The sequence below is a fragment of the Ischnura elegans genome, chromosome 2, assembly GCF_921293095.1.
Source record: "Ischnura elegans chromosome 2, ioIscEleg1.1, whole genome shotgun sequence".
NCBI classification, from domain to species: domain Eukaryota; kingdom Metazoa; phylum Arthropoda; class Insecta; order Odonata; family Coenagrionidae; genus Ischnura; species Ischnura elegans.
In genome coordinates, this window is record NC_060247.1 from 25146668 (window position 1) to 25290846 (window position 144179).

Consider the following 144179-nt stretch of genomic DNA (forward strand, 5'->3'; position numbering starts at 1 on the left):
CTATTATCATGATAGACATTTTTGAAATTTTCGAAATTTTTGTAATAATGGTTGGGGCTGTTATGTACGTTAGATTTCTTTGCGCATTAATACAAAGCAGGCCTCAGTTAAAACTGCCGATACGTTATTCAGTTATCATGAAATATCGATCAGCAACTTAAGATTCTCATTGCTCATACCTCGGGAGCGCAGTGGATTAGAGAATACAGCACTGGGCGAATGGAGGGTATCAGATTCGGATCGCAAGGGCAACCTTCGAGCTCCTCGTAATTCGAGGTGAACCAGGGAATGGAACTTGTCCCTCTTCATTTAATATGTGAATTTACACTCCCTTGGGTGTGTTTGAAATTCGGAAGTTTGTCCTGAATTTCTGCAAAATACATACCGTGGCTAATGATTCTAATTAACAGCAAGGGTATGAGGCATGTGCCAAATGCTAAATCGCATAAATGTCTGAGCACGAATTCGTCCAAAGTACTGCAGAAACCTCACGGGTCATCAAAGATGAGCCTTAGACCGCAAATCACGAATTCCCTCCGGCTCGAAGAGGAATTGCGCAGCCTCCACCAAAAGGTCACTTTCAATTTAGTGCCGTCCTCGTCACAAAAAAAAGAAATTATCCGAGAACACCTGAGCTATCACACCTCGCCGACGACGTTCTCGGGAAAGGAACATTAGTATTTCGACACAAAAGAAGATTTCCCCATCCTCAGCGATTTCGAGGACGGTGCATCAAAAAAGCATCGGAATAAAAAAAAGAGATAGAATGGGTGAAAGGTAGTTAGCGGCGCTGCGGGGACGGAAAAGTCGGCGCGGGTCGGAAACATAAGAGAGGGACAGAGAATGGGACCAAACTGGTGGAGACATCCGCGGGAGGAGAGGTAAAAGACGGAGGGGAAACTTCAAAGAAATGATCGTTAAATAAAAAGACGAATCTTTCATCGTCACACGGCGACTCGACATGAATCGTCACCAAAAGTTAATAAAAAAATCAAAGGAGAGGAGCCCACATGTGAACGGACACACCTATCAACAATCCCTCTCTTTCCACACATACTGTCCCCCAAAAGTTTCCTTCAAACGGACTAGCGCGCAGAAAGGAAAAGGGGTTAAGACCACAATGGACTACGCGCGACTGTTTGCATGTTATCTCTTTTTTTCGGCGTGATGTATGGGTCGCCCGGTATCTGTTTATCGTTAGCGTGAATTCGAGAATTGGCCCCGGTGGGAAATACTCACAAGGGCGGCGGGAAAAGGTAGGCGAGCTGGGCCGCGCTGAAGAGGAGAACACCACTGACTCCACACATCATGAGACTACCCTCCCCCTCCCTCAACTCTTCTCCGAGGGTGAAAATTGATACAAGAAACATGGCGGCGAAATAATATAAAGCCTTTATTTTCCCTTCTGGACAGTTTGTTTTGTGGGTTAATGTTTAGATAATGTACCGTAAACGCGCCAAAGGGAGGATGACCGCCCACCGGTGACGGCTTTTCTCTCCTTGATGGAATTAGCACGTGGAATAGGAATGGGAGGAGTGAGAGCGATGATGCGAGAGGCAACCTGCGGAATGAGGGGGCGGTGGCGGGGGTTTCCGCGAATGATAGTCCGCGCTGGAGTGGCGTGGTGATGAAATAAGTGCAGAGATGATTTTTAATTCGCAAGCCACTTCATATTGTTAGAATTGCAACAGCGATGGCAAATCCATTCTCTTTTGATACTCTTCGTCAACGAGGCTTATGAACCGCGAAGAAATTTCGAGTGGGTATTGTTCATATATTTATTTTATTAATTTAATAATTTTTGCTCGCTCGCCTTATAAAATATAATCATCAAATATATTTCGTAAAAATCACTGAAGCACCGCTTGTAGCAAGCATTTTCCAAAACGTATAGATATAGAAATAGTTAAGGTTACTATGAGCCCTTCGTATTTAATCCAGCTATGCATAGCCAATAATGACTTTGCTGTAAATCAACCCGGTAATAGGAACGTTAAAAAGCGGATCAAGTTCCCTCGTTGGTGTCTGGGATATATCCTGATAATTATTCTTCTAAACTAATGGCCATCCCGGAAAATAACTACACTTGGAAAATCGCGGTCTTTTAAGGGTTTTTAAATAACTCGAATCAAGAGAAATTTATTTAGTATAGGGAACATTAGTAGGTACAGGGATTATGGTAAGCTCTCAAAGTAATAACAAGCAAGTTAGATCATAAAGTAATGCTTGCATCCTCAAGAAAATTTTTATCTGGTACTTATGGGATAGAATTATAAAACAATTGTCCCTAAGCTCCTCTCACAAAACCTCCACACACTTTCTTAGAACGCAGCGCCTAAATCTTCCAACAAACCCTCTGACCTTTTACTCTCGCCCGTTGAAAGCTGTTTCTCGCGAAATACTCCTTACAGACAGCGGGATGATAAAATTTAATTATGGGCGCCAAATTAGCGCCGCATTAAGCAGCTAGGTGTTCAACATTCCCCACCCAGTCTCCCTAGTGATAAGGTTAAGTCCATACTCAGGAGACCGAGTTCTAACCCAATCCCACTTCATCTTCTGCCCGGGGGGATTGGCGCCCTCGCCGACGCTTAGAACATGCCATCTCACTTAAAGACAGAGGGCGGGGGAGGAAGGGGGCTCAAGTAGCTCTCGTCGGACGATAAAGGGAAGAAGGTAGCGTTGGAGACTGTGGGTGGGCGGGCGGGCTGTGTATTTGCTCATATTACATTCGCCCGAGATTCCGCGCTTACGTCAAGGGCGGGGGAAAACAACCGAGAATCGTAAATCCTGTCGGCCACGGGGCGAGAGATTCCTTGCTGGATGAATTATAAAAAAGGAGAATATGGAAAGAAAGAAAGTTAATGACGGTTTGTGGAAGGGAGGTGCGGAAGAATGGAAGGACGGGGAGAATAGGAGAGCCAGGATGCACGGAGACGGAGGGAATGTTCCCCAAGTACGCTGCCGCCACACGCCACAGACAAGTGCTCTTACACCAGGGTGGCCATTCAGCAACGCAATTACAATTTCCAAGTTGTTACCGTTTTTTCCGAATACATTCTCTTATATCCCCATATAATTCGGAGTGAGTTATTTTTTAGTTTTAAACGCTCAACTGGAATTCAGAACTACTGTGAAATACTGACTTCTAGTTTTTGACTTCTTAATTAATATATCATTCCGGCAAGCAAGAATTTCTTTAATTAATGAAGTCATTATTCGTGGCCAACGTTTCGGACTAAAATAATTTCCATCCTCAAGGCTAAGAAAAACTAAAAGGGTGTGCATTAGTTCCATGTTGGAAACTATGCTGTAAATAATATTAAGGTATGTAAATGACATTTTTTTTAAACAACGTTTTGTTAAAAGTAAGAAAATAACTGCCTACGACCCCTTAAATTATTGAAAATATCAAATGTGATTGATGAGAAAGCAAAATAAGTTTTAGACAAACATTTCAGATATCAACAACGGAAAACGTGGTGCGCATGTAAGATTATAAAATTAATGATTGCCTGTCAAATGCATATCAGATTTGTCTCCGAACGAAAGCGAATCGTGCGCACCATGTTTCTCGTTTTTGATATCTAAAATGCACTTCTAAAAACTTAGTTTACTTTTTCATCAACCACATTTGAAATTTTCAATAATTTTAGGTTATTTTTTTTATTAGTTATTTTCTTACTCTTAACGGAACGTGGTTTTAACAAAAATGTTATTTTTATTCTTTAATATTATTTTAGACTTTTTAGTTTTGTTAGAGGGGTATTTTGCAATAGATTTAAATTTTAAGTAAAACCATCAAGTGGTTGTGTCAATTATTGTCTTCTATACCCGACAGGGCTAACGATTACTATTATTTCAAGCAGCAAGAGAAGTTTCCTAATCTATTTAAAACAAAATGCCAGAGCCTACTTAGTTGGCAAAAAGTATGATCTATTAATGATACAAGCACATTAAATCAAGTAGTATAGGTAATTATTACCGTCATAATTGTTCTGTTGACTTCCGTTCACTTCATTTTTTGAAACATGTAAAAGAACATTTGTTTCCATTTACCTTAAAAATGGATATATTACTATTCACTTTCACTAATCATTATTCTGACTTTAAAAGTGGAAGTATTTTTTATATTTCCTATTATTTTAAATAGACAAGAGAAATAAAGAGCTAATGCTACAGTTTCATCAAGAACTATCAAGAGTTTCGTAATGGATATTCCATAAAAAAATATCATGCGCTGCATTTATGTTAAAATTAATTAAAACAGATTGGCCTGAGGGCGCTAATCTGATAAAAATATTCTAATAAAACCGTTCATCTAGCCAACCTGCTTTGTACTGATGTCCTGAAATTGATGTCTTAGCGTACTTTATTATTATGCTGTTCCTCACTTTCTTTTTACTTTCTTTCACGTCACTATATTTTTTGCACATCAACTACGAGTTTTACCTATTTATTTCTGGACTCATTCAATTATTTGAAATCGAGTGGAAATCTCAAGAGCTAATACAAAAGTTTCATCAAGAGCCATCAAGAGTTTCGTAATGGATTCTTATTAAAATATTTATCTTGCCAACCTACCTTGTCTAATGTCTTGACATCGATGTCTTAAGACACTGTATTATTATGCATTTTCTCTTCTTTTTAAAATTTTTCATTTCTAAATTCAATTTGCTAACTTTTTCCTTCGATTTGAAATAGTTTTGTAGCAAACGTTTGTTTATTCAATTGTCGATTGTAATGTAGAGACGGCAGAAGTTACGTGCGAAGTCAAAAATCCCACGCAGCTATGTACAATTTTCAGAGCAAGTCACAAAAGGAATGGTTAATCGCAAGCTTCTATTGAAGATAAACTACCGATAAATAGACATGTACTTTACACTTTACAAACAGATTTACAAACAGATACTTTATTTCACGTACTGTTATTGCAGCCCCTGCATTGCATTTTTTCGAACTTCATATTGAATTATCATTTCTGAATATTAATCGAGGTACTCTTCCAATTTTTACTCTTTTTTACTTTTTTTACTCTTCCAATCGTGGTAAAAGTGCAAGCACATTGCTTTGACATCCAATTTGGAGCCACCCTGGAAATATCAGCGCTCTAGTTAATCAGGAAGTGGTGGAAACAACAGTTGCACGATTTTGCCAGGAAGGACAAACAAGAAAGCGAGTGTAATAAAACGTGGTGAAATAATTCTTTTAAAAGTGAAACCCATTAAAATCTTTGAAATGCATGTCGTCTTCAAGGCTGAGTAAAATAGACTTCTTAGAAAATCTTCCGTAAATTCTTAGCCCAGAGGGTGGGACTTATTTCAGCTCGAAACGTTGGCTGAGAATGGTAACTTCATTATAGGGCCAATAATCGCTAACTGGAGTAATAGATTGTGGAATCCAAAAAAATATGTGAATTAGATATTTATTTCAGCTAAGCTGACAAAATATTGGAATGGATACATTAAATGTGGACGTAATAGAAGAGCTGTTGGTTTATAACAAAGATGTTAATGGGCAGCATTATTTGCGGCAGTTAAATGAGCAGTCCAATAATGTATATATTGCAGACAGTCTTATTATTTCTGGGTAAGCACTCGTGTGTGTTGAATATAGCAAACATGTAGAGAGTTCAACGTTTAATGAGATCGCAGCGTAATGCCCGGGCGATTAAAATGTCCGCAGCCATCAAAATTTCCGGTCAATAAACTTAAATAGGTTTTGATGAATCACGAAACGTGTCGCAATAATGTTTCTAAATAAATGATGTGTTCCCTTTCGTTTATTCATGATAACCACACACACCATCTCTACTTGGGCTCAGGACGTAAAACAGCAATTTGATATGGTAATCAATTTTTTCTAGATTTCTCGTGGTGAGTTCTCAATTTCAAGATTTTTTGCGTTTTTCTCGGATGTCACGAGCGGGTGGCTACCCTGTCTTTAATGAAATGCCCTGAGAAGGGTGGTGGGAGGAAAGGGTGACTGCTAGGTGCTCGAGGCGTTGTTGGGGGAAGAATGTTTGTCGGGCGCATGCAGGGACGTCTTGGAGGGCACAAACCACGGCCGCAAACTTTTTCACGGCCATAAATCCATACCGAGATAAAGTGATAGCGAGAGGGGGAGGGAAAGTTGGACGGGGAGGGGGGTTTGAGGGGGTGGGAATGTGGGGTGGGGAGGAGGAAATGACGGAATAAGGTGTGCACATACATCGCCACCATCTCTCCCTCCCACTCATCATGCAGCTCTCCTCCGAGGCGACCTCAAGGAAATGCAATGGCGAGCTTAAGTGATCTCTAAGGACACCCACGACGTTTTTTTTAAGCACCACCGCCCAAAAGTAGGGCTTATTGGCCTTAAAATTGACGAATTAACGTCTAACGATATCCATTCCATTAGATCAGAAATGAAGAGATTACAAGGAGAAAGTCATCCAAGAAAATGAATTCAATGCTCACAGGATATATAAAAGCGATCCTTAAATTTCTGACGCACAAGCATAGGCATAACGAAACTCACAATAATACACCGAAATTTTTCGGTACACCATTTTTCACAATTACTGACATTTAAAAATCAATTGCTATCAATCGCCATTAATGCGAAGATTGGTTTCTCGCAGCTCTCAACTCATCTCTCATATCAGCTGATCTTTCAACTCTTCCATATATCTGCATAATTTAAGATCCCCAAACCCTGACAATATAAGAATATCAAATACACAATCTGGAAATAAAATAATCTACAATTCTATAATACGTATAACAACCATGCCTTTCAGATTAATTTCCTAGCTTTTTTAATTATGGGGCATATTATGCTTAAAAAATAATAAAAAGAAAAATAATTGTCAGACTCGAAATCGGCAAGGCTCATCAATCAAGGAATCGCTCTTTGGAGTTTTTCCAAGCCCCATTCTTACATTGTGGCAATGATTTTATGTAAAACCCTGGCGGTTTTAGTCAATGATACACCGAATGTCTATTGGTAGGCTGATCTTTGGTATTTGCATTATGATGCCCAGAAAGTGAGACAGAATAGGTTTATTACTTTGAAAAGAAAGCCTCGTTCTCCATTACCATATATCCAACATTAGATACACAGTATCATGTCGATGCATCATTATGTGTTTCTTGGTGACGAGAGAGCACCATGACATTTTAAAATTTAATATCAGGAATTTAAATTTAAACCCCGTAAGCAATCCTATGATATGAATAAGGGGCATAATGGAAAGTGAATATGCATTCACTGGGAAGGAAAGCTACAATAAACACCGAATGAATCTAGATGTCGATTGCTTATATTATATAAGTTTATTTCAAACTCAAAGAGACTGATCGATGCTTTGGCTTCACTAACGCCATGAAATAAACTGAAATTTTATTTGTTTAATATTCTATAACCAAAACAGGTTTTGAATTATTATTATTATTATCATTTTCATAGATCATTCTGTTTGTTAATTAGATAAGTCTCCACTCTTGAACTCATAACTGGTGAGGAAATTGAACTGCAGATAATAATGAGGCATTCCAATATGGTGGATATTCCTCAAAAACCCCACAGCTAAAATAGCATATAAGTCAAATAAAATGATGGGATAATGTAACAGTATATGATTAAAAAAATGCCTCCTAATAACATGATAATCTTTTCAGAGAATTGAATGGCCATCTTACGCTGCTCATAAGCAATTAATTTTCGATACAATACACCTTATCAACATTAAATTTGGCATAGGATGAGTGCATAGAGAAACTTCTATCCACCGATGGAACAAAATGTAAATTAAGATAAACAGGTACTGCAACCTTGTATGTAAATACTCTACCATTAAAAATATCATACAGATTTTTTTCGAGAATGTGTAAAAATTGAATTAACAATATCTACGCGAAGAAAATCAAAACTAGCATGGAATGGATAAAGAATGTCGGTTTACTATTATTCTTCTGCACTTATGTTATAAAATTCTAATACGACCAGAATAACTTTCAAAGAACTCCTTAGGCATTATGATTCACCTCCATGGTACTGAAGATAACTTTCTTGAAAACACATCCTCCATCCGAGTCATCGCCAACTCATCATAACACCAACTCCTCTCCATGCTGAGATCCTTTTCTTTCCATCCACAATAAAAACCAGTCAGATATAATCACGGCCAGGAAAAAATACCATTGTGTGCATACCGAAGAACTCCTTCCTACTCCCGTCCTATCTACAAGAATCTGACTTTGCCAAAGAATACCTTAGGTGGTGCTCTCAGGTACCTACGCAACGGTACAGTAGCTCACCCAGGAAGTATCATGGGAATGATCAAGAAGTAATTTAACCTCACACGCACTTCATCACAATGCCACAACGATCTTACAGACATCCTATCCTATCTTGCACTACCTAGTTCATACCTGGGAAAATAATATCAAGAGTGTCGTGAAGATATGAGACACATCAACAAACCAATGAAGTGGAAGTTGACGTGATTCGAGTGAACAGCCAGGAAATAGACTCTAACTGGAAATTCAAACAAAAATATCGAAACAAACAAATCTTACGTCTATCACACAATAAATCTAAATAATAATGAAACATGTTTTTATTTGGTTATTCATGTAGGAAAATGGCTCCAATTCAACTAAAATAGCTATCAAATCACTTGTGATATGAATTTGCAACTATAATTGCAATCACTTGGCATTCAAAAGAACAGCAAGTGAAATCTCCTCCCTTCCGTAATTCCCAATAGTGAATATATTCAGTACATATTCTATTCAGCATTTAATATATGCTGCTAATCGCTATTAGGGACCTGAATAGCCTTCAATCCTCCTATCTTCCGCTCACTAAGTTTTTTGGCTCTCTACTTACTTCTCGTCCACAATTGGAAATAACAATCTGCAAAGAAAATAAATTTGGCGTTCGCTGGGTTGAATAATGAGAGACGTGAAATTAAATATTTCTGGCGATATTTTTACTTCAGAAATTTCGACCCGAAGGTAGATTGCGATAAGTAAGGGACGGAAAAGGTCATTGGAGTATGATCTTCACACACTCTAGGGAGGAGGGGACATTTTCCTTCCATGGACCACCTTACAGTTTACTTTCAGAGAGTTAGAAGGCTTCACTGTGGATTTGATTTAAACCCGGGACAATGCGGTCAGCAGCCAAGCATTCCATCCACTACCCTACCACGAACCCTTCAGAAGTATATATGGTGATTTTTTCAACGGATAAAGGTGCCAGTAATAAAAATAAATTTTTCTATGACAAATTTTAGTACTAGGTACTGCAGTTATCATCAAGGTGCAAATCCCAGCCTAGCATGAATGTGCGAGATGAACGAGAAGAAGGGTAAGTAGAAAGACAAAATTCATGAAGATTAAAAGCATGATTTAGCCGAAACCATATTGTAGCTGATCGCAAGAGCAAATAAAATTATTTTATCAGGTTTTAATAAGCTACCAACATGTTCAAAAATCCTTGAATTATTATTTTTTAAAGCTATAAATAGGTCAACATGAGAACGTACTATAGTCGCACCAGGGGATTAGATCGTCTGGCCGTTAAAAAGTCAGCCCACGGTGAAGAATTTAGATAGATAGAGTGAGGTAAGGTACCGATGGGATCCCTACCATAAACCAAATGTGGCGGATTTTTTTACATTAGCTGATTAGCTCGAAATCAATAATTTTTCAGAGATTTATCGAGAATGCGATAAGATTTCGTCAGTAGTTTGTTAGTAAATGCTTTAAATTACAGAGAAAATCAACCTGCATACTTCTGCTACCTTTCCTTGACTGCTTTTACATTCCGATTAACACATACTGCAGATACCGGTCTATGAAATGAATATTTTAAAATATATTAAGATGAAATAGCGTAGTTTGTTCGTTTTATCTACGGTGGTTGCTGTTTTACCAAAATTCATACACATAAGTTTAGCGAAATTATTCCTAGCATGCAGTTTTCATTTCTTTGCATTCTTGCAAGAATTAGTGCACTCACTCTCGATAGAATGGATATTATCATAAGAACTCTCACGCGTTAATATAACATCTCCAATTGTTTTTGTCACCATCGTAAAAATTGGAATTAACCAAACCCATACTTTTGTACCTACTTGGTGTCATTTTGCACCCATTTCATCAAAACACACTAAATGTATTCGAAGAAAGCGGAAAAAAGATTTACGTTGACGTAAAACATGAGATACATAGATATTGGATCCATCATTGTCTAGAAAATTTCAGTTAATTCGTAATTCTAAGTAAATTTTATTTTAAAGAGGATGAGTAACAATAATATCTACGGAAAGTAACTACTCGCCAGAATCCATAAGTTTCGACTGCAAGCCTCAGATGATAGACATTATTTGGCAATGGCAAAGACAATTTGAGACAATGACTGCGTACTTCCCGTCCAAAAATAATGCATTTCACGATGCTACAATATGCAGTATTTATTGTGTTATTGTACTTAAGTGTTCAGTGATATTTAGTCCCTTAACAACATCAGGGCTGGATGATGATGGGCACAGACCTTGGGCTTCTATTGACGACTAATCGATATTATCATAAATTAAGCAATATTGTAATTTAAATTATTAAATAAAGAACGAAAAGTGATTAATATCGAGAAAGTTATTCATAAAACCTTAACAACGATGTCAGAGAAGAATTTCACCTTTCCAATACGCATGACTATGATTAGAAAGAACGATAATACCTGGTGGTAGATGAATTTGAATAATACTTCGTGAGATGCGTACTATTTCAGAGAGAATATAATTTTAGCGAACAATTCAGAAATGCTAAAACATAAAAATTTCCATCGCATTATTTACTTCCGGCTGATCGTCAACATTCCAATTGAATCCAGGAATTCTTCACGGGCTCTATACCATGTTAACCCTTTCTAACACAGAGCTGATTCTGGGAGAAATTCCAACATTTCTCATTTAATTATGTGAACATTTTCTACTAAGTCATAATTATTGTGGCATCTACATGTTTCGCCATTAAACTTTACAGCACAAAAGAACACGTAGTTTAAATACTACCTGAATAGAGCTGGAAATGATTACATTTTTTTGCTACTTTGAAGCAAAATTGGGATGTGATGGATACAGTGGTATTGGCCGACGTTTCGGAAAACGACTTGTCTTCCATTCTCAAGGTGTGTTACTATCTGAATGTCTGAGTGGGAATTTGGATCGTCGTCCAATACGACTGTAATCTGGTGTAGAGCCCGAGAGGAATTCCTGAATATTATTCATCAGGAAAAATTAGAAATTATAATTCCAATTGAACTTCATCCATAATCGCATATCGTGAGCTAATTGTTTTCAATACGATGCAGAAACGGAGGTATTTTTAGTTACACAGCGTAACTTAAAAATATCCGTACGTTTTATTGTTTTAAATTAATTTATAGACAGTTTATTTAATGAAAAAATCGATTATCTAGGAAGTGAAATTTCTTCGGAGTCGCCCATCCTACTCTGTTTCAACGGAAGGGGCTCATGAACCAACGCTTCCCATTGTTCGAAGGTCAAATGCCCAGATTATGTGATTCACAAGGCAGAGTAGACGGTCCTACACAGAAGTACTGTCTGTGTAGCTGGATACTCGGGATTTACTCGAAAATGCCATTTTTCAATACTATTTTCTGTCATTCATCACGCAAGTGGAGTACACGTTCAGCAGAGGCTGTCACGCAAGCGGATGGTGATATACTGAGTGGAGAGGGCGCAGAGCCGAAAAAAGGTTACTGAGTGGGAAAAGGAAGGATGGAGCTAATAAATTTTCCCAAAATTAATCCTATGGTCAGCTTCAAACGCACGGCCAACTCTCCCTTTTCCTGCAACGGCTGGTGATGGCGAGGGATGAAGCAGGCCCGGATGGGCTTAAAATGGACGACGCTTCGATCTTCTCTTCGCGAAGGCATGCCAGGATTTTGAAAAAATTCCGTGATTTTGCCGCTGTACTCAGTCCATAAAATATTAGTGACAACACATAGGGTATTCAATTTTAGTTAATATATTTCACCAAAGATGTCTAAAGCAAAAATAACTATTTTCTAATTATCAAATCGAACACCATCTCACATGAAAAAACATGATTAATTACTATTGTTTGAGATGGATTTTAATGTTGAAAATTAAAGGATTAAATTGCTGTCGGTAATTCATGGCAGCAACTAAATATATTTACTCGTCTCATATTGAATATATATTTCCTGCAGGGAAAGACTTAAATGTAATATCTGCTGGAAATGTAACGGACAAAATTTTCCTGTATTATATGCTGGGTACTTGAAAGGCTTAAATAGGTATAGAATATCCCAATTCTATTCCCGATATTTCTCCTAAGATCTATTTAAGCAGTGTTATTAGAAAAAGGTGAGTCTAACAATACTTTTTCAAGAAATTTATTTAAAGAAATTACTGAAGTGTAAACACGAACATCATACACTTTAGAAAATGAAGATACTGCTGAGAAATAGTGTAGGGCTCCTCGATTTTAGTGAATTAACGCTATCCTACTATCCCTTGCAGTTTTTTAATTTGGTGGCAATTTCAAATAACGCCACAAATATTAAAAATCTAGTAAAAATGGAACAAATAAAGACCTACAAGCATTTGTAATCGCTAAAATCAAAGAGCTCTTCGCATTAAACAGTGTGAGATAGGAAGTGACAATGGTGTCGTGAATAGTCCAGGGTTAGCTCAACCCTCACCTATTCAAACCCACATTCGGGGTGAATCACTGAGATTATTGAATGACACCGAAATATATCTGAGGAAAAGCTATACTAAAAATAAAAACCAACTCTAAAATCTACTCCTAAACATTATTAGGTTCTTGATTTATAACCGCATTTGAGAAACGTCGGCATGTTTCATGTCCATCGTGGGGTCCTTGTCCATATTCCACAGAGCTATTGACGGTAATTTTTTTTCTATCGTAGATCATTTTCTTTCACAACGCCTAGTTGCTCTCTTCCTCCGTTAGACCTAAGATCAATCCGCGATTGCTGTGTATTGAATATAAATATCTAACCAAAAAGAATCATATGGTCTCCTGAAGTCTCCAGAAATAGCAACCTAATTTTTCCCTCCTTATCAGAGTTTACTCGGGAGAACTTTAGACAACGGAAACAGCAAATCACCTATATTCCACCGAGTGAAACATCCCCACATTCAAACAATGTCTGTGGGCAAACAAAACAGTTCCGCCAGGCTGCCGTCATTTCTCCCGCGAACACGCCACTGCGCACTTATGCCCGCACTGTAGCTACCTTATTTATTGAGCCCCAAGCCCTCATTATCATCATCGCCGCTCGAGAGAAAAAATAACGCAAGGATTCCGATAGTGGGAGCTGAAATGGCCCCTTTAGCAAGTGAGCTTAATGGGTGCCCTTAATTTATACCTGCCCACTTGTGGACCCACCTACCTCATCCCGCCCGAAGCACCTTAGAGCTACACTCACTCCAAACCACGAGCACGTGTGTTAGTCCATGTGATTTTCCGTGTCGGTGTGCGTGAGCTGAGAGATATGCTTCCATAGTAAGCGTTCCTTGGCTCGCCCTCTACCTAATGTCATGTATGTGGACAGTTATGCTGCGATATGGAACTCTTACACGCACTCAAAGAGATGTTGCCAGTGAAACTGTTAAATTATCTGCTAGTGAACGAATCATAAAGACGAAATTTCCTTTGAAATTGTCTAGTTACATATATTGCCTTTATGCATCTCAAGCCAACATTGGAATCATGATGATAGGAGGTCACGCAAAAATTCTGTAATTTTCCACATTTCGTTAAATCTTACACCGACCTTCGTTTCGACAGGTACCTATGATTCTTTTTGAGAGTCCTAGTGGCCTTGAGAATGATGGTTACCCGTTGAAATATTTATCGATGTATCTTCGAATTTAGTATGAAAAATTACAAAATTTGGCGAGTAAATTCATCACCATGGTTGAAAACTCCGCCAATAAAAAAATATTGAAAAAAACGGTATATTGTTTTTTTTTTAACATTCGCATATGAATATATGGAGAAAGCTACAAATATCATTCTAAGATTGGTAGTGTGAATGGCATTGAGGCCATGGAATTTATCTACAACCTTTCCTACACACATGCATGCACTTTTTTATACTGAAGGGCGTAGTTTTTCCTATCTAGTACCCTACTCCAAGGGATGCTGCACCCAGAATGAAATAAATTCCTCTTCTCTTCTATTCTACCGACCGCCTCTCCCCCATGCTGCCCCGGCTGCTAAATGCGTTTTCTTGCGCGAGGAACATTTTCGGGGGTGGGGGACAGCGAAGAGCGGTGGAAGGAGGTGGGGAAGAACGTACAAGCCACCATTTAAAGGGACATAAGTATCGCCCTCTTTCTTGACTACCGGAACGCCTGAATGGAAGTAATGGCCGAGGGGGAGGGGTGGGCGTCAGGCGAGGGGAGGGGGACCTATAAAAATTGGCGGAGGTGCGAAGGGGCGCGAAAGTGTATGGGTTGAGAAGAGAGGGACAAGATGGCGTAGCGCGCAGTAACTTAAGTCGGAAGCACTAACAGCGGATGCCGCGACGGAAGGGTTATGGTAAGGGATGGCCCAGACAAGAGTGTCGGAAGGTGTGGGAAAGAAGGTGGAGGAGATAAGCGGTGGGTCAAGAAGGGGAATGGCAGCACATTATTTTTGACGAGCGGCTGGATAATTCGACAAGAAAGACTAGACCGTTAGGCCCTATTACCCAGCAAGGTTTCTGATTCTATACGGGCATTTTCACTTTTCCACGTTAAACCTGATTAAAATGAAATTGAGTGCATGGCAATCCTGAATTAGTTTCCTAGAGCTGGAATAATACACAGGTGATTAAAAGGTCATGATGGAAAGTTTCATTCCAAGATTTTTATGAATAAACTAGATGACGCGGTGAACTTCGTATCACTTTCGTATTTACTATCTATCCATGTTTACATAAATCAGTTGCACTTAGTTCTTCTCGCTAAAACTCGAAAGCGGCTGAACCGTTTTGGCTAATTTGGGTTATTAAATATCTGTGGAAGTCCAAACATTTGATGCTCGTCCCATCTATCAACCACTTTTATCTAATCATTGCGTTACAGACAATTATGTCAACAAATAAGTACCTACCCACAGTTGTCTTCGGTCGGTACCTACCGTTTGTGGCCAATCACATATAAATGATGTTATTAAATAAAAATTCTTAAAAATCGAATGAATATAATATCTTCATTTACGCTAAATACAACACAGTTACAATACAGCTGATCAATTTAATGCTTTCTGATTAACTACTTTTTTCATTTTTTCGGTGTTTAAATATGCAAAGATGACGGAGTCATTTTAAAACAATTGTTATATTTTTTGGTTAGTGGTAGTTTTCTGGGGCCAAAAAATACAAATGATTTTCATTTCCCCAACTGCTACCGATTTATCGGCACAATAATCTACAGCCCGATTGTAGTTGAATTTTACACGTTGCAGGATAACAGGAGCACTGCCTCTTATTCGATTAATTCATTGTGTCGTGCTCGCTGTTGCTTTGTTTGATGTTCACGAACTCATTGCATTCGAAGCCCATCCGCTTCATTTTCAGTCACTCTAGGACGCAATTCTGCCATATCAATACGACTATTTTCATAATTATCTATCTCTCGCTGGTCACCAGTACGGTCACGTAAGGTAGCTCGTCGCACATTTGATTGAATGCCACGACTTAAATTAGGCCATCTTCTCCTTAGAATAATAAAGGAAATTGCAAATCATCAAGGAAAAGTAATTTCTCGCGCAAGTACTATATCAACCTACGTAAATAAATGACTGCATTGAATAGTTTTAACGAAATTAGCCTAAAGTAAGTGAAAAAAAAATCGAGCACTAAATTTGAGAATAAATAATGACTTATGAATTTTTTAACAATAAAACCAAAGGTTTTATTTTGTGAACAAACTTAGACAGAGATTTAAAACTACATTAGCAATACTGACGGTCGTCAATGGGACAGCAAGCCGAAAACGCTAAAATTTTAGCGTTTTTATGAATTATTTTTCAATATTCACCGTAAATCACGCGGAAAACGAAAATCAATTGCAAAAATAATGATGTTCATTTTTTTTCCAATGGTGTATGCTCCAACTATGTGACCATTAAGACTAATTTAAATGTGTAAAAGAAAAAAAGGTTGCTGGCATTAAAAACTAACATTACATGTATTCATTATGTAAATCTGTCAGGGCCCATTTCAGGGCCTCATAGGTCCTGCGTCATAATATTTTCGCCGTTTAAACCTTCTCTGAACTTTCAAGAACATTTTAAAACCAAAATTAGCAAAATCGGTTGAGCCGTTCTTGAGTTTTAGCGAAACTAGTGCAGAGCAATTGATTTTTATTATATAGATTGAGGTAGATTACAAAAAAGAATAAAAATATAGTCACAAATATATTCTTCAAATAGAAGGCCACGTCTTGGTTTGAGGAAAAAGTTCCATAAACATAAAAAATTAAGAGGTGAAAGAGTAAGAAATATTTCCCGAGAATATCGGTCGTTAGCAATAAAATACGGAGATGGCAATAGCAATAAATGATACAGGCACTGTATTCTCTTAACAATTAGCATATGATTTTTCGCCAAATCAATTCGTATGTAAAACAATGATTGCAAGAATACAGTTTTAAAAATGTTCATGTTCATTCCCAAAAGTTACATGCAAAGATTTTCATTAATAAATTCTAGTCGATGATGAAGAGAACAACAGAATTTCTCCTTAACATAGAAAGTCATCTAAGGCTTAAAGGCAAAAACTCAATTATTGGTGAATGATTTTATCTAATATACTCAATAAAAATGTCAAAAAGAAAATTATGGAAAAAAACGAAATAGCTTCCTTAACAAAATTGCCTTAAAGGAAGTGATTTAAATTAATGACACCATAAAGGAAGTGACTTAGATGAGTGGTACGAAGAGCAATGAAGAGTTAAATGCATGATATCTAAGTGCAATGACATAAGGGTATTAGTAATCAATGTCGGATAAAAAGTAAACGTACCACAATAAATTATTCCGAATCTTCTTGCTAAATCAATTTCTGATGAAGATAAAACTCAAATGATCTCATTCAATGGGCAACTTGAATAAAACTGCCATTTATAGAATATATATTTTCAATTTGGCCGCGAACACGTTTGCCATATATTCTCCGATTCCTGGCAACCTGTTCATATTCTCATTGTAACAGAAAAGAGTGCCACCTATCTTCTGGGTACAGTGGCTGCAACTCCTACTCACTCGGGCCCCATCCCATGTAATAAAGATGAAGCATAGTTAGACATGACTCATCCACAAGACCTCGAGCTCGGTAAATGGGAGAAGGAGAGAGAGAGAGAGGAAGAGAGGGAGGAAGTTGGACGAAGCACAGTAAATGCATGTGCCCTTACGAAAGCGAACGTCAGGTCGAGCGAAAATCACATCAACTAGAGGTACTTCAAAAAAAATGTAAGGCAGTGAGTAGAGAGAGTACAATAAAAATCCCATTTTGTGAAGAGGAAACAAATAATGAAAGGTGTTCAAACGAGAAATCCCGTTGCGATACAGAAACAATGGCACGAGAATGAAATGATGCGCTCACGCATATGAATGAGCATTTTGGTGGAATTTATGGAGGATTTTAAAAAGGTGCAGATGGGCGTGAACAAGTGAAGGGAGTTTGAATGCATGGGCACTCACAAACGCACACGGCTCCTACCCTTCCAATAAAAGGCGCAGGAAAACAAGAGAAGAAGCGGCTGCAAATGCGCGCTTTTCAAATTTGCAGGATGGGTGGTGAAGTTGACTCTTAAGTGACGTGGGCAGTGGACGATAGAGGTGCACCGGTGCGATCGGGAATGCTTCGGAAATAGTGACGAGAAGCATGCAAAGAGTCGCGAAAGAACGTTAAAGAAGCAAGTTCAAAATGCACACACTTACTTCCGTAAATTAAGCATTGATAGAAATGTAAGGCCATTCACTAAGGAATTATTTAAATAGGCATAAGAAGGAATGTAGCATAAGTACATGCCATTGCTGCTAACGTTGAGAGGGCAAATATGCCGAGGTTTTATAATGAAATTAATAACATGTCACAACATTAATCTCTCCAGAATAAAAAATGCAGCGTGAATTCCAAATGCCTCAGTACACCTCAGCATTATATATTAATAGGATTAACTTAAATATTATCCCTCGATGATTTCCTTCCAACAGCTATCGACTAAAACACGTAATTCCTTCCACATTTCGTTCATACATAACTATAGTCACAGAGTAATACTCTGTGGTGTAATAAACATCAGTAAAAGACTGTAAAATATTTCTCAAAAATGAATTTATATTGTCCTGTAATCATTCATATCACTTTCACAATCTTATTATTAATCAAAGAGATAACAATGATCCAAGAGATGACAAATTGCAATGACAATATGTATTTTTTTCTCCAAAAATTAACTAGGTATTCCTTTACTTTCATGCCTATTATTAAATTATTTTGACTGACATATTGTGTGGAAATATTATGATGGTTAACAGTAAAAATGTAGAAATATTATTAGCACAGACGAAGAAATCTATTTCACATTACTCGTGACCAAAAATAAATTTCTCTGAAGATTGAAAATCAGCCTGCAAAGAAACTCTAAGCGTTAATTTGCGCAGGAAAAAATCCATTTACATTAAATACGCACTGAATTTAAATTTCATTTTTATTTGTATCATTAAATTTATTTATATCATTAAAATTATTTTTATCATTAAATTTATTTTTATTATTAAATTTATTTTTTTCATTGCATTAATTTTATCAATGAGGGGGTGTAAGTTCCGTAACAAAACTGTTGCTTTCGCATCTGCTCTCCACTAAATAGGACACTACCCAGATACGTGCTCCAGTGAAAGAAAATATAGGTACCTTTTCTTCGGACGAGAGCGCTGATTTCCATGGGCAGCATGTACATACATACCACTACCCCCAAAAGATATTTAGACGAAAAAAATCCTTTCACAAAAATCTACTGGGAAAGTGGTCGCCAACACCAATACAATTGGCAAGGGACCACCTAGAAGATGGCAACAATGGTTACCAGCGCTCTCCTAATCCTCAAATGAAGTGGGTAGTCTTCTAGGCCACCAAAACAGGAAAAAAGAGTGAAACCCAAATCTTGAACTAGGTCTCGTAACCCTGCGTCTCATTCCCCCTGACCGCCACCTTCCGCGTCTCCCACGCCTCCTCTCAAGTAAGCACGAGGCTCGAAGCTTTGACGTGGGGTGGGAAAGGAGAAGAAGAGGGCATTAATAGCCCTTCGAAAGCCAAGATGTTTTTTAGGCAGCTGTTACTCTCGCCATTGCAACCACAAATGCACAATCCCAACCTCGTGTTTTACGACCTCTAGGAAGTATAGAGGGTACATCTGGCGACACCGGGATGAGGAAAGGTGGCAATGTCAATGGAACTTGATGGGTGGGCAGGAGGGATGAAACTCACATTGTCACAAGGAAGAAAAAAATCCCATTCTGCGGGTTATTTGCGCCTGTTTTGACAGGTGTGGACAGAACATGCATTACTTTGAAGAATGGTCTCCATTTCCGCTCCACTTACGCCATTTACTTATGTATGTTAAAGCATTGGGAATGTTTGCAGAAAATTATTCTAGGGAGGCAATCAAAGAGGAAAATATCTTTAAGATTTCAATTCGAGTTGGACGATAGTAAAAAAAGGAAAGTTCATTAGCCTACTGATACATTTATTCAACCTTATAACAAATTAGTCGTTGCTAGAAGATTCCTGGCGAATAATAGTACCACGTTAAATAATTAATAGCTTCAGTGGAATTTTTGCTGGTTTATTCGTTAGTTTAAAATCAAATGGTGATTATCAACACAAATAAATTCAAGAATTAGAAAATTTGAGCCGTATCTTTGTATGATAATAACTGAATATGCCTAGCTACTAACGACACAAATTCTCCAACATTAGGTATCTATCACGACGAGTCGAGATTAAACACAGCAATAATATGTTTTAAATTTTCTAAATACATCATTGCATATAAATACTATAGAATAGTCAATTAAAGACTATTATTAAAAGAAAATTATAGAAATAACTTGTTAAAATTATTTTATGGCATTTTAAGAAACACCTATATAGATGTTAAATCTGAGCCATAATGTTTGTTTTCACATATTTTTTCACAAAAAAGTTTCACCCATATTCATAAAGGAGACATAAAAAATGATGTTTTTTTTTGGAATTGTTCCACTTTTTGACAAAGTAGTAATATTTTGTTAAACCTTATAATTTTTTTTAGGAATTGAGGCTCACAACAACTTCTTTTAAAATAAAGGACTATTAAGGCAGCATCATTTAGTCGGGAAGAAATTAAGGAATATTAACGCAAAACAACGTTCTCTCTCACAGCCTGTGTCCTACTTGACACTTTTGAACAGCGACAGTTATCACCCAACTCTATGTGGCAATGAACTGAAATGCATGTGCATAATATCGGCCCAAGCCTTATCTTCCCTCCACCTCCAAGCCCACGTCATCCCATCCGGAACAAAATACGCAATGACAACCGCAGCGCCAATGGTCACGAAGACACGTTTTCCTGGACTCTGTGACTAATGCATTCTTCGGACATGATTGCAGCAGGCAAGTGTGCATGTTAAAACTGAGGAGGAGGTGAAGAAGAAGACAACGCCCGAGTGCCCTTAATCCAACATTGAAAAGCCTTCCCTGAATGGAGACTGCTATTCTATAGCCGCTTCTGTGCCGTATTTGCTGTATCCACAGTTGAGCCGCAGAATCCGCTAACTCTCGTGCTAGCATATTCCTCTCTCTTTCTTTTTCTTGAAAAACATGAACCAAGATTTCCCACGCAGATAAAAGTTCGACTAGGAGGTGCCTTCATCTTCAAGAGCTTTCCTTGTGCCCAGGCCATCCCCCAAGAGAGTAATCGTCCGTACATGTAAACGCGTGCATGAGGGTCTTTCTGTCCTTGGATTCACCCCACCTTCCACTTTTGTGCATAATTTCACCGTTAATCCCTTAGTATATATTTATGAAGATAAAAAGTAAATATGGATTATCGTTAATGAAAGCTTACATTCGATAACTACTTTTTTTAACAGTTATTTCTACCACAATGATCAAATATATCCATGAAATTCTTCAAAAAAATGAACGGAAGCGGAATATTGATGGCTGTATTTTAATTATTACTATTATATTTTGACCCTGGATACGTTTGAAACTTCGTATATAAAATTGAATCAAAACCTAAGCTGGTAAAATGTAATTCTGTCACGATAAATTAGATATATAAGAGGTACGTACAAAAGTACAACCCGTATACAGCAAAATAAAATTTTCTCGCCTCTGAAATGAGCGTGTGATAAAATCATGTTCAAATATAAAAATGAATTTTTAAAATTATTGAGTAATTTACTAATCAAATATATTTCATTAAGATGCACATTCATTACTGCAACAGGTAAGATCAAGATTCCACTTTTAAAATTGATGAATAAATTGGTCTGATTTACCAATAGAAATCCATGGAAATAAATTAAGAATAAATGTGCTAAATCTGATGAGATATTAAGAATTACATACATGTTTAAAAACGTGATAAAACATTGAAATTTAGGGGAAAAGTACGAATTCGTTGTTCATACAAATTTACAATATTAACAATTGCTTTAATCAAGAAATAATATCAAGTAACCTCAAGAACATAACATAATATTAGGGATGCAAACATTTTTCACACATGAATATATACGAAGACGTAGATTCAAAGGAGAATTTCATAGCATTGAAAGGCACCAGGATACTGTATTTACAGGCACTGATTGGGATGCACAGAGCAAAAGGTATTTGTTCCTCTCCATGATGTGATGAGAGGGGTATGATGGAATACCAACGGATGGTTAAAGGGAGGCTATTTAAAGGAAGAAGACAGGGAAGACTCAGATGAGCAGATGGATGGACCAAGAACAGTGTGACCTGGGCAAGATGGGAGTGAGAGATTGGCAGAAGAAAACTGCCAATAGGACTGAATGGGGAGCAGTAGTGCAGCAGGCGAAGGCCCACACTGGGCTATAGTGCCACGAAGACGGAAGAAGGTAGGATGGAATACCAACGCAATTCACAATTTCTAGATGTAATTCAAAGCTGGAGATAAGCCTTAGAGAAACAGAAAGAATAATAACTTAACTGCATAGTGAGGAAATTGTTGTAGACAAAGCGATAGCAATAATAAACAATAATTTAATTGACAGAAATGAATGGCATCAGTTTTAATAAAATATTTCAACGGTAAGTGGGTGGAAATGTTATTAATGAATGATAGAGAGTTATTGAAGTGAAGGTATTTGCATAATATAAGCAAGACGTGAGATGTGTATAAATAAAGTAGTAGAACTATCCGAAAGTTCGACAGTTAAAATTGGAGATCGAAAAACCAGGGTAATTTCAGAATTCTTGATGAGAAGTGAAAGTTACAACAAGACAAAAAGCCAACGAAAACTTCCATTAATAGAGTCAGACATAAGAGGATAAACCCACGAATGAGTAGCGTTATGAAATAAAGGTCATTTGATAAAATTATATCAAGCCCAAAAGTCGAAAATATCACTCACTAATTCAACTTTCCTCCTCTCACCAATGCGTGAAAAAATAGCTAATGTACATTCAAAAGAATAAGAAATTATAAATAAAGGAAATAATTTTCCATCGCACCTCCATGCTAAAGAGCTTTTACATTCGGAAAAGAGGAAATGAACTCTTATCATCAGATTGCAGTAAACTCCGATAGAAATCACACGTTTCCCTCTATCAAACATCCTTAAAAACCTATCAACAGGATTCACATTTCGATAAACGCCTCAACCCCAAGATCGTCGGCCGATTGAAAAATATCGGCAAAAACTTAGCTGAGAGTGCAACGGATAGCGCCGCAAAAACTGATTGCCCGCTCGCTTCCTCTTAGTCCGCCGACAATCTCTAACGAAGCATGCGAACCATTGACTGGATCGGCGTTTAGAGGAACGCGGTTCGGTGCCGTACTCAACGCGGATGACAGGTTGAAGGAGAGAGCGAGGAGAGAGAGAGAGAGAAAGGGAGAGAGGAACGAAGAGAGGAGGGGCGCACTTGCGGTTCACTCAAGCAGCTCGAACAGGAAATGACCGAGAATGGCCACGCGGCGTGAAGATTTGTTCGCCATCAATCTTGCGGGCGATGCCTCCTCATTCTCTGAGGCAGCCCCGAGGCGGCCCACGGCGAATGTTGGGGGGAAGGGAGGGCACGGCCAAGAAGGTAATGGCAAGCTCCTCTCGCATGCACACCCACGCCTCGCCGAAAAGATTTAAGCACTGCCGTCGATTCAAGTGCCGGTGGTGAGGATGAAACGGTGACACACGCGACCTATTGGTAACCCATACGCGGACGGAAGGCGATTCATTTCTGCAGATATTGAACGCAGATTAGGACGTGTCAACATTTGCTTCTGAACATCAACGTACTACTCCACCAAATGGCATGAGGATCGTGTTCGTGTGATGGCTAAAGCGTTGGCTTCCCACCCCTTGGACTCGGGTTCAAATCCCTCTGTAGGCAGAGAATTTTCAGGAACAGTGTAGAAGACATTGTAAGCGCAACACAACTACCGTCGGATGGAGCGTTAAGCCTTGGTCCCCATGGCGCCTTTCGTTAAGAGCAGGTTAATACCGACGCCGGGTTTCTCTCCATCCTTCCTTACCTACCATTCCCTCCTGGCGCCAATGATCTCAGCTGTCGATCGCCTCCCCCAAATACCATACCATACGGCATTGATTAGATAAACGATGATCAAAAACTCGTGGTTTTAACTTGTAGGAGATACAGCGTTCTTACTATTCGTAAATTACTGCTGCCTCAATCATTAGGTACCTATGCAACGGTTCAAATTCCATGTGACATACCTAAACCTGCCTTGGGCATGAAACTGGACTCCCTACCCTAAATGATTGGTATTGCATGCCTGAGATTGAATCTTGAGTGACCTATATCCTCATCAATACGAAACAACCTTAGGGTTGTATCATAGAGTGAGGGACCCGAATATACAAATAACTCCTCACCATTAGCTACCATTTGTCCAACGTTAATGTTTGGTAAAACGGTTAAATAATAACCTCATTTGAAAACGTGCGGCATTTTTGCTGTTAATTCCCTAAAAGAAGACTACAATGCCGACGAAAATGTTTCTTTGCTTGAATTCGAAAGCTACGGGATACTTAAATGATTGAACAATCTTGAGAAAAATTTTGGAATTTCGAGAACAGTGTTTAAATTTGAAAGTGACGCCCATTTGCACGGGAGGAGAATTTGAAAATATAATCCACGCAATCAATGTGTCCAAAGTGTGAAAAAAATTCCATGTCCTTGAGCTGAACGATGGAAAAGTCAACTCTGACCCGCTTCGATTTCTGAGAAGAAACCATTCCAGGCGCTCAACATGCACGCATCGACTCAATCAACACTCAGTGGTAAAACATTTTTTGTATACTTTCACTTTCCAGAATGCGTGCGGACGGGATTATTTTTTATGCATATTTCCTTAGCACCAAGGCCTTTAATACCATATTTGGACTACTAATGTCCCACTCCTTCAACCAACTTTCTACCGAGAATTTTCAGTATCCCCTCCTCTCGCCTTGCACTTCTTCCTTCCATGAAAAAATTGAAATTAACTTAAAAATAAGAATATGCTATTTTCAAACTACTTTACTTTCGTTTTAAAATATTTTAAAGTAGCAATGAAAGCCAATTTTAAAAAATAATGGAAATTTGAGCAAAAAATCAATGTGATCACAGTTTTGGCTTAAACATAGATTATACGAGAGTAAAATAAAAATAAGATATTGAAACGATACTAAAATATATATAATAATAACATCTTTGGACTATGAACGTTTCACTCCCTCCACCAGACCCTCTCCCAAGGATTTCCTTCTCTTCTCTTGTCCCTCACGTGCCTAAGAGAATAAATAATATGGTGAAGCATACGCCCTTCTTCCAATGCTGTTCCTATGTGTTGTAGTTCGTTAGCTGCAAACCCTAAAAAGCCCATAGAGACTTAACAACTTCGACCAAAATCCCTCCCTTCCCTTTTTCTTCTAAAACTGGAGTAAAATTGGAGACTATACCTACAGGTATTCACTTAATTATATAGATTCTCCCCTAGAACTTGAAGCAATGCTCCCACGCCGTTTCCTATGACCATTCGGAGTCATCATTCCGTGACCTCAGGAAGTCCCTCAGGTGTTCTGTGCATCGTGTCAGACACCAATGGTAGCCAGGACAGCAACGCCTTCAATTTAGAGTTATCAGAGATCAAAGATTATCAGTCTGTCTCCGGTGTATAATAGCGGGCGTTAAGACTAGAGTAAATGATTTAAAGGCGTGAAATACTATAACATCTGAATTAAAGTCCTAATGTCCTTAAAAAAATCCTAATTTAAAGATATGAATATGCTACTTTCAACCTACTTCCCTTCGCTGTAAAAACATTTCAAAGTAGCGATGAGATTTATTTACTGTATGATTCCATAAAATTCATCTCATTTGAATAATTCAGAGCGATCACAGATAACGGTTAATCATAGGATATCCTGCAGTAAAATAAAAATAATATATTGCCACGATACTACAATAGAATGGCGTCTTGTTTTGACAACTTGGATATAAATCAAGCGCAGTTGAATGATAGGTATCCATATCACAGGGTTAATGATAAATATTTTTCGCTTTAAGAAAGACCTCGCGCCACGTGTTTTCATTCGAGCAGGACACTGATGAATCGTTTTATAAGATTGAGACACTTCTAACTCGGGTAGCCGGTCGACTTATCGAGTCAGCCTGAGACTCTAATTAACATGCAACCCGTTTCATTAGCGTGCGGCACTCGTGCTAAAAGCCACGAGTTAAAAGACTCCCTCCGCTCCTCGACTTCATTCGGAAGCCGAGATATAGAGCTCGCTTTCGCTCATGGCGCGAACAGACCGACTCTTAATTCCCTCCCACTTCCGAACCCTTCCTCGCCCGACATCACCCCGACCTCATCTACCCGATCGCATCTTCCCCTCATTATTCCAGACATCCACCCCCTAGTCCTTCCTCTACTCCCACTCCTCTTCTAAGTATTACCCTATCTTCCTCCTCCATCTACCCGACCTTCCCTTCCCCATCCTAAATATCCCCTCCCTTCCCCCACCCGCCGCGTCAAACGTCACTTTTTCCAAGACCTGCTCACTGTAGACATGAGAGAAGAAAAAAGTGACGCTGCTGACTCCTTACTGGCCGCACCAGGGGTTCGTCTTTCGTCCGCTACACTCCCGACCGACTTCATTCCCAAGTGGCGCGGATGAGGCGTGTTTTAACACACACAGACAAACACTGACGAGGGCGCGGATAGTGGAGCATATACATCTGTTCGCGGACGCAACAGATCAACAAACACGAGTGGTTGGTGTCTGAAGTGGAGAGTGGGCGCATTCTTGATGGTGGACGGATGGCTCTAGATGGAGACGGTTGCGCGTGATGAATGCTAGCAGTCTGGTGGATTGGTTTTGTGGGCGTCAAATTATAAAAAAAACTAAATGCAGGAAGGCATTTAAGGTACAACAAAATCAGAAAGTACGCTTCATCGAACATTTTTGTCTTCGAGACTTTCAAGGATTAAATGAATATACGACGAACGCAAGGAAAAGATCCATCAAAACAAATACGGGTTTATTTGAAAGTGGAAGCCACACTACACTAGTTTGTTAATTGATTCGTAATTAATACTCGTACCACCAACCTGATATACCTTCATGCTTCCCAAGCGTTGAAATTTCCATAGAATCACGTTAGCAAAACATATTGATGAAATTAGATATTGAATAGATATAAATATTAAAAGCTTAAAAGAGATACGGTTACACATATTACATAACTATGCAGTGGCGTAGCTAGAAATATGCTTGGGGGGGATGAGTTGGCCTGGGGGGGATGAGATGGCCTAGGGCGGGAAAACTTTTGAAAAATGACATGCCTGAATACAAATTTTACGTCATTTTGGCACTAAAAATTTACATTTAAGCAGATGCAGTTCTTATATTTCAAAACTAGGCAATGTTTTAAAATAACATTTTTATTTCTCTGATGCTTTGGGGGGGGATATATCCCCTCATCCCTCCAATAGTTACGCCACTGTAACTATCAATAAAAAAACCGCTAACATATTAGTTATTTGAAGTTACATCGGTATAATACACGATTCTCTAAGAGTGCTAAACAATACGCCAATTTATATTAAGCCTTTTGTCGTTTATAAACCTTCCAAGCAATTGTATTTCATTTTAGAGGTTTCAAATGACTGACCCACCCCATTTCAAGAGAGAATAAATAACATTCCCGCAGATTAATTACCTCAGCAAAGGAGGAAGAGTCCTGGAGGTCAACATATTCGCATAGCGAGGCTTTTCCACCCCTGGTACGCATCTCTTGATTCCCTAACCCCCTGGCGGCGGCGACCATTCTGTGCCGTAGCATCTTCTCAGCAGTTGAACGCTAACAGAGATCTCCACTCTCATGAGCGTGGTGGGATTCCTCCTCCACAATGCCATCCTCCACCTCCTTTCCGCTGGCACGAGATGTCCGACACAGCGGCCGCAACAAATAAATCGCGACAACAACTCAAGATAACCCCCCTCCTCCGCTCGCGTACCACCCCCGCATGCATCGCCGAGGGGCCCGTTTACTTTGGGAGACCTCCGGTGGCCTGCGCGCCGCAAGAAGATCTCCGAGCAGCTCGACTCTGGTGCATGAGCGTTCATGTCCGCAGGGCATTCGAAGCACGGATCGTTTCTCCCGAGATAGGGGTTGGAGGCCAAGGGTTAAAGGGGCATTAGTTCTAAGCCTCGCGAAATAAAGAACCTGAGCGGTGTCTACAATGAGGCTGCTTGCCATGAGACCTGTCTCCACGACGTCTCACTCACTTATCTCAGCAGGAAGTAAGTTTGGTCACGGCAATTTAAGGATTAAACGGCTTTTAATTTAAAACCATGAGTAAATCACATCACCATCATTTCTACAGAATTCTTTGCCACAGTACACTAACATTGGGATTATCGAGTCATACCTACATTCAATCGCTCTTAGGAGAAGTAGGCATAAAAGTAATAAATTTTCACATAATTAGGTGATGCGAAAAATAGCTTCCTCCTTTGCTCATGCTCGAGTAAGAATTTATTTCCGATAAAATACATAATTTATTTTGTATCATCATCATCACTGGTCAACAATCCTAGGATTGGTTTGACGCAGCTCTCCACTCAGTTCTCCTATCAGCTAATCTTTTCACTCCTACGTATTTCTTCTCTTTCACATCTCTCTTTACTTGTTCCATATATTTTGTTCGAGGTCTTCCTTTTCCATTCTTGCCTTCCACCTGTCCTTCGACGGTTGTCTTCATCAGGCCATCATGTCTCAAGATGTGGCCTATAAGGTTGTTCCGTCTTCTTATTAAGGTTTTCATGAGGCTTCTCTTCTCTCATACCCTTCTTAGGACTTCCTCGTTACTAACTCGGTCTATCCATTTGATTTTCATCATTCTTCTGTAGCACCACATTTCAAAGGCCTCTATCCTTGCTTTCTCCGCTGCGGTCATTGTCCATGCCTCACTTCCGTATAGGAGCATACTCCAGATGTAGGTTCTTATAAATTGTTTCTTTACATCCATATTTAAGTTTCCCGCTGTAAGCAGGTCTCTCTTTTGGTGGAATGCTCTCTTCGCCTGGGCTATTCTGCTGATAATTTCTTTCTTGCTTCTCCCGTCACTAGTTATCTTGCTTCCCAAATAACAGAATTCATCCACTTCTATCAGTTTTTGCCTCCCTATATTAATGTTAGTCTTGACTTCTTCTCTTCTGCTGCATACTAAGATCTTGGTTTTCTTCGTGCTTATTTTCAGTTGATATCTACTCATTACCCTACCCATATTAACCAGAGTATTTTTCAAATCCTTCTCTGTTTCTGCTATAACGGCTATGTCATCGGCAAATCTTAGCATGCTTATTTTTTCTCCATGGATATTCACTCCCAATGCCTTTTCTTTGATTTCCTTAATGGCTTTTTCAATGTAAACGTTGAAAATTACGGGTGACAATGTACAGCCTTGTCGCACTCCTTTCTTAATTCTTGCTTCTTCACAGCTGGGCCCTGATTTTATCACCGCTACTTCGTTTTTGCATAAAATGTGGATGATTCTTCTGTCATTATAAATAACCCCAATTTCCTTTAGGATTCCAAGCATTGTGCTCCAATCCACGTTATCAAATGCTTTCTCTAAGTCCACAAACGCAATGAATGTTGGCTTGTTCTTTTCCATTCTCTTTTCTATGAGCAGTCTTAGGGCCAACATTGCTTCCCTTGTGCCTTTGTTTTTCCTGAATCCAAATTGGTCCTCATCCAAGTACTCTTCTGCTTTTCGTTCTATTCTTCTATGGTTGATCCTTGTCAGTATCTTTGATGCATGTGTAGTAAGGCTTATGGTCCTAAAATCTTCGCACTTCTCCGCTCGTTTCTTCTTAGGAATAGGGATTATAATGTTCCTCTCGAAATCCTTTGGTATCTCACCTGTCGTATACATTTCACTAATGATTTTGTATAGCTGGCTCAACGTCTTCTCTCCTGAATTTTTGATTAGTTCTGCAGTAATTGAAGTATTTTGTATATTTAAAGGTATCTGTCATTTCAAAAGGTAAGTTGGAAACGAATTTCTACCACTAGCCTTCACCACCTGCGGTTATAAATAAATAAACGTCTTCTTTTAAAGCAAAGATAAAGTTATTCTTTGATAGACAAGTCGAAAAACAACATTCTAGTATTACCTTAAATGAGCTTCAACGGAGGTAATGTAATAACTTCATGAAGTAATACATAAAATGCAGTGACCACTAAAGCATGACTTAAGCGACAACTCTTCATCAAACTTCAAATATGCTGAAGGTACTGAATGCATTATTTTGGGTGCAATAGGGAAGTGCACTAATTTTTTTTTATTGTTGAATTTGAAAGTTTAGCCTAAAAAAGAAACATTAGTATAGTCACTTTTATTTCCCGCATCTTGGGTATGCACTTTAAAACGTTTTGAAAGTCGGAAAATTTCATGTTGCGCTGAAACACAGTGCCTCCATCTTGATTGAGATGTGACGTCACAAGGCAGTAGTCACCAGTGGAGTATCGCTGTATTCCGTCGCCTTCTTTAGCGCGGCGAGAGTTTCCGGGAATCGGTGGAGTTTGCTTCCTAAAAATGTCGTCTAGTACCGAAAACATGAATTCAAAATAGAATTATAAATGATTTTTTGTTCCAAATTTCATCTCGACGTCGAAACAAAAGCCTGGAGAAGATATTCATTCCCGTTCCTTAAGCACAAGCTATACGGAATAAATGGTTCAAGGCTGCTCCTGACTCTTACCTATCAATGATATTCTGTTTTGAAGATCATTTGAAGGTATTGCAAGATCAAATTGATATTTATATTATAATAATTTACTTAATAGGTACCTCAGTCACATCAGAAAGTGTGTTGTGTCAAAATATAGCATCTTCCGCGTAGACCTAAGTAATTTATAAACTGAAAGTAGTTTGGTTAAAGAATTATGGCGCGACTGTTTTTTTACACGACCGGGCAAAATGCGTACTTTGCCCATGATATGTGCATATATGATAACAAACGATTTTTGTTAAAGTTAATCTTTATTTGTTGAAATTAGTACATGTATAGGTGATACAGATATAAAGGTACACGGCAGCTCGCGCGGCGTAATTTGTACTCCACTGGTGACGGGTTCATCTTGCTGATCTAAAAAATTAGCTACAATACCTCGAACTTTGAAAAATCGCAATATAGGCAGTCAAAGTACATTGTAAGAATACACAAGACCGTAGTAGCCCAGAATGTACGTACAATGTCGAAATCCTTGGTTTTCAAAGATTGACGTATTTTATACGCCAGCGCGCCCGGTCCAGGGTTATCAACTTTTATTTCATCCTATTTGTTAGTTGAAATTATATTTCAGAATGGTTCTTTTAGCACTGCTACTGAGGTAAACTGGTAGGTACTGAGTACAAGGTACTGAGGTATGTACTGAGTAAGTAAACTCCCTTTGGAGTAATGTGAATTACAAGTGTTCGAGATATATGGCATTTTATATTCGCTTTGTGTTCTTATTAATTATGCCTGTACGCATATTGTTGCTTGCCGCGAGCCTTCAATGGTATGTGCTCTTGCAAGAGTGGTTTTCATTTTTAATGTGAAAGTTGGTCGGTACAAGCAAAGAAAAAATTAACATTTTAGCGCACACCAACCCTTGTAGTCATCGTATCTCTGCGTTTGTAATGACACTGGTAAAATACCTAAACGCCATAATGATGATAAAAAATTGTCTCATGTCAATGATTGCTGCAATTATAATTAATGATAAACTTGATGCCGTATGATCACAATGAAGACAGCTAAAAATAACGCCATGACGTAGACTTGAACCGCGGCCCTTCAGGTAAGATCTTTGGATCGTGCACGCTACCACTACCCCAACCAATCCATTAGGAAAGAGTGAATATTTTGAATTTATATATATAACTTGTAAAAAGTAACGCATGAAAATTAATTAATTACAGCCTAACTAACGCCCTAATTGAAAAAGATGCAGCAAGGTACGCGGTCTCCCCTTGTTAGCCTTAACGTCTCGCATTTCTATGGAGCGTTGAACCTGTCCTCCTTATTCAGTAACCATAAATACATCAAAGTTTGGTATACCATTTATAAATCGTTGGAATTTTCCTTCTCCCAACCAAGATTATCTTTTCCTGAACCCATCCTGGACAGCGAACCATTGCAACAACCAGCCAGCTCGGAAATAAGGCTAACATCCCATGATTCTAGTTGCGAAGGGCGAACGTTCCGGCCGGCGTGAATACATACGCAACTGTAGCGGAGCGCTGTCCGCTACTCAGGACATGGACTCTTGGGGAAAACCCAGGAGGTGGGGGCGTGAAGCCCTCGACGGGAGAAGGGCTTTTGGGGCCCGTTGTAAAAGAGAGAGAATAAAGGAGTTGTGGTTTGAACCTCGAAGTGAGCGAACGTTATTTTGAATATCCTTCTCCAGCGAACCGGCGCTACATTGGCGCAGTCGGTAGGATTGTGTTCTCGTTCCTGAGATTTTGCGTGCGGTTCGGCGGCGGCAGCCATGGCGGGTATGGTGATGCCGGAGAAGTTTAGTGGTGCGGAGGAGTGGGAAGACTGGGTCTTCCAATTTGAGACAGTGGCGGAAATAAATAAATGGCCTGAGGAGCAGAAGACGCTCTACCTGAGACTCTGCCTCACAGGAAACGCTCTCTCGGCGTTTCGTGATCTGCCGGAGGAAAACAGAGGGAGCTATGAAAAGGCGCGGGAGGCGTTGGGGCGGCGCTTCAACCCAAGGGAAGCGAGCGAGAAGGAGAAGGCGCGATTCGTCCAAAGGGCGCGCAACCCCGGAGAAGACATCGCCGCCTTTGCCACGGACCTCGGGCGCCTTGCTCGGCGCGCATACCCTTCCTGGCCCGAGGATGCGAGAAAGGCCGTAGTGCGCGACCGCTTCCTCGATGGGCTCGACGGGAACATTCGGGTGTGGGTGAAGCAGGCGAGACCTGCTAGCCTCGAGGAAGCAATCGGCGTTGCAATCGAGATGGAGGCAATCCATTTCGCCGAGTCATCCACCAGGGGAGTGAATGCGTTGGCGCCGGCGACGCTCGTCAGGTCACAGGATATCGGTGTGGGGAGTCGAGGGTGTGGTCGCGAGGACAGAGTGGAGGCCGCGTTGACTCAGAACTCAGAGACAATGAGAGAAGTGTTGCAATTTCTACGAGGGATGGTTATGTCGAGTGGTGAGGACCACGACCCCGCTCCCGCTCCGGAGAGGCGGCGCCCTAATTCCAGTGTGAGGCGCAGAGATCGGCCGCGCTGTTGGATGTGCGGCGAGGAGGGCCATCTGAGGGCCGAATGCCCACGGCTTTCCTTCTCGGGAAACGATGGGAGGCCGAGGAGACGGTAACCTTCTCGGCCGCAGACGGAAAAGGAAACCGAGACACTACTTCACCGCTCGAGGGCGTCGGAGGACGCGGAGTAAAGGAAATTTGGACAATTTTGTCCGAGTCAGTGCCCCTGGTGCGCGGATCCGTTTCGGGGATCCCCGTCGAGATACTAATAGACACGGGAGCGGCAGTGTCACTGATATCGGAAGAAATATGGAGCCGCACCGAAAATTCGGGGAAAATCATAACAGACAATGTGACACTAATAACGGCGAATGGGGAGCCATTACGGGTGCTTGGGAAGGGTGAAGTGATACTTCAGATCGGAGGGGAAGAGTTCTCTCATGATGTGCTCATCGCCCCGCGCCTATCGAAGGGATGCCTCCTGGGTGCCGATTTTCTGCGAGCACATCAGTGTGACGTGGCTTTTTCCCGGAATTGCATTCTTCTCCGCGGAAAAGCGGTGCCTTTTCTCTCAAGTGAGGGAAAGTGCGAGTGGGGCTGCGCAGTGACGTTGAAGGAGAACGTTGTTCTTCCTCCTCACCACGAAGTGGTAGTGGAGTGTTTGGTGAGCTCGGACCCGGGGTTCAAAGAAAAAGTGGGGATAATCGAGCCAAACCCAAAACTTTTAGAGCGTTATGGCGTTTTCGGTGCGCGGATTTTGCATAACGTGAAGAATACGGTGAATATGCTTTTCCTGAATCCCTTGGGAGAGACAGTGACTCTATACAAAGACACGAAAGTAGGCGTATTGCACGAGTGTTGTGGAGAACAAGTGGAAACATGTCAAAAGCCCGTTTTTAGTCTGGAGAACGCGCATCTCCCCCCAGCATCTTCCCTCTTTGACTTAAACTGTGCCGATATTAGTGAAGCGGAAATAGAGGAACTCAAAACAGTGTTGAATGAGTTTTCAGATGTGTGCTCTCGAGGACCCTACGACTTAGGGCGTACAAACATTCTTAAGCACACAATAGAGACTAGGGATGTGTCCCCGATTCGGCAACCTCCCAGGAGATTGCCAATCCACAGACGCGGAGAAGTGCGACGAATCGTAGAGGAAATGATGAGGGACGATATAATCGAAGAATCATCATCTCCTTGGAGTTCACCGATCGTTCTTGTGACAAAGAAAGACGGATCGACGCGATTTTGTGTTGATTATAGGCGTCTGAATTCCGTGACTCACAAAGATGCTTATCCCCTCCCCCGCATGGACGACATTCTCGATTCGCTCGCCGGCGCAACAGCTTTCTCCACAATAGATATGGCGTCAGGATACTGGCAGTGCGAGGTCGCGGAAGCTGATCGAGAAAAGACAGCCTTTACCACTGGTGACGGTCTATATCAGTTTAAAGTGCTGCCTTTCGGATTGTGCAACGGACCCAGTACATTCCAAAGACTAATGGACCTAGTGCTCGCGGGTGCACAGTGGAGGTCTTGTTTGGTGTACTTGGATGACGTCATAATTTTTGGAAGGGATTTTAGGGAGCACGTAGAAAGGCTAACAGATGTGTTGATACGCCTAAGGAAGGCGGGACTGAAAATTAAGCCTGAGAAGTGCCAAATCATGAAACCATCTGTGAAATTTTTAGGCCATATAGTCTCCAAAAATGGTGTCGCGACGGATCCTAATAAAATTGCCGCGATCACACAATGGCGATCTCCAGCATCCCTTGAGGAGCTTAGGGCGTTCCTAGGAACTGTGTCTTACTACAGGCGGTTTATTAGAGACTTTTCACAGATAGCCTGCCCCCTTCACAGGTTGACCGAAAAGCATGCCTTATTTAAATGGAGTGCAGAATGTGAAGACGCCTTTCAGACTCTTAAGCGAAAGCTAACGTGTTCACCGATTTTGGCCTTCCCGCGGATGGACTGCGAATTTACGCTCGACTGTGACGCTAGCGGGATGGGTATCGGGGCCGTACTCAGCCAGAGACAGGAAGGCGAGGAAAGGGTTGTGGCCTATTATAGTCGGACGCTCTCACGTGCCGAAAAACAATATTGTGTGACGAGGCGTGAACTTTTGGCGGTAGTAAATTCTACCCGCCATTTTCGCCAATATTTATTAGGCAAACGGTTTGTGGTGCGCACCGATCATAATTCCCTACAGTGGTTGAGATCGTTTCGAGAACCGGAAGGACAAGTTGCTCGCTGGCTTGAGCAATTGTCGGAGTATGACTTTTTAGTGGTGCATCGGCCGGGAAACAAACATGGAAATGCCGACGGTTTATCCCGGTCTGTTTGTAAACAGTGCGCTCGGGGAGAGGGGGAGCTGATTTCAGCGGAAATCGATGCCGTCTTAGAGGCCCCCAGTGAAAGCGTGAGAGACAGACAAAGCAAAGACCCCGTGCTGAGAAGGGTAATGGAAGCACTCGAAGCAGGAATTCGGCCGTCCGAGGGAGAGAGGAGGGGTGACTGCCCGAGGGCGAAGGCTTTGTGGACACAATGGGATAGACTAGTGTTTAAGGATGGGGCTCTCTTTCGAAGGTGGGAAGAAGAAGGAAGGGACGCCTTCCGTCTCCAGATAATTGTGCCTGCTGAGGCTAGGGACGAAATTCTTCGGGCTTTGCACGATTCGCCCGTCGGAGGCCATTTAGGGTATGAGAAAACTCTAGGTAAAGTGAGAGAGCGCTACTATTGGCCCGGATACACAAAAGACGTGGAAATTTGGTGCCGCACGTGTGAAGATTGTTCGCGTCGGAAATCCCCGCCTCACCAGCAACGAGCACCACTGGGTCATTGCCCGACGGGAGGACCGATGGAAAGGATTTCCATGGACATTTTAGGACCACTTCCTCAAACAAAGTTGGGAAATAAATATATATTGGTGGTCGCTGATGAGTTCACCAAGTGGACCGAAGCGTATGCCATGCATAACCAAGAGGCGGAAACAGTGGCGCATCATGTTAAGGGCTTCGTGTGCAGGTGGGGAGTGCCACGGGAAATCCATACTGATCAAGGACGCCAATTCGAATCCCGCCTCTTCCAAGAGATGTGTAAAGTGATTGGGGCGGTAAAAACAAGAACATCACCCTACCACCCACAGTCGGACGGCCAAGTCGAGCGGTTCAATAGAACATTATTAGCTATGTTGAGCCAGTGGACGGATATGGAATCCGAATGGGATGAGCATTTGGATTCCGTCATGCTAGCCTATCGGTCGGCCAAACACAGCAGCACAGGATTTACACCTTATTTTCTTATGTTTGGCAGAGAAGTGCGCCTTCCCATTGAGTTAGAGTGGGGGATCCCTGACGTGCAGAGGGGGGTGGCGAAAGAAGGCGACTTTGTGAGACGCTTGCGAGAGAGCCTCGAGAAAGCCCATGATCTCGCACGGCAGAGGCTTGGGTCGGCCCACCTCCGGCAAAAAGAACAATACGACCGCCGTTGTCACGGTGCACCCTTTGAGGAAGGGGAAAGGGTATGGCTCCACGATCCCGCTACGGCAAGAGGGAAGTGTCGCAAATTCCATCGCCCCTGGACGGGTCCTTTCCAAATCATACGGAAATTGTCCGAGGTCACGTACCGAGTGAAGAAGGTGGATAATCCTCGCCGCCGCCTAGTGGTACACTTCAACCGACTCAAAAGGTGGGAGGAAAGACCGGGAGGAGACACGGAAAAGGAATGTCAGAATACGGACGGAGTTGAAGAGACAAAAGATGGGCCAAGAGAGGCCGAGACAGCGAGGGAAAAACCGGTCGTCCGCGGAGGGGGTGGATGGAAGTTTTTCTCCATTCCACCAACACAGGAGGGCCAAGCGACTCCGGCAGCGAGAGAGGAGCCACCAGCTGAAGCGGTTATTGAGCCGACCATGCGATATCCCAGACGGGTGACAAGGGAGCCAGAAAGGTTTCAAGCCGGGCTCTGAGGAAGGAGTAATTCCGGGGGGGTGGTCTCTTTTCTTTTCGTTTCAGAGGTAAGGAGATAAAGGCGCCAACTTTCCGAGATCCGAGGACAGCGAAGGTTCCAGCTATGCTGACCGTCGCGAGGGCGCGACGCCTTTGAAAGGAGGGGGCAGTGTAGCGGAGCGCTGTCCGCTACTCAGGACATGGACTCTTGGGGAAAACCCAGGAGGTGGGGGCGTGAAGCCCTCGACGGGAGAAGGGCTTTTGGGGCCCGTTGTAAAAGAGAGAGAATAAAGGAGTTGTGGTTTGAACCTCGAAGTGAGCGAACGTTATTTTGAATATCCTTCTCCAGCGAACCGGCGCTACAGCAACGAATAAGTCTTGCAGCAAACGTCTGAAATAGGTTTATTAGTTTGACTCGGTTCTTACAAAAAAATTTTTGGCATGATAAACGGCATTGTGCCAAAATATAACCAGCGAAAAATAAATGCCATCATGCATTTATTAAAGATTCAATGTGCTATTCGTACTACTCTTTCCAAACTTGAAGTTGACACGTAAATGAATATTAATATATTACGCAATGATGAAGTCGTTTACTCAAAAGAGAAGCAGCCACATATATATTCTGAAGATATTTTATGACAGCAAAAAACGGATACCCTCAAATTCTGTAATTTTTCTATGCAATAATAGTGGCAGAACTAAACGACGTAGGAGCTGCCTTCTGCTACTGCCTTGTGACGTCACGGCCAATATTCAACATGGACACCCGTTTTAGCGGCCTTTGAATTTTTCCATATTTCAGACGGTCATCTCGAATCAAGCATTCACTATTATGATTTAAACTGTGGTTTTACGACATTAAGTTATTCTGAACTCTAATTTAAAAAATGTGTTTGGTGCATTTGAAACACTTGTGCACTTCCCTATAGGACGAAGAATTGAAGTCGTTTGTACAGAGCGCACGTAAGTTGGCGCACGAAACAAAATTATGGCTGAGAGGCACATATTCGTGATCCAGACCTTGATTGACTCCTGAAATTCGAGACAATTATTAATGGTGGGAATTTGGTGAAAAAAAAGATTTTGAGTATTAGTATACTTATTCTTCAGTGTATAAATTCAGATAATCATAATGAATGTAATAGGATCATGTTTTTATGAAGGCCAACTAATCGTTAGTTCTTAGGGTACACTATTAATTAGTAGGTATCTATCAAAGGAATAGTTAAAATAGAGGTAACCAGTCAATAATTTCGTTTAAATTTTTGTAAAATAATTCTTTAGTCAGTGTTTGCGCACATTTATATACCTCTGATCCCAATAGACCAAGAAATTAAATGGAAGTATTCTTCCCAAAGCTAAGCGTGAAAATTGTTGGGGCACATGATTCTCCATCAAAAAACTGTTAGTTTTTGGAACATTTCCTATTAAAAGAAGTTGAGATGAATTTTTTTTAAACCCCAAGTAGTTTTAACAATCAAAGGTATTCTTTTCTGTATGTTTAAAGCAGAAAATGGGGTCAAAAAGTATCAGTGTCTCACGTGCCAATTATGACCGGATAAACACCGAAACGGAGAATTTAATTGTGAAAGAAATCGAAGTACCTCCACGCATTTCATGCGATATACCACAAACCGAGGAGGAAAAGGTCGCAGGAGAAGAAAAACAATATGACCGTGCAGAATTTCGAACGCAACGTCCTTCACCATAGGGCAACGGAGGTCACCAAACCTTGCCCCTAGCGCGAGGAAAAAAGGCCAGTGGGAAATAAATGGTAATGTGGGGAGGCCGTGTTTATTCTGTCCCTTGACCGTTTTTAGTGACCACGCGCAAAAATCCCAAAACCCTGACGAAATAGTGGTCGGCTACGCCCCGAGTTCTTTTTCGGACAAGGGTTCTATGACGCGGTGTGAAATGGGACGTAGGGGAGAGAGGGTGTTGCTGCGAGGGACACACTGAAGTGAGGCAGCGAGAGAAAAGAGTCGAATTATGCGCGCGAGAGTGAGTCAGAGGGGAAGAGTATTTGGCGGAGGAGCAGGGAAGAGAAGCAAGGAAAAAGAATTGGTTCGAGGGGTCGTGGGAGAGGGACAGGAGGGGGGGGGGGGAAAGGGACAGTGGGGCGACGGAAAAAAGAGGAAGGCATGGCAGGGCTAAAGACTCGGGCAACAATGACCTCTTGCTCGTCCATCGGAAATAGGCGTCGGCGGGGCGCAAGATTATTGTGGATGGGGGAGTGCTTAGGAGAATGAGGACACCCGCCGAGGGATAGGGATGCGTCGGCTCAGGACGCTCGCTACAAGGTAAGATGGGAAAGGGGATCAAGATCCGGACTGGGCCGAAGACAAAGTATTATCCAATAACAGGGTGGGCACCAAGTCGCGAGACAAAATTACGAGTGAAGGAGTAATGCTGCCATTGGTACCCCATACATACCTCAATCAGCAACATTGGTAAAAATCAATTTATAAATTATATTTGATCAAGTACAAAATCTGGGGAAGACAAGAAAAATAAAATGTATTCAAATATTGAAGGAATTCACAAAACTTTGGTAACAGCTCATGTACCTTTCATTCTGTTATGAACTTTCACCAGATACAGTTAATATTAATCATGCATCACATGGTGTGACATGAAGGTGGGATCACATTTAACCAATTTGTATCCATGACTTCGAACCTTTAAATAAGTTCAGAAAAAACAGTAGATCGTTTAAACTTTCGTAAAATCCCTCTCTCTCGTGAGAATTCCAACATACCAATTTCGTTATTATGTTCTTTACGGCAGACGCCGAAATTTTCTTATGCCAGTCATTTCAAAAATATCTCAACATGTCCCAAAACGAAAAATATATAAATCGAGATTTATCCTATGAAAATCTCAACCGAGTACCGATATTAATGTTTAGTGAAAACTTTAAATTTCCAGAACAACAGAATACTCCTGAGGACATCATCGTAGTTTAATCATAATTATCGCCTTATCGTAAGACTATGGTGGCCAGTGGATTACCATCAGAAGGCTAGCATTTTTTTATTGAAAATACATCAAAGATTAATGGGTCACAATGGAAAATATTTCATAATAGCTTATTTATCAAGCATATGCAAAAAAATACTTTCCAATATTTCCCAACATCAAAGAGTATAAGTATATATGTTATAATTATCGTATATCTTATCATAATAATAATGATTACGTAAGTAAATATATAATAAGTTACGTGTTGATTTCTCACTGTCTGTAAGATTTCTGAGCAGTTGGTGTTCTATAATTCAAGTTTAAATTGCATGTTATGCCTAAAGAAAAATAAACCAGAATCGCTAAGTTACCAATTGATTTAATCAATTTTAAAAATCCAAAGTGGGTAGAAAAATGTATAAATCCATTCAATAGATGTTACGCTCAAACTAAAGAGGTAGAATGTCAGTTATTCATAGCTCATGCAGAAGTCTTTCACTGGATTTCGCACACGATTAAGAATGGTAAATGGAAATAAAGTGAATAAAAGTAATTCTTATACCAAGATAAGGAAATAATTCAATGATTAAGAGCCACAAAAGAGGTAATGAAGTACGGATAAAAACAAATCGAGAAGAGGAAGAGCTAAAAGATGAGAAAGTTTGCCGACTTGTCCGATTTTATGCGTCGTCACCGTTCGTAAAGGGAATGGCCGTTTTACAGAGGTGAGTTTTGAAAGTTGCGTTTTTCTCCGAATGGACCTGACCTCTTTTATACGTTTTGTCCTCTCAAAAACTCCGGGCCCATTTGCGTTGCGCGGGCAATTGAAGTCAACGGGAGACCAGCCGTTTTCGGAGATTGAGCCTTCCGTCGGCTGCGAGATGAAGAGGATGTGAGGCCGAGAAAAACACGTGAAAGGAGGAGAGAGATAAATTGGACGAAGGGATGAGTCCAAAAGAAGTAAGGAGGGAGAAAAGAAGAGATATCGAAGTGGAATGAAGTGGGTGGAATGAGCCCAGGGAGCCAATGGGAGGAAGAGGGCGTAAAATGAGAATAACCTGTCTTCGAAAAAAAAATGCACAGGTAATAGGAAGTGAAGATTGAAGCTTTAAATTCAATGGAAAGATAATGAATACAGGAATACCGACTAGCCGTTAATTCTCATGGGGGTTAAAAGGTAGAAAATATTTGTAAGCTTAATTTGCAATGCTAATTTATTTTAAACTTAGAAGAAGCAATTAAAGAGGTTACAAAAATGATTTCATTTTTTTTACCATCAAACCATCATTTTCATGCTGGAAAATAATATTGAAGCACATTCTGGCGATAGAAGAAAGGCGATCAGAAGGACCAAAAAGGGTTGGACATCAATGCATTGGAAAATGTTAATGTTTCTATGAAATTACTCAATGTAAGTGCTCAAATGAAATGAGAGATAAAATATTTTGAAAAGAAGATAAACAGCATTAGTAAGCCAATTTAAAAAAACTGCCAGAAGGAAGCATCTAAAACTACATCCCTACATAATCACATCAGAGAATGTATATTTTGGGCGTTTATTGAGAATGTTTTTATCTTAAAACCGCGTTTAAAGTTTACGGAGAGGTAAACGATGGCACACTTGTTAGGCAGGAAAGAAACTAAGATAAAATGATGTATAATATCAAAAGGTGATGGCGGAGGTTGTCAGAGACCGCAAGCAGCGGAGAATGGAAATAATCGATGAACACTTAAGAGACGCAGGAGAAATTGCGATGAAGTCGGGAAGAGAGGGATTTGGTCCCTTGGTGTGAAGGAGGCGATCCTTTTCTGCCGTCCCTGTGAATCAGGCGGAGGACGACAGTGTGCCGGACGTGAAGTGGGCAGCACTGAGTTAGGGCTCGTGAAAGGATGCTGGCCCGGACGATGCGGCTGCGAGAAGCAAGGAAGAGGAGCATTAAAACTGCAGAGGGAGAAAAGGGGATGGATGGAAAGGCGATGGGGAGAATGCGAGGAGCATAAGAGATGCGGTAGAAGGACTTTTGCGGTGGCTTTTCAGGAGGCGAAGAATGGCCCTCCCTCTTTCACGACTGTCCGCGGCATTCATAATTCCTCTGGACGAAGAACGTTAAAGGGAAGGCGGCGGGGCAGAGAGAATAGCTTTTAGTCCCGACCTCTAAGGCGTAAGAGTCCGACTTCGATGACCGTGCAAAGAAAGCAAGAAGTCTTTAGCTGGTGTACGATTGTAAGGTGAGAAATGGACATGAGGTGAAATTCAAAAGCTTTAACATCGTGAAAAGGTGAATGCTGCAGGACAAATAATGAAGAGAAGTCGATATGTCGGCAATGGTTCGAAAGAAAGGGGAAATAATTCCCCAAGCTAATGACAAGGTTAATTGAGCTACGAAAATAACTTTTAGAATATTTTTAAATAATTCTATTCGAGGCTTTATTCACGTCAACATGCGCTTTCATTGTCTACTATCGGATGATTACTACCGAAATAGTTTAAACACAGTAGTAAAGGAATGAAGAATACGCATGAATGAGTTAAAAAATCTCAGGAGCCAAAAAATTTATTCTGATAGGATTTGATATTTATCTGGTAAAAACAACGGCAAAAATATGTATTTATATGATACAACTTGTAACCTTACAAGAAAACATAGGCAGAATGAGAATCGGACTGCATAGCCGGCAGGTTTGAAAGGAAACGTTATAGCCATGAGAGGAGAGAGAATAGTAAATTTCTGACGATTTTTGTAATGATGCCCATAAATTTACAAGCATCTAAAGTTATTCACTTTTGGTTAATAGGAAAAATGAAATTCAAAATCTCGGTGACCTACTCAACTTAGGAAGGAATAAATCTGCCCTCAAATAAGAAAAAAAATGATTCTAAAGAAGTGCATTAGAACCAACAATAAGCAATAAGTTGACTATTCTCTGCAGGTGACAACAAAATATTAACTCTCCAGAAACTCTTCGATAGTATGCAACAACATTAGGAAGAAAATATTATATGATTAAAGAAACCGAAATATAATATATTATGAGATTTAGACATGGTTTTGACTAGGTTAATCTAAAAAAAAGGCGTTAAGCCATTTACCAAAATGTATAAAAGCAATACTTCAAGAAATCTATTTTTAAGGAATGTAAGAAAAATCTCAAGTAAAGCTACTGGTAATTATGGCAGGCATAACTAGGCCAGGTGATATGGCACCCTATTTCAAAACAGCTCGGCAATACGTCAGAAACCAGGAAATGTCGTCAGAGTGGTCAAAATAAGGCAGTAAATAAATAACTATATCCACTTTAATATTTCAGTGTCAAGGAGTGAAAAAAAATTATTACTAGTCCTTCACGCAGCTTAAAAATTATATCCCGTTGAAAACAAAACGAGGAGATCAGTACCGTAGTCATTGTCCATTCACGATCACATGAAATTGGTAATAATAACTCATTTTGTGCATTAGCATTCTAATCCTTCGGCTATTTCAATATTTCGGACCAAGTTTTCTACAGCTGATCTACTGTAAAAGGTAATAACGCGTATGAAATGTTCAGCAGGTGATATTTATGGTATCCATTTCTCAACCTTCTTCGGCCTGGTGGTCATCCTTTAATCCCGATTCCGGTCAGAGTAGACCACATTTCTCCCCATCACTGGACCGTTTGGTTCCGTGAAAATATCCCTCTCACCATATTTTTTTCGCCATAGTTATTCAAAGCCTAAAGTGAGCCCCTGTGCTGTGGACAGTGACCACTCAGGCAGCCACCAGTGAAAGGGCCCCCCCTGGGAATAATCTTTTTCCGCTCATTTTAACCATTTTAGTCCCCCATTTACTGGACCTCCTGTGTGCGCGAAGACACCTATTTTGCCCCTTAAATCAACATCTTTTTACCTTTGGTGAGAAGAAAAAATAACTGGGGAGTAGGGTTTGTGCCAGAATGACCTCTCGTTCATCTCTTTGACTTAATAGAACCTTGCATCACATTCGGACCCAACGCTTCCGTTTCCTTACTCTACGTCTCTTTCCCCAACACAAAGCCTAAAAGCGATTCAAATAAAGCTATTTTACAAAAGACGGACCACAGTATTCTCTTCGTCTCTTCACCCATCGTTTAAACCAGAAAAACCGCGGGCAATTCATCTGCGCTAATTCAGTCGCAATGAGGTTAAAATAAGTCTAAATTATACTGAATGCGAGATTCCTCTAAGGTTATTTAAATATCACTAAATAAGTATGCATGACAACGGTATGATAATACGCATTCTTCTATGCAAAGGGTATAAAAAGGACATGCATCTGGGCAACAATTATGCTATGAGCAAGAAGATACTAGGCAACGAAGAGTGAGATACATTTTACTAGAAAAATGACTTAAGGTATGATTTTCTTGAAAGTATAATTTATTTTTTGTATAGGAATAGCCATATTCTTAATACATAACTCACAATTTAGGAAGAGGATTCACCAATTTAATATGATGAATTTTATTGCCACATCAAAAGTTAAATTCTAAAAGCGGGGATCGTGTGCACCCAGAAACTAGAGCATTTGTCTACCCATCGAAGGGTCGTGAGAGCATATTTGGAAATGACTTTTAGGCACCCAATATATAAGTCCCTAAGGTGAAAAGTTAACAAGGGAAATGATCAGGCCCTCTTGCCTTGTAAGTGCAATAGTCACACGCATATGGCATAGGCTGGATTCTAACTCCCCCTCACTCTTTTAAACCAACCTTCAGGTCAAAGGACTGAGTAAAAGATTATTAAAATGCAACAAAATTAAATATAATTATTTAATGATTATGATTTCTAACTTTCTCTCACACACCCTGTAAATAGCAATTTTCATTTTCATGAGTAGAATCTTTCATTGAATGCCAATCCCTTCTGTGATTTCTCCTTTCCCTGTAATTTTTACAGCTTGGCTTTTGAAATGTGGTGCTAAAGAAGAATGATGAAAATCAAATGGATCGACCGAGTTAGTAACGAGCAAGTCCTAAGAAGGGTAGGAGAGAAGAGAAGCCTCATGAAAACCTTAATAAGAAGACGGAACAACCTTATAGGCCACATCTTGAGACATGATGGCCTGATGAAGACAATCGTCGAAGGGCAAGTGGAAGGCAAGAATGGAAAAGAAAGACCTCGAACAAAATATATGGAACAAGTAAAGAGAGATGTGAAAGAGAAGAAATACGTAGGAGTGAAAAGATTGGCTGATAGGAGAACTGAGTGGAGAGCTGCGTCAAACCAATCCTAGGATTGTTGACCAGTGATGATGATGATATTTCTGTGAGGAGTAGAATTTTTATTTCTGCCTTTGTTTCTATTTCTCAATGAATATTTATAGCTTATCATTAATCCTTAAAAAAAAACCGGAGAGAATGCAGCAATAAAAACGGAAAAAATGAACGACTTAGCGCTCACATGAAAAAAAATATTTCAGTCTTTCCAATATTTTCTACGCATTTAAAACTTACATGCAAAAAGTAGATGAAAATTCTAGAGATTAGGCTTGGTGATTGGCGAAGTGATGGGATGCGAAGATATTTTTCGGTTACGTCCGTTTCGTGAGAACGGGGGCGAGCGAGCGAGGTGACCGGGATTCAATTCAAACATATTTCTATTTCGTGGGAGCGAATGACTTCCTTTTCCGTGCCGTGGCCTATGAACAAAAGCCAAAAACCCTGGACCAACGATTATTTCGCTTGAAAAGAATTCTGGTAACAAGTGCGCATAAAAAATATTACAACTGCCAAAGCACAGCAAGAGACTGGCACAATTCCCGTTCGCTAATGGACGGTTAAAGCGAGAAATGAGAGCCACTTAAAGAAATTTTCTCCCAGTAAACACTATGACAAACATGGAAGGCAAGAGAAAAAGAAACATCATGCTTTGCCCACGGATGAACCGCAAAAAAAGTCTATGAGTCGCTGAAAACAGCAGGAGATCTACAATCCTGTTCCAAAGCAATAAACCAAGCATACTTCTAACATATCAGCTCCCTTCCGGATACCTACAAAAAATGATCGCGACGGGAACATGTAAATGCCGGCAGGAACAATCAAACAGCAAGTGAAGACGCAACATTACGAGCACGACATGAATAGATTTTGTGAAGGGATTCGTTTGAAAGGCATAAGTCAAACTCGAGGTGATCATAGAGGGGCCCTCGGAGAGTCCACCCGTCTCTATTCAAGCTGCGCCGGAAGGTGTCGGAGTGCAGCGATCTGTTTGGGAAATAAGTGCCAGTTATCCCCGCTGCGCTGCGCTGCCTTACGGACCGAAGCAAAAAACGCTTTTGCGGTCGAGTTGGAGAGAGCGTTGGCAAGGGGAAGGAAACTCTATGAGCAAGTCACAATCCTCAGCTTCCAACCTGTGGTATACAAAAGGGACTTCGGACGATAGAGTGGACATTTTCTCACGTAATTTGATCGTTTCATCAGTTAAACCACTCAGCAATACGGGAGTACGGTGATTGGAAAGAAATTAATCTGAGTTAGAATCAATAAACTCCACTCAACAACGATGAAAAGTATCATAGGAAAAATATGCCTATATCAAATATATAATGCATCAATTAAAGCACTAACCACTCCATTTAAAAATATATCGTATCAACTAGGAATACATCCAATAAACACTTCAGATGAATTACTGAAAATTGCAGTCGTTGAGTCGAATTATAAGTCAAATGTTTTAATATTTCTACATCGTAAATGCTGTTACCGCTGGCGAGCTCAATAAAATTTAGCTCTTATTAATCGCGCTGACATTGTAACAACGCATACGCCCTGGGGATATTTTACGATGAGGACTTAATTTAATGACAATATTTAAGCTCAACTTCATGACTCACTCAATTTGAGCTACTGTCTATACATTCACGAAAAATTACACCTGGGATATTGTACCTATCTCATACTTTTAACTCAAAACGAATTTTTGTTTGGTCATTCATTACAAATACCTACTTAATCGCAGATTTAGCAAGTCGTCATTAGAATGACAAGACTAACGCCGCAATTAATTCTTCCAGACACTTAACAACCTTCCTTTGAATGCCATTGTGCTACCATAAATTACACGGAGCAAGATTTATGGCGCTTGAGAATTCCCATTCTTTTGAAATGGAAGCACTCTCAACTTAATCTCGTAAAATACATCAAAATAGCAGTAATCCGTAACTTAAATTAATTTCTCAGCCAGAGAATTAAGCCAATGTGGTATTTAAAATTTATCGCCAATAGATCCTAGGCCTCCTCCGCTGCCCCCTATCTTCACACCCAACCCACTGGCCGCACATTTAGGAAGGCCACCATCTGCTCATAATTTCCGAAGAAATATTACCCGGTGGACATCGTCATCGGCGAGGACGGTTTGTTAGCGAATATTTACTGGTTCACCTTCCCCTTCCCTCAGTCTCTTAACCGCTGTCCTCCCTTGCCAGTCCACTCGGCCTCATCTCTCCACGGGCACACATTACGACCCAATAGAGCTCCAGCAATATCGCTCCCACCCCTGCCCTCCACTCTTTGTAGGTCTTCCTAGACCGGGTGGGTCGCCGTGGAGGTCAGAGGTCTTAGAGCGGCTGTTTCTCTACTGTGGCTGCAAAAGTCTTTCGTTTTCCATGACCGTCGTCCGCATATTTTTCCTAGTTTTACCTCCCTCTGGACTTCAAATGGTTTAGGTTCATATTAGCACAACGGGAGAGCAAGTGATGCTTTCCCAATATCTTCTGAGTGTTTTTTTTAGGATAAAGTAAAATATTTGGAGTACTAATAATACGTTCCAGTTAAGAATAAAGTTATGGAGTAGTCAAGAAATGGCAGCGTATAATGGACAAATCATCTTCATCAACAGTTGTCTACCCTAGGTTTGACGCAGTTCTCCACTCAATTCTCCGATCATTTATTTTTTAACGCCAGCATAATTCTTCTGCTTTGATACTTTATCACCTGCTCTACGTATCTCAGCCGCGGCCTTTGACTATTTCTACCCCTGATTTCCTTCCCCTCTACCTGTCCTTCAACCATAATTTTTATTAGAGCATCGTTTCTCATGATGTGGCCAGTTGTATTGTCCCGTCTTCTACCTAAGTTTTCAAAAGACTTCTCTTCTCACCTACTCTTACTATTTTTACTAATACTACCATAGAGCCATTTTATCTTCGTAGAAAGAGAAAAGCAAATTAAATCATTGTAATTTCAAATCACAATAAGAGAAAGTTTTTAAAATTGTACGAGTTTGATATGGTAATGGGTTTCCAATGATATGGCCGTCTTTAAGACAGCATTCCTCATAAAATTCAGTCACTACCAAGATAAATTAAAACACAATTTACAGAGATGATACAAAACAAAAATAACGGATATGATAAAAGCCGATCCAGCTAACCCCAGTGAGCATCAAATCTACGAGCAGGAGGTGACCGCGCATTCTCCGAGAAAGAAGAATCTCACGCAACATACGGATCCGGCAGATATTGCAAAGCTCAAGGTTGAACAATAAGCTAACGCAAGTCCATATTAGTCAACTCATTACAGTTACATAAGGATTACGGAGAACAAAAGACTGAGTGAGAGCATGTAAAATCATGGCACTGCCCATTGGAGAAGAACCAGTGTATCTTATAAGAGGATTTCACTCGGGCTAAATTTAAATCCTCCTTCAGGACCGCTGAGAGGAAGATCTCGAAAGGTGATACCACTTTTGCCGGGCGTAGCCTTCAAGGGGTCGTAGCAATAGGTAGTCTCACGGGCAGGCGGCTGAGGCGTTGTCCGCGTCACGAATCGGGATAAGTTTCGAGGCTCGTGCGTTATTGAAACTGGAGAAAGTTAGTTCGCTTGGTGGTAGAGAGGTGATGGAGCTTTAAACGATAGTCATTGGGAGGAGACTCGAAGAAGAGTCCTGGGCAAGGTGATGTGAAAACAGCCTTCCAAATCCTGAGCGGAGAGAGAATTCAGACAATGATACATTTCACTCCGAGGGACAAGACGAGAACCATATTTCAACGATTATCTTGTAAAGATCTTAAAAATAAAACAAATATAGGGAGTCTGAGAAAATTAAGAGAAATGAGATAAATCATTTTTAAACGAAACACGTCTTTCACCTCTCAATTGCACCGTACAATGCACCATAAATAATCTGTATATTTGCATAAATCGAAATGACGGAATAAATAAAATTCAAAAGAGTTTTTGTGTAACTGACTATACAAAAGAGCGTAACAAAATCTTCGTAGATTTTAAACCAACAAAAATTTAGGTGAATAAAAAAGTCTGATCGTAGAACGTTTCCAAAATCAAAGTGACTCACTAAACTAAATCGTGAATCTCTTATTGGCAATCGGTCGTACAATTTCTCTTTCTCCACCATGTACGACGGCATTCGAAACCGTATGCGTTGTCTGCACGATTTCCTCTGCTCTCTTTAAGGCTCAAATGAAAAGCAAGTAAGAGTAAACCTCAGGACTGTCAAACCGCGTCAGGCACTAGGAGAATCTGGGAGCCTACCGAGATACCTCTCACAAACGTATCGCACGTTTTCTACTTGGATCTCACCACACGCAAACACTGAGAACCTCATCCCAAGTGAGGCAATAGTCGCTTTCTCTCCCCAACTCCAAATCAAATCAAAGAAAAAACAAAGATAAACTACAAGAGGAATTGCGAAGCAGGACCTCAGGAGGCGGTGGAAAAGAGAAGCTTTCGCAAAACAAAGGAAAAATAACCGCCGGGGATACCCTTTCTCTCATCCCTCCTTCTATCCGCCGAGGGTTGGTTTTTTTCTTATTTTTCGCGACCGAAGAAAACTCGACTCAAGAACTCCAGCGAACGGACGACGTCTCGTCTCATCGCCGGCGTAGGGTACGAAAAAAATGTTCGCGAGTGAAAAAATAGTAACCTGTTGCTCGCCGCACTACCACACATACATGAGTACAACCCTCATCCCCCTTTCTTCTTCCCCTGATTTTTCTCTCACTTTTCCCCAACCACGTCCCTCTGCGTCTCTCCAATTCTCACTAAACTCTTCTCATTCCATCGGCGACGACCTCCTTCGGCCGTCCTGCCAACCCTCCCATTTCTCCTCGCTCAAACGAAGCTAAAAGTTTGGTATCGACTTTTATTCAAATAAAAGGGAGATCGAGGGGGGTTTCGGCTGGCGGAGAGGACGGCGGCAGCGAGGGAGGAGTGAATTACAGTCCTCAAGCATTTCGGCTCCTCGCACGCGGAAAGACATTATGCAAATGTTTCCGACTCCTCCGGGATAAATCCACGAAGAAAACGGTTCCGATCACCATTTTATCCCCTCGTTCTCGAGGGAAAGAAGGATTGTTTGTAAAAAAAAAGTAAGTAAATGCTCGGAGTTCTCCCAGCGGATGTGCATAAATCGGTTAAATGCGGTGGAAAATCATTTCAGCTCAATTAAAAACGGATATATCCATTGCATCACTTATTTGGAACTCAAATATTCGTTCTATACGGCTACTAAGTTATTTTTATTGAATTAACGCAGAATAACTTGGCATAAGACGTATTATAAATGCATGCAGAAAAATAATACGCTTTATTTCCACAATGTCGGACAAAATATTCAGAGATCAAATACTTACCTACTTAATGAAACAATGCTGCGCTCTCTTCCTAACAAGCACCTAAAATAAACACTATGCAGAGAAGTGATCCGTGTCATATGATTCGTTTCGATATGAGTTGCCTTTTAAAAGTGCAACTGGTTCCATACAATAATATTATATTTTTATTTGCATTTTGGGCACTGACCTCGGCTGAACCGAACCCATATGCTCATGCTATTCCCAAGTTAAATTACACAGAAAAACAAGTGGAAACTTGATTAGGAGAGACGGAAGAAAAATATTAGTGTTCTCGATTCTAAAACACTTGGTAAAGTAACGCCTACAGCTCATTAAAATTCATTTGTACCACTGTGTCCGGCTGGAAAACAAGTTTTCATAATAATTTAGCCGGCCGAGATTTGACTTTACGCTCCGAATGAAAATTATTTATATGCTTCTGGACGCTGATGCTCAACATTTGCTCATCCTTAAGAGAGTAAAGACATATTTAAATCCAGCACAGCATTTCAATAGGAGCAATGGCCATAAAACATAAATATTTAAATTAATATATGTACCTCTTTATTTACTTTTGCCGGAAAAATCCTTTTCAACAATTTCCTTAAATGGTAGGATAAACGGCTTGGTTGGGGGAAACTTAAGTCGAGCAAAGCTTCAAGGCACTGTGATAATCCTTCTGAATCATTATACAATCTGATTTCAGTGCATGAGATAATCAAAATTGTACTTCTGTTGAAATTAATACCAGTACATTGTAAGTAAAAACGATGTACCTCCCTGGAAAATGACGTCTTACAAGCGGTAATTTAGCTCACCCAAACACTTATGGGCATCAATCTTCATTCGTGAAATATGACGCGTTACTTAATGATTTGTTGATCAGTCAAATATAGCTGGCCTGACCGTTCAAAACACCCTCACACTGCGTAAATAATGGAAAAGGATCAATTTTGCTCTCCTTATTTGGAAATGAAATTGACTGCCGGAGATCTAAAGAGGCCAAGCGGATGATAAAAAGCGGATAGGGGTATGCCGTATGGCGGCAAAGGGGTAAGATTTCGAATCAAATGGGGTATAAATCAGCGAATGCCCCGAAGGTAGGGTTAAGATCTTTTTAGGTGCCGGGAAAAGATGGATAGGCTCTGGCGCGAGCCCGGCCCGGTGAAAGCGTGCGAGACACGGATATTAAAGGGGTTGTTGAGATAAAGATTCACTCACTTGTTCCCTTCAAGCTCGAAAACGCTTTGGCTTACTTAGTCATCTCACTTCTCATGATATTCGCATCACCATCAGGGCGATTTAATCATGACTCACGCCAATCGAACCTCTTTTGCACAGGGATAATTACGCACAAAAATATAACAGTAGTGAAAATTCGTCACTAGTGATATCATAAATATGTTAAAACAAACTACATATACTCGAAATGAGAAAGAGAGTCTAAAGGAGACCAACGATCATTGACTAACATGATCATTTCCTACCTTTGGTAAAAGATTCGTGGATGAAGGAGGGTAAAACCCTCAAGACTGAAAGGATGAGTATAGACTCTGGGTATATTATTTGCTCGTTCCATCATTATAAATTATAACATACCCTTAATAGTGTTTACTTAGTAAGGAAACCGGAGAAAAGCTTTTTTCATGAGCAAAAAAATCTTTGCCACTCCAGGTTCACTGCAGGAAGTACACCCTTTAACAGAAACGCTGATAGAGCTTTATTTAAAGATTACATAATTTTATATTTTCGAATGTCATGAGAAAAAGTACCGAAAATTTATTAATTTTTTTCCTCAAATTCATTAATTAAATCATGAGATAGGTTTTTTATATACTAACACTAGCCCAACATTGAACCGATTGACATAGCTTCGTACTCCAAACTATCACATCAGTTCTATTATACACAATCTAGTTGAATAGCTGCCAATTAATCTTTATTTCATATTCTTGCAGTGAGTGCTTAGGGATTTTTCGGCGATTATTTACAAGGCTCGTAAATAGTCGCCGAAACGCGGCCAAGGAACACCGGTATGATTCCCATCGATTCTATGATCATGACTAAAATATTATGCGGCATAATACAAACAAGTCATTCCGAGAATATTTTGAGAAGTTTATCCCTTGTGACATGGCGGGTGAAAAAGGACACGACCACTCCAAAGGTTCGCCCTTCCGCTTCTAAAATTACATGAGGAATGTTTTTCCGCCGTCCACATTTATAAGCTGGAGGATGTATAAATCAATCTGAAACCTCTCGAAAATTAAAAACGGCGTGGACTCATGGAAAGCGAGTCCTTGGGAAATTTTCTTTTATTTGAATAAACTAACTCTAAATAAATTAATATTTATCGCGCTGTAACCCTTCATATTTTTTTATTCCCTAGTATTTTCCACCATCTGCGTAACCTAATAATAACAAGAAAGGACGACTTTCGGGCGTCAGATATTAATGTTCACACATAACAGGTGTATACCACTTTAACTTTATACTAATTGAAAAACACACGTAACTAAGCGTATACTGTTGATAACACTAAAAAAACCGCATTGAATATAGGTCAATGCCGCATATAAGCTGACAAAATGTTATACTAAAAGTATTACATAAGACAATGGCATAGTTTAGTCACCTGTATTACAGAAGAAATGTATTAAGGTCAATTAAGAGAACCACAAGCATGTTACGCCATTTTCTAGTCCAACTTTGGGAAACATAAGCAAAATGACCATTGTCGAGAAGAAAATAAAGGAAAGAGAGAAACGAAAGTGCTTTAAAATTCCGCAAGAAGCAAGAATTGAGCCTGTCCTTGAAGATTAATGTTTATTTCAGTAGTTCTCGCTATGTACTTATATGAAAAAACGCTCAGATAATTCTCACATGAATCAATTAAATGATATTAATTATGTACATTACATGATATTCATTCAAGAATTAACGGTTAGTAAAAAGATGACCTGAGGGAGGGAAGCCAATCGGCCAATGAAACAGGTGCTCAGCGAAAGGGTAAGTCACCACGGAGTTTATGCCATTAATTTCTCCGGTGCATTTGTCAAAATGCAATTGGTACGGCTACCCCCATTCTTTTAGGCTATATTATTTATTGAATAAATAACAGGAAAAAAACTTCTGACGCCGGCATTCTTTATCACAGACATCGCCAGCCATGAGAAGAAATCAAGGAGACAGAAAAGTTTTCGGAAAAAATTCGGAGAATTTTTACAAAAAAAATCCAGGAAGTTTCTAATGTCTTCTTCCCCCAAGGCATTAGGCTGACCGGGTGACTATTTTTGTTCCAGACACAGACGGCGACGACCCTTGCAGTGGTTTAATGGAGAGGAAAGACGAAGTATACCCACAGAAAGGAATCGGGATATGTTACGCCAGAAGAGACAAATTACATATACGGGTTCCCGAATTGTTAATCTACTCTTTCCCACTGCATGGTTGGTACTTCATCATCTCCAATAAAAAATAACTTAAGTTGCCCAATAAAATGCCAGGGCTGAGCAGTAATTATAGCTAAAATATTTATATACGCTACCTACCTTTCAATATCATAAACACAAGTAAATTAATTTTAATTTTCACAAAGAAATGAAATGCTGTGAAATCAGTCAATCATATTTTGCACTGTGTTTCTCAACTACGCTGATTCAAGCAAAATTTCCCCTCAAACACCGGTGTATTTAAAATAAAATTATATAAGAGAATTATGGTGCTAAAAATATGAAAAAATTGACAATGAAGGAATACATTTTCCTCTTAGTTCATCAGGCCTAGGGAGTTGAAACAAAGCGCACATTTCATGCCAATGAGGATAAAGGAGCAGTTACATACAATCAGTATCCTTGTCAAGTATCATAAAAATAAATCATAGAAATATGAACAAAATACACATGAGTTGATCCATAGTGAAAAAAGGAGGCATGAGAGTTTCTTTATAAAATATAATCAAAATATAATAAAATCCTTTGAGAGGAGGTCGCCTCTATTCAGGAAATGGGTGTTTATGATTTTTCATTGCTAATTTTTTGATATTCCCCGTAGTAAAAGGCCACATATGCGCTGTTTTCGGGACAAATGGATAATGAAAAAATAAAATAATACAAAACAGGAAAAAATGTCATTATTGATGATAAAAACAATATATTTCCATAGAGAGGGCTCGCCATGAATATTTTCGGGATGTAGATTGAATGGCTTGGGACAGAAAAGGAAAAAGAAGCAAAAGAGGAGGGATTGGCGGATATGAATAGGTAAGCGCGCACAACAGTGACCGGCAGCTGCCCCGAGGCGATTGATCCACCAAACCTCCCACCCCCTCGGTCCCCATTGCGCTAATTTCATCCCCTACCAGTCGGTCCAAGAGAGAAAGTGAGAGAGATAAAAGACGGAGGGGAAATGGGGCGAGGATCCACGCTTGGGGCAACGCGGGGCGGCGTCGGCGGAGCGGGGGCCCCTACATTAGCCGACAACCGCCACCCCTCCCCACCGCTCGCATTTGCCGCTCGCACGCCCGAAAATCCTTTTTTCCAATCCCCCAAAAACCTCCCCAAAAAGGACGCAAGGACACCCTTTTACATACATCACCCCATCCCAGGAGCTCGCATCGCACGCCCTCCTATAGAAGCAGGGGAATCGCCGCCAGCCGCCGCGCCGCCTGCTCGTTTGGAGTGGGAAGGATGGACAATGGCCTCAAGAGGGACAGCACAAAGAGCAGAGGTGTCGAGGAAAGGGATGCGAGGAAAGAGTGGATGAAAGTGGTGTGGGCATAAAAAAGGAAAGGAAGGAGAGTGGTACGATTGGGGGTAAAAGATATTACAATTACCTACGTATTGGAGTATCTACCAGTTTCCGCGAACAGTAGGAATTAGATTTGGAAACTTAAAAATTAATATCAAACTTTCATTATACAATAGTAGTCAGAAATTGAAACCGCCTAAAGTTTCATTGGGTACTTCGAAAACGATAATTCTTGGGTGTGGTTTGAAGGCTGAAAACTTAGTCACTCGACGGACTGCCGTTATTTGAGAAAAAGTGGAATAGCTGCACAGCATTCACGCACTTTCTAAATGGTTCCTATATGAACGAAGATGAAAAAGAACTCAAATAGAAGCCATCCATAAATACGACTAAATAAGGGTTTTAAAAAACAGCTGTGAAGGGTTTAGTAAGAGCTATAAGTGATTACTGAAGGTATTTTACTTATCAACCTCGGTGATCTTTCGTTAATTTTTTTACTTATGGTATCCGCATTGAGCAAACATTGGCAGCAATATTAATTAGTATTTTCAAAATAACTTTGTTATAACCTTAGCTCCTTTAGTAAAATATATTGCTTATAAACAAAAAATAACCTGATTGGTCTTAGCTGATGCTGTCCTGATGGAATTAGGGCGAGGAAACAGACTCCCCCGACACCGCTGCAAGGCGTCATCTGGCAAGGACTCGGAACGATTGCATAATAGGTAAACAGAAATCCTGGAAAAATAGGGGACAGTGAGGGATCCAAGATCTTTTCTTTGCTCATCGAATTAGGCTAACGCATACAGCCTGCCTCAGGCTAAGTCGTTTTTTTTCCATTGATTCATTTGGTATTCCTAAGCCACAACTTCTTAACCACTCGGTAATTTATTTAAGGCAACAATACCGATTGCGAATAACAGGAGACAGTGATGGATATCAAAATTGTTTAAAAAAAGTTTTAGGCTTCTATATACTTCAGATTACTATTTGGAAACAAGTATTTCTAACAAAACAGAAATTTCGTGAATTACCAATTTTTAATGAGAATTACAAATCTGGTCTAAAAAGACTTCTATTAAGGTTGTAGATACTGGCTTGTAATATCAAGTTTGGGCTACGTTAGTACGAAGGATAAAGTAGAAGTATTTCACAAATCACAATATAAATCTTATGCACCACAAATGGGTTGACATATATAATAATTGTAAGTCCTTCCATCGGACGAATTAGCAAAGCAATTCTTGAAGTCATCCAGGAGAAATATATTTCAGTTTTCCCGTGCGGATTCATCAGTTCATGAGTAAATAAGAAGACGATTGAGATAACATGACAAAGACGGAAATGGAAATAATTTATTGGTCTTGGTGAGTGTTCACTGCAGGGTACACCACAGTGTTCACGAAGAAGACAACAATCAATATCGCACATTACAACTAGAGCTCAAAACCGTATATTCTCAAAAATTATAAAAATGAATACATATTTTCCAAGAGAAAATAATAATTAATCCATTAAAAATAAACACTAATTATTTACCCTCCAGAGCTAAGAAGTAACGAAAGTACTTTTGTCTAATATTAATTATGAAGAAGAATCTCTGATTTCACACGAAAACTTTAATTATAACCTTATCCTAGCATCATAAGAGGATTTGTGATGGGTGTGAGTTCTATGTTGCGGAAAAAATAAGATAAACATGACCCATTCCGGTCGTCGAATTGGCTTTTTCACCACCAATAGTGAGCAAAGACATCCTATATGCAGGTGCATGGTTTTTAAAAAGACCATACAGTTACTAACCTAGCAGGAATTTTCTTCCTGATATAACCTTCAGCCATGTAAGCCGAGTTAAGTAAAGGGAAATATTATAATCTTTTATTTAAATCTGAGGATTCATCATTCATCATGAGGAGGAATCATATTTAACGGTCGTTGAAGTTTTGTATTTAGCAGCGACACAGCTGTGATATCCCCGAATCAACATCAGGTACTATTAATGATTCTACCGTAATCGCAAAGACATAGGTACTACTGCTTAGAAGATGTCAAATTGGAGACCTCAGATAAATGCATGCTCATGATAAGATTAAATAAATATGGGCAACAATAAATATTGTTCAATTGATTCAATTTAAATTTAAATAGAAGTTTTATTCACTTCGGAGAAGAGTATACGATTTTACGAATATTAATGTCCCATATTTCAATCTTTTTTATCACGCGCGTAGCAACACAATACCTTTATACAACTAGTCGATCGATTTATCTCAGCATCGCAAGCCTCACCCTGGCTGAGAAAGAAACGATCACCACCAAGACATTCAACTTTTGACCGAAAGTACTTCCTCTCATTCATATTTACGTCACATCATCTGCTTTCTCCGCCAGCCCCAGGTCAAAAAGACACCACGCAAATAGTACACAGGGCACCGTTTCCACTGCCTCGTTCACCCCCGCACACCCTGCAAGGCAATACCAAACAATAAAGCCTCCTGCTTAAAGCACCCTATATATATAAAGAGATGCAATTTAACGTGAGGATTCTGGAAGTCGGAAATTGGATGTTGCGAAAATAGCCATCGGCCAGCCGTCCCCTTTCACTAAAATGCCCAATGGACTTCCACCCCACATCCGACGCATGCAGATTGAATCTGGAGGGGTGGGGGGGAAAGCCTTGCTGCCCATGGTGTCAACTCTCTTACTTTCATCCTTCGTCTCCCATGATGCCTAGCGCGTCCCCTAAGGCCACGCCCCTCCTTCATCCCTTACGTGTAACCGCCGAAGGCAAGCAGGTTTCAAGCCTGCAGATCATATACCAAGAGCATTGAAAGATACGGAAGCCACTTCCACGCAAGTGATATAATGGTCCGCATCCCAAATTTCTGTTGGCCTATCAAATTTCTGGTTTAACAGAGAGAGTGAGGGCGGTATCCCGTATCAAAAAATATATTTAAGTGTCCTTTACCACTGAAATCAAGTGGGTAATCACTCTTCACTAAATTTTCATTTTTAGAAAAAAAACGGCGAGAGAAAAAAAAGGATCCAATTTGAAGAATGTGAAAAAATCATGCCAAGGAGATAATATGGCTATGGAATTGATGTATGATAATGCCTTTCCTTGGTCGTGACCGACTCCTGACGTGTATATCACGCTACGGAAATTACTTAAAGGCTAACATTATTCCGAAGTTATTTTGAAAAAAGAAAGATGAGCCAGCATTTCAGAGTGTCATGTTTAATGATTAATATCCTATTTATTCCCATAGGCCTGACTGATGAAAGAGGCACATGAAAATAAATACTATGCTCGTCAGCATTCATCATTTAAAAAAATAGAATATCGTTATAGTATTCGCTATCTCTAGGTACTATCTAGAGAAATAGTCTCTCCATTGATAGTATTTCTATAAGTCATCTAATTTTTCAAGTAATCTAAGCTTGCAAAAAGGATAATACCTACGCATGAAAATACGTTTGAAAAAATGGAATAGGCAACCACGCAGCAATGAAATCATGATTTATCGTTTATTTGCCACAATCTATTAACTTCAACCCCAAAAATAAAATCCTACAATATAGCTATTATTAGGCAAATACCATAGAAAAATATTTACAAAAAAGGAATTTAGAGTACGAGTTACCTAAGTATTGGTTCGCGACCCGATAGGGATACGATATGCATTACGAAACGCAAGTTAATGGCACCATGCCACTAATTACGTACCACGTCGAAATACATTGAAGATGAATTTCACAGTTAAATTCAATCCATATTGGCACAACAGCATCCCCATTAGTACTTTCTCTACTCTTTTCGAAGTTCGATATTTAACCAGACTAGATATTAAAGCAACGCCTAAAAATAAAATACAGTAGTTATGTTAAAACTATCGCAGCGCATATCGCCACAATGGGTATTGAGATATGAAAGTTCCGACAAATAATAAGTCTATTTCAGCAAACTTTTCGTATATGGTGCCGTGACTTCGAAGTGTATCATTTTTGTAAGTGAGTAAGTAATTTAGAATTTCAAGTACTTCGCAACAATCACGCTCGCCACTCTATAGCATCTGTAGTATCAAATGATGATTCTGAAGTGGAAAGACATTAATTGTTGATATTCATTTTTGTGACCTTAGACTTAAATTTTCTTTACAATTCGTCAATTACAGCCCGATAAGGTATAAAATACTGATCAAGTGAAGCTATTGGTATTTTATAAGTCAATATAACAGATAAATTAATCCTTCAAAAACTTAAAGATGTCTTGAAAATTCAATGAATGAAATACAAAAGCTCTCAAAATGGTGTAAAAAGTGTTCCTGAAAAGGAAATATAAATGCAAATACGCTGGGCAATGATATTTAAATAATGCATTTAACTTTAACCCAAACAGTTTATAGTCATCTAATGCAACAATCTTTTAAAGTTCAGGATAGGAAAAAGCATCTTGCCTGCCCATGGACACCTTACAAGTCTCCATATCCACCTGTGAATGCAATCGACAAATGTCCCTGCTACTCAAAGTCCACCTTAAGACCTCGCGGGTGGGCAGCTAAATGCTAAGACAAGACCCTTATGGATGGTTTGCCCATAGTTATGACCGCGTTTCACAAACACATAGGTCACTATGGTCGGTAAGGTTGCTGCGCATCATGAAAAAAAATAGAACGAAAAGTGGGAATGAGAAGAATTTCAATCGTACAGTTTTAAGAGGAGGAATTAGTAGTTTAAATTAAGGAATTGTAGAGAAAATGAATGGTTCTGAATAGATTAGCAATATTTTTAAAAATCTGATGGAAATATGAGGATGAAAGGCCTATCAATATTCCTCAAATTCAACGATTATAGAAAGTTAGATTTTCGAAGCAACGTATTCAATTAGAACGGGGAATAAATTATCACTGAAAAGTATGTAAAAATTTACGGTTCCCTATACCTTTATGTACAGAAAACAATAATGATGTGATTCTAAAAATGTAAGGAATAGAAGGGGAAATTAAAAAAAAAGAGAAAACAACCTAAAAAGTGTTATTGTCAGACTGTAGGAATAAAATGAAACGGATTTGGTCGTGAGGAATCTGGTCACCAAAATTCTGATGCAGTCGGAAAATAAAGTCTGGACGTACTGAATAGTACTTATTCAAAACTACAATACGGCTAAGAACATTCCAAAATCTTCGCCAAATAAAATTTTGCCTGTTTGCACATACCGCCAAACTTGATTTGTTAACATGACAACTGAAGCGGTAAATGCTGTTAAATTATCGGTGTATGTTACGTTTTCCACCAAATATATATAATAAAATCCAAAATAAAGTCACAGAGGCGGTAAAAATTCATCAATCTAGATATTAGGTGGGGGACCTCAACCCTACTTCAGGTTCAGGGAAGATCACCGGAAACTTAACATCGTCGGGATTAATGAAGGCAACTGCAATATATCAACAGCTTAAGTGAGTATCTTGAAGAGCAGAAAGAAGTGTTTTGCGAGAGGTTTTACGCCCTCGAAAGATATACACCAAAATTTACGCGAGGGGTATAGGCGGCGAGATGGGGAGGAATCCCTCACACCAACAAACTCCTCAGCTCCACTCAGGATCTGAATCACCGACACCGCGTCTCTGCCTCCCCAACCCACCCTCTCAATGTTTTCCCTCCATTCGGACCTACCCTTTCCCTACCGCACCAACTCCTCGAGAGCTACCCTCACGCCCCACCCTTTATCCCCATTCGGCCTCCCGCCTCTCCCTCCGCCAACTCACATTTCCCCAAAAACGGGACAGCCACCTCTTGATTTATCACATCGCTATAAATACGCACTTTTAAGTATAGACTCGAAGGGCTATACGGTTTGTTTATTCCCTTCCCTCTTCCTTTACTTCTTAACCCTCTTCCTCCCCACCCACCCCCTCACATCTTCCTTCATTCTCTCTCTCTCCCCCACTGCCACTCTCCAACACTGCACACACTTCGTTTTTTTCCTCATCTTCTCCTTTTTCTCTCTTAGTGTCGAATGGACGAAGGAGACCCGAGCAAGGTCTGGGACGCGTCTTTTTTCTAAAATTAGTCGTGGGGGACATGAGATGGGGGAAGGGTGTGATGGGAAGTTTTTCTAGAGTGGAGAGGAAAAGAGTGTAGGTAGGTTGGATCGTCGGATATTTAGATGTTCTTAAATGAAGAGAGGAGGTCTGAAAAAAAAAATAAGCGGAGCGAAGCGAGATAATAGATGAGATTTTCTTTTTCGATTAGGTTCAGATATTGAATGATACCACAATCAATTCTACCATTAGACATAAAATACAACATGATTAAATCTACTGGAGAGCACTTAGTACACAATTTAGATCATTTGAGACCAACAACCAAGGTAGAATGGAGGAATATATAACACACTGAGAAATTTATAACACTGTACGCTTTTAAAGCAGGGACACAGAATTACTTTATAATTGGCAATATCTTTTACTAAGCCTAAGAAGTATGAAAATTGTGATGATATCTCAGCTTATAAATATAATAGTATCTCAGCTTCATCAACCTTAATAATACTATTTAGGCTAAATATTGGAAGAATAAGCAAAATTATTATCAAACGTATGGAAGCAATGATAACTCGAGCACTCCGGGAAAACTTTGGAGATAAAAACATAATTAAAAAAATGGAAATCGATTATTTATTGATATTCTGTCGATAACTACTGTGAAAAAAGATTTATCATTAATGCTTACTCAGTAAGGCGTCTGATCCCTCATAATTAATATAAATAATGAGATGTTTATCCGTGTAAAATACCGACAGATACCGTACATCAAATTAAACTAGATATTTCAGCGATATGAAGATACGTTATTAAAAAACTGTTTTCATTCCTCATATTTTACACCCGAATTATTTAAAGAATGGAAGATTATAGGAACGTCAGTAGAAGATACACTACTTAGTAAATGCCTACGGTAAATTTTCGACGAAAGTCAAGTTAAGAAGGATACTAGCGAGCAAAAAGTATAGCCAAGAAATAAAACCTTACAATGATAAATTTCAAGATGGACTTTTATAGCATGGGCTTCATGTCCACATGAAGACTCATCAAAATGAACCATAATTTTAATTGAGAGTGCATGGAATGAGAACATAGTTCTAGAAAATAATATGAAAAAAATATCAATCCAAATACAATAAAAAATATGACGAAAGCCACGAAATAACGTATTTTCAGTATTCCCTCACAGAACCGCAAACACTACGCACTCATTTTCCATGGACGCCTAAATATAATTCATCATACAATTTTAAATATAGCGATTATTGTTACTAGCGAATGTAGCTATTAATTATTAACCCGGTAAAAATTGATGCGCAATAGATATCTCATTAATTAATTGACGTAGCTGAGGGAGCAATTTTTGTTAGCAAATGATTGAAAAATGTTAAAAATTGCGTGATGATGAGATTGGTCGGAAGCAGCTGGTCGGAAGACTTATATAACATGGAAAACCTGAACGAAAAATTAAATAGTCATAAATAAGTAACAAAAAAATAGCGTGAAGAAATTGGTGAAGACTTTTCAGCGGGAACATTCCAGGTTGGAAAAAGGAAAAAAGTTGACATTACGCGACATATTTATTGGAGTTTACGATCGAATTGGTGAGAAATGTGTGGGCACGAAATGGAGTGACATTAACTTGCCGAAAAAGGGAAGAAATCATAACATGGGCGGAGAAAAGGGATGACATGGAGCACAAGTCATAAGTAGGTATGGAAGGTAGAGGAGTGGGTGGGGGAGCATTTTGTTGAGGAATGCGACGGCGGAAAGGGAGGGAGGGACTGTGGAGGAATGGAAGAGATCCGAAGGAGGTGCGGGGAGGTCATATGGAGACAGGAAGTGGGGGTCGAAGAGGAGAAAAAATACGACTTGAACTTTTCGACCCGCCCCCACTCCCGGCCCATTCCCCCCGCGAAGATTCCCCCTCTCCCCCCCCCTCCCAACCCACTCCTACAACGAAATCCGCCCTACGGACTCGCCCCGACAAATCCACCCTCACTAGGCAGAGGGAGGGAATGTTCTGCTTCCCGTCTTCACTATTTCCTTCATATCTCCTTCCACAACTCAACCCCTGTGGCCGAGGCTGACTTATGGGGAGACGCGGCGCCAGCTTTCCCCACGACGCCCTCTGCACTCCCCGCGTATGCTCTCTCGCCTTATCCCCTCTCCACGACAAACACCGAATCTGCCGTGTCGTCCGGGACCTCCCCCAAAGGAGCACGTCTATTCACCACCATCCCCTGATTCACTACATCCCCGACTTCGGCAGGTTCCTCTCCTTTCATCCACTTCATTTTGTTATACCCGATATTTCTTACACTTCAATTCGTTACACACGAACGATAACTCTTTTAGATTAACAATGGATCCCATGTTTGCAATCCAATCTTTCTTTGAAAATATCCCACGCGTAATATTATAATATATCATCAAAATATCGTCACGCAAGCAGTGAATTTTTGTGCAATATACACTCCGGAATCACTTCGTCTAATGAAAAGATTATGATTGGATTTGAAGTAACTTTCGCACAGTTTATGTAGCAATAAGCTGTCTCAGTACAAGTAACCAGCCCACAATGCTGAAAGTCTTGCCATTTTTTCAAACTATTACATAATCATAATGTAGAAAAAAGCAAACTCATAGGAAATAAATTCAGATGACTACATACTGTCTGTACCTATAAACATTTTTAGGAGGCTATTACGCTCATTTAATAAGTAAATTAAAAATGAATTGCTAGCGGAGGAAAACAGTACCAAATTTTAGCCAACTGCTATCGAAGCAACCAAAGATTTATGCTGAATAATTTTGTTGGCGATTTCTTAAATATGCAAGACAACACTTCGTCTGAAATTGGAAATTTTTCACAAGTTCTCAACAACACTGATATATTTACCGACTACAATAAATGGAACGATGACTGAATTACAGAAATAATATGCTAATGAAATATGCATATAAGTTTCAATGGCTACATTGAATTCCACTGATTGCTTAATTTAAAAAGCAAACAGTACAATAAAAAGATGCGTCAAAGCAAATTATAGACAATTGTCGCCAATTGACAAACTGTCATGACCTACGTTATGCTCGATGTTTTCCAATGATTGTATACAAAAAGCCATATTCTACAAAAAAATACAGTAATGAATTTGGCAGAGCTGACAAAACTTCGGAATGCAGAATAAAATTTGCTAACTAATAAGATGTACTGTACAAAGAATAAGGCCATAGTTTACGATCACCTCTCAGTTTTATTGTCCCATTTAAGGGCATTGTATCGCTTGATATGACTACCAATAAATATTTTTCCTAAAGATTTCTCTGCCTCACATTCAGCAGATTTTCCCACAAAAATTTATGGGGGCATGTTGAATGGTCACAGGAGGACATGGAGGAAAATGTGGCGTCATTAATCCAATTGAGTGTGGGATAAGATGGTAGTTTCTGAGAAAACCAATCAAGCTCCTGAAATATTGGGGACAGCATAGAAAAACTGGGGGCCAGCCATCGTTCCTTTTCACGCCAAGTGATTCTTATGGCCGGGGGTAGCTTGGCAAATAGAGGGAGCACAAGAACCTGAAGTTTTATCTTCAATTACATTTAGCACGTGCACCCCTCTCTCAAGCATATTGTTTTGAATTACAACCATAATCACCATAAAGCTTGATCATAAATAAAACTTTCTAATTAATTGCACAGGTACTCCAGGTCATCTGTGCATACGCTGCTCTTCGTCATCACATACTGTACCCGACCGTTTTCCCGGATCGTTTTTTCCGACGACCTTTTTCCCGAAAGAATTTTTTCCCGATTCGTAACGCGTCCTCTTTCCCGAAAGCTTTTTTCCCCAAACCCTTTTCTCCGAAACATTTTTTACGGAACACCTTATTTCCCGATTGTATAAAAATGAGTTCATATTTTTCATAACCAAATATATTCATACACAAGATACATCATTTTTTTAGAAAATTATATCGTGCGCGATAGCTCTAAGAAATTCAAGAAAATTCCTATCGTTCTTGTAATCTTCATATTCTTATACTAGGAGGATATCGAGGAGGAACAGCGCGTCGTCTGCCAACAGCTTTTACACCAATAACGTATGTTTCTTGAAAATATTTCATAATTGGCTCAAGTCTGGGAATATTTTTATCCGCGTACTTTCTTAGAAGCTCGAAAGTTGTTTCAACGTCTTCAACTGGAACAAACGCTGAATCTACCATCATATGAACTGTCGTTTTGAGGGTTCTATCTGTTGGGTCATTGTAAGGGACTTGGAGTCCCACTTATTGAATTTTACAATAAATAGCTTGTTTTTTATACAATCGGGAAATAAGGTGTTCGGTAAAAAATGTTTCGGAGAAAGGGGTTTCGGGAAAAAAGCTTTCGCGAAAAAGGTTATTCGGGAAAAATGGATTCGGAAAAAAAATTCGGGAAAAAGGTCGTCGGAAAAAACGATTCGGGAAAAAGGTAGGGAATCGTATGAAGGATTGAACCTTGAAAATTGAAATATTTCCTTTACTATCTACCTAAATGGTGTTCCCCAGTATAGCACAATTAGGAATCACCCTATGCATATGCCACTGTGTATTGGTAAGAAGGAAATGAAAGGGAAAAGGAAATTAGTTGGTTTCAAAAATCTAAAATATCACGTAAATATAACCGACAATAACTCTCTCTTTGCCCTACGAATTCCATTGTCTTTAATCCTGGCGGGGTGAATTGAATATTTACTCTATCTGATCGTCATAAAAAATAGATTTATATCCCCCAAAAGGCTCGTAACAACGATATATGTATTGATTTTTTCGCGTAATTTTCGCAATCCCAAAAGAAGGGATTCTTCACAAGAAATTTAAATTCACATTCCTGTTATTTCTGCAAATAACGCTAAAACATCATGCGTTTCATCAAATTGTTTCTATCAGGGATAACTTGTCATCCAGGTTTTCCATGAATTCACCGATGCGAAGCAAAAACCTTTCTATTCCTCGCTATTGGCGGCCTAGGCTTGCGTAGCTTAGAGTTAGTTTCCCATGAGCAGGATCACAGAGTATTGTCTTACTCTATGGAAGTATGTCGCATAAAATGGCTCATCAAACAGATGAAGACCTCCAAGCATTCATCATTAGCCCTGTGCAGCAACATAATTTAATGGATAGTGCATTGTATTGGGCCAAGGAGGTATTTCAGCGACATGCCATTAGTGGATAAGTCTCAGGCTAATCAGGATCAAGGTAGAGATTCGGGACACTAATGGCATTAGGACTCTTGTTTCAGTTTTTAACAGCAAGATCGATCAAAAGCTCAAATCAATAGATAAATGAGCGAGATGGGAAGTTAATGCATGCAATCATCGAAGGTAGTTTTTATGCTCCGGATTGACATAAGTCAAATAGCTGCTTCCGCATATATGTTATTATAAACACATCTTTCAGAAGGGATTTACACACATTGAAGCACTTAATATACATTCTTAAATATAAATTAATCTACCTCAGTTATGATCCTTCCATTTTTCATTCGAGAGCAAGATAAAGATAAATGATAACTACGATATTTACATACATCGGAAAGATAGTTAACTAAATGGGAACCACAAGTGAAAATTGTAGAAAAAATATGAATTAAGTAGACTTAATTTTAATTTAATATTTTGGACCTAATTCAGGCATGAGATATTATATAAATACATCATGTATTACATCAATGGATAAAATCTGAAAAAGAAGCGGCATTAAGGTCATCTGCAAAAAACAACATCTAAGTAAATCCAATGAAAATTCGAAATTATTACAGAAGATTTTTTTATAGATTACAAAATATACATAGTCCGAAAATTCATTCACCTTAATTTTTAAACACGCTACTCGGAGTACTAAATTTAAGTAAATGTTATTTCATTAAAATTATTTTCAATTGAAGCTATGCAGACTGATAAGAAAGGTTCACAGTGGAATTTTTTGACCGTATGAAGATCAATTTAAGTGAAAACGTAGGTATTACTTTAAAAAAAATATGAATACTAAGCAAGATACATTATGTATTTAAAATAAGATAGATAAGTGTATACCATATATAACATGTCTCTAAAGCAAGCATAACAGCCGCTCTCTCTGCGATGGAAAAAAAACTGGGAGGGAAAAGTTCACAAAAAGTTGTAAAGACAAGTTAGCCCCTTCAATCGGAGCCAACTGTTACCCTGGTGAGCATCAATCGTCCTCACTTGTTTGTGTACGTTTTCGAGCCGGACATAAGACAGTGGCTGGTTTTACGATGCGCCGTAAGGGGTTGGGAGGACAAGAGGGTTAATGGACAAGGGGGTGCGAGAAGACCTCGCGGGGGTGGGGATGGAGGAATCCCTTGGAAAGACAGAACAGGGACGTTCGGGAAGAAAGAGGGGGTCAGATAATGGAAACTCGGAGAGAGAGAGAGAGAGAGAGAGAGAGAGAGAGAGATGTTGCGCATGGGGGACGACTAGCATTTCACGAAGGATTGAGAGACTTTGCTCGGACGGGACGTCAAAACAGAGAAGGAGTCCGTCTCCTCAGGAGAGTTGACTGCATTATTCCCGGACGCAGCAAGTGCCTTACTTGGAGTTTTCGGACATGACACGAGGGTGGACAGGCTATATATGGCCGGAGGATGATGCAGATAAATGTAAATTATGATTTGAACAAGTATCTTCTGACGGAGCTAGGTTCCGAAACTCTAGACCAGGGTATCAGTTCTCATCTTAATGTGCCAACGGTTATACGTCCTCAGCTTTTATTCTATGGGCATAGTCTGCGAATCTGGCGAGAAAAGCGTAGTTGAAATAGTTGGGCACGAAACGTCACGCATGTAGTCGGTGTTGATGGAGAATTAGCAGTACCATTTAAAAAAACTTTTGAGCGCGGTCAGCGTCAAAATATTACTGGAAAGGATAAAAGCCGATTTAAATATTCATTCACTGATGCCCAGATTAAAATGAAACGTTTCGACGCAGGATTTTTATAAATGAAAATTATTTCAAAAGTGAAGCCATTTCTGAAATATATTTTCATCGCCGGTTGTACATGCAATGTGATCAACTGCAATAGTATCAACTTCGGTTGTCAGAAGGAATACATAATTTCATCAAGCTGATGTTCATATGATGACCATGTAAGTAGCATATGTTTGCATTTGACCCTTGCCGGAGATTTAGGAAATGAGATGGTCATATTAAAATATAAGCTCAATTTTGAGCATGCAGCGCAAAGTACCTAGACACAATGCCATGAAGCTGATCACATGGGGTAACATTAACTTTTAATTGTGTCGCGAAGAATTCAACCATCACTGAACTTAATAGGGAAATGAATTTGCTAATATTCTAAACTACACGCGGTACTCATAGCCTTGAATAGTAATGAACATGATTAGCATAAACAACTTTCAAAATACACAGATATAGCTGTTCGTTCACCAAGTGACTTTTTACCCGTATTTTCTAGCCTACTTCTCCATTCCGATGCCTTATTCCTAATTTAAAAAAGGAATAAAAATGTACGGGTCTCAGGGGCTATTTTATGATTTTCAAAAAAAAACATTAAAGAATATTTGCATTTCGATTAGGTAATATTTGAAACAAAATGGTAGCCCTTAAAGTAGAAGCCTTTAGTGTCATCGATAACTGGGACAGTTCTGCGGTATTAGCTTCAAGAGGTCGTAGCAACATTTGGAAGCAACAGGTCCGGATATTATTGTTTACAATAATGATGCGAGGATTCTAGATTATTTAGATGAAAAAACTAATATCTTCTCATGCTGATAAAAGGTAAAATATTATTGAGCACTGTCTCACTTTCAAGGATTTGGTGTTTTAAAGTCACATTTTGATATGTACTCCACTTTAAAGTTAGTGATTTGAGGTAGACCCAAAAAGACCGCTCATAGATAAAATTTCCAATTTATACATGTCCGATAAACTGGAAATGAAGAGTAAAGAAAGTTCGTTAAAATAAAGCGAGTAAAAGGATAAAATCGCTTTCAAAAATTTTGTTATAATCATTGATAAATGAATGATTGCATTTTACAAGTAACAGTATCATTGCAAAAACTCTATTCAAAATGTAAATAAAGGCTTTGGACATTGTAATAATTTATGGATAATGCAATTTTAATTAGTTAATTTAATAGTTTTATCTCTTCAATATTTTAGTACATAATCGGCTCTACGTGACGTGGCGTGTGTATATATGCAGTTCTCATTTCGGCCATTTCATCCCAACATTGCCTCAAATAGGTTCTAAGGAAAACATCGTTAGTTTCTCGGTAGAGGATAGCAACGAACGCGTAAAGTGAGACAAGGAATGTGTTGGACGAGTAGAGGAAGGGGGCAGTAAAGAAGGACGGCTGGACAAGCGGATATATCTGCAGTCAGCGAAAAGTGGCTAGGAAAGAAATGTTCCTCGAAGAAGGGCGTGGGGATGACAGTCCGCTACCCTCTGTCTCAAGAATGACCCGAAGTAGTAGGCAGGAGGAATACATTTTTCCAGCCCACAAAGCAATTCGTTGATTACGGAGGGAATGCTGCGGATAGCATACCTGCCACCCATCTTATCTTTTCCGTTACCCTCAGAGTTGTTTATCCCTATTTCTATCTTTAAGGAATTGTGCTATTAATACTTATGGGTGAGACCGTTAAGAGCAAAGACGAGGAAGGAAAATAATACTAATAATACGTCTTTATTGGGCAAGATTGGGACCAGAAAGTTCCATCTTCCATCTAGCCCCTGGAAACGTCTTAAAGAAAATAGCACAAAGGTAGTAGCATAAAAATGAAAATAACTTTCTATCTCGTGAAAAAACTACCTTTTAAACCAATTTCTTTGTAATTTAAATAATAACATAAGTATATATAATCAAAAAGAAAAACAAAATCTATCTTCCAGCATGATGGATACGTAATACCACTAGGCTACAGATAAAGAGGACATATGGCTAAATGGTTTTCGAAAAAGGTATAGCTATGAACAAAGAAATAAATTAATGTAACAACATAAATTCTAATCATAAGTTCAGTGCTTGCTCCTAAAAATTATCGAATTATGCATTTCAATTGGTGAGGGTACTGTAGAGCTTAACTTAATTAATCTGTATTAACGCAAAGAGTGAAACTTAAGGTCCGTGGTAACGCAGAAAAAAAAACATAGTGAACCCTTTATATCACAGCGACGTAGGCAAACATAACCCCATTAGCACTCGGTTTATGTTCGAAATTCACATCACTTACCCCTTAAATTTTCCTTACGAGAGTATAATGTGTGAATGACCCAGAATGGCCCATGAATGCCCAGATGGACGTCGTTGTGTGCACTGCTGACATTTTCTACCTTGCACCATATATTTTACTGCCACCACGGAGAACTTCTTTAAGGCCACTTCAATTCAAAAGAACACTCACAGCCTTAAGCCATTACTTAGCCAGGATTTGCTTTCATAGAAAAATTATAAGTATCGTAGGAAGCGACAAGTGCGCCACACCTGCGTGAATTGTTGAAAACGGCTACCTCCCACGAATAAGAGTCTGAGGGCGTCCGCAAAGCCATCATCCCCGCTCCCAAGCAAAATCTCCAACATTTTCTCGCTGGCTTTTTTTTAAACACGACCGTTTGTTTTACTACACATTCGTCTCAATAAGACCCACCCACCGGCGCAAAACACGCCCAAGCATCACTTTCCGTTATTCTCGAATATAAAATTGCAACAAGGCTATCCTTTCTCGCTGGTTTCGGCCTCTTTTCACTATGCCTCTGTTACCGTGCTTTTTCCAGCTTTTGTTTCAGAAAACAGCCATTTTGATATTAACGCGTCCCGGGATGAGTTTACCCGGCTCGTAGCAGTCGTAGGAAGGGCGCGGCGCGATTTTTCACGAATGAATAGAGGGTAGAGAAAAGAGTTGATGGCTGGCTTCTGGGAGACAGGTTACCAGAATACGAGGGCGTACCGAAGATGCTGAGTGAGCCCACGCTATACCTGAGGGAGGGAACAATATGGAGATTAACTAGCCCTCTCTCAAATAGTGACTGCGCACTGTCTTGAAACAACATTGATCAATTCTACTCGCCATCACCCCCACTCTTTTATAACTAAATACATGTCACTTTGATTTAACTAACAGAGGAAGAAGGCAGAGCGTATATGCAATTTTCTCGTTTAGTTTGGGTCAGAGGACAGCAGACTATTAATAAGAAATTGCCAAGAAATATGTGGAGAAAATCTTAGTACAGTTCAAACTGGCTCGGAGAAAAAATCAAATGAGAAAATGACGAAAATAGAAATAAATTCCATGTTATAGAGAAACATTCACTCATTTTCTCCTTTGACGGCTGATTGCAATGTACTTGATGTACGAATTTACGTATTTAGTATCCCTTTTTGGCAAAATTAGCCCAATTGTATAGGCTAAAGCCTTAAAGTCCTTATTTAAATTTCTAATGCCTTATGTTGGTTCTCATGGTGGAAATAAGTTTTATACTAACCTGTCAGAAAGCCTGAAAGATAATATTGGGCCCATATCCATGACCTATTACAACAATTATATCACATGAACCTCAAAGACAGTAGTCTGGGGATAATTCCATCACATAATAAAATAAAACGCAATAAAAGATCAAAGGACAACTGCATAAACGTCCCACGAGTATGATAAAGACAGACTGAGATTTTACTGGGGCTTTTAAGTGTTTGCGGGCCTTCGGTAGAGAATGAAGCCTAACTTATCCCCACGCCTCTTGCACTGCCAACCCAGAGAAAAGGGGTGGCACCCTGTCAGCCGCTAATTCCGTGCACATGTTTTAGTCCTCCATTTTGTCGCCCACTACCCAGTACATTTCCCACTCACCGATTCCTGAATTGTTCCCCTTTTTATTTTTTTCATTTCGTAAGAGTCGAAAGCACAAAGGGCAAAGAGTGGGGGAACCACCATTCCGACACTCCCACTCTTTCCTGGTTTACGGGCTCCAGGGGAACACGTCCCTCCGTCTATCACGGACTCATCTTCTTTAGCACCACCACGGAGGAAATAGGCTTTAAAAACACGCCCTTCTTGCCATTACCTTCCTCCTCTTCACACTTGCAAAAAAAACAGTATCTCACGCCTATTGCACTTTGCCTTGCTCACCCTCTCCGAGCTCACGGTGAAAAATTTACCTCTCCGGAAAGTCTTAATAAAGACAGCGGATGTTTTAAAGCCCTGCTATGACAGTATAGCAGATTACGCCTTCTTCAACTTCCATTGTAGAAGTCCTCTCTCTTTGTTGCCTTGGTCATGACTGATTATCATTGTGTGTGTGACGTCTCATCCGCCGCCTATGCACGAATATTAATAGCATTCAACTGTTTATATCAATCTTATCATTAAGACATCCACCTCATTAATTTACACGACAATGCACGGGCTGAATTTGGTACGGAAACCATATTTTAAGTTACCCCCCGAACTTAAAGCAAACAGCAAGGAAGCAGGAGAAACATCTCTCAGAGTAATTGTTTTTTATTCGACCTATTTTCTCACGATGATTCTAACTTTTAATTTCATTGCTCAATTCAAAAGGATCTAAAATGCTAAAAGCTAATGAACTACAAGCTCTTCAGCTACTATAGGACCTATCGGAACTGAAACTCTCCTGATATTATTTGATGTTCCCACTTACTCAACTAATACGTTACACTACGGATAATCACTATGTATTGTTAGTCGCTAATGCTTAGTGTTCTAACACTTAATTAAAAAAGTGTAGGACAAGGAATAATCTATCATGACCTTTTTATTACCAGTAAATTTTATTAAAAAATGACAAAATGTCAACGGAGGTACTTTCGTAAGGTAAAGTTTGCAACCCCGCAATTAGTTGATGAAATCCGCAAACCAAGCACTTAAATCAGAATGAACTCATTGTTAATCTCTCAGTAAGTCCTTCGATGAATCATTGAAATTCTTTAGCGTAGGATTTCTGAAACTGGGATGTGGATGCAGGGCTAATCGAAATTTTCAAACATTCTGACCAAAATGTATATGAAAGCCAAGATTCGTTATGTAATGATGAATGATCCCTTAATAAACGAGATAATGGTGTCCAAAGATAAAATGGGTAAGGATTAAATACATAAATTGGTATTTTAAAAATTACTACAGCAGGAATACATTTCAGTTGTTTACCCACGAAAAAGATTTCGATGTTACTCCCATGTATGTAGAAAAGAGAAAAAATCTACCACTTGGAACAAAAAGGGCTATCGAATTGAAAAACTTTTGCAGATCTGCTCACTCCATAGCCCTTCTATTTCCAGCAAGGGTTTTAAATTCCTCGGTATTTCTTCAGAAAGAGGGAAAAAAGCTATAGGTTTTTTTTTCAATGACTTCACCTTATCTTTTGAGATCCGTGAAAGTCTCCTCTCAGAACAGTAGTCGTCTGGTGGAGAGGAAGGGGAAATGGTCTGTTAGAGGGCGAGAGACAGAGAAAAGAAGAGGCGTCGAAAACGCAAAAAGAGAGAAACAAAACTACGAAAGCCCAGGTTCTTGGTGTGGGAAGGACAGATACAGGAGGTTTTAGTGGATGAGGTAAAGGAAGGGGTTTAACAAAGGGTGAGGGACCAAGAAAGGCACAGGAAAAGACAAAGGGCTAGGACGAACGGTGGCGGAGGAATCACGATGAAACGAAGGGAGAAAGATTGAGAGGAAAAGGGATAGAGAATACCTATAGGAACGAGTGGGAAGGACCAAAAAGGAAACAAATGACCCATCCCCCCCAAATAGTCCCTTGTCCTCATCATTCCTTTGTCTCGTCTACCTCCCGAGCACTCTGTCAACCCCATGAGCCTTACTCCTTCTTATATCCCTCCCTCAAACATTTCCAGAAAAAGGTAACTATCCATCTTGCCCATTATCACCCTCCAACCAAAACTTCGAAGCGCTGTCCTATTGTCTCGCTGACACCGCTTGCATCATTTTGCTCACGTCCAACTCACGCCTGTTGAGGCCGCTTGACATGCATGCAGATAAAATCTCCACTGAATATCTAATTTTAATTATTAATTGAGACAGGTGAGAGTAACAATTAAATATTATTACTCTCGCCCGTTAATTATTATTCTCACCCGTGCGACGCCAATACGGTATTTGAAAGTCAAGGACAGGTTATAAAGGGTGTAAAAGGGATGAAATTCGTTAATTTGAAAAGGCGATAGGAAAGAGGAATGGAGAGCTACGTCAAATCAATCTTCATCTACATCTACATCTACATAATACCCCGCAAGCCGCCTAAAAGGCGTGTGGCAGGGGGTGTTAGGATACCAGCCGTTTACAGCTATTAAAAAAAAAAGAAGTGCTCTAACGAGGTTGGGACAAGCGTTTATTAAAGTCCTTTATTGTTCGGGGGAAAAACGAATTCCCATATCTATCCGTTCGGCAAAAAATCTCCCTTAATTTATCGCTTCTGTCGGACCTGGAAATATAGTGTGGCTCTAAGATTATGTTCTCTGTGTCGCTCTTAAAGATACCCATTCTTAATTGTTCAAGCAATCTAAGCCTAGCGCGCAGCCTCCGAGTCTCCAACGGCTCCCAGCCTAATTCGCTTAACATCTGGGTAACACTGTCTGTACGCCCGTAGTGGTTTTTGACGAAACGCGCAGCCTTCCTTTGCATCTTATTCAGTTCGCGGATTAAGTCTTTCTGCACTGGATCCCATACGCTCGCTGCATATTCAAGGTGCGTGCGATCTTAGGATTGTTGACTAATGATGATGATGATGATGATGAGAAACCCAAGATAATGAGAAATGTCTGACTTCAGGAAAAATAGTGAAAAACACTTATTCAGTTAAAAATAATAAGATATTAAAATTGACTAGCATATAACCTAAGAGGCCCGGTATCAGTCCGTCGTTCAGAAGCTAACCATTTCAGGAGTTAATGAGAGGAGCTGGAATCTTAACAGTAAGTAACAGCTGTAATCTTGTCAACAACCGTCAGTCTTCTCGGCTTGAATTTCCAGGTGTGCAGAAAGAGAAAGTAAATAGATTTTGTGCGCGGGCACGTGTTTTGGTTGCATAAGAGAGTGCAAAAATGCTGAAAATGTCTTCATCATGTAGATGAACTCATGCATCATTCTGTATTGGAAATAATTTCCTTCAAAATAATTTGGGTACAACATTTTGCGGTGAAACATAATATTGTGCATTTCTCAACTGGAAATAGAAATTTTATAAAGTCTGGTTGTATGGAGAAACCATCATAAATCACACCAAAGAAACAAATTCAAAAATGCCACGTGAATATTGATCGTAAAACAGCATTGTCAACACTAAAAATTAACTATTTTCCGCAATTTCATATGAAAACAAGTTTTCACAGTTTTTCAATACAGCTCAAGACGATTAAAGGGATAAAGTGAAACGGAGAGGGGGGAAAAACTTCACATTATTAAAAAAACAGCGCACTGAAGATATATCGCTCTTTCGATCTCCCATTAGCGGTCGTATTTTGCCAATTTCCGTAGAATATAAATTCATTAAAAGTAAGCTTTCATCTTTAAATTTAATAGAAATATGTGAATTTTGTTAACCTACGCCTCAAAAATAAAAATTGGATATCAAAGAAATTGCCGGACTTAATTTTCTAATTGGAGGCAGCGCAGGTTGTTGATTAGTGTCTCAAGCGTCTTCCATGAATATTTCAAAGCAGAAAAGTAACAGAAAATTATATTTATGGCAAAGTTTCAAACAAACTATACGTCACGAACATAGACCGATCGAGCGGTATTAATGCACCATCTTAAATATCGTTAAGTAGGTGGTCAGAGGGTGTATATATACAGATAGCTGAGGTTATGATTTGATGAGGAATCAAAAACTTTTTGCGAAAGAACTCTACACTATCAAGCGCGTAAAAAAAACCATTAGTAAGACAGCACATGGTTCTGCATATCATTGAGGATTATGAGCCATGCCTAGACACACGTGATGAGTGAGATATAATGATTAATCTGTCAGAAGAGATCACTTCCATGGGTTTAGAAGTGAAAGGAAAAGCAATTCTCACGCAGTGAATCATTTTCAAACACTCATTCCATCACGGTACCGTGAGCACGCTGGGCAGAACGATATGGAAGCGATGATTAGTGGGTGGATGTGATTGGAGCTGTAGGCGGCAGTTCGTCTCCTAAACAAAGATGTGAACGGTTTCAGGGTGGATCCCAACACTAGGGAAACCTCTGTCTGCCCACACTACCGGTGTTTCTTCTCGATTCAATAGTGGCGACTGAAGATTGACTGCCTGGCGCTTGGAGGATCGGTGAAAAAAACAATTGTACATCGGACACCTTCCGTTACAGCCGTCCATATCGATCTCATGGCGCAACACCCGCAAATAGAAGGCTAACACCTTGAAAGGGGGAATAGAGACCTGAAAGGCAGATGTAATTTTAAAATTGACGTCAAAATGAATATAATCCGGCCAATATGCCTAGATTTAGCATCAGTTGTGATCAACTTTGACATTATCTTAATTTTTTCTCTGTTATTCTTGTACTTATAAAGTCAATAGCTGCTTAAAATGTACACCCAACCTTCAAAATTTAGACTTATTTCAAAATTAAGACAAATTTGGGAACTATAATTATTTATTTTATTTACGTAAAGACTTTAACACCACTGAAATAGAATTTTCAAGAAAATACACGAGGCATTTGTTTCACACCAACATTATTGCTATTCATCGATGTAGCCAAGATTTTTCCCTGGAAAAAAGCTAAATTCCCTCAAGGTAATAGAGATGATTCAAATCGTAACTATTGGCCATTAATCGGTTGACACATATTAGTATAACAGACCATGTACCTACTAAATATTGAGTACAGGCAGTGGGTTTACGAAATCAGTTGTAAGGCTTTAAGAGAGGGGCAAGAAACCTAGTAGAATAGATTTATTTTTTTGACATGTTCCTCAGAATAAGGTGCTAAAATTTGGTGTGCTAGAAATTTCCTAAATTCAAGGCCAGATATATTTGTGAAGAGCTCGAAGAATATTTTTGCGAGGGAGGTTTTTTTATCAATCTTCGATAGCCCAGGAAAACAACATACAAGCGACAGGCGGGTATTGCGCAGGTAGAGCAATTGCGCGTCGTCCGCACCTCACGCTCAAGTCATTTTTGACCGTATGTCGTTAGTTAAAGGTTAGTAGCAATCACATTAACTACACTACCTCAATTGATTCTCCCGCCAAGTGTGCACTGCGGACCGACAGCCAGAAAACTCGCCGGATGGCTTTAGCATCGACATGTCTTGACCTTTATGCCGATAAAAGAGAATTTTTCTTAAATGCAATGTGGCTAGAGTGTGGAGCAGTGTGAAACATCACGTCCATTCCCATTGAAAACAAAAGGAGAGACCTGCTGACTTCCGCAAATGTTCTGATCCATGACAACGCTCGTCATCTCAGCGCTGATGCAGCCCAACTGCTCCTTTAGCAATTTCAATGGGAAATTTTCGATCTCCCGCCATGCAATGGGGGCGTAGTGCCGGGGAACTTCCATCTTTACGCTGAAATGAAGATGTTTCCAGATGGCAAGCGTTTTCAAACGGGCGATGATCTTCAGGACAAAGTCACAATTCACTGAAAGTTATTGGCGGCAACATTCGATGAAGAAGGTAGGTATAGTAAAGCTTGTCCACAGGCTCGACCAATTTCTCAATGGCCGAGGAGATTATGTCGAAGGACACCACAAGTGTGCTCAACATTTAGCAATGAAATAATTTTTAATCGATCACTTCGTCTTCTAATCATGACCCATCGGAGGTTGAACAAAAAACGGCCCTCGCAATAAGCACTAAATCATCCTTCGTGAATAGATCCAGCGAAATACCCGTCAATGAGTCCCGAACACTTATTCTAATACTTGCTCGGAAGAGAACCCTTGACATGGATGCGGAGAAAGGAGAATGATTCAAAGATCCTTGAAATTCTACATCGATTGTTGTATGAAATAACAGAGGAGTAATGATGATGCAATGCAGTGGCTTTGAGATTAAAAGAAAATAAGAGAGGATATGCATTGTTAGAGATGAAAACCTCTTCGCCAACGCGCGACGAAAGCATCGCCAATATGAGCTATGGCATTTTTATTTTTTAGATGCACCTACTGATATTATATGCTACTACAGGAGCATTGACACTCGTTTTCTGTTTGAATGAAGATTTTTAATGCTATCTACTCATAAAAGTATCCTCATTCAAAAAATAATACCAAAAGAAACTTCAATATAAACTCAGCATAGAAAAAAACATTAAAATTATTATGTTACAGTATCAGATATAACTTGGTGAGATTTTGTTAAATCCGCATAAATCTCCTTGATTACTTCAATGGATTCTTAATCCCTAGTTGGTTAAGTGATCAAAATTGAGAGGAAAGTTACAATAGGTTTTTCATTTTGACACTTGAATTTTCCAGACATTCCAGACACAGAAAGGTCACTCGATTAATAGGCACTGAAATATAGCAACCGCATTAGAGCAGAAGATTTGATTTAAAAAATAAAACTCTGTGTCTTCTACGAGTCCAATGACCGAAAGGACAAGCGTATCATACGCATAGGAAAGTCATTAATTTCCTCATATTTCCTCCTGTGCGCACACGCTCAGAATTGACCGCAATTTCTCACAGCGGAAGATGCTGCATGCAACACTCCACGAGGAGACGGCATCAACGGACGAATGAATAAGTCTCTCCGGAGGAATCCACTCAATTAAACTCTTCAAGGCGCCACCTATCTGCGGAATCCACATGCGCTCGTGCCAAGAACGTCCAATCTCATACTCTTCAGTCGCTAACAACGGCGATGGAATACGAACGAATGGGATGCAAAGCTGTCTTGCGGATAAAGCGACGGGCAGCCTTTAATAATTTCTTGTTTGGAGGCAAGCTTGAGAGAAGGACATGGGAAAGACGACGACGAGAGATGAATGAGAGAAAGTTATTAAACGTCTCAATCTTCAAAGTTGGAAATTGAAAAACGGCATTACTGGAGATATTGTGTCTCCTTCGCGTGGAAGATTAACAGAAACCAACGTCTATAAACACTCGAGCGCGGAATCTAAAAATCTTTTAGCGCCGCGGCAAGACGAGTGATTCAGGAGAGCGGAATGGTGGGCAAAGGGCAAAGCTAGAAGTCACCGGACGATGGATTAATGGGATGACCAATTCTATGATGGAAAATTTATTCCTTCACTCCCATCTACGGACATCATACGTGATTAAAAGGCCCTAAAGCCATTCAAAGGCTATGCTATGCTTCAAGCCGCCGCAGAGCGTGAAAATATTTATTTTCTTTGCCTATGAAAAGTAAAAATAATTAAAAAATAAAATTCAGCCTTTATATTTTCGTTTGATTGATCATGTATGAAAAATGAAAATTTAAAATATGTCTATAAAAGCCTGAAAAGAAATATCGCCCACGTTTAAATTCCTGTAGGTTGTGGCGGGAGCCGGGAGCTTGACGGCCTTTCAGATGGAGCTTTGCTGTTGACTGAAGGCCGGTGCAATTTCCGGGTGAAGCTTTCAGGTACTCCCAAACAAAAACCCTCGCGAATTCCTAAAGAAAGACACTGATTATGTTAAATTCATACGCCTGGTAAGCTCGCAAAGCAAACTGCGATTTTAAACACCAAACCTTTAATGCAGAAAACCTTTTTGAATAATTGCCATGAGATGCAGCAAAATAATGTAATAATGGCAATATGATAGAAGTTCTCTTCACATATAATTTTATTCGTACTGAAAACGGAATTCAAAGGAATTCAAAATAGTATAATTCATTTATAAATAAAATCATAGAAGCCATATTAATTCGGCATACCACATACTTATTGAAAAATAATATCCCGCGCAATAATAAGTTCTATGCTAGAGAATTAAAACATACTAAATAATACCTACTGCAAGAACGCATATACCTATACAAATTTAGGTCAGAGAAATCGAATATTGCTCCTTAACTCGACCTACGAAGGTACCTTTAAATATTTGGGTGGAGAATAAATAGAAGGTGGTAGTAGGGTGAATTATTATTCAATCTGTATTATGACACGATGAGTAAGGTGCAATCGAGGGAAGTCCTGGATAGTGATGCGCTTTAAAGGTGCAGAGAAAGACCTATGAAGTAGGTAGGTCCATAAGTAGGAGGGGCGAGAGTCAACCCCCCTTCATCTTGTAAGCATTGTCCCTCCCTTGCGTCCGTTTTCAGTGGACAGCTGACAGCGATCTGACAGCAGAATGACAGCGGCACGGGAGAAACGATAGCAGGGAGTCCGTTTGAGAGGGCATAGCTAGGCGACGGGGCGATGAGTAAGACGATGTAAAGGGATGTTCTTTGCGAACGTTTCGCATGGTTCTGCTGATAAAAGAATTGAGCTTAAGGGACATTGAGAGAGTTCCTATTAAACTTTTGAATGGAATAAATGAAAAAGAGGGAATTTTCCAGTATCTAATACTTAAGTGCAAATTAATAGAAAATTCTCGAATCTAACGCAACAGCTCATGAAAATAGTTGCACATACAAGACTTTCTTAAAGCTTTCCTAAAATTACTGACTTGAGTGGCTTAAGTATTTATGAACGATGAATCTATATTACTCACATGATTCGTCTAAGTATTTACGAATTAAAAATCTAACTCTTAAAAGTATCTATTTTTTTAATATTCCTTATCATTAAAAATCCACATGCGTTAATAATTGATATTCTCTAATTGAGTAATAAAGGAATAAAAAACTAATTAAATCATGGAGTAAATCACGGCAGGCAGGGGAATTACGAGCCCTTCAAAGGATATTGGCTGTGCCGGCAATGTCGTCACGCTCACTCGAATGATGCAGAATGCAACTAAATGTCGGATTAAATTATTTCTATCACAAGCCTGCGACATTTCTATGTATTTTCTCAGGAGTATCCAGATACCCTGATTTGACTTAGCTAGTGAGGCAAATGATTTTTCTCTCTGACAGACTAAAAATATTACAACATCATGTTCCTCTTGTCCTTTCCACCATCACTAAGGCATGATTTCTATCAAACAACTTTAATAATAATGCAAACATTTCTAACTTCCTTAGATCCTAAGGCGTAATGAAATAATTTATTTTTACAGATGGACGGTAGAAATGAATACTTACACATTTTAAAAAAATTGCAAAATTACCGTGAAATAAAGATGATCCCTATTTAACGAACTTTGATGACTAATATTTTTATTTTATTTTATTGCTAATATAATATAATTTTATTAAATTATTGTCTTTTACCCTAAGTCCAGGTAAAATGTAAATTTTATATTTTTATTACAACTACAGTATTTTATATTGGTTTATCTAGGTTGTGGATGTACTTTTACTCAAAATAGTGGTCACTTCGATGAATTAAAACGAACTGTTTTTGTTTTAGTCAGATGTGAAACGTAGCTACTACGGAGAAATGCTATATTTAATTGTAGCCCTTACATTCCCTAATACCTTCCAGGTGCCCAACTTAAGGTGATTCCGTACGCAATTTTGAGTACATTTGTTAGAATGAAATAAATATCATTATTATTTGCTGACGAAAAGATCAGTATTGTTGCTGCACAGGTGAAACAAAAAATAACGGAATTTTTATACTATAATAGTTTGTGTTAGATATAATCCCCAAAGTCTGCAGATAATGGTCAAAAATAGGGTAGGATATGGTGTGCACTGGCCAGGGTAGGCTTGACAATCGTAGTCTCTTCATCTCGGTCAGCGAGCAGCCCCGTCTCAACCTGCCCTTCATTCCCTCCTTTATCTCCGCTCGCGTTTCCTCCGCCCTTTCTTTTTTTTTGTTTCTCTCGGCCGCGCCGGCACATGGAGTGGACAGGACGCCCTGATATCATCCACTCGGCCTCACCCGTCTTACCCTTATTCCATCCACCCCATTCTTTTCGCAAACTCAACCATTCACTTCTCCCCCTATTCATTGCTCAAAAAATGAAGTTCTCCCCCACCTCACCAAACTGTACAGGCCGCAATCTCACCATGACTAAACGTCCAAGCCACCGCACGAGCCACGTGGCAACTCGTATCCCCTCGCAATCCTGTCGGTGAAAACTATGCCCGGAGTAGATACAGCTTCTTCAAAGGCTATTCTGAATACATAACAATGCTGCAGAGCCCTCAAAGATCCATGTGCATTTAAATCACAAAAAAGAATTCCCGGGAGGTCATAGTAAAAACTAAAATCTAATCACAGCAAAAAAATAGAGCATGAATTATACAAAGGTGTATCGTTACTTTTTTCCCTCCAATGGAATAAAAAAACGAAGTTATAATATGAGATTTTGAAGACCGATAGCTAATCAACTATTTCTCAAGAATTAAAAAGTCACATTTGTAAAATATTTCGGTTATTTAATACCATCCACTATATAAATAAGTTGGCCCTGTAGTTCGTCCAAGCATCCTCTAACCCCTTATCTACTCGGGCACTATTATCCCCCTATCATCTCATTCTTCTTAAGCCTGTCCTGGACAGTGTGAGATAAGATAATGGTTTCAGAAAGGAGAGAGTTACGTGTCCGGGGGAAGGGGAAAGACGTAGAACAATGGAAAAACGTATTTGTACTGAAAGGAATACTCAGTTCTGCTTTTCCAAAATAAGTTGGTGCTTTCGCCACAAAAAAATTAGTAAATACATTTTTTTATGATTTCTGCTCAAATAGTAGAGGGAACCAAGAACAAACTAGCATTAAAGTTTATTACTATTGTCAGTCCAATTCTAATCAGCGCTAAATAAGAGATACTTATGCTACAGCTTGGAATATAAATAATCTGTAGCTGCAATTTCATGTTCAACAACCTGCCATTGCCTCCAAAAAAAAAAAGAGTCATCTCGTTTTAGCCACAGGTCCAGTTTTTCGCGATATAATTTCACTTCGAATTCACTCAAATTCGAGCTGAACCAGAAAGGTATTGCGTTAAGAGATGTACCCGTGAAAGGGCAATCAAGGAGGAGCAATACTGCCCATTCGTGAAAATACAAACATGGAGCAAACCGATCCTCCTCCCCATCCCTCAAAGTCCTGCGAGGGATACGTCTTTCCGTTACCCCATGCCCACTTGTGGATGGATGAAAGGAGCCGGGATACTATCTCCTTGACAACGGGAGTTGAAGTCGGGCATCGAATAAAGGGGGTGGGTGAATAAAATGGGAATTCAGATGAGGGAGAGAGGGGGAAGGTTTGGCTTTGGGACCCATATAGTGGACAAGGGTACAGGAAACAGGGGCAGGCGATGCGGGACGCACGGAAAGGGTGGGATGGGTGAAAGAGTTTGCGCTTAGGGAAGGGGTTACACCAGAATGGTGCAAACTGGGACCAAGACCGTGTTCTCGTCCCGTCAGAGGCACCCGAAAGAGGTGAGGGAAATGAGAGCATTAGTTTTAGCTCATAGAAAGAGATTGTGCGAAATGGATTTAAATAGAGTTTCATGGAAAGATTTTTCGCATGATTTTTTAATTGCGATTAACTCCGTAAAGTTATCACCGTGGCTAGTCCCGGTGTACTTAAATTGGTCGTAGAAAGTTATTAGGGAGTAGAAATGGTGCGAGCTGGCGAGTCCCGTGAATTTTATTTGTACTTATGACAGCTGGATGTACTAGAGGAAACTGTGTCATAATATTGCTGAGAAATCTCAACAGTGCCCAATCAGTAATTTTTTCTTCATGAAATAAATCAACTATATTTTTAAAAAATAACAAAAGAGGAAATTCTAATTAGTAGGAAAAACTGAATTTTATGGTCTACATTTAGATTAGATAGTGTTTATTACAATGATACCTAAGTATGGGTATTTCCAAAATGCCTCAATTTTTAGAATGAAGATTCTAAAAGATTAGTTTTTTTTACTAAAATTAACGCTTTCAAAAAAATTCATTCATCAGACATCGCCAATTTTAATGACTTCACAATTGAATAGTGGCCAAATTTTTTCCAGTACAAGAATAAAAATTACTCAGAAAATGTTGAAATCCACATTTTCCTCCGAAAATGGTGGTCGGTGAATTATATAGTATACTACAATTCGGTCTTTGAGCCTTCGAAATATTGAAATCGGATTATTTGGGTTTGGGAAATGCATTAGGGTGAGAATTCAATCCATCATATGGGAGCTGTATTTATTTCCAAAACTTGGTTAAAAATTTTCAGGCTAATCAAACAGCTGAGTTAATTCCATCGGCATTTAAGTTTGCTATACATTTTCCATAAATAATTAATCGCTATAGAAAAATGCATCATAGTTATCAAAAGTCACCCGCAAGGTTCGTAGCCATTACTATCCTTCCATCATAAACGATCTTAAGTTATAATTCCAAGTCGTTCCTAAATTTTCCTACAATTTTTCTGCAAAAAGACAAAGAAAAAGTCATTTAAGGAAATATTTATGTTTTTCTCTCATTATTACCATTTCCTAAGCTATTTGATGTAATCTACAATTGGTTTCAAATTTGTGGCCGGTAATAATTACATTATATAAAATTGCTATCGTGATTATGTTAATGAGACATGGCGCTCAGTAGCTATGACCCCTCCGAAAATAAAACAGTGAAATATTATTTTTCTTATAGCTTTGCCAATGCAAAAGTTGCTCAGCTTTATTGAGATCCGTTTCCCTTCCTGGAAATCGACGAACTGTAACGCCTATCCCCACTTGACTCTTTGTTTCTCTTACCCGACCATTCTTCTCACATACGACTCGCACCCTCTAAAATTCCACCGTCCACAACCCTCGATGGAGTCTAAACTCAGTTACTTATCTCTCTAACCTCCAAATCCACAACGCCTTTGGTCTCCATCACTCAGCCTTTGAAGAAGTAGAAAGTGAGAGCCCGATTACTCGCAGAAAGGGAATGGAAGGGAACAGGCACTTAGGCGAAACCTTGGGCCTTACTCAGGAGCCACGACATATCCAGACTGCTAAAAAAATCTCTCCCCACTTTCAAAGTTTTTCTCGTCTCCTTTGACCACATTCCTTCCATTTCGTCCCATTTATTTTATGTCACGACACTATTTCTTACTTTATCCCTTCTTTTCCTCCACATTCCGCTTTTCAGTTTTTTTAAATTCTCTTCTGAATCATCCACCTACGTCCCCTCCACGTATGAGTACACTTCTACTTCGTAAGTTGAGAATTGATCAAACTCTGAGGGCATTGACCAACACTCCACTCATACATCTCGGGAAGTTTTTCCCTTCCAGTAATCATTCACGGCCCTTCTCATCACCAGAGGTGATACCTCGCCTGAACTCCGCAATAAGCTACCGTCAATCATGGCAAGTAATACTGATGGCGCTGAGAAAAGGAGGAAGAAAGTAGTTTTTTTAACAAAACATTACAGATAAAAAGCACCTGCATTTTTCTCTTGTGATAGCCAATGTGCCTAAGCCATTTCATTACATCCCTCATTTGATCAAAGCCAACCTCAAGAGGAAATATCATTTGCATTTACCATTCATGCGCAAAGTGGTTAAAAGAAAAGCTATAAGGTATCAATCGGCTCCGAAATGCTATCCACGTCTCACCCTCCATAAACCTAAAAAATAATTAAATGAGCCAACGTAGTCATGTGACCAATGATATTGAGAATTGATTATGATGGAGAAGAAAATGCCTATGTATTTTTCACAACATTTATGCCCGCCCCGATTTTGAATTTCTGAAATAAGAGGCTATACATAGAAAGAGATTTTCAACATGTACAAATTGCTAAACCCTGACAATGTTTCACACTGTGGCACTCCCTAAGAAGGGATTGAAAGGATCTGAGGATGAATTAATTGTGTTTTCATTCAGCTTTCGTTTCTTCTCCTATCCGCGTTGTTTCTAGCTGGACGAGGCGCTGCTGCCTCCGAGTCGCACCTCTTCGGCGCAGTTTGCGTAATGTTTGAGCGTCATAAAAGCTGGCAGCACACATGTCAGGGATTAATGGGTAGCCGCCAGGGTACGTGGGGGGAGGGGAGCTGTGAGACGGAGAGGAAGAGAATAGAACGGATAGATGGATGCCAGTGTGTGTGCTAGCAGGATGCAGTGATGGACAGGCACGGGGGATGGACGCTGGGAATCGGCGTCAAGCAAGGGACACGGTGGGGAGGGGACGATTTGACGATGAAAAGATGAAAGGTCCAGGGGGTTTGCTGCTCGGAGATATTCCAGAGGACGTTGATAAGGAAGAAGAGTCGAGCCAACGGGAAGCGCTCTTGTGATTAATAGAGGAGAAGGATGGGCTGCACTGCAGTAACTTCGAGATTCAATTGAAAGATCGATGTTGGTAACCTCTCAAGCTGCAACACAGCTAATCCATGGGTGAGGTGCAAATTTTTTACGGAATGGTACAAATTGTTTTTATGCCAAAGGTATAAGAAAGCTAAGGATTACCGCACGACAGAATTTCAAAAGTAAATAAAAAATAACTAAAGTTGATTTTTCAACCAGTTGGTACTCTTAATAAGGTTTTTACGATTGGCTGTTCTAATTATAAGACCAGAAAAGGCACGTAGCCAGCAATATTATGTCTTATGCTCTAAATCATGGGTGCTTATAACTTTTCATTTGACACACAATGAAATTATTTTATACGTGATACTCGAGGATGAATGACTTTAAAAAAGGGTAGCGGAAATATATATATATTTAAGCACTACTCAAGAACCAATATACCCATTTTGAACTAATTTTCATATTAATAATAGTTGATTTGATCTTTAACGACAGGGACAGTGACAACTAAATGACAGCTTCGTTTTGACCCAATACATTGCGTCAGTGAAAGTATTGCATTTACCACATAAAATAGCAAACAATTACACCATTTGAAACACCTGCTCCATCTAGACTCAAAATCATCAAACGTTAAACTAAGACCTCAAAAGGTGACTACGAGTGGTTTAATACAATTAATACCAGGAACCTATACATATACCAGGAACCTATACATTTTTCAAAATTTTCTTCGCAATCAATCATTTGTATCTCGAATACCTTATGAACGGGCTATAACGGAAGAATCATCATATGATTTTACGGATCTAAAACCAAATCCTGCTGCAACTCATAACCATTTTTATCAATTTAGGATATGCTGAACAGAAGGACAAATAAGAGATTCGCATTAAGATATTGCAGAGACCGATTAAAAATAAAGAAAAGTCAATAGAATCTTAAAAACATCGTGCTCGAGGATATTCACCATTTATTAATAATTATTTTATACATAAGTAAAGCATTGATGTTAAATTTAACCCACAGTTATAGCAGTAGAAAAATCATAAGCCATCGGCAATATGCTACAACATGCCTACTCAAGACAGGTATTTTTAATAGTGCCGTCAGATGAAACCATTTCGTATTGTTTCCTGCGGTATAATTAATTCGAAACTCTAAGAAAGGTGATCTCTGTGACAATGAAGTCTTTTTTCCACTGAGAGCTTGGAAAGATAAATTACCTAATTGCTCTCATGTAAGCTAATTTATACACTAAGAAAAAAATCCTAATCCTGAAAATATCTCCTCAGTTTGAAGAAAAATTTTTCTCCCAGTTTTAAAGCCAAAACAATCGTGAGAATTTACGCAAAAAAAGAGTTGCAAAGATGACTAAATCAAAATTACTGCAGATGAGGACATTAGGAACCAAACTCGGACAGAGCATTCGTTTTTATTTCAAGCACTACACCGAGAACTCCCTGCCCACGTGAGCTCGGCGGACAGCACTTGTCCGCCCACTTCCTAAAACTCAATAAGTCTTCTTCTTCTTCTTCTTCCTCCTCCCCCGTTTCAACCAGCTCCCTCTCACCCCCCCCCCTTACCTTCTCGTTCTCTCTCTCTCTCTCAATCGTGTCCACGTCCCATCATTGTCCATCGTGCAGTCCGCCCACATCGAAGCAACCAAGCGTGGCCGGGACTCCTTCCCCTCTTTCCCGGTCGCACTTTCGCTCATCAGTACCCTGCTCCCTCCCCTCTCCCGTCAACAAAACTCCTCCTTCAACAGGCGGCTTTGTAGCCTAGCAACCCTCAATTCTCAATCCACCCCCAACCCTACGCTTTAAAAAAAATCCATACTCCGAAAAGTAAAATCAAGCGAGGACGAAGCGGATGGATGGTGAGGGAAAGAGGACGAGATGGAAGGGCATGGGAGTTTACCGGTGAGAAAATTAGAGCACAACCCCACTATGTTTATGCGTGGACGGTAGTAAATATCCCATTGGGTAATCCACTCAAAAAAAATCCCTTTTCAAATACCCAGTCCGTCTTATTCCTCGTTCTGGTTATGTAGTTGACGAAACATCAGAGTTCAGGTGGGAATTTCAGTATTTCAAAGGTAAGCGAAATTTTTTATCGGAATATTCGCAAAAAAAACCAAAAATATCAGGTGATTGGCAAGTGGAAGCTTTCTTTTACCGAAATGATAAGCTGGAGAGGATGGATAAATATGATCATAAATACTTAGGAATTCTCGGAAAACCTTTGAAGCTATTAAAGTGTAGCAATGAAACATTAGTTAAAGAGAAAATACATTATACGTACTCAAGGGAAAAAATCCCGATTAGACAACACATTCATTACTCAGAATAAAAAAGATACGGAAAAATAATATTTTACAGCAAATTATATTCCGAGAAAAACAAGCGCAATAAATGAAGGCGCAACAATCATTCCCACCTCTTGGTGACTACAGAAACCGGTGTCCCAACTTAAAATAATGACTGTTCACCGAAGGTTAAGCAACTTTAAACGTTACAGAGGTAACAATTACCCTCTAATTTGCCCAACTACAGGCAAGGTTACAATGATGAATAAAAACGCAGCACATCCGCATTACTTTGATCAAGATCCAAATGAATGACGGGGAATGTATCATCTAAGGCATTAACCAGATTATTAAACTTCATTTTCTCATAAACTAATTCATTTACATTTTTATAATCAAAATGACGACCCTTATTACCGTTTATTAAAAAATTACGATTTGAAAACAATCAGTAATTTTGTAAATGACACCGCCACTGAGTCAAAAATTAAAAAGCCTCGAAGAATAAATCCACGTGTCCCAGCAAAACACATATGAAGCTTTTGCTGCGCATCGCCTCCGTTATTTGAAAATAAATCAGATACATAATCTCGATGTAGGTGGGCTTCATTTTTTTTTCAAAAAGTCCTCCAAAGCTTTGACACATATTCAATTATCAATCTTCGCCCTCCCTCAGAACATTCCCCAAAACATCAATCCCCAACTCTCAGGGATCAGAGCGCACGATGGGCACATGGAGAAGAGATTTAAAACGTTAATGTTTTTTTATTAATGAATACAGCGCAACGACCTCATGCCCCGAGGATAGTGGTCCTCAGAATGATTGTGAATCCGGGCATCAACGTGATGCCAACCAGCTAACTCCCATCGCGTGCCTGAACCCCGGAGGAACGATTTCTACCGTTTTTTGTCGCCACAAGCGGCGTGTGCCCTCGACACGGGTCAACCCCGTCTCCGGCGACGGCGCGTGACCGCCTCCTCACTCTGAACCGATCCCTGACCAGTGGACGTCCAACCCTTCCCCTCCGAGCAGCGACCCTTGTCCGAGTCTCCCAGCGTCATTTGCCTGTGGGGTGCAGCAAGGCCATCTAATCATCCGCCAAGCTCTCCTAGCCCTTCTCACCCCCTTGCCTCCCCTGTCAGTCGTTCACCTACGCATGCTCACCCTTTCTGTCCCCGTATCCCTTTCGCGGACCCGGTTCCTGCCCCCCGTCCGTCACCCGAACGACCTTTGTTCGCTTTGTCCTTTTTTGTATGCATCCAGCACAGCGAAACCCCCCTTCTAAACAGGACCATGTCCAGTGCCTCACATCTTTTATTATCCGAGTAAAGAGCACGAGCCACGACACAGACCGATCAGCCACTTCCTCACTTCATCAAACGGCTTGCATCTTATTTGGTAACATCGGTTTCGTTGAGGGATGGATTTCTTTGCTGCTACCAAGGACCCCTTGGCACGCCTTAATATTCACTTGAAAAGAAAAACCTCCCTTGTATGCACCTTTTTCTCTAACAAACATTTAGAAATAAAGAAAATAAGTATTTGATTCTAATTTGACTATTGAAGTTACAACAAAGAGATGACTTTCAAATTTAAACAACACGTTGAATTGATTATTTCAACAGGAAGCTCTAGAAATGCTCAATCGTATGTTTTCTAATTTACTGGAGTTATTATAATTATTACGCAGAAACCGTGACCATTTGAATGAATCTTGGGTTTCGCGGTGCCTTTTACGACATCCGTGACTATTTGAAAGTAAGTTATTTTGCAATAATAATAATAACACAAATAGTGATCGATATTTATAGGAGATTCAATGACTCTCTGTAGAATAAATCTAGCATAGTTAAATGATAAATGACACAAATATATCACCGTGAAGACACTAATAGCTCAACAAATATAGCGCTCATTAGCGCTCTGATTCACAGAAGTGTCGACTAGAGGACGAGTTTCTTTTACACTGCCGTATTCCATCCTCATATCCGCGGCACATAATCACGTAGTTCTCGAGGCGTGATGCGTATACCACGCGTGCACTTTTCAATTCCACCATCCCGCCTCCGCTAAAAGGAAACCAGCATTAAACAACAGCCGTTAAAATGTCCGCGAACATCCGTTTACAACGGTTAACGAGCATGTCGAAGCATTGAAAACGGGGGAGAGGGAATGGGAGGAGGCAAAACACTCTCCCTTTCTTTCATTCCCTCGCGGAGCCGAAAAAATAATAACGATCGATCGGCCATATATCAAACGCACACCCTTCCTTCTTTCCCACAATTTTATTTCCGCCGTTCCTCTCTCGTTAAAAGGCCTTGCTGCATGTTCCCACCCTCTGCCAACTCGTGACAACCTCTCCCATCCAACCCCCACCCCACACAGCAATCAGTCCGCCCCCATAGAAACGACCAGGCAGTGAGCCACACACCGCGCCAAGTGCCCTCCTTCAGACTGAATCACGGCTACACCACCACAAACGCACGCTATCACTTCAATACACACACACACGGTCTAAAATGCATGCCTACAACAAATAAAAACCTACTGGAACACTGCACTGGGGAGAAAAAATGTCTCCTGCGCTCCCCGCTTAACCTCTATACCGGACTACCCTAATCTCCTGTCCGACGACCTCCGTAACATCATCCTCCTTTTATCAGCCTCCCCACCCCATAAACCGCGTCAGCTGCCCAGTGGCTATTTGATCGTCCCTTCCCTCCCTAGGTCCTCTGTCGCCCGCCTTTGACAGTCCCTCCCGCGCCGGCAGTGCCCTTGAATCGCACGGCCTCTTGCGGCACACCTTTCCCCCACCCACCAGGAGAATCGCATAGAATCATGACGAATCCATTTGCATGAGTCACCAATTAGTCCAGCCAGCTCCATGGAGGAGGGAACACAATAAGGGAAGGGGTGAGAGTCGTGAAGGAGAGGCGCTTAGGGTTGGAAAAGGGTTCCGAAAGGGTGGGACCCTAGGGTGGAGGGACATTGTCCACCCCTTGTAATGGAGTTTTGGGCATGCAAAGAGGGTCAGTGAAGCTAGAGTGAGTAGGGTGAAATAAGTCCCCTTCAACCTTCACTTGCCACTTGCACTGCCCCTCGTACTCAGCATACAAGAGTAATAACTGCAGTGCCCGTGATAACTTCTTTCCATAGCATTCAATTATCAATGAAATGCTCAACAGGTTTTTGAGGCATCCCAATAAAAATACCCTTCTTTGGTACGTTTATAGCGCTCTTTGTAGCCCTACTCTATTTAAAACTTATGGAAATCTTTAAATTTTATCACTCCATAGAAATATACTTCCGAATTCAAAGATTATTCGAATTATAAATGTAAATTGATTCGACAAGCATAATTTTTTATTATCTCTCTTGAATGCTATGTAACAATTAAGATTGATTTACTCTTGGCGTTCAATAATAAAGTTTCACATACATTAATTTCCTTGCGTTAGTTGTAGCATACCATAATTACACACTTGGGAATACGGCAAGTCAATGCCAACAGATGTATTTTTATTCTCTTAATAAACTTTTAAGGTTGTCTGTCAAATACTCTGAATAAACCGACTACCACAACTTTGATGCTTGTCGATATATATTCACACGTCTTATAAATAAATAATACATAAATTAATACAACGGTTTTAAGTAAAATTAAACCTTTAAGAAGTCTCACGGCAGATATTACTGTTTGCACTTTAAACGGGCAATAATAGCTCAACTTGGGCTACCGTAGTATACTACTTCATATGCCTACCTACCTACGGATAATTTCTTCGGAAATGAATGATACGGTTTGAAAATCTGCCAAAACTAACAATAAATTGATAATTCATAAGCCAGAGAAAATAAAATCATTTGCAGCTTCCTATCCAACATCGTATAGCTAAAGGAAAATAGAGCGGTTAAAGTTTTCAAGTGTGGGAAGAGAGACTAGGGAAAATTTACGATAGATACTGCAAGGAAACCAAGTGCTTTGTCTCCGCTGAGAATGAAAAAATCATCACCTCGTCACCACTCTTCAAAACGCGCATCACAAATGGAAGGCATACACGCACTCGTGATTAAATCTTCGCTTCTCCTCGCCTTCGGTTCTTAAAAAGGGAATCGCATGATGAAGACGTTTGTTCTCTGTTCTTACGAGTTCACACCCTTCTTCCCCAGCACAACGACCAAGTTTTCCACCGGCATCTTCTTGTGCCTGTTACCAAAGCTCATTGTTGTCACCACCAGGGTACGAATCCGTCCCTCTGATAACAGTCTTATTTTAGCTCTAGGATTACACGTCACCCATTTAAGGTTAAACGCTTGCCACGCATCAACCTGCCGCTTTTTGTCTCCTACGCTGTAAATAGTCTACTCTGATGGAGTGATCATTTCACACGGCAGTACTCTTCCAAACAAACCAATGCTTATCATTTTTTCCTATTTCAAATGTTGATCAAGAAGTACAACCGCTAGTCGCAAGGTATTGGCAGTTCATTGCGGCTGCTATACTATAAAGCCCACTTCCGATCACTCACTCATACAAATGTTTGGGGTGAACGAGACGAGATACGATTAAAAAAAACTTATGACGACCCCCTCTAAAATTGTCTGAAACCGCAGGAAAATTTGTGAAAACACTAAGTCTCCAAATTTAACTAAATAAAATATGGTAGTACAGAGTCTTCTGGTCTTGTACCAGATGATGGCTCTGTGTGCCGAAACGCGTTGCACGCAGTAAAAAAATTGTGGTAAAGTGCTACAATATTTTATTTATTTAAATATGTCTAACTTCCACCAATTGAAGCCTGAATCTGTTGACCTAAATCTCCCAATATTTATTTGTCAATTCATTTAAAATTGAGAATTGGGATTAGTTCAAAAAATGGCTATCAAAATCTAATGGCGGTGCGGCTATCGCGGGAAGAAAGATACAAACAAACAATCATAGCAACATATTGTTTAATGCAAACAAAAGGAGAAAAATTGGAAAAGTAATACAGGCATTAAAACAAAAAAATTATAAAGATAAAGTAGGACATTTCCTATGTAGCCTTTGAAAAGTCAATTTCTTAGTGGCTTTTTTCCATATGAACAAAAATATGTTTAAAGCAAAGCGTATTCAAACGAAAAGAGGAGTAAGATAAGGTAGGAAAATACTTATTATTTTTGATAAATTACATTCTGCGAGGGTCGTTCAATAAGTCTTTAGAAAAAGTTATAAAAGCAAATTATATTTGGTTAGTTGTTTTATATTTTTTATTTTAGCCTTCTTTTAGCCATATACAATTTTTTAAGCATTTTTCCAAGCATTTTAAGCCGTCCAAAAAGTAGAATTTCGGGATCACCTCAAAAAAAGGCATTGGTTCGGACGATGAATTCCACCTTAGACGCAAACCTTTGTCTGCAGAGCCATTTCTTCAAGTTTTCAAATTTTAAAAAGTCGCCGGAGGCCAAATCTTGTGAATGCGGTGAGTTTTATAATTATTGAAACTTTAAATCTGTTATTTTGGCAATTGACTCCGAACAGCTGTGCAGCCGTGCATTGTCTTGTTGCAGGAAAAAAATTTTTTCCTTCAAATGAGGGTACTTTTCTTAACTTCTAATATCAACCGGTTCAATTGCGATGCCTAATACTCTCCTGTTATCGTTTTTCCCTTTTCCCACAAATGGATGTTGATGATTCCGCATAAATTCCAAAATATCGTAGCCATGACTTGACCGGCCCATTTCAACATCTCCGCCTGCTTGAGAGTCCGTTCATCCTCAAAATTCCACTGCTTACCTGTTATTTTGTCTCTGTAGTGTAGTGATGAATCCACATTTCATCAAAATTTATAAATTGATGCGACAAATCCCCAGTATTGCGAAGGAAAAGCGCCAAAACAGCCTTTGAGTTGACCACACGATTACGTTTATTCTCCAATGTCAGAAAACCCGGCACTAATCTTGCCTATATTTTTTTCACACCCAAATTTTCGCGCAAAATCAAAGTCATTGTGCATTTTGATACGCTTGTGGCCTTACCTATAACGCGCACTTTGATTCGTCTAGCATTTAAAACCAGGTCTTGAATTTTGTCAATCATTTTAGGGGTACACTTCCACAGAGCGTCCGGAAAAATGTTCAATTTTGGATGTACGGCCACGTTTTCACTCATTTACTCATTTTTAAATGCTTTAAAAAACAAGAGCAGATCTTCCATAAGCTTCATTCAAGTAAGCTTTGATATCATTCGGCGCCAACTGTTTCAAAATCTAAAGCGTTTGATCACCGCACGAAACTCAATTCTATCCATTTTAAAAAACAAATGAGAGTTGTTCACTACAATCGGCAACAACAATGAAATTATGGAATGGATACAGCAGAAACTTTAACAGCTGACTAGTCACGAGTGCTACGTTCTAGTGAATATTAATTTTTTATACTAGGGGAGTCATTTTCTGGAGATTCTAATGACTTATTGAACAACCCTCGTATATACAAAATTTCGGTGTTATCGAAATCGAAAGTGTGGTTGTTATTAATCCAACAGTGCACATGATGCCATTTTTAAAAGATGGTTCGTGCGGTTTACTGTAGTTCCTGTCTTGTTGCCGATACCCGATTGATTTGATTTCTTGATTTTGATTCTATTTATTTCTTTTACCTGGCCCAGATGTGGCCACAATCCGGCCCCCTCTTCCTCTGGACCAGGGCTCTCTTTACTAGGTTATAGATACGGAAATGAAGGAATACAGACAGTTGCAGAGGAAAGATTTCTAAACAAACCTTCCTTAAAAGATAGTTAGCTAACAATTATTTATTTTTCATTGTTTGTGATGGCGATAACGTTTTATTTTTGCTTACGTTCTTTTTCCTGCTAATATCTTTTATAACGTGCAATGTTATCCGTGAGCTGGTGTATCAAAGGCAGTGAATAATAGAATATGGAAGATAAGTGCAATTATAGGTATTTCTTATCATTCAATTACTTGTCTTACGAAAATCACGTTTCACTGAGTGACTAAGTTATTTAGCCGTAAAAACTGATGGGTGCCATGTTGATAGAATACATTTTGCAGTGTTTACTCACTTTATGTAATGCTTTATCAATTAAAATGTAGTTAACTGCAGTTCATCGTATTTTGTAAATTCGTTATGTTATGATAATAAGTATAAAAGTAGTGTTATAGTGGAGCATGCTCTCTACTTTTTTCTGTGGAATTTTTTAAAAATATTTTTATAGTCCCTCAGAAAACATTGCTCATCTATAAAAAATTATTTTCACATTGAAACCCACGTACCATGCGTTTGTTTTACTTGAAAGTGGAAATATTTCTTATATCTAATCCAGCCAATTGAAAAGTAAACGCTCCTTAAGTAACAAAGGCAGAAAAAAATGTAAGACCTTCCATAGTGACGATAACATGTCGCCGGCCTGTTGCGGGAGGTCTGGGGGGGGGGGGGAGCAGAGCCCCCCTACAAGTTTTAACATAAGATCACATGGACTACTCGAGAGACAGCTCACAAAGAGGAAAAGGGCATTTTTTTATTATTGTGCAATGGCCGTCTTAGTGATTAACCTGAAGGTTGGTTTTGACATGTAAGGCTACAGCTAGCCTCGATAAGAAAGTGTAACACGCAGTGGGTATGTGTCCAATTCCTCTCCTTTGGCAAACCCACAGCTGGAGAATTTTGTGTGGACGGATATCCGAATGTTTAGTTCAAAAACCCGCGAATCCTTACCACTAAAAACTCAATACTCTACCCGCTTGAACATCACGTGTGCTTTTTAATTATGTTCGTTGTTAAAAACTCAAATGTGTACTATAGCACTTTAACTTAGCTTTTTTCGAGGATCAAGGAGTTATTCACTAAAGGAAAATTAGCTAATATACATCAACATCCAAATTCTCCGACCCTTACCAAATTCATAGCCATAAAATTCTTTTAAGGCAGAAAAATACTAATAAGGTAATAAGGGCTACTTTTATTACCTTTTAAGACAAAGTTTATAAAAGTATCGCTGATAGGCGAATTGAGTGGAGAGCTGCATCAAACCAAACTTGGTTTCAATCGATTATTGATCACTGATGATGATGAAGAATAAAAGTGGCGAATCTAGATAAAAAGCCATTGAAAAGGTAATGTTCATACCTGGGAAGAAGAAATCAATGTCAAAATGAAAATGAATGGTTAATCATAACAAAAAATACTACAGAAATCAAAAAAAAGCAGACAATATGAAGTCCGAGAAGGAATATCTACTATAAATAAACGTATTTCCAGGACAAGTTATCGGCATTTATTAGGTCGCAGAACAAATATAAACCAGCTGTATGGAAAATCATATGACTGATTGTTTGAAAGACTGTACAAAATAATTTTGAAGTCAATTGAAACTAATTTTTTATGTAAAACTTAGATTTAGCAAATAAATCAGTAAAATTTGAGACACGTCTTGATATTCCAACGACTTGTAGATTAGTTTAGCTTTTCTTCGCCAAACGGATTCAAGTAGTAAAACGGATTCAAGTAGTAGATTCAAACGGAGTAAAATTTGAGAAACGTCTTGATATTCCAACGACTTGTAGATTAGTTTAGCTTTTCTTCGCCAAACGGATTCGAATGACTGAGAATGAAGATTTCAAGAGAAACCGGAAATCTGCCAGAGCAAGTCCAAGCATGGGTGAAAGGTGATCGGTTGACGAGAGAGGTTATGGCAAAGAAGTTGAAAGAGCCGATGCGCGATTGAATAGACGCCCACAGAGGGCTCGGACGAAGACTGGAAAGAAGAATTGGACAAACCTGTTCGGCCTCGTGCCGTATGATACTGTATGTTCAACGCGCGTCCTCTCTACCACACACATCTCAAGCTGTACTTGCTCAATCTCCAACGACCACTTCCTTCGTTGTATGACCTTCCGTTCCAAGTAGGTAACCTGCAGGCAAAACACAGCTCACCATACTTGGCAATTCATTCTTTAAAAAGTCCGACCATCTGACGGTAGAATACAATGCTTCCAGCCTCTCCTCACTCCAACATATAGTCTTGGATTGCTTCGATCACCCTTGCTTCGCATAAAGGCGTTACTCATGATTCAAAGACATTTTGCCATTTGCGCCAAACGGTTGGACCATTGGAAAGTCGTGCGAATGGCTGACATGCAATAGCGAAAAACGTGTCCTTTTCTAGAAGTAAGACAACGTCACTTGTGCCGCTTGGAATCTCGGAAGTATCTCAAGATGTTTTTCAACGTAGTTTATTCACTCGTACGCCTAAAGTGACATCCCACAATTTTTAACTCCTTCCACCAACAAAGAGTGAAAGTGGAGTTTGAAAAGTTGCAGTAATTTATTGATTGCTTTGAAATAAAATAATCGCCTTTTATTAGTAAATATTAAACTCTTTTGTCAACAAAATAATACACATTTCTTCGCGTGAATTGACGATGTCTAAAGTGTAGCGGGAAAAAGGCACTACCGCCCTTAAAATGAGTAGGTATCAAAAGTAATGTAAAAAGGCAAGGCAATTATACTTCCTGCAAAGCAATTCTTGTGCACACCTTTCTCCATTGCTTAATCATATGGTTTAAAGAACCGAATTATGACAGCATAATTTCTTTCACATTAGTGTACCTACGATCTCACGTAACAGAGCCAAATAAATAACTACATTCGTACACGATGTTCACATTACCATAAGATTGATAGCCCCTCAACATGGTAGCTTTAAAAAGTTAAATAAGAATACTTCTCTTACTTTCTTAGCTACAATAAAAATTCTTTTCGGGAAATATAATTTTCTTTATGTCCCTGAGCCTGGAGCCCATTGATTTCATGGATTCAATATTCAATATCAGACCTAAACCTCTGGCTATAAGATTGAGTTTCGCCTGTGTTAAGTTTTTGCAACATCATATATATGTTAAGGCAACAAAATCCAGAGCAACATTCCCACATACATAATGAGATAATAGTTTCGGGAGTGAGGATTGAGATGAAATGGTTTAGGATAACAGAGCGAATTGATTTTCTCAAATTTGAATTAGAAAGTCCTAAAGTGACAATGAAAACAAAAAACAAAATCTTTAAATACCCTTTAATTTAAGTTACCAGATGACAATGCACTTAGGTCTCTAAAAGGCATTGATAACCGAGCACGGAATGTTTCTGCAATTGAACGAAATAGCATTTCATTGACAGATTAAAAAAAAACACTTTTTTAAGTACTCAATAATCTCTACCGCCAATTACCACTCGAAAATATACATAATGCAATTTCTTCTGGAAGTAATTCATACTTTCCTTTTACTTTTCCTTGACACAAGTGACAATAACAGAAGTTCGATAGACATTGAATAACCGTAAGAAAAAATCCCAATCCATAACCCATCTAAAAATATTTTCTCCTGAATTATTGAAAGAAGGGTATGTAATCGCTATTGTGATAAAATTACGAGGTTTCGAATCAATAACAAACTTGTTACCCCTTACGTGCGAAGAAGAACGGTAATAATCAAAAGCGAAACATAAAAACACTTAAAATTATAGCTATACATGATTTTTATTTAAGTTTTCATAAGTCATTTCAAGTTTTCATACTCTTTACCAGAAAAAAAACATAAAAAGATGGAATGAGAGAGGGAGAAAGATGAAATAAATTCAGCATTTTAAGAACGCTGAATATGAGCAGGACGTATATGTGTGTTTCGTGGATTTTGAAAAAGCGTTTGATAGGATGAACTGGGTAATGTTAATGGATATTCTCAAGAGAATAGGTGTAGATTGGAGGGATAGACGACTGATTCGTAATCTGTATATGGCCCAGACTGCACAAGTGAGGATAGCGGACGGAGAATCTGGGTGGGCAAACATTGGCCGAGGTGTGAGGCAAGGCTGTCCTCTATCGCCGCTGCTCTTTAACGTGTATGCTGGAGAGATGGTAAGGGAAGCGTGGGATGAGTTAGAAGCTGGGATAAAAGTGGGAGGAATGATGTTCAAATCAGTGAGATTCGCGGATGACCAGGCGTTGATCAGTCAGTCAGCAAGGGGGCTTCAGGCCCTAGTGGATACGTTATACGAACGTTGCGAGGAGTATGGGATGAGGATTAATTACAAGAAAACTAAGGTAATGCGGTTTTGTAAAGCATCACGAGCGAGGAATGTGAGACTCAAGATAAAGGTGGGTGGTGAAAAACTTGAGCAGGTTGAGCAGTTCAACTATTTAGGCAGTACGTTAGAGGAAAACGGATGCAGTAGTAAGGACATCAGGAAGAGAATAGCATTAGCGAAGGAGGCGTTCATGAACAGGAAGGAGCCTCTGAGAGGATCGTTGTGTAAGAGTTTAAAGAAAAGGTTAGTGAAGAGTTTGAATTGGAGTGTAGCTCTCTACGGTGCGGAAACGTGGACACTGAGGAAAGAAGACGAGAGAAGACTGGAGGCATTCGAGATGTAGGTATGGAGAAGAATGGAGAGGGTGAAATGGACGGAGAGGAAAAGGAACGACGAAGTGCTGGATATGGTTGGCGAGGAGAGGCAGCTTTTAGATGAGATACGCAGGAGACAGAAGGTTTGGATGGAGTTAGTGCTTAGCGGTGAGGGGATGTTGAAAATGGTGTTGGAGGGTAGAATGTTGGGGAAACGAGGGAGAGGAAGGAAAAGAATAGGATTTTTAGATAGATTGAAAGAGAGTAGGCCTTACAGTGAATTAAAGAAGGCAGTGCTGGAAGGAAAGGGAGGCTCCTAGATCACCTCTTTAGTACTCCATGGAAACCTACCTTAATCGGTAGAATACAATAATAATAAAAGGCATTAAAATAGAGACATTTTAGTCACTACCAAATTTTTCGTGCTATTTAATGGACCAAACGAAACTCGGATAATCATATGCATATTCCCTTACCTAGGTTACCTTATCATTCGAGAGTTTCTAAAAGAAAATTCATGGGTTTTATAATCATTCGGATATTTGTAAACATATCTCATTGTGAACATACAAAAAAACTTCAAATGGTAGTTTATACTGCTCAATTGCTTCGTTACCAATAGTTTCTTGGGAAGTACATTAGGGGGGATCGGAAAAATGGATTTCTTTTCAAATCCATTTTGGTTTTTAGCATGGCAGGATCATTTAATGCAAGATGGTGCTGCGGGTTTGTGGAGGCTAATCAAATGGCTGAGAGCATTGCCGGAAGAGCTGAAAGCAGTCATATATCCGGTTATTCAAAGGGCCGGATTTTTCGGTCACCATGGCAATGTACTGCTTGCTATATAATTGCTGATGAGCGCGAGGAAGTGAGACAGGATGGGAGGAAAAATTATTAGAGCAACGCAAAAACATGCGTTTGGCTACCAACCCGAGATTTATTTTTAAATTGCTAGATTTTAATTTCGACGGACTACTCGCTGATGATAAATTGGGGAGAGACCACGGAAACTCCAGTTATATCTGACCTTACCTACCGTTGTGGAAATTCAAAATTCGTTTGAGCAACGTTCAACTTCGAAGCTAAATATTCCTTGTATTACTGATGCGGTCAAAAGTAAAAGAGATCCCCCAAACATTATTGACAGCAGGGAAAGACGAGAAAATTCACTTACATATGAAATACAGAAAACACTGGAAAGCAGATAATTGAGTAAACTTTCGTGATAGGTTCTCCACGGACGATGCTGAAACATCAAATATTAGCTAGACTAGTGACAAAAGACGCACTCGGTGTGAGTTTTAGTGCATTTAGGGCATGGGACGGGGTAGGGGTGAGCGGGGAGGGGATACGAGCGGCCTCCATCCAAATTCCATTTAGTCACAGCTCTCGGACATTACCGGAATAGAAGCGCATCTCCTTAGTTCGCATACCTTTCTAGCCCCTCAAAAGGCCTCTTCATAGACCGTAGACTCCTTGCCTGTATTCTCGGATCTAAAAATACGGCGAACATTACAAGAATATTTCATCACTTCTCTAAAAGTTGGAAACATCAATTTGTTTAACGTCGACGAGGCGCCAAAAAGGGACAAGTCGTCTCAATACACAATCTTTTTTACCTTCTACCGTCAGCCGATTTATAATATCAAGGATGAGCGCCCTCCTAGCAGCACACGCGGGATGAATTTTTCTGCATTCGAGGCGAGGGAGGCGGAGAAGCGAGGTGGGAGGGGACGGGAGCGGCCTGCCCCTCTTATATCCGCGACGCTGCGTGGGCATTGTAATATTTACTTCGCGGACGCGCACTCAAATTTGGAATTTTGTGGCTTAACGGTGGCAGATATGTCAAAATGCACGAAAGTTTTGCCCTAAATATCAGCAACTCGGCCAAAATCTAAAGGCCATATAATATTAAAAGCATCGATTTTTGGCGCTCCCCCTCTAAATGGCATTTGAGCGAGGGTCAGGGGTTCACCTACAGGGCTCAAATTTTTCAGGCCTCATATTTGATCAGTCCTAAACCTTTTTTTCATTGGGCCAAATGGATTTGAAAAAAATCGATTTTTTCGATCCGCCCTAATGTTTGTACAGTCAATTAGATCTGTTTAGCTAAGTGTAACCGAGGATACTTTTACCATTTTGACTTCTCGCTAAGATGTTCTACATCTCTACTACAAAATCCATTATTTATATATTTTATTATCGGCTCTTGCTACTAGTAATTATGGTATATAACTATCCTATGGTTATACTAGGATACAATGTGGCACTCAATGCGCAACAGCTTACAAATAATATTTTTTAAGCCATTGAATTATTTAACGTTTACATTTCCAATGATATTCATTTAACCAAAATTATTGGGTCGTCAGAATTTTAAGCGTTTTCCGGGATATCATTTATTGGAATGATTTTTTATCACCGTCCTCCTCTCATTGAATGCGACCGTCTATTGATCCCACAGTATTTTCGCTAGAGTAGGAGTGTGTCAAATGAAATTTAGAACAGTAATTTGAGTTGGAAGATGGTATATGAGTACCAAAATAGGTACACCAATACTGAGATGGGTACTCGGGTTTCCATGCATTTTTTAAGCTACCTACTGAAATTCCAAGTTGGATATGCGAGTGTCCAAACGAGTAGGCAAATACCTCCTGACCTGAGGTGGATACTTGAATACATTCGTGAGGACAATCACCTCGACGAATACAACACAATTGTCTGGGTAAATTAGACTTGTACGCATTTTGATATTGGGTTTCCAATACGAACTCATAGGTACTCGAGCGGGATGTAATGTCTGGTTTTTTTCCCGGCGAACGATAGCAAGGAATATTTTTCGGGTCTCACACCGGGTTAGGCCCTCCATATCTCCTTCCGACGTTTCGATGTGCAACTCGCCTATCGTCCTCAGGCCAACCTTCCACTTCCACTCCCAGAAACCCACTTCCAGAATAATTCCTATAAAATGGATGAAGTATATTCCTGAATCCGAGAGGACGATGGGCGAGTTGCACATCGAGGCGTCAAAAGTAGATATACCCGGTGTAAGACCCGAAAAATCTTTACTGCCATCAGCGTGGGAATAAGAGTATCTATGTGGGTACTCGAGTACATACTCAAGTTCAAGTATGCCTATCCCAATGCCAGTATATCATCTAACACAAGTACTCATAAACCTATGCTCGAGTACACTTGGATCGTCCTACGCCATAGTACCCACGGATTTCGCCGAAATGGGAACAGCGCCATATCGCGAGTGAGCTAGTAAAGGGGCGTATGCCAGACACGAGCTCACCCTCCCCTCCCCTCTCCTCTCCCTCCCCACCTACCCCAACAAACGGAACACATTTCGCCTCGCATCTCCAAGAATGAAAAAAATATAACAACATGCCTCCCCGAAACTTTTTCTTCGTCCTCGTCCCCCTCCTTCCCTATTCTTCGGCCACGCTCTCGCCCAGGAGGCGAAGGAAGAGAGAATAAAATAAAAAATAGAGAGAAGTCCCACGCGCTCCACGTGAACCTCCATCCACCTCCTCCACCCATCAGAATTATCCCCCTGCCCATCCCTTTCGGGATCCGAAGAGAGCAACCTCCACCACCTCACCTTTGACCCCGGTGTAGGAAGGGGGAGAGCCATCCACCCACCTAAACAGTCCGGCCCGCTCTTCCATTCACCATCACCGAAAATCTTCCAGACACCGCTCCCAAAGGCGACGAGCACCCCACCTCGCACGCAGCGAGTACATTTGCTCCTCCCGCCCGGAGCGTCCTGCCACGAGCCAAACGAAGGTCTCCCCACCGGAAAAGCGATTCGCACATCCTTCCACTTTTTTTAACTTTCGTTATCACTCCTCCGACTCCATACACATATCTTCGCCATTACTTTTTCCTTCGAGCCATTCTCAATCTGTCCCGTGAATGCCCACCATAGCTTCACCCCAGGGAGTCCGAGCTCTCTCAACACATACTTATATCCATTATTTCATCTCTTCCACCCAGTTCGCGCGTCATCAGCCACTCTCCTGGTGAATTTTTCACCTGACTGTTTACATGGATACTAGGTCGAATACGTTCCCCTACAAATCGAGTGGCAGTACTTGTGCTCTTAGAGTTAGACTTTCTCTATTGCTGTATTTTATTTAACACCATACGCTTAAAAATCGATATAATTTACTGTGTATTTCTTCCAGGGTATTTTCTCGCCTTTACAGAAGTTATTTTCTCTATAATTTTATAAAAAATGGAGTAATTTCTTTTCTACACGGTTACCAAGCACGCTAATTGAGAAGACGTCTTCTACTTAATTCTAATATGACCTTGGAAGTTAAACAAATCCATTAGTTAATATGTTGGTCAGCTTGATGTGCGTGCCATTAGAATAACATACTACTATAGAAAAATCAAATTTCACCTAAGAGCATAGGCGGTACCACTCCATTTGTGAGGAAATGTTTTTGAGTCATAGTAACTTGCTCCACCTCTTGTGCTAGTTAACCCAGTGACCTTCCAGAAGTCTTAATGTAGCGCCAGATATCTTTTCATCCTCATGAAATTTTTCAGTGTCTACAAACTGATTATAACTTCAAAACCATCTCAAGCTTTGTAGAGCCCGCCACCCTCTTCCATCCTCTCAAATAAAAGCACCCAACAATTAACCTTCACCTCATCCGCAACCTACTTACAACAAAAAATAATCTATACCAAATTTAAAACATTAAAACATCGAAATTTTAAACAAAACCACAACACGAACATATTAAAAATAGACAGATTTTTACCCCAACTGTCCCTTCTACCCACCCTACACCCTACTCTACATATTTAATCGAGTTAACAACCGGGAAATTTTAAGATTTAAACTCAAAGTAGCATAAGAACAGTGATAGAGTCATCTTAAAATGTCATACACAATATTTCTCTTAGCGGTCAAAAGGTACCATGAGAGGAAAAATGTAACATATATGTTGGGTGGTTATAAATTTCAACTCCCATGAGAACAATAAAATATTTATAATCTAATTAAACCTTTGTTGGAGGGTAAAACTCATCACCAAAGAATCGGGAAAAGGGTATGATTATCGCTGAATGAAAAAAGTATCCTTGAGGTGTAAGGAATTTCCAACAAAATTATTCTAAAACAGTACATTATACATCATTTCCTTGGAAAATGAATGATTCGCAGCTTTTATTTGGCAATAATAAGCGAATAATTGCTCCCATTTGGAACGAAATTGAAAATTTCTTCCAATTTAACGGAAATCGATCATGGATTTTATTGGTTTGTAAAATTAAATGAAGGGAAAATGATAAAATGGCACGAAATGACTCTTCATGATATCGATATACTCACTATCATGAATCATTCCACCTCAGTTGATCAAACGCTACTTGCATAAGTAAATCACCCAAGTGTTTTTGTGTCAATATTTAGAGTAAGTTAGGTTTGCCCTAATCAATATTATGATTTACCAGAAGAAATCACGGCTGAATGAGGTTCGTTCCCTAAAAGGGTTCAACAGTGCACTTTAAAATTAATGAATTATACAATGAGCTCTTTGGATTGTAATTTTTGGTCTTTCAACATATAATTAATGATATAGTTGTCCTAATTAATCATTTATTAAAACTCAGCATCCTAGCCAAATATTTTGACAGCACCTGTAAAATTGCTTCTACAAAATAGGTTTAAGACAATTTTTCTGGTTCTTATACTCATTTTATTATATCTTTCATTGCATAAAACTTAGGACGATAGCGAGGACGATATAGGACTCCAGACTTCCTTTCAGAATTCATTTTTATTGGAGGCATTGGCGGAAATACAGCTATCGCCTCCATTCTTCTAATCGAATTAAAACATGGTGTTAAACACTACCATAAAGTATTGGAAGACGATGGGCGCTAAACAAAACCGTGGACCGGAACGACGCTAGCACCACCGTGCCATAAATCAACTCAACCCACCTTCCTCAGCAATATTCTTTCCACCCATTCCCTCGAGCAACTCCTCAAGACTTTCTACCTAAACATTTTTACACCCTGGTATGCTGCACAAGGATTAGGTGACAAGGCAACATTTTTTTTTCCAATTCCCAGTCGTTTAGATTACATTTACCGTATCATCGTTACTGGATATTAATACAGTGAAACCTCTCTTTAGCGGAATCTCTCGGGGCCATCATTTTTTCCGGATAAGACAGTATTCCGCTTAACTCAAGGTCTCGCAACTGAAAAAAGACCGCGAAAGTCAAATAACGTCTATAATATGCGTCGCCGGAAAGGTTGGTTTGACTCAAATTCTACATGTAGACGAAATTGTTATACAATAATAAAAGACCAGCATCGCATTGAGGTTAAACTTGTTTATTTGTAGAAATAAAAATAAAAAGTGATCCATACAATAATGGTATAATCCATCATTTTTGTCTGTTTTACCTTTTTCCTGTATAACACAACTCTCTACGTTGCCAATAGCCCCATGTTATATATTAAATAAATCAATGTTACCTTTGTTGGAATATATTCTGCTAGTTCTTTTAATGAAACCAAAATTTCTCTGTAGATTTTTTTATTTTACATATTACGGTTATATGTAATATCTATGAAGTATGAAAGACAAGGAGTTGAACGAGAGAACGAGGAATTGGACAGGTTCCGGGGTTCTAGAGGAGAAAAGAAGACCGCCACCTGCATTAGCCAACTACGACAGGAAGACATTGTGGACTTACTGTTACTTGCGACTACAGGTCTTTATTTCTCTCTGTGGAGCTCAGAAGGTGAGGAATAATCCACACGGCAAAAATTTCCTCAAAATCATTTCTTAGGCCCACTAATGTGCTGGCTAATATTCTTACCAGCGCGCGAATGCACTCACGACCTTTTCGTATCAGGGCCTAAATTATCAGAGACATCAAGTATTTAAGATTTATCAGAACAAGCAGTCTCTTCCCCACTTTCTTCTCTTTTTTATTTGCTTTGAATTGTCTATTCCAAGTTAATAATGCTTTTACGGGAAGCTTAGAATATTCACTTGTTCAACACCATTTTCTCCACAATCAGAAGTTCCACATCCCAGTAAATTTATGAGGAAGAGTCCGTCATTAAAAATAAGATTCCATGTAAAAGAAGATATTTGTTGAAAAATAGCTCTTATTCCTGCTAAGATTTCAAAAACATTTAGATATTCGTGAGTTGATTATCAGTGGCTTGTAAGAATCAAATATCAAATGGAATCGTAAAATTGTGCTTGAAGAGTTCATAAAATGTAAAACGAGTAATTGACGGCAAGGCGGTAAATCAATGATGTGATAATATTGAAATAAATATAAGTACACTGTAGCAATATATAGTCATCAAATTCATCTGCATTCAAAAAAACAAGTATAAAAATTATACTGGAAATTATGAGGAGGCTTATGATTGAAACTAGTTTATGTGTCACATTTTTCTTTGGCAAGCGGAATGACGGTGGTGATTGTAAAAAAGGACTAATATTGAAATATTTCAATGAAAGGATCATTCTGAAGATTTAGTAAAGATAAAAACTTTAAAAATTGCTGTGATGAATCTCGATAAGTACTTTCAAGATAAGGAATACGGTGTGATAATCTAAATGTGTGGAGTTTCACCCCGGCGAGTAACTTTGTTGAAATAGGTGAAAATTCTAATAAATTAGAGACCCTTAATAAAGCCATGGACACATAAGCGTGAACATGATTGAAAAGGCCCGTGGATACAGGTGATTGCTCTAAATTCAGGGCATTAAAAGTAAAATTACTCGAGGGGTCTTCTGGAACAGCCCCAAAGAAATTCTTGGACGACGACGGCTGAGGAACTGAAATGGGAATGAACTCAGCAAGCATGACAATTTCTCCGATTCATACGTCGGCTAAAACGAAAATTATTGTTTGTTGTCATTTTCATATTGCCGGTAATATACATTACAGTATATAGTATTAAGAATAAATAGTAATTAATTTTACGAATATTTTAGGCATGAAATCTGTTCCTCCAAACTCGAGTCTATTTCGATTATTTAAAATAATTAAACTCGTGTCTAATACCTGAACTCAGGTAGAATGTGAATAACAATAAGATATTAAGTAGACGCCAGGCAACCCCGGAAACATTGCTGGCTTGAATAACTGCTGAAAATGCCCTATGACTCATTGAATTCTAACCTGTTCCGTAGCGATGCCATCTCATTCTATAGACTGTAACTAAATGATAACCAACTGATACCGTTGCACACTACAGACTTGCCCGAGGGTGGGAGCTATATTTTCACTGAGCGTCCGGTCATGGTCAGGTGTTCAACCCCACCCAGACCTCCGTAAGGGTAGTATCGGTCGCTTGCCCCCTTAACTCATTGCCCTTCTGCCCTCACCGGGCGTCACTCACGCCTCATCCCACCTTGAACGCCCCCGCCTTAATTAAGCCGTAATGGGATGGTCCATCAAGGAGCTGTCCATCTGCGCGACGGTGGACAAGCTATCCATGAGAGGAAGTGAGGAAATTTTGGGGAGGGCTTTTTTGGGTGGATATACGTGGGTAGCCTCCTTTGGAAGATGGCGAGTCATTGTTATTCGTTGATACTGAGGGAGTTAATTCGGCCACTTTCGAGCATAATTGATTCCCGCATCTCCGTCTTAATCGTTTCGTAATTGTTTCTGTGCTAAACACGGCCCAAATGGGTGGTCAGCCACGAAAGAACAATAGCCGACGGGTTATAAATGGCGTTGGGCGGGTGGGTGATGAATATGGTATAATTACTCAAAGAAGAATCTCAGGAAATGAGTGCCAGACAGACTAAATAGACTTGCCAAAGGTAAGGTTCATATTAAGGAGGGATGCACAAGAATATTAATAATAACCCTGACTGTCATATGAAAATTATAACCAGAAATTTAAATAGTATTTATGTGCAAATTATGACATTATAGAACCATGGTAACGGCCACGGAGGAGTCATCAAGCAGGACCAGAGAGCAGAGATAACGAATACGGCTGGGTTAGAGAAGACCGAATGCTGGAGATACAGCGGGAAAGTTATTAACTAACCCAAATAGCTATATTATTGGGAGAATATATATTTTTAGTCGAATCCGGTAAATCTAAGGGGAACGAATGACACTAGTGATAGTTTAGTATGACTCATTGCAAGGTAAGCGCGAATCTACGCATAGTTCTCTGGCTCAATCACCATTATCACATCACGTTTATTTTTAGATTTTTAGAATCATTTTAATATCGACATATCCTTGGAATTAATAATTCAGAACGGAGATGAGTACTATAGTCTAAATCTCATTAGCATTCCAAATGCTGTTGATCGTATTAACTTACATAAGCAGACATAAAAAATACGTGAGCAAATAGAAGGTAAATTTAAATTCAAATAAGGGATTTTCTTAAAGGAAAATGCCAAAAAGAATTGAATTTAAATCTAATCGGTCTTTTGGATCTTATCTGGCTATAGAATATTTCAAGTTATGGCTGGATAAGAATGATAGATAAGCCCCTTCTAACAGGGACGGCAATTGAAACAATACGAAAATGTTTCGCTTCCTCCCGGAGGGAATCGAAAATACGAGGTCTAGGTTTAGTTTAGTTCTTGCACGAAATTAAAATCACCAAGGAGTTTAGTTTCGGCCAGGTACGAAACTTTACTCCCGGAAACGAAACTAAATTAATCGAAACACCCCTGCTCATAGTTAAGTTTCGATCCCAGAATTTGAGTGGAAGATGGTTAGAGGGAAGAGTTTCGACCCATTACGTGCAACATACGTGTAGAGAGGTTAAAACGTTGAGCTTAAAAATCGACTGCCCAGTTTGCGTTCACCGTTCTCCTTTTTGTGCTCAACATATGAGCGCCCCACGCATCTAATGGCGGTAGGCCGAACCTCTACTTCGTTCAATCACACTTCCTACTTGGAGTGTGGGTCGAAACTAAACAGTTTGCAGGTGAAGTACGTGGTCCTTCGGTGTGAAGCATAATCCGTGTTTCGTTTCCTCCTAGAGGTTTAGTTTAGTTTCGACACGAACAAGTTTTGACTTCGATTTCGTTTCGACCCTGAGTTTAGCTTCCTGGTTTTAAACCATTTCGTTTCGTTTCTATATTTCGCTCCCGGGAACGAAACTATTGAAATTTAACTGGTTTTGACTTTCGTTTAGTTTCGATTGCCATCCCAGCCTTTTTAATGTAATGGGAGAACTTTCAAATTTCGAACGAGAAACAATAGCAGCAGCACGAGCCGATAAAAGGTCACATTTCAGTATTTTGATTTTCCATGATTTGAAAATTTAGACATCAATACAGTGGCAAAGGAACGTTGAAATGATGCCAGAAAATTGCTTTCTCCGAAAGCCATTCTTTCTCCATTTCGAAAATGTATTTAATAATTCCATCAATGAGTTAAAAATTGAAAAGTAATCCGATTTCTTTATATCACGGATATCCTAACTCGTCCTTTTAATAATATTTAGTGATTTTCCGGGTATTCCTCCGCGTTTATCCATTATGTAGGACAATATTTCGCCAACGCGGAGGAATACCCGGAAAAATCGCTAAATATCATCATAATCTCCGCGGAAGCCTACTTGGAAACTCGTCCTTTTAATCCTCAGTGAGTTGAGCATCCCAACCGAAAAAAAATCAATTCACCAGTAGGTAAAATCCCACACATTTCTTAATTCCTTGAGGTTTGCAATCGGCCAAATTCGTGAGCTTTGATAGAGTTCAACAGAGAGAGAGAGGAAAGGGCATTGTGACAGAGGGGTGGAGTGAAAGCGGGTCAAAGGTAGGGCGGTGGTCATAAGTCACATTAGAGCACGGTGAAGACATTGGAAGGGATAGGGGGAGGGTGAGGGATATGTAGGAGAGACAGGGGTGAGTATGATGTGGGAGAGGAGTGGGAATGCAACGTCTCCAGTGAATAAGAGGAGGGTTCTTCAAAGATAGGGGATAGGGAGAAAACACGAGATGGGAGAGGGTTTGGGAGAGGAAAAGAGAGTGATGAACAATGGACGAGCGTGGGCCGCAAGAAGCGAAATGGGGTGGGGGACGATGACTTACGTGACGCAGAAGAAATTAGAGAAAATTGGGCGTGGGAAAAATGGTGGAAAAGTCGGAAACGATTGTTTGAAAAGAGATAAAGATTTGAGGATATGCAAGATGGACGGAGAAACTGAGAGTGATAAGGCACTGTAAAATATGTCAGCAAGAACAGAAAACGGAGATATTAGCATTAAATTAATGCAGCTTTCATTCTATTATGGCATCCATTTATAAAAACACATTCTTAAAGAAAAAGATTTAAAGTACCTTCTTATCTATTCGAGTAAAAACTCAGGTTCATGACAACAGATCTGTCAAGACGGACTTCGCCACTCACAATGTTTAACTAAAATATATTTAAAGAATCTGAGTATCATACAATGAAGTGAGCATGTAAATCCATTTATTACGGGAAACATCCCGCCACGGGAATCGCATTCACAACCTAGAATACGATAACATATGATCACCAACTTTTTATGACAACAAATCTCCTAATTTTGATACCCTGGGGTATTTTATTTTACTTAGGAAAAAATAAATTCTAGCTAAACTGAAACAAATTAGTCAAAAAAATGAAACTCGTGGATTATTTCAGTACCACGGAGAGGCTGAAATTTTTAAGAAGAATTGCATCCCGTTTATGCAGTATTTCATTTATCTTCAAAGTTCATAATATTATTTACTATCATTCAGCAGTATACGAATAAAGTATGTAACTAGCTAATTGGATAATAATAAATAGAAAGGAGCGAAAAGTGAAAACTTTATAATTTTTTTTAAATACAAAGGCTCAGTAAACATTGGATTGGGAAGCCTTTGAAAGATACATGGCCATTTCCATCCATTCCAAAGCCAAAATCAGCCACTTCGGGTGACTCATTGGCATAAGAAGGAATGTGAGTTGAAAGCACAGAGGATGGACCCGAATTTTTTAAGGAAAACGGAAAAAAGGGGAAAATCGAGAATTTCGATAATACCTTAAGATACACCTCTCTCGCTCTAATACGAACCACTGAAAATATTTGAAAAAGCGGAGAAGCAAAGGAGGAGTAAAGGAAGGGAAGTCCATTAAGATGATGAACCCTTAAAAGAGATCCAAAGAGTTGCGACGAAATTCCTCATTCCGTCGCATTTTTCTCCCCCATTCTCACCAAGCCCGTCATTTAAAGATTCGAGAGGTGGTAGGCTAAAGCCGGAAGGGGCAAACGCTGGCAAATTAAAGAGGGAAAGCAGGGCGTCTACGGTGAGTGGAACGAAAGATGCCACGAGGGACAATCCACCGCCAAACAGAAAATATAACGAATTAAAATTTTATCTATCCTAAAATGTCCGAGACTTACAACGAGAAACTTACACAAAAAAGAAATGAACGCATTTTAACCTTATTACCTTCATCCAAGGGTAAAAATGATATTGCCAATTTTACAACTATGAATATAAATATTTCTCTATTTCTTGTTAAAATTTTATCATTCCCAGAAAGGGAATAAATTTTTTTCCTGTGCGCTCACCTTCGTAATCGTTTACCTCAACTTCAACTAATAATAATTAAATTACAAATAAGAATCTAAAAACTTCAAATAATTTCATAGCCATGTATCTAATACCAAATCAAAGCTGATGAGATGACAGCCATGTCACTTCTTTGATTGGGCCTCCTTGTTAAGAAGAAATTATTTCTTAATGGATTTAGTACGTAAAGACGCTTTAAAATAGAAAATATTAGGGAAAAACACTTTAGTTTTTTAAACTAGAAGAGGTACATGCACAAAATAAATAAAAACTATTACATCGATAACGGGTAAAACATTTGCTGGCGACACTCACATTTATAAGGCGGAAGATAATCAAACGCTCTTAACCAAAGTTAATGCATATAAACAAAAAAATCGTTTAAGCTTTTTCTAAAATAGGGGATTAGATTGAATTGATATCAGTTACAACCATGAGAAACAAGGAAACATTAAACATTAGTTGTAGGAGTAGCATAACGGCAGACAAATGAAATTTTTTTTTTACCAATTTCTTTTTATTTCCGAGTACGTTTGTTTTTTTCGGTCGAATTTGAAAAATAAAGGGACCAGTATTTTCTTTCTATCATTCAATAAGTCGCCAACTTATCGGAAAATAGGGGATTATATTGAATTGATATCAGTTACAACCATGAGAAACAAGGAAACATTAAACATCAGTTGTAGGAGTAGCATAACGGCAGACAAATGAAAACAATTTTTACCAATTTCTTCTTATTTCCGAGTACGTTTGTTTTTTTCGGGTCGAATTAGAAAAATAAAGAGAGCAATATTTTCTTTATATTATTCAATAAGTCGCCAAAAATCTACGGTCTTAACCTTTTCGCAGATATGTTGATGACGTCAAGAACTCATGTCTAAAGAGTCACGCCTTCTCCACTGCTCGGTCTCGCGCATCGACCTCGCGTGACTCGTTGCTGTTAGCACAAAAGTGTGCCATTCCTTTCCTCAACTAAAGTTCTCCATGAATGAGCAAATATACCAAAACTTATGGCCACACTTACGGCCACAAATCATGAACAATGGACGGAGACTGTTGCGTTTTATTATTTCATACTAAATAAAGAATTTGAACCCGGGTCTCCTGACTGCCGGTCAGGTGTACCACCATTTACACAACCAAAATATCTTCTTCTGAGGTGAATCTCAGACGGAGTTTAACCGAACAAGGTCCTGACGTCTCAAGTCCGCATTGTGGCCCAGGAGACGGAGGTCGTGCTTACTAAGCCACTTTCGGGGAAATAAACCCCACTTAGTCATTATTCCGCGACGGAAATCTTCCGGACAGCATTTCATGAAATGAGTAACTTTGTGCGTAGCCACGCGTACGGGTGCAAAGTTATGTACACTAAGGATGAAATTCGCCATGAAAAATCATACGCCTCACTGAGATTCAAAACCAGACCTCCCAATTATAAAAAGAACATTTTTAAACAGATTTATTGTGTGAACAGATTTATAAAAAAACTCTCTCGCGAGGAAAGTGTTTGATGAGTCTCATTTTAGTTACCAGAACGGCATACACCTGAGAAGGATCCGGTTGACAGGTCATATTAAAAGGTGCAGTTATTTCGTAAAAATATAATGGAGGGACAAACATAAGGAAAATTCCCCACGAGGAAGATATGTACCTGGGGCAGATAAAGGAGGACACAAGAAACAGGAACATCACGGAACTACCTTTGCGAACGGAGAAATGGACGCTCAATGCCAACGTTAAGCTTGTATGACTATCAAGGAAGGTGAAGAAACTAAAAGCCTTGAGGGTAATTACACGAAGGATAGCAAGGAGAAGGACACAGGAAATAAAGACACAATTCAATTCTAATGAGATACGGATTTTCTATTATAGGACGATATAGGTTTCCATTATAGTATAAGCTTCTATCACAATGCCAGTAATTGAACCCAATCACTTGTTTGCTTTCAGGGTATATCTAATTGAATACTGTAAATTATTTTTATGCACCTAAACGGTCAATCATTTGTATGAATCCGCTTGAAGATGTAGGTATAAAAAATCCAACAGGGAATTTTATTATTTCAAGACAATTTTGTATATCTTCAAAAAATGTAGCATTTTTATAAGCCAAACATTTTTCAGCAATTTTTCATCTAAAAATGCATTAATATCTGTAAATTATTTGATAACAAAAATTTCTTTATATAAAACTTATACATAAATATGAACTGCTGAATATGAAATTTAATACCCTCGACGTTTGGTTTACCGGGAAACACGAAAAAAAACGGCTAAAAACAATATGCCTAATTTCGGGCGATTTATTTGACAGATTTATGAAAATGTTTTCTCGCGTGAGGAAAGTGTTTTATGAGTCCCATTTTAATTAAAAATATGTAATTGAATTATAAATAATTAAGTGAATGGCTCTCTCTCCTAAAAAGAGGAGGGGTTTTCCTCCGGAAGGATTACCCACTTAATTGGAGAACCTTTTAATTTGATTATTTTTTTACGCTCAAGCAATTGTTTAGACTATATGCAATTGAGCTATATGTTCAACATGGATGAAATATAAATAAGTTTATGACAGTTTCACAGAATTGTAGATTGATCGAAGCCAAATTATTAAGTTTCCTGCTTCTTGAAGCTACTGCTGATCAAATAATAACTCGAATTAATAATGAGCAAATATATTCAAAATAACCTTTTTCTTCTATTCAAACAAATATATTTTCCACTTCTTTTGCTCTCATTGTTTTGAAATTATTGACTATCGCGTGTAGAAAATTTGACAGCCTACATCTTAAACTTAAATTTAATATTCGTAATTATTATAAATGTAAAAACAACGTGATCACGCATCGCCTGATTTTAAATAGATATCAATGGCAAGGATGACATGTACGCCGTACATTGTACGGTTAATTGTAATGTTTTTAGGTACGAGGCAACGTTCGCAAATCATGAGGCAAGGCTGGCCTACAGACCGACCCGGGAAATGTCGTTAGCTCTCAATTAAAGACCAATGTTGGGAGAAAAGGAAGGCTGACCAAACTCGTGAGAAACCTAAACTAGTATATAACCCTAGGAAATATTGAAGAGGTCTATCATTTTTGGCTCGTCTCATTTTTGATAGATCAAATAATGGCTGTAAATAAATTTTCCCTTCCTATAGAACTCAAATATCACACTTGTCTTCAAGTTAACGCCTCGTATTCGGTAAAGAGTAGAGACTATGATAGCTAATTTTTAAAACGTTTTCAAATGAAATTTTTTAAATACACAGCGGTATTCAGCAAAAAGTTTCGCCGTTGGATTAGTTTTTTCAATGAAAAAAATTAATAGGCTAGACGGATATAGGTACCCTATTTCCGACAAGCATCCGCGAGAGAAAACTTGGGTGAATATCACATCAAACCTTTAAAAATAGGGCACAGAAAATGGAATTCCATTTTGAAATTAATACATTAAAATAAAATTATCTTGAAATAACAAAATTCCATGTTTGATTTTCAATACCTATGTCTTTAAAATATGTTAAAATACATCAATAATATTATAATATAGTTTGTAAAATATACCTAGTGATCATGGCTAATGCAAAAGGATACGAGTCAGTTAAGCATACGCATATTAGAATCCCCACGAAAATCCCTCAAGTGGAGGCCAGGAGAGGCATTCGCAGACGGTTGATAAAAGCTTAAAATGCATCATATACTTCATTACTGAAAAGAAGAGAGTCGCAAAGCTGCATGATAGGAGGTAACAAGACATGAGGTGAGACGCGGACAAATAATTGGAAGTAGTGCATCGCAGCGAATGGGTGAGATGACCGCGGAGGACAAATGAGCTGTAAGAGACCGTGACTCACAGGAAATAAAATCATTAGACCCGCGAATTCATTGAGAAATGGTCGCGATTAATCATGAATTTTCCATACATATATGTGACGACGCCCTCTGCGCGGCATAATCAAAGCCACAAATAACCACAAGTGAACCACACCAAAGAAGTGAACCACAAATATCACTTAACGACATGCGCAATTTTTTAAATGTAGCTTTCTCTACCTTTCCACTTTAAATAATATGAAAATTAAATCTTTCTAGCTAGCAAAATTCTGCTAAATTCTACACACAAGACTCCATACTAAATATTTCATTTTACATCTATATGCAAGGACTTCTTTGCAACATTAAATCGAGTACATAAACATTATTTAATAGCAGGAATAAACAAAAATCTATAATTCTGTAATAGATAAGCACAAGTAATTTTAATCTCCTACCTATCATTGTCTAGATGACAAAAAAGATTAACAGGCACCGACATCATTTCGTATGAACTCATCTCTTCAAAAAATAAAAATATTGAAAATCATAAGGGTAGGACCTTAAGTACAGCTCCTTATTTCAATACATAATTACATGGTTAGTTAAGACTTGAAAAACGGTATTACTGAAGTCATTTATATCACCACCAATACATCCTTATGCTAGGTCGTAAACTGACTTTTTGATAGTGGCCCTAAATAAACTGGTGAAGATCACTAATAATAATTAGATTGCTCCTCCATCCAACACTTCCCTCTTCCCGTCTCCCATTATTTAGCTCACCAAAATTCCTTGATGGCGCGCCTCCAAGCAGACGATTGGCAAGAGCAGAAGAGAGATGAAGGCAGGGAAATAAAAAAGGAGGTGTGGCTCATCCGTAGCAGAGTGTTGGGGAGAATCAGCACGCTCTTAATGCGGACGCACGTCCGTGTGTCCAATTATGAATGCAACGGTCTCGAGTTGGCGGCCATGGATTGCTGACGATGATAAACAAGTCGGAAAGAGACACGGATTTGTGAGACCCTGAGGACGATAAACCCTAGGAAAGAAGGAATGAGGAGAGAAGTGACACGAAAATCCGGAGCAAGATCCATTAAGTAGTGAATGGGAGGAAAATGGATGAAGAGAGAGCACACGATCCAGCCGAGGAAACGATCAGTCAACAGTACGTAAGGCGCCAATATTCGATTCGAATTAATTAAAGTACTATAGCATACATGTTAACAGTTTGGATTAATCCATGACTCCATCATTAAATTCACTACACGGAGTGTTTGAGATATTTTTATTCATCACTTATATTACAGTTCGCAAGGATTAATTATCACAATTATTAGACATAAGAGAATAAAAGCAAAATCAAGGCAAGAAAATATGATATGGCTCTATTATTTACTACAGTGCATGAAGACTCCTTTGCGTCATTGAAAAAAAAACTAAAAAAGCAGTTTTAGAGAGAATTAAGTGTTGATCACATGTAGGAAAAGAAAATAACTATAATCAAATAATATTGCACCCAAATCAACAGTTACTTTCAAAATTTCGAAGTCGTTCTGATCAATCGCGTGAGTACCCCGATTGTGTACTTTAAAAAGACACTTCATAATTTTTTGCTTTGCTTGAAACATGCATTATTTCCGAAAACTATGTAGCTGAGCACACAAACGACAAATAACATGGGTATCTTGAGGCGATAAAAACAAGTGAATCAATAACTTCTTCCAAAGCCAGCATAATTTCCTCAACATTTAAAGGATATCTAAGTGATCAAACGGATATTCCTTGAATGCTTGATGCATAGCAACCTTTCAGAAGGCATGCATACACCACCTTTATAGAGCACGAAGCAAACATGAACAAGTGTTTCATTTCTGTTATAATTTGAAGCTCACACTCTCACATAAACAAAATACATTTTTGTACCTCATGTTCCACGACAGTAATTGAATTTCTCATATTACATATGTTACTGCGGCTTGTACCAAGATACAAATGCCCCATTGGTATATTAAGAATATTATTGAGATTATTGATAATTTAGACAGGCTAAGAAGATTAAATTTTTCACAATGAAAAATGACATCCAGAAAGAATACCTATATAATGAATAGGACCCATAACCACTTCAAAATGAGTGAAATACGAATACTGACTCGTGAATTTAATACAGCGGGTAAATTCCAAATTTACATCTCCGCAGATCTTATATCTATGCTCACTTGATTTGCTAGGATATATTTTCAAAGGTTTTATGCAAATTACCTTATCCCTCGCTGAAAGGAAAGAGTTACAGATGATAAAGTGCATATGGCATGCCTAGCATGGAGGAATAATCCCTCTAGAGCATCCTAATCTTAAGTCCTCATCAAGCAGGTCTCTTAAATTCCCTATCCTCTCGAATAAATGAGTGTCACCACGCCATTCTCGACCCGTGTCGTCACTTATGACTCCAATCACACCATACGTGTACCTTAAGTATCCACTTGGCCAGCACCAATGGAAGTCATGTTCCGCGCAACAGGGAAGCGAGAGAAGGCCTCCCGGGTTGAGGGAGGTGAATTCAAAAGCCAAGCCGTCGAAAAAAGTCCAAGTCGAGTCTCCAACGTCCGCCAGGCGAGAATATATGCGATCGTATAACATTTACGACGTCGCCCTTACATGGCTTACGAGCGTAAACTTATATCCGGCCTGAGCCCGGCAATGTTTATGGTCGCCGTGGTAAATATATGTCCCAGATATGTTCAGGTACTGAATGAGAAAATTATTTGCTCGGTAATATTCTGGAATGGATTGACTTTCATGAAAATGAAAGCTAATTTTTGTCAACAGGTTCACAAGAGTTTCAATGAAAATCATGACAACATATATTTGAAGGAAATTAATGAGTGAGTAGGACGAAAAAGAGAATGCATTAGACAACGCCATGAAATTATTTCTTCAGAATAAGCTTCCAATTATAATATTTTTTTGGTGAAAATGTGCCTCCAGGCTGTAATAATGTCCTTATTAGCAGAGAAAATCTAACAAACGAGCATAACTATGTTGACGCTTTTTAGTAAGTAATTTAGGTATAAAATGGAGTCACCAAACGGAAATAGATAATTCCTACCAACTTATATGAAAATAACATGATATAGCAAAAACAAAAACAAATTTTATGGAGTCATAAATTAAAAATTAAATATATATGCTTGAAACTGTTACTAAATAATTATTTAACTGGTTAAAATTAATCTTTCCGATCTGAATCACTCATACTGCACTGTCACTCTATTAGTTACTTCAAAGCGCAAAACATATCGCTCCATATGCATTCAAAGAAAATAGGTGTGACGATTTTTTTAAATTTTATCAACGCAATTCCGCGGATCTCCGCCAGCATACACCTGCAAATAAAATGATCATTCAAATCAAAGACATTAATTACAAGGCTGGGTAGACATGCTATAGCATATACGGTTATCAAAGAACTCATGCCACACGTACTAAAATAAAACATTATTCCTTCCTAAGCCTTTCACCACACAGGGCTAAAAATCTTTACTCATAGTTAACGTCAGTACATGAGCAAGGATAAATATCGAAGTAAATATAAAATCCATCCCTGATGTAAGGCAATTCGTTAACATTTTCCACGGCTGAAAACAATTTTCGAAGCAGAAACAACGAATAAAGTTATATTGATAATTGTGTTTACGACGACCAAAAGCGGCTTCTTGAAATACATTTCCAGGAACAAAGGGTTGATTTTAGGAGTTGGGATTCTTTCCACTCTTAGAGCTCAAATCTCCATTTACCAATCCCCTCTCGATGACCTTTCCTCGCAGAGATTACGAAAGCTCCATACCTCTTTCTTTTTTTTCCCCTCCGATCCCGACTCAAAGAAATGAAAAAGCAAACCACCCTTAAACTAGGTGTATGACCGGAGCTCGACCCTCAGGCAGGAACAGATTTTGCCCCCATGACCACGTCATTTTTACCTCCTCTACTCTCTGTGGATCTGTATCCCCAAGAGAATGCAAGACACGCCCGAGTCGGTAAAATCCTCGAGAGCCTCTTAATCGCCCTAATGCCAAAATAACCACATGGGCGCTTTCTTTCATCTCCAAAGCATGAACTTACGCACCCGGCAGAGAACGCTCCACTTTTTTTCACAATGGAAAAATGTCTAACTCCCAGGTCTCACTCACGCTTCTCCTTCGCCTTTAGACACTAGTGGGAGCCTATTCCTCGAATAACCTACGCGTACCTCATTATTTTCCAATAGATGCTCGAACGATCGATAGGCGATTGAGTAGTGAACGTGAAAAAAATAACCCTCGTTTAAGGATTTGGAGTAAAATCTAAGAGAGGGGAAAGCAGTTAACTCCTGCCACCCTTCGTTACCAGCTTAACCCTTTAGTACCGAAAAAAAATCTTTTTATCGGGGAGGACATCCCTCATTCATGGATTCTTCTCCGCCTTTTTGCCGACTCATCATTTCTTAAAAACCTCCGCTTAAAACGACGACCTTTTATATTTTCAGACTTCCCGCTGAGGAACCCGAATTTCCAACGGAATCATTATGGGATAGTTTGTATCGCGATGGAGCTCCTCAGCAGGCGCACACCTATAGATTTCTCAACACTTCCTGCCTGCCAAGACTTTCATTGACGATCCGCCTATACCTATTCACTCCTGCAAGTCCCTGTGCCTAAACCATTCAGCTTTCTCCCTTCCTTCCATCGCCTAAACCGTCCCACACCCTTTCTCGCTCCGATTGAACCAGGCTCAAGCAAATGAAGCGATCCCGGATTCTTCTCGCCCGACCGTTCATCCATGCCTTCTTTAGATCCGATGCTCGGAGCAGTTAAACGGAGGGTGAGACTGAGGAGAAATACACACTCCGGGATACTTGGTCCAACGTCGCATGCACCGTCTGAGCCTTCCTGATACGATGCATGAGGAACTGCTCTAGCTTTAACGCAAATAGCAATCGTGTCTTTGGAATATTTCTAATTACTTTTTCAGCATTTTGTACACGATCGGTACGAGAAGAGGCGATACTTTGATTCTGCGATAACTTGAAAAATTTGGATCAGTAAGGTAAAGATGGAGGAATATGGTCGAGACGCAGGTCAAGGTGAGAGCTGGTGCAGAACACTGAAAAAAGTATCCGTTCATCCGACACTACTTTGAAAGAAATAAAACGCGAAAAACTATACATCCAAGAAAAAATTCTGAGCAAAAACATAGTCGGTGGTAACATCTAAACATTCTATATTTATTTTTTAAAAGTTAAGTGAAAGCAATCATGCAGCTACATTATATTTGAATCATCATTTCCATCATATGCACGGGAATCACATATTCTTATGCATCACGTAAGAATTCAGAAGTAAGCCATCTATTTAATCTCTGATAAAGGTTGGTTTTAGTCAATATTGAATCATAACTCTAGCTACCATGTCTGCAGCTCATCATCACCTGAGTCTACCCATTATTTCCTTCCTCAAGGCACCGAGCGTTTTATTCCTATTTGTCTCATCAATAAAACCATTATCCCCTCACCATTTCTTACTAGCTCACTATTTATCCTTCTAACCCTGGCTTTAGCATTTACTTACTTCATAATACCTTCTAACCACCAATTTAGTTCCTCAATTCCTCATCCAAATGAAACACCCCTCATCATCATTAGTCCTAGGATTGGTTTGACGCAGCTCTCCATTTCTCTCTCCTATCCGCTAACCTTTTCATTGATACATATTTCTTCTCTTTTACATCCTTTGTAACCTGTCCTATGTAACTCATTCGGGGCCGTCCCTTGCCCTTTTTCCCTTCCACTTGTCCTTCAACGGTTGTCTTCATCAGGCCATCGTGCCTCAAAATGTGGCCAACTAAGTTGTCCCGTCCTCTGCAAAAGGTTTTTAGGAGTTTTCTCTTTTCTCCCACTCTTCTTAGCACTTCCTCGTTACTTACACGGTCAATATATTTTATCTTCATCATTCTTCGGTAGCACCAACACCCCTAACTGACGATAAAAATTAGGAAAAAATTAGAAGATGATAATGCAGTTGAAAAAGATCGTATAATTATCTCTACCCTCATTTCCAGTCATAACTCGAGTGAGCATGGAGCCAACTAAATCAGTACACGAAGAAAACTTATCATCGATAAAAAATTGCATTTCGGCAAGGTACCGAGCAAAATTTGAACCTTAATTGGCCGTGGAAAAATAGCATTTTACATGAAAACATCAACTTCGTGGATATCGTATTTACTTTGACGGATACTAATGGGCAAAAGATGTTGATGAAGTTAAAAAGTGTAAAAGATGCACCACTATCTCCTCGATTAAATTAAGAAGAAATGTTCCGAATCGGTGGACTTCGTTGAAAAATATCTAGCTTTTTTGAATGATGAGGATTGTAAGCAACTCATTTCTGATCCATGCCTAAGTAGACACAATAAAACCAACCTTCGATTTGAAGCAGGAAACATGTGATTGGATCCATCATCATTCGAATCCTTTTAATAAAGAAACAGAAGAGTCCTTATAATCCCAACTAAAAAATCCACGGTATTTATTTAAAAAATATTATATCAGCCCATCCAAAGTGTTAGAGTATGCCGTAAAAATTTAAAGTCTCCTTTAGCTGAAATATAAAGATTTCTTTTGGTAAAAATAATTACCCAATTGTTAAATAATACATTAATTTAAAACTGGTGAATATCGAATAAAGGAAAGTGTAATTAACGTTCCCTAGAGAGCAATAAATATGTTTCCATGACAGGCGGGCAGTGAGTATTGTACTGCGAGTATCTATCCCAAAATCACCGTTCGCGAGATATATGAAATTATATCTGAGGCATGGGAGCCAGAAATATCGAGCGGAAGCTACATATTAAAGGTCGATAGTAAATCATAAATTATGGGCTCCGTTTTTACTCCGACTTCAAACTCTTCGAGAGTCGAAATGCAGAAAGGAAAAATGGATGCACTCAGGAAGTGAAAAGTCTAAATAAGGGATTTTAACGGCGGATGTGGTGTCACTATTAAATCTGAATGTAAAGGGAACAAATGGGCGCTGATGAGCACAGCTTCTATGACGGTAATGAATATTCAGAGCGAATTAAATGAATGAAACAGTGCATGACCATGCATTACAGCGGTTTAAAGATATTTTAACTGCAAAATATGAGTTATATCAAGCATTCAAGAACGCGACGTAATTAGAATTGCAGGAATCAGAACGCGACTAAAGTGGAGGATGGTATGAGGCTAATAGATAGCATGAGAAGCGACGGGGGATCATCAGAGGAAAATAAAACCGCGATGGCATGAGAACTTTATGAGCAGATGAACGGTTGCTGAATGGAAACAAATCAAGGGAAGATGAGGACAATCACCCGTAATCTGAGGATATAAAAACAGTCGGGGCGAGGATCCTACTTCCAATTCACCTTTTTTTCATGTGGTTGCGCATATTTTTTGTCCGAACACCGGCACATCCACCAGACTTCACCCTACTTTTTAGATACATGTCTGACGGGCGTGTGAAGCAGTACCGCACAAGCATTTTTTCAGTCATGTACTCGCCTTATGACTTTTTTCACCCATCTATGCTTGTTTTTTGGAACGTCAGTTAACCTGGGTGAACTCAAGGACAGTCTCCCAGTCCCTGCTCATCCTATCCAGTCTGGGTGGTGCCCTGGCGACCCTCGAGGGGTCAGATAGATACCCGCCCTTAGCTATCTACTGACAATGGCTTCGCGGGTTGGGTCACATGACCCACAGAGGAGGAGTAGGGGGTTCAGAGAAGAGCTGGCAACACAATGGGATGAGAAGGGATATGCCCCAGGAATAAAGGCTATGCCTGTGCTCGGATATACCGTCCGAAATGTGGGATGGGAGATTAATAAAAAAAAACTCCATTGGGTTCTTATGAAGAGGGAGGATAAAAAAAAACTGCGGATGAGGACATGGACAACCAAAGCATGAGAAATAATATGGATACAAATATTCGGCTTCAAATGTGAGAGAAAGAGAGAGGAAAAATGATGAATTTTTCGCTAATTAAATTGTTTCCATTAAGTCAATCCCCGATAAGCTCTACCATTAACACCTTTAACACCGGACTCTCAATTAATAATTACACTTTTAGTAACTCAGCCTCATTACATAATATGCGTCGGTTCCAGCTGTGAGGGAGCAGCTAAATAAGATTGAATTGATTGGGCAATGCCGAGATTCGCTACTTTCGGCATGTATATTGAAGTAATTTCGTATTATTGACAGCATTTTGAGGATATGCAATCTAAGAGGGCAAATAATAATAAGATAAGCAATATCAAATGCACTTTATCTATTTTTCCAGTGTTAAAAATAGAGTACAGTTATGTTTCATTGTAATCAAGAACTCCGTTTCAAGAAGTGCGAACAACATTTACTGCTATTTTTATTTTCCATGATAAATCTGGGGATATTGCCGGACAAAGAAACAAAGACGTTCGCCATAGTATCATCATCTTTAAAAAAACTAATCGCATTTTCAAGTTTCATCATATCAGTCACAAAATACCTTAACTATATAAGTTTCTTTTTATAATTTTTCACAAGCAAATGACGAATTTTATCGAGGCTGGCAATTTTTTAAATGCAATTCAGTATTTGCATTCCGTATGCTTTTTTTTCAAATAGTACTTGCTGCGCTGTGGTATTGAAAGCCTAAGCCTCAGCTAACTCAATGGGGTCGGTCAAGTAAGCCTGAATTCATAATTGATTAAAATATTTCGGTGGATTTAAGTGAAGGATAAAAGACAACGAAAAAATTTCCCTCATTAAGTCATTCTTTCATAAGTTTAAAATTACAATAGCGAAATTTGACACCCACTTTTCGTAAGTAAATGACGTCGTCTGATTTCAGGCTCAATTACTCGTTCCGGGAGAACCACTTATTAAGGAAAGGAATCGCTTGGAAGCTTATAAACAGTTAACGCTTGCTAAGGCCAATGCACGAGACAGTAGATGGTTGGGATAAGCGTTGACACGCTAGGAATGAGTTCGTGACGTCATCAACTTACGTGCTACAGGTTTACGGCCGGAATTATTACTGAAATTATTGTTCAATGCAAAAATAATCTACCCGTTTTAACAAATATGATTAATCATTAGTCAAACACTTCAATGTTTTACGTTAGTATTACGTACAATTGCTAATTAAATGATTGATATACAAAACTTATTAGCATGTAATAGCTTGTTAGCATAGAAATACGAACACAAATCAATCATCTATCAAAGAAAATTAGGATCTAGGTATGAAAGACTACTTAGATATATTTTGTAGTGATTCAAAAACCTAGATATACTTCTCACAGGATTTAGAGAGAGCAGCAAAAAAGATGCGAAAAGTTTTCATGCTGCGGTACACCCATGGGTCGCCAAAAAAAACTGGAGCGAGATAGACCTCACCCCACCATTCCCTCTCATTAGGATCTCGTCGTCGAGGGACATGGTGGGCAAAGGAAAGGTAAAGGTTGAACGGACGAAGAATAGACGCTGAAAAAATTTAAATGCGAGAGTACGCGAAGTAAAAAACTTGCACGAGGCCAGAAAAAGATGATAAAAAAATCATTCTGGAGTTGGACACACACAGGAATCACGCAAAAAGCTATAAAAAACGATGAAATTCATGGCAGTGTGGCTGGGTGAGGTTTAAAGTGAAAAAAATTACCGGCCATGAGAACGCGAATCAACGGAAGTAGGGGACGAATACTCAACAACCCTATAGGATGGGTTCAAGGTATAGACAAAGATTCCGTTAACTTATTGAAAAACTCTTGCAGTGTTAGAATAAAAATAAGTTCATCAAAAAAAGGCATAAAAACATTTTCCCGGCTAAAAAACTGAAAGTAGAAAAAATATATACACGTCAGTATACCTTGTTACTAGTGATTATAGAGAGACACACGGGTGTTTGCCGCGTGATGTATCGGAACTGCCCCGGTGTTTCGTGACCAACTGCTTGTGTGGAAGTATTCCCTTGAAGAAGTGACCAGCAGTCGGTCACGAAACGCCGGGGCAATTCTGATACATCATGTTGCATACACCCGTATGTCTCTCTTTAATCACCATGGGCCCGCGAAAGCTTTAATCAAGAAATAATTGTGCATCGCGTTGCAAAATTAAAGCCAGGCTAATTGAAAATTCAAAAAAGAGCGACAGAAACAGATAAACTCAGTACTGCGTTTCTACTACCAATTTCAACTGTACAACCAACGTTTCCACAATTTGCAGCGTACTCAATAATTACCACGGAACGGTGGCTAGTATTTTTTTATACACAGGTTAGGAGGGCAAGAATATGCTTTCGAGATAAAAATCATTGAGCTATTTTTAATCAAAACAAATATCGCAAAAATAAATATTCTTACCAGAATATCAGTATGCTTTCAACGTTTACCGCGTTCAAGTACTCCTATTCGTTTAAAATTTATCCCATTAGCGAGGAAAAAGAAGAAAAAGGGAAGAGATGGAAGGAACACCTGGAAAATTTGTACAAAGAAAGCAGACTAAGAACAAATGCTATCGAAAACGAGAGGGAAGTGGATGCCGATGACATGGGAGCCCTAATTTTAAGATCAGAATTTGATACGGCTGTAAGAGACCTCAGGATAAATAAAGCGTCTGGCATTGATGACAATCCTGCAGAACTAATGAAAAATTCAGGGGAGAAGACGGTGAACCAGCTATACAAAATCATTAGTGAATTGTATTCGTCAGGTACCAAAGTACTTCGAGAGGAACATTATAATCCCTATTCCTAAGAAGAAAAGAGCGGAGAACTGCGAAGATTTTAAGACCATAAGCCTTACTACACATGCGTCGAAGATACTGAGAAGGATCATCTATAGAAGAATAGAACGAAGAGCAGAAGAATACTTGGATTAGGACCAATTTTGATTCAGAAAAAACAAAGCCACAAGGGAAGCAATATTGGCCCTTAGACTGCTCATAGGGAAGAGAATGGAAAAGAACAAGCCAACGTTCGCTGCGTTCGTGGAATTAGATAAAGCATTTGACAACGTGGATTGGAGCACAATACTTGGAATCCTAAAGTAAATTGGGGTTCTTTACAATGGCAGAAGAATCATCCACATTTTATGCAAAAACGAAGTAGCGGTGATAAAATCAGGGCCCAGCTGTGAAGAAGCAAGCATAAGGAAAGGAGTGCGACAAGGCATTGTCACCCCCATAATTTTCAACGTTTACATTGAGAAATCCATTAATGAAATCAAAGTAAAAGGCATTGGGAGTGAATATCCATGGAGAAAAAATTAGCATGCTAAGATTTACCGATGACATAGCTGTTATAGCAGAAACAGATTTGAAAAATATTCTGGTTAATATGGGTAGGGTAATGGGTAAATATCAACTGAAAATAAGCACGAAGAAATCCAAGATCTTAGTATGCAGCAGAAGAGAAGAAGTCAAGACTAACATTAAAATAGGGAAGCAAAAACTGATGGAGGTGGATGAATTCGGTTATTTGGGAAGCAAGGTAACTAGTGACGGCAGAAGTAAGAACGAAATTATCAGCAGAATAGCCCAGGCGAAGAGAGCATTCCACCAAAAGAGAGACCTGCTTACCGCGGGAAACTTGGAATATGGAAGTAAAGAAACAATTTATAAGAACCTACATTGGGAGTATGCTCCTATACGGAAGTGAGGCATGGACAATGACCGCAGCGGAGAAAGCAAGGATAGAGGCCTTCGAAATGTGGTGATGCAGGAGAATGATGAAAACCTAATGGTTCGACCGAGTTAGTGACGAGGAAGTCCTAAGAAGAGTAGGAGAGAAGAGAAGCCTAATGAAAACCTTAACAAGATGACGGAACAACCTTATACTAGGCCACATCTTGAGGCATTATGGCCTGATGAAGACAATCGTCAAGGGACAAGTAGAAGGCAAGAGCGGAAAAGGAAGACCTCGAACAAAATATATGGAACAAGTAAAGAAGGATGTGAAAGAAAAGAAATACGTAGGTGCGAAAAGATTAGCTGATAGGAGAACTGAGTGGAAAGCTGCGTCAAACCAATCCTAGGATTGTTGACCCGTGATGATGATGATAAGAATTTCATGAGAGTAGGTACATACATGTGCCTTTCATGCACATTTCAACTAATGGCTAATTTTGAAATCAAATTATGAACATTCAATAGGAAGGTAAAATATTTGCAACAGTTATAACTAGCCCTCTCAACTTGAAGTGAATGGCTTATTTGAAATTACTATAAATTGAATCATTTAGTAATCAATTAGGCAGTGGCTTCAATTTGGTATTTATTTTCGAAGCATTCCAGACAACGCTTTTGCGAAGTATCCAGGTAAGATATGAAAATGCTACAATAATGGCAACTACATAAATTTTAGGTAACCGATGTCGTAAGATTCTTCACAGAGTTCCAAAGAATACAATTTCATCCGAGGGTATTATGAGCTATTCAACAGGTTATTCGCGTTCCCGCATCACAAAAGATTTCACAAGAAGGGATCTTCATTGATAGCAATTATAGACGGCAGGTCAAAACTTTCTCTCCTCTCCTTTCACAGCTTCTCCGAGCCGTTTCACTTCTTTCATGACCTCACGACTAAGGCGGAGGTCTCGGAAAATAATAAATGTACAAGTAGGCGTTGTCTGTGTTATATGTATGGGAGAGTGCTGAAATTGGAAACGATTTTCGCTTGCCTTCTCTAGTGTGGCGAATAACGTGTAAATTACCACCGAAGACTCAGGTGGAATGATGCGTTCCCTGAAAGATATTTCTATAGAAATTGACACGCTTTCAATTCTCTTTCGACATTCTCCTCAAATCAATGACCATAACTCGTCATTGCTACATAAAATTATCGCAGAAGAACATTACCTTGATTCATTATTTTATAACTTTCCAAATAAAGAAATGGAGAGAATCATCAAATTCATTCGGTTCCAATTCCATGCACTCGGATTGTAGAAACAACCCTCTTTCTTCAAGAATCCGCTTGATCCCAGGCAGGATTTGACTCGCATCGGCCATCTTTCCCAGAATCTTCCTTTCGGACTCATGCCCTCCCGAAACATTAGCTTCACTTCAATGCCAAGCTCCCTAAGCTCTTCCCTTTTTCATTCTCCACAAAAGTCGGAGACATGTAAATTTAAAAATTAATTGATATTTTCTATAATGGCTTATACATTTCCTACCTCTTCCGTAATGGAATCTGTTTTAATCCAAGTTCTTCATATTTTACCTTACATGGTTCTCAGAATGGTTGCGGAACTCGCTGTAACATCTGAGTGTTCAGCTCCCAGGTGAATAAATACTTGTCAGTAGGGCCATGTGGTTATGACCTGGTGGTAAAACACTTGTTATGTTCTGAATCCCACATGTTCCCTCATATTCAGGCCAGCTCCTACGTATGACTAAAATCTCAGCTAAGAGAAGCGAAATTGTCCACACAGCAGATTATTTTCCGTAAAATTTGATTTAAGTTGCATTATATTATATTTTAACAAATATTAATACTTAAACATCCATTGTGCTGCTCTTTTGAGCATCTCAAAATTACGAAATGCTGTAAAAAGTTATGTTTTCCTCATAGATGAGTTTTGGAAATATCTTCATCTCCTATAAATATCTAAATCTCTTCATTTTTTTCTAATAAGTTCCGTAAGCACACGTGATTGTATTTATTTTGACCTATTCCTTCTGTTTATGAACTCAAATTTACCGCGAACTCCCGATGCGCCAAACAAAGTATTATTCGTATCTCGGATTATTACCAAATATTTTGATTTTTTTCCACAAATATGAATGAGTAATTGGGCGAATGAAGGAAATAGGGTTAATCAGGGCCAATATCTTCGTTTTCGCTGTAGTCACAAACTCAATTTCTTCAGATTTTAGATGTACTTAGATGCCTCTGAAGAGTTCATATTGTATGTACACGTTTCAAAAGACGAGAAGTGGAATGAAACAGGAAAAAATATTGAGTATTCCTATAATTATCTACAATATATAATTTTCGAAAAATAATATACACGCAAAAGAAATGAGATAATGACAAATATTTTCACATCAAAATGTACAAAATGACAATTTATAAGGGTTATTTTTCCGTATAAAGAGGGTATACAGAAGAGATTTTCTCAATGCAGAACAAGTCAAAAACCGACGGTGAGCATAGATCCAAAGGGCAGTCGAATTCCAGATGTCAACGAATGGAATTCCAGAAGAAATGGAGAGAGGGATAACAAAGGAATCCTAGGATGGAAGGTGGGACATATTCCCTGTGGAAAGCGAAGGCAATGACGGTTGTACTATGCTGTTCATTAACGGTGAGGGAAGTAAGAATACACCGAAGTCCGACGGAGCTTAAAGCGGATGAGGGACGCTAACATCATTGTCCGTAGCAAGGTACTTTTTCTTATTGCTTTTCCACCGCTACTCTCAGAAACCTTAAGTGCACTATGACTACGACGGGGAAGAAATTGATGAGAGAGAAAAGAAAGGTGGAATGGGAGATTATACCTGCGAGTACCTCGAGGGATTACATGATTAGAGCGCGAACCAACGGATATAAAAGAATTCAGGGAGGCAGATAGGAAGCATTTCGATGGGTAAATGATGCGAGAAGAAGAATCAGAAGACATTGAGCCTAAGGTAGAGGTAGGATAAAGGCAGCAGCGTATAAGGATGTAAGGAATGATGAGAAGAACAGAGGGTGCAAAAATAACAAAGGTGGCGAGATGAAAGAAAAGTAGTGATTAAAGGTTTGGGCGCAAATCACGATCGAGACGCCGACGTATGAGATGAACAGGGGAAGTAGCTTCAGGGATTCAAAGGCCCCGCGGTCATGAGCGCCAACGAAAGAAATCATTCTGAATACTCGGGCCTTAAACGGCTTTCATGCATCCATATGGTTACTCGAGGGAGTATTTAAGTGATTACCCCGGATCAGAATTTCATCAACACATGATACTGGTTAGACTAATTAAAATTAAGCATGTAGGTATCTCATCTATCGCACAGCACCAAATGTATGCTCCATACCAGGAAGGAAATATAACTGAAAGAGCTTCTCTGTTGCCTGTTTAAGGAACTTCGTCAATTTAATTCATCAATAGTGAACAGCAATTATGTAAATCTGCAGCAATTGGTTTGGCGAGATGGTAATGATATACTGCATCGTCAATATGCATCCATTTAAGAAGGAAAAATTAATTGTTACTTGGAGGCATAAAAGCTTTCCTGAATGGGCAAGCGTTTTTTATCAATTGCATTAAACATTAATAACAAACCGCAAGTATATTTTGAACGATAAAAGTATTATTAATATGCCAAGCATAACTCTTGGTAGAAATTTAATTTAAATGAAAATACAATACAACGATCACAAGGCATTGTGTATATTTTTCACACATCCGAGTTGGAAGTGCGGGAAAATATAAAAAGAGACCAGAAAGGTGATTGGAGGTATTCAATCCTATCCTCCACTACTTTCGGCTGTAGACAGTACAGGGAGGGAAGTAAGAGGAGACAGGGGTGGTGCCTTCAGTCTAGCCATTCATCCAACGATGACCTCGCTAACCCACCCTCATCTGCTCTCCAAAAAGAAGACTCATATTCTGGTTTATTTTTTGCATTCTTCGAAGAAAAAACTGTGAAAGGACACTCGGCGTGAAGGAGATTTGGGTCCGTGATGGGGCCGAAATGGGAAAGAGTAAGTTCATGAGAGGAACAAAACAATCACGACGCTCACGCAAGGGTCGGACGGAAATGGTTTTGCTGTGTGCTTTCCGTTTGATGCTTCTATAAAAATCGGGCAGCATCTTGCCAGGGGAAAATTAACCATAGATTGTACTCCCACAAATCCAAGGACTACCTAGCTTGAAGTAATTTCTTTATAGATCATACGAATTTAATTCGGCAACAATGTACATATTATTTTTTTTAATTCTGTCTAGAAGTGTAATGATAGGTACCCTCTGATAGAAGGAGCTCGATAAAAAATGCTCACTGAACTAAAAAAAAAGCTTTTTTCATGAAACGAGGAGATTTGTGGTCAAATGGGTCGCGCACTCTGCAGCTGAGCGGGGGTTTACAGGTTCAAATTCCGTGAGAAGCCTCAGAGCACCCTAAAACGAAAAGCCTTAAGGTACCAATTGATCTTAGGACTGGTCCCCTTGCCCTTAGTAACTGTTAAGTTTACTGTCCCGCGGCTCAATCTGGGGAGCTCTACTCAACACAGTACAAATTAACCTTCTGCATTATGTGAGTGAAGAAATTTTTTTAAATGAGGATGATTAAACGTTAATCTTTCACAAAATGATCACCAATTAATATTTTGAATACCGCCCAATAACTATAAATTTCTGGCAATATGCTGGACGATGGCAGCCGTAAAAATCTAATCTCAGGTCACCTTTCCCATCTGAAAAGTGATATTAAAGGGGCAATTGTGCCTCTACTAGCATATTCAAGCTTGGCGATAACTGGATGATGTCATTTTACAATCTATTAGCCTAAAAATCATTTTAAGTAGGAGGATTTGAAGAAATAAATAAAGTTTGAAATAAATGAAAATAAAGGAAAAAATTGAATATCGGATAGGTTGAAAATAACCTAAAATACAAGATACGAATATAAGTAAATTACAGTCACGAACCTACTGATGTTAGTATTTTATCAGTAAGTTTACGGATCGGAAGACGATCTTTTGCCAGTTACGTCCGAATAAATATTGACTTATTGTCTCTGTTTGCCATGACAGTGGCAGTAATAACTCGTCAAAATTATTTTTAGAAATTGGGTATTTTCGTTTCAGCAGTAATGTATCATGAATGCATGTTCCCTGAGGAAAATCATAGTCAAGTGTTAAAATATCAAAATTAAGGACTAAAAATAAAGATAAGATTAATTTTACTGCATCAAAAGGCACAACAGATGAAACTTAGTCGGATCCTTTTTGCAATGCCTCAGTTGGTATCGCACACAATTTTGTAAGGTCTGTTTCAACAACTTAAGACCGAAATGATCGAGTGATGTTTTCAAACGAGGCCAAAATATGACTAGAACGGAAAGGGAAAATGCTGGTCACAATCAACGAACAATGACTTGTCCTCCGGATTCGAATGGACTCCCTTGTTACCCAAGAGAGACTTGAACGTGCGATTATAATGGGAAAAGGAGACAGGCCTCCTCTGCGGGACCGAGGTCCTTGAATGAATGGTAAGAGGACACTGGACAAGTCCCTGAGGAGAGGAGTTCCGTGATGTGTGTGGGAGGATCGTAGTGGATAGAATAAGGGACAGGGTGAAACTAAAAAGAGAAAAAGGGAAGATGGCCTTTCCCTTAACTGTCCCATATCCACGGTCACCTACACTCAACGTAGGGTCAACACAAAAGCCAAGACATTTAAAGGAGATCCGATTTTTCAGCTCCTTAAAAAGTGCCCCCAACAGGGTTGTCCCCTCTCGCCGTGGGCCTCATGGGTAGGATTTGATGGGATACCAAGAATAAGGTAGCTTGGCGAGGTAAGGCATGGAAAAAGTGGGACGCCAAAAGGGAGTTGGAAAAGACAGCGGATGAGAAAAAAATCTATCCAACCTAGGTTCTATCTTTCGCGACTTCCAATCGTCTATGAGGCATAAACATGAACCCGTAGTGCTCACTCCAAGAGCTTTGGGTGAAAAGCAAAAAGGGACCTTTCACTCCAGAATGTCTAACGGCAGACGACACCGGTCACTCACGTAGATACAAGTTTCTTGAGAACTTCGGGACGAGAACATTATGGACAACCTGGGAGAGTTCAAATACGCCTGCAAGAAAAAATGAGAAAAATATGAACTCCTAAGGGAAAACAGGCCGGCATTGACAGTTCCTAGTTCCGCAAAATAAAACAAATCTATCTTTTTGGTGATATCACTAAAGAAAATGTAATAAAAATTCTTTTTAGGTGCCACGGAAAAACCGTAAAAAAAATTTGGACCCCTTAAACCAGCAGCAGCACAATGAAATGGGGAACATAAGTCCGAATATTCCCACCACCACTTTATAAAAGAATTTTATCTCACTTTATTATATCACTTCATTATCTCTATTACTTTTATATCACTATATTATATCACTTTATTAAAGAATTTTATAAAGGATACTTTTATAAAAGAATTATCAACCTATGCAACCACTGTCTTTTTATCATATTTTAAATATGGATTTCCCAAATGTCTAAGCCTCCACTCTTCACGTTGTCAAGTAACTAAGATATTCCGCTACGATTCTTGATTTTAAATATCTTATTACTACAATTATTGGATGTTTCCACCGAAGTGACCTCATTATCAGCAAATATTTCTCATTTCTACTTTTTAATATTAAGTTATGCTTCAAAAATTTCTTAGCTATCTTCACCATTACAATATTTTTTTATACCCGTGTGTCGTGCTTGGCCTTTCATACCTGAAAATTGCCAGGAAGGAAACGGCGGAACATAGTTGAAGACTAAGAAGGAGTCTGCACAAGGAATAAGAAAAGAGAGAAAAGGTAAAAAAACACCAGGTGAATAAAGGGTGCTGACAGAACAATAAACAGACTGAAAAAAGGGCTTTCAAAAGATTTCACGACCGAGAAAATACAGGGTTAAAAGGAGAAAAAATGTGGTAAAAAACGAGGGTCAGCTTGGATTTGGACATGAACGAAGGAGGGTGGTCGTATAAAGGACAAAGATTTCGAGAGAGATGAGATAGGACGGCCAAACGGTTAAGAGGCGATTGGGGAGAATAGATTAAGAAAGTAAAAGGAAGACGGAGGAGTATGGCACCCCGGTGGACGCACTCGGATAGGAATACCGTAGACGTAGGGGCAATGAATATTCTTACTATGAAAGAGTATTTTAGTGGGCATTCAAGGAACGCTAGTACATAATGCATAATCTAAAATAAATCCCAAGTATCATCAAATAATAGTGGTCTTAGAAACTTATTGCTATGAATTCAAGCTTTCAATGAAATACAGTTGGTAATTAATAACTAACTTTTTTCATGTAAGTCAGCTAGTGAGAGCTAGTGAATAACTTGCCAGATAACATATATTACAGTAGATTTCACTGATGAACATTTATGAGGATATAATAATTCGAAATGATTATTCGAAAACTTTCCACTCGAGAACATGAGCCCTATAACAGCAAATTAATTTAAGTCAATTACGCTCAAGTTTGATCGTTTATAATAATTGAATTACCAATAGTTTTTAGCTATTTCGAGGAAATGTTATTGTGTGTGCAATTGAAACTTACCGAATATTGAATATACCCAATTAAGTATCTCAAGATACAGTTTCGAGATAGATCAAAGATTTGACCAGGTTTTCAGAAAGTTATTTCCACACTTAATGCATTGGTTTAGCTTTCATTTCTATTTCATACTTAAGGAAAAATTGATGCGATGCTAATCTGAACAGAACACCATATCAACCACATTATAAAAATTACAACCACGTGAGTATTGCAATTTTGGTTTTGAATCTTACACCATGGCTCATAATAACTGTAGAGAAAATGTATTTCAACGTGAGTAAAAGGGTCAGTTGAGAATTATAAGAGAGCCTCTAAAAGTGTTATGAGTGCATCCTTTCTGGTGAATTTTTTCTACGTTACGCAACCGGGAAGAAAAGCAAATTTAAATAGCAAGAATCAAAAAAATTGTCCCAGAAATTTTGCTACGAATCTATTATGAAATCAACGACGAAAACAAAATAATGACAGATTCAACGTTTAAATTGCAAAAGTTGACAGGAAAACGTCCAAAAACGTCAAACGAGTATAAAAGTAAGTCTTTTCAAAAAACTGAATAAAATTGTACGGAAGTCCAAAAGAAAGGATCAAATTTGAGATGGACCCTCAAAAAATTGTGCAAGAAAGAAAACTAAAAAAATTGGTCGTTGGACCTTTTTCTGGTGGGGAGGAAAAGTGACGGAAGCTCAATCGCAACGACGAACTTCAAGGAAAAACTCAGGGTTCTTTCCAAGGAAGAATTCCTGGGAACAGGGGACGGGCTTTCCGTAGAATTATCGAGATTTGAACGAAGGTGGAGGATGCTAAATAATAAAGACTGGAAGACGGAGCCGGAAAATGGGTTGAGAGAGGAATAAGGGCTTCAGCAGTGGTCTCATGGTCAAAAAAACGGTGGCAAGGAGTCGGCGTCTTTTCAGTTCACGCCGTTTGGACAGATGTGGACTACGAAGAGGACCAAAAGAGCGAAAGGGATGCAGGCCGAGGAGGGAGGAAGGATTTTTTTATAGGGTTACAAAACCTTGCGGATGGTAGGAGCGGACCAAGCAGAAGTGATGGGGCGGCCAGCTAGGTGAGGGCAGCCTTAGAGAGGGGCCGGATGAAAAGATGGGCGGGTGAGAAGAATTGGCGAGGGTGGCGGGAACTGGCAGGCGGGGGAAGAAGGAGTGGGAACGAGGAAAAAAATTAAGAAGAGGTGAATATGGAGTGGACTGGGTGAAGAAAGAAGGAAGGGTGGAACCAGGGTGTGGAGTGGTGACGAGGCTAGGGGAATTGGAACAGTGTAACCTGAAACTCATAGATTGGGGGCCAGGGGAAATCCAGGTGATCGGAAAGGTGGAGCATGGGAGAAATCTTATGAGCAGTCCAACCGAACGAGGTATCCGTCAGAAAATGCCAAGAAAGTGAAGGCCATTGATGCACATCTCTCTTAACCGGTGACGTGCGGTCTGAGAGACCGCTGCGTTTCTAAAATTATGAATATTTTCAAAATTGCTATTTCAAAATACCTATAATCCTCGGGAGCGTCTTAATTTTGTATATTTAGGACATAGCATTCTTAAAATTTAACGTTCTTATTATTTATTACTGAAAATTTGCAACTGAATTTGAGTAGCGGTCTGTGAGACCTCACGTCACTAAATTGGAAAAACCGATAAACGTAATGTTGGTGGAAATGATTCAAAAAGTTGTTAAAAACAATTGCTAGTGATTCTTCAAGAATAATAATAATAAATAATTTGTGAGGAAGCATTTTTAGTTTCATAACGTGGATAATTAAGTGATTAATTTAAAAAATTATCATAATAAAAATATTAGCTCAAGTGTTTTCACCAAGTTACGCCTCAAACAATCAATTTTATCAAGTGTTTTTGATATCAGTTTTTTATCCTGTTTCAAGTAACAATTTTTACTGAAAAATTGGGTTCGTATTTGGAATGCATAATATTAAATGTAAGTTTTATAATAGTTGAGAAGTCAATGAAACATTAAACTAAGCAATAAAAATGACTTTGCATCGTTTTACGAAATTTTGTTTTATTGCGGTCTCTCAGACCGCACGTCACTGGTAGTGTAACAAGAATTGCACGTCACTGGTTAAGGGTTAAGCCTTAGCAAGGCAGCTATTGATGCGACAGTCTTCATATGGGAAAAATAGAACATAAAAAATCACTTCACCCTTAATATGCGTAGGATATTGTAGCCACTACCGGATATGTATTGAAGGAATAACTGCACTAGCAATGAAATGTTAATGAATGGATTCCCGGATATAGCATTCATATTTCTCACCCTCTGAAAACAAACGCAACGCCGAAGATACGACCAATAAACCTGTAGGAGATATAGAAGCTAAATCTCTCAGTTCTTCCAAAGATGCATATAGTTTTTTCTTAGACGATGAATATAAATAATTTCTTTTCCAGTACATTTCAAGGAAATATGCAGACGAAATTGCCTTTCACGTTACGGTAACTACCCTTCCTATGAAGACATTGGAATAACTGATTACCCTCAACGATTCGAAGAAGAACAAGAATTTTAACTATAAGCCATAGTTTTTTTTCAAATAAGGCATGTTTAAACTATCAGTGTACATACCTCTTTGTGATTTTTAGTGAAAATTCACAATAATAGCGCATCATTACAACGAATGGTCTTCTACTACCCATATTTCTTCCATACCTAGTGGTAAACTCACGCTTCTACTAAGCTATCTCAACAGCAATGACGAGTAAGGAAAAGATACCCACACATCGTTTTGAAGCTTAATGCGGGTCCTAAGTCTCTTTGTAGAGCGGCGATGAAGACTCTTGTTTCCCGATAAGCAGGTAACGAACTTAAACAATCAAATAAAAAATGATAACCATTACGAGTAATTTAATCAACAACTGAGGACATGGCATGCACAAGGGCGTACCCAGGATCATAACTAGGGGGGGGGGGGGCAAGCCATGGTCTAGGGGACAAGCCATGGGATTTATGAGATTATTTCCTTGAAAAAATAGATTTATTTTAGTTACTTATCTTATACTTATATGTATCATTTCTCGTGGGTTTTAAGAAAATTTGTTTGTAACGAACTTAAACAATCAAATAAAAAATGATAACCATTACGAGTAATTTAATCAACAACTGAGGACATGGCATGCACAAGGGCGTACCCAGGATCATAACTAGGGGGGGGGGCAAGCCATGGTCTAGGGGACAAGCCATGGGATTTATGAGATTATTTCCTTGAAAAAATAGATTTATTTTAGTTACTTATCTTATACTTATATGTATCATTTCTCGTGGGTTTTAAGAAAATTTGTTTAGTACTTTCGTTTCAATTCAGTACTGATTTTGCTTAAAGATTATTGCGATTTTTGCAATCATGCACCTGAATGCATCAGAGAGAAAGATTCAACATTGTAGACAAGGGCGAGAAAGGTACAAGTGGCTAGTGCGCTTACTTGACCACGTAATTTGATATTTAGGCAAGAAGACGCGCCGGCGACCTTTTTAAGAATGACTAACATGGAAGAAGGGTGGAGTAAATAGCGAGCGAATGAATGATTAAAGAAGGACTTGGTCCGGGTAGCCTTAGAAATGGACTACAGGAAGGAAGGAGTGAGACTTATTCATCCATTCTTTTTTACGGTATAAAAGCAGTGATGCATTCAAGTAAAGGAGCGGACGGAGAAAAATGCAACCAGAGTAAAAAGGAGATTTGAAAGGTGGACGTGATGGTGCAGATAAGACGAGGGAGAACCTCATCTGGTCGTACACGGGCGGCATTTCTTTTTTACTGAGCGGGAAAGAAATCAGATCCGCTGTAAGCAGAGGGAGATGCGTGAGAGACATATTAGCTGCAGGCATGCAAAATATTTTAACCACTTACTAAGTACATATAGCTCCAGCACTTATCTTCAATCGAAGATATATGATCAGTTAAAGATTCCCTTTTAAGTCGTACATTGCAGATTTATGTCGGATCGATCGCCGATTAATTAACAGTTCACCAATTTTCAATAAACTGCTAAGATTTTTATTGAAATTGAGTAAGGCTAAAGGATTCTTAGAAATTCCATCGGTAGGCCATTAATGAATATTTTTGTGTTTTAATATTGAGTACCGATATTAGGCTGGCACTTGCCTATGACATTGCAATCTCGACTTAAATCGATGTCGTTTCTGACACCGTTACATTAATTCACAAAGTTGAAAATGAAGTACAAAAAAAAGTTATTTTACGATTGCTCATTGGATAAGCTCGAAAATAACTGCTGACTATTGCTATAATATGACATGAGCATCACTGATTAAATCGCTGAAACGAGAGCAGAAAGAAAACTTATATAAGGACACTGGACAAACTCATGTAGGGACGAGTACCGATATAGTTTATAATATCCAATTTAAAGAGAGCAAAATTGAAATTGAAATTTTCTTTCAAAACACTCCATCCGGATACCACCCATGGCAAATCTGGATGGAGTGTGCTTGACCAATAAGATACAAGATTCCCGATGCAGGATTGATCGAATCCCAAGGCAAAGTCTCCGCACACCCCATAGCCATGCTCTCCTTACCCTCTCCAGTTTCCCAGACTTTCCACCTCACTAACTCCCCCCTCCTAAACCGAGACCAACCCTCCGAAAAAATCCTCCGCTGCAGCCGCTGACTATGCTTCATCCCCCCTTCACCGCGGACCACGTGACCCCCTCCCTCCCAAGGACCGCACGTTTCCCAACCCTCATCCCACGACACATCACCCGCGTACACACGCAGGCAACAACACACTCCCACCCCCACGAAGGCGTCTCCGTCCATCCGTCTGCTAAACAGCTTGAGAGAGAGAGAGGGTTGGTCCAGACCGGGTACTCTGCGTAGCGCGAAGTCAGTCAGCATAAGGGGTTGAAGGTATGTTGAGAGATGCGCGAGGAACGGAGGGGGCAGTGCCGAGGAGACGGGGCGAGAGGGTGGGGGTTCGGGGGACACAAGGGAAGTGTTTTTGGAAGTTTACGGGGGAGGTTGAGGAGGGAGCATGAGTGATGAGAGCGAGGTGCTGGGAGGGGTGCCGCTGTGTGTGGACATCCTTAGATTCGGCGCAATGCTCCGGGAGAGGATAAATAGACGGGGTCAGAAATAGCTAGGGGAAATGGTTTCTAGCCGGAAACCGGGAGGAGTAATTGAAATATTGTCACTAGCGCCGGTCTCGCGCGGAGACGAAGGGAAGCGGCGCCGTCACGGAAAGGGATGTTTTCTTGGCTGGAGGATACGGATCTCCCTTCATTCCTACTTCGCCAGAGACACATGAAAAAGGAATTTACAGCCCATTTTAGCGTATTCCTCCCGAGATTCATGTCATTGAAGTAAATCTAGAATATGCTTGCTTTGAAGGAGGTTGGGGTAGTGTCCTAACCTGTCATCTCAGAGGTCGAGGATTCTAATAACGCCTGTATAATAATTCCAGGGTAGCTATTCACCGAATGGCTACAAATGCGAATTGAAATATAATAGTTAATACTTTCACGACTACTCATATATAAAATTTTCCTACACTGGATTAACCTTATTTTAATTTCATTTTTGCTGAATAAGTCGAAAATGACTTTTGAGCAATTCAAATACTCTGTACAGTTTAAAGGAGGCTACCATGCCAAAATTGTACCAATGATAGGTCATATTTCCACATTGCCTAACGCATTTTGAAATGTTTATCTTTAGTGACTGGTCAAAGATATGCCTTCTCATAAATGATAAATCCAAACTTATAAAATTGAATGCTACCTAACTCTATGATTCAAATCCGTGGTTGTTAGGAGAGAAGAGGAATTCACCAAAGATCTGCGGATTTCACAAATACAACTCATACTAGAACTCATTTATAATACACCTCACGCTGCAAGGCTTGTCGTTAGGATGTTTAGAGTCTCCATCCGGGATTTGAACACGTGACCAATCAGTGTTTATAAACAATACCAAGTCGGCGACCAGGCCCCCATGTTGCTAACATGAAAAAAAGACATTATAAATTAACTATGTCCCTTGTTTAGTTCCCTATCAGTCAATATTTTTCTAAATTTTTAATATGAGTTTCAATCATATCATCAATTCCAAGAACAAAAAATATTTGGGGAATTCACTGACGATAGAGGCTAATTTAGGAGACTGGACCCTACCACCGATATCACATTAAATCATTAATTTCCCTTAATATTGACATAAGAGATAGAGTAGTAATGACTAGTTATTCACGTAAATTTAAAAAATCAAAAGAGCATATAATAGTGCTTTAGCAGCATTTTTATGAAGACCAAATTATTTGAACGGTATTGAAATTTTAACATGCGAAAATGACAAAAAGAAGCCAAAAGATTTGTTACATGAGTTTCTCATTTTTATTGCCACATACATACCCAACTCATCAACATAAATATCAATAACTATCCCGTCGAGCTCCTGAGACGACCAAACCCGAATTTATTTTCTTTATATAATTGCCCTAACTAGGTCACATAATACACCCTGACTATCGACTAGAGAACTATTGCTACCGTCCCCCAGATCCATTTACCCTGGAACTCTACGGTCCCACTCCGACGAAACCGTATTCCCTTGTCAAAGGGACAAGCAGAATCTGAAGTGGTGTATTTTTTTCCCGAGATCAAGCGCAGACACACGTACGACCGCACGTTATTTCGCCTGCCCAACCCTTTCTTTTTCTTTGTCCATCCTCGGACAGAGCGGTAATAAAGGAGGGCTCGCTCTTGGGTACAAGAAAAAAATAAGACGGCGGAATGTTCTTGAGAGGGACAAAGGATTTGTGAAAAGGGCGTCCGGTGCAATGAAAAAGATCCGACGTTCTTTTACAAAACCTTAGTCGTTCGGATGTGCGTAGTGGGACCACTGGCCTTCCACGCCCACCGCCAAATCCTTCGCATTACATCCGCACTCGGAGTTCGTTCAGAGCATCACCGAATGCACTTCCATCACATCTCTGTCGCCAGTCCGCTCTACCCTTGGCCCCTTTAACTTGCGAGAGGCGAAACCCGCACATCCCTCACCTCCCACTGCATCCATGATCGACGTCGTCTCCTCAAGTTTTTTTTCCTCTTCTCAAGACGTCGGCGGTCCTTCCTTTCATAATGGTCTCGCACACCGGACGGCTAGTGCATTCTCTACGTCCGCTTTCTTCGAATGAACGACCGCTCTTTTCTTTCCCTCAACGAGCAGCAATTCATCCGCCGCGTTTTTTATGTTCGTCGCGAACAATATGTCCAATATACACGTCATATTTCACTGCAATGACAAGATGCAGTCATAATACCGAGGGGGAAAATGGAATTATAAGTTGACATGGGTAATAATTAGCATAAAAACGTTTATCCTAGTCGAAAATGAGCTAAATGCGTGTTTAGCGTATTTTATTACAGATAAACGGTCTCCAATTCAGTTCAAAGGGCCTGAAATAAATAAGTATAATATCTTGGGCCAAAAAAGGAGCAAATCTCAATCACGCGTTCTTAACGTGGCCATTATGTTAATGAGGCAATCTTACTTTATATTTTAAGTCGTATTTATTATATTGTCGGCCTCAGTGGCTGCGTGGTAAAGTCCTTGCCTACCATAATAGAGTTCCGCCTCGGTAGCTATCCCCCATACAAGGCATGAATGTTCGTGTACGTTTAATGGTTAACTTAAAAAAAACGATATAAATGCCAATGGAGTTGTTTTCGGTGGAACAGGAATAAATAAAATGAAAAAAAAATCAATCGGTCATAATAACAATGTTTAAACTTCATTATCATCACGCCTTTCCCTTGGGTTCTTGGGTTACAACCTTGTCTCGGTGGAAAGGCTTGCGCCTTCCTATGACCCTTAGAGTTGCACTGGCGAGATTAATTCGCAATTATTCCCGGTAGGGCCACCCATGCCAGATAGGTCGAAGGGTAGGAGCCAGACGAAAGGTGGTCCAAAGGTTTTTCGATCTAGTGCGCAGGATCTATGAGGAGGGATGTTAGCCGGAGGATTTCGTAAAGACGGTTTTAATTCCGCGACCGAAAAAAATGAAAGCTGTGGAATGCG